Here is a 139,727-nt window from a genome sequence, read left to right on the forward strand (position 1 = left end):
CCACTACGCCACCAGGGAAGTCCCTATCTTCCGTTTTTGAGAGGCCTTCTTTTTAGCTCCTGAGTCTTCTGAAGATCCAGAGGTTGCAGAACAATGGAGATAAACTGGTGAAGTTATTCGGGTATCTACATCTCAGGTGCAACTCAACCAAATTCCTTGATTGCCATGTGTTTTAGGGGACTTTTTGGCCAATGATCTGGGGAAATTCCTTTTCCTTGCTAGATCCCTGGAAATAATTGGTCATTTTGTAAGCTAGTGAGTGAAAGTTTCAGATGTCAGTCATAATTATTTTTAAGCAAAGTCTCTTTATTGTCTGCTCAATGTAATATTAATGAATATGCAATATTACTCATACTAGTTACTCAACCCTCTGGTGATGAAGTCTCTTTTCTTAAGGGTTGAACTATTTTAAAACGCCAGAAATTAGAGATCCCCTGCTCTCTATCCCACCCCGACCACTTATCTTAGGGGAGGCATAAAGAAAAGAGATTTGTCTAGGCACAAAGCCATATCCACAAACTGGTTGTTGCTTCCTTCCTAACAATCGTTGATTAATAGTTTTACTTTCTCATGTGGAGCACTGAAAGGCAGTTTCTATCAGAGGTGACCCAATGTAAGTTAAAAGAAAAATTAGTGTTCCATGAACTATGTTATTTCCTTGTTATCATTTATATAAATAACTTCATCAGAAGGGGGAAGACTTACTGTGCTGTACTTTCCTGATGAAAGTTTAGAAGTTCGTATGTTCACGGGCAAGGAACTTGGCAAATGGCCAAGAAAACCCCCAGCTGGCCCACTTCAGGATTATTTAAGGATCTCAGGCATCGCATCTCAAAGTCTCCTTTACCTCTAACCTAACTCTATTCAAAATAAGTCACCTTAAGCCTGTGGTTCTCAATCTTTAATGGGGGAGCTTGTTAAAATACATATTCCTGGGTCCCACCTTTAGAGACTTCAGTTTCACCAGTTCTAGGATGGGGCTGAGTACTCTGTTTTAACGAGCCCTGCAGGTGCTGCTGGTGCAGATGATCTGTGTATACACGTTGAAAAATCACTGCATAAGGGAATCCAGCATCTTATTTTAAGATCATACTAAGGTTATAACTATCTAATATTCCTTTCTGAAAACACATTCTAATGTTGGTGGTGGGGTTTGGGAGGAGACTGAATACTTTAAAACTTGGCGTATCACAATGGTAGGGGAAGGGTACTTACAATGGGGACTTTGCATGTACTTAATTCTTTATAATTTCATAAAGCTTCCTTTCAAGTAACAAAATCTTGCTAGAAACAAGAATAGGTGCACAGCATAAGAGAGGAAAAAGAATGGGAGATGAAAACATTTCTCTTCAAAGGGGGTGTCATTAAAAGGCTTTAGATAATGCTTGAAGTTAGGAGGAACAGGCAAGGTGTCATCTTTTAATTTTCAAAAAATCAGTTAAGAATATTTCTGCTGCAAGTAACAGATTACCCAGCCATTAAATCTATAATCCATAATCCATAAAGACATTCAATTATCTCAGAAAACAAGGAACCTGCCAATAGGGTGTTCCAGATGTGGAACTCAATGATCCAGGCTCACTCCTCTCTGTCATCCTCAGAATGTTGGCCTATTATTCCAGACTTATCACCTCATGGTCGCAAGATGGCTTCATCTTCAAACTTTCAAGGAAGAAAAATAGGTTCATCTTTCTTTGAGCAAAATTCTTCCCCAAAGTGCACCCAACAGATTTCCCCTCATCTCATTGTTCAGAACTAGCCAGAACTGACTCATACCAAACATTAACAAAGGAGAATGAGTTTACACTCTTGACTTATGCCAATTATGGTCCATGTCCTGGCCTGGAAGGAGAGTCCACCTTCTATGAAAATGCTGCTGCTGGAAAAAACTCAAGGTCTCTTATATTGATATATAAACTATAAAGAATTGGTGAAATAACAATAGATAGGCAACTAATCATATCTGCCTTGATTTTTAATTAGCCTTAGGATTTTAGTGGTTGCAGAATCCTAGGAATGCATTGAGAATGGGTTGGTAGAGTGGGAGGGAGAGATTATGGTCAGAATTGCTTCTGAGGATGGTGAGAGGGTGGAGTGGGATGGGAGTGGGAGAAACAGTTGGCTTTCTTTTTTGATATTTTGATCAGTCACGCCTTGGTTGAGGACGCCTTGGTAAGAACTAGAAGTGTTTGTAAAGCTTGTATTGTCATAAAGAATAATAAAATAAAAGTGACAGCAAACTTGTAGCTCTTCTGTAAGCTAATAATCTTTGGTTATGTTCAAACCCTATCTGTAAGATTGCTTATTGCAATAATTTAGTATCTTACCACCTTCTACTTGAATATAAAACAAAGTATTGTTTCAGCTTCTTACAACTCCCATGAAAGACTGTGGTAAATAGAACTATGTAGTGTTTGCTTTTATCTTCAGCTCTTGAGATCTCACGAGGCATTTAGACATGTTGGAGAAAAAATGTCAGCCATATGTGTAATGCATTTGTTTATTTTGTGCTTTGCCTTGTTCCGAAAATACTTGAAGTGGCTTAAAAGAATGCACCTAATACGGATAATAATAAGTAGAAATGTCAGCCTATCACCAAAGTAGGAGAAGGTTACTATTTTTAAATTATATATAATGTAAAATGATAAAAAATGCATTTAATCTTTAAAAAATGAATTTAGTCTAACTAATGTTAGACTTTCAAGGATATTATTTCAAAATTAAAATGTAAATTGTAATTGGGAAGTCTGCTTTCAACTTTGTTCTCATTAGAGTTGTTTTAAACAAAGGACTTTATTTCTTTTGTAACAATTTTAGAATAATAAACATGAACATTAATATTCGTGTCAATACACTTAATGGTTATTGGAATTTTTACTTTATAAAAATTTAATTTCTATTTCAGAAAGAGTATATTTAATAACTGTTGACATTTAAAATACTTAAAGTCTCTATTGATATGAACAATATTGAAAAAATAGGTATTGGTTTATCTGACATTGTAATATCTTAATAGATATATTTTAACATTTTATGAGGAAGTTAAATTTCACTTAAGTAAACTGGAAATTACTGTTGCATCAAAGTGGTGCAATGCAATATGCTTTAACTTTAATAACTGAACAATATCTTGAAATATATTGAAACAATATTCTTGAAATATGAAAGAAACAGACAACAGTGTGCAATATAGTCATTTTAAGCTAAAACCTTGCCTTTGGAAAATAAATCCGGGAAAATGGCCCAATAATAGGGATTCTCTTGAAATTTCTTTCAATTAAACAGCAGTAAAGATTTTAATCTCATTTCCCTCAGGAATGAAAAACATGCCATCTGTGTTAATGGTTTTAAAATTTTAACATTAAGCATTTTGAAATGGTTAGACTATCAAATTCTTAATACTGGACTTTAGAATGAAAAACAAGTTAAATCTAAATTACAGTGTTTTAATGTGTGTATGTGTATGAGTCTGTGTGTATGTGTGTGTGTGTGAGAGAGAGAGAGAGAGAGAGAGATCTGAGAAACTTTTCATAATCATTTGAAATATGATTTTGAAAAACTGAAAAGTGAATTAATTGAAATAACCATTTGATTAATTCTCACTTATTCAAGAGCTTTTAAAATTATTTAGGCTAACGACTGACAAAACCAAAGCACATAAATCAAATAGCATAAAAAGTTAACCTATGGGGCTTCCCTGGTGGCGCAGTGATTGAGAGTCTGCCTGCCGATGCAGGGGACACGGGTTCGTGCCCTGGTCCGGGAAGATCCCACGTGCAGCGGAGCGGCTGGGCCCGTGAGCCATGGCCACTAAGCCTGTGCATCCGGAGCCTGTGCTCCGCAACGGGAGAGTCCACAACAGTGAGAGGCCTGTGTATCGGGAAAAAAAAAAAAAAAAAAAAGAAGAGTTAACCTATGGAGGTTGAGTTAAAAGAAGAACATTCTAATAAAGTCTGGGCAAATGGTTAGATTAAGCACTGACTCTTGAGAGTTAAATGTTAATGAGAAATGCACTAAAGTGTCTATATACTTTTTTCTTCAAAATTTACTGTGCATGATATTTATCATTTCACTTAGTAATGCTATTGAAATATAACTATTTTATAAGAAGTTATATTTTGGAAAAGGGTAAAAAGGGATTGGAAAATTCACTATCTAACATGGTTTTGGGTAAATATACCTAGGGTAAAAATATCATGTGACTGATACATAGTAGGTGCTCAATAAATACTTATTGGAAATGAATGAATATGATGGGTTAATTTGGGCAGCAGAGCTATATGCAGATTCAGTTCTTCTTATTTATGAATAAACTCCTTGAACATTATTAATGATAGTAATATCACTATTACCACAGGGCAGCCACTTTATTACAGTTATTTGACAGTGCCATACTTTAAGGAAATGAAGAGAAACACTTGGGAAACAGAAAGAGATATTATATAATTGTTGAAGAGGGATCTGTCAGAAGTCAGAAGTAGTAGTTTTTATTCTTCTATCTAATAATGTTTGGCATGGTTGAATCATGTGTATGCAAAGGCTAGTAATACTAAAAGTATTGTAATCATGTTAATCTTATTTCAAAGTTCATCTGGTATATATGTGATGATAGTCATAATTGTCCTATGCTACCTGATCTTTAGGCAACAGTAGTGACATATGGATCACAAAAATGGATATATGAATTATTATCCATCTTACAAGATTGGGCTAGGGTTAGCAGAGGTGGATCAAGGGAATGGGAGGTGGTGGAGAGGAAGGAGGGTGGGGCAGTGACGGGAGACTGAATGCTTCAGGAAGTTACTTAATATCTAACTTTCTCAAGAAAAGGAACTGGGAAGTCACAAAACTTCCCCTCCTCCTCACCTAGGGTGGTGTTTACTTAAAGGAGAAATCTGTTTGATAAATTTAAACGTCGTTCAGCTGCTCTCAAATTTCCAATTCCAAGAGGGAGAGAGAAGGAAATCCCATGGGTGTTAAGGACCGAGGAGTAGCTTTGGGAAATGCACTGAAATATCTGCAGGTGTAAACATGCTAACACCTCTGAGAGATCGAAAAGGAAGTTTTCATTCATTCATGTTTCATTCATTCCTTCAGTGAGCATTTATTGAGCACCTAGTATTTTCTCCAAGCCACTGTATAGATATAATGCAATTCCAAGGAATCTAATCTCTGTTTTCAGAGGCCAAGAGGGCACTCTTTGTGTTTGCCGTAAGACTGTCCCTTCCTAGATGTCTTCGCTTTCATCTGTACGGAAAAGAGGAAGCCCTAAAAACATTACTCCCTAATCACAGCTTTGCCACCAATATCTGCTGTGAACCCACAAAAATTAATTTCATATTAAAACTGCAAGTAGTCCCAGACTCCCCTTCCTAATCATTTCCTACTTGAATTCATACACTGTTCACACCCTCTATTTAATTCCTTTCTCCCACTTCTCCCTAACTTCTGAAACCTCTAACACTATGTCCTTTGGAACTTATGGATCCATCATCAACAAATTGTTCTATATCCTCAACCTTCTCTGAAGGTTCCCCTCACTTCCTTGCTCTAATCGAAACCTGACTCCCTCCTGAGTCTACTTCTACACTATCAAGTGATAAGATGTTTTTTCTCCCATAGGATTGGGGTTAGGGTGGGGGAAGTATGTGGTCTATTCTTTATCACCACTTTTAGAGCATTCTCACTCTCCCTCTTCCCTAAAAAATACTCAGATGTGAGTCTCATGTCATCAGACTATCCCTACTACCTCCCTTATTACTTCCGTCTTCTGGCCCCCGGGTCACAGTTCATCATTTCTTAGTTTTATCTCCTGACCCACTGTACACTACTCCTATCTTAATTCTTGGTAATGCCAATAAACATGTGGGTGATCCTTCCAACACTCCGGTCACTTAGTTCCTTCACATCTCTCTTCTAATAATCTTGACCCTACCTTAGCTCCTCATCCCATAATTATAGCCTAGACTTTCTCATTACCAATAATTACAATGGCTTCATAATCTCAATTTGCTGCATGCTATTCTCTGACAACCTCTTTTCTTTTTGGTACGCTGGCCTCTCACTGCTGTGGCCTCTCCCGTTGCGGAGCACAGGCTCCAGACGCACAGGCCCAGCGGCCATGGCCCACAGGCCCAGCCCCTCCGCGGCCTGTGGGATCCTCCCGGACCGGGGCACGAACCCGCGTCCCCTGCATCGGCAGGCGGACTCCCAACCACTGTGTCACCAGGGAAGCCCTGACAACCTCTTTTCTAACTCATTTCTCTGTAGAGTAACTTTAACAAGCTTTGGATCTAACCAGAACCTCAGTCCATTGATCCTATATAATCACTATGTAAATCACTATATAAGCACTATAATCACTTACTTTCATTCATCCTCAAATCCCTTGCCCTTCTCTCTTACCTCATCACTGCCATAGCAAAACCACAACCCTGATTAATCTAGCCATTGCTTCTGAGTGGCTGCAACCCCACAACTGAACAGAGCTAGGAAACAACGCACAGCTGTGCTTTTGGTCTCAATGGAAATTCATGATCATTAACCTCATTGGGCCCTTAATGATTTTTGAGAATCGTCCTGTGTTCTCCTAGTCCATTCACTTTACCACTCTCTTAGGTGACAAATTCATACCTTCTCTTTTCTCCTCAAACCTCCAACATCTCTTTTCATATCTTCATGCAAGTGAAGTGTAATTTTTCAATGAACAAATAGCCTCCTTTTAAAGGCCAATCTCATCTTCTCTTCTATTAAAGTACATCTCCATCAACTCTTCTCTCGCCTACATTATCATTTTTTCCCTCTTCATGGTCATTCCCATTAGCATGCAAACATTCTATTTGTTCTTGCATTTTTACTTTAATGGAAACATTTATTGAGCATCTACTTGTGCTGGAGGTATGAAAAAGAAAAAGAAAAAGAATCATTGCCTGTTACCTCTACAAGTCAGAGGTAGCGCTTATCTGAGAAAGATTTTAGGATTAAAGACTGTAGATATAACGAGTTAGCTTACTTTAATATCACCTGTGAATTTCCATAATACCAGCTTCCTATTAACCAGGTAATATCTATAATAGAGGTCATTTTACTCAGAGTAGAAGATTTTTGTGAGGCTTTGCACACTTTCTGTCACTAGAGATGATAATTCAACTTAATTGTGAATTCTCATGCATAGTACCTGGCTATTTTCCTTGCAAACAACAAAGATGACTCTGCTCCTTAAATTAAGGTTAGGGTAATAATAATTGCCACAATTTATTAAATGTCAATAAATTTACTGAATGCCAGACTCTTGGCCCCAAGTTTTTGTACATCTGTTCATTTAATCCTCACTGCAATCTTGTGAGGCAAAGGGTGATCCCTTAATTCAAAGGTGGATAACTGAAAAACAAATAATTTTTTACAGGTAATAAAGATCCTCCCCATGGGTTTTATAAAATTTTTATTCTAATTGGAATAACATACAAATTCTGGTTTGAATAGTCAAAGACAAAAAAAAGCATGCACGCAGATGGTCTGAACTAAATAAATCATGTGCACTTGAGAATGAATGCTGTCTTATGAAAGAGAACACGTCAATAGCTACAGTGGACTTATTGTGTGAGTGGTTTCTGCATGACACCAGAAACCCTGGGCAATGACAGGACAATTTAGCCAACAGACAACTGGTACCATGAGGGGACATGCGGGCAGGAGGGCATGGGTGAGAAAGGAGGAGGGAACACCCAGTTATTGTTAGATAAGGTATACTTTTAAAATTAGGTGGTTTAGCTTTTTTACTCTCAACTTTATACTTTGAAAAATTTCAAACCTATAGAAAAGTTGAACGACTAGTACAATGAACAACCATATATTATTTATATACGTTCAAAAATTAACATTTTGCCGTATTTGCTTCTCTATATATATTTATATTTTTTCTCTTCTTTTGGCCGCGCAGCTTGGCGGGATCTTAGTTCCCCGACCAGGGATTGAACCCACACCCTCGGCAGTGAAAGCCAAGTCCTAACCCCTGGACCACCAGGGAATTCCCTTACTTATTTTAAAAGTTAGTTGCAGATGTCCTGATGCTTCAGCATGTATCTCTCAAGAACAAGGACATTCTACATAATAACAAGCCTTTTTATCACACTTACCAAATTTGACATGAATCCATTATTATTCTCTAATATGCAGTCTATTTCCAAATCATTCCTACTGTCCCAATGTCCTAATAATATCCAATATAAATCAGGTTTAACTCTGCTTTAGAACCTGATCATAGATCCTACATTGCATTTGGTTGTCAAGTCTCTTTAATCTCCCTTAGTCTAGAACACTCCCCCAATATTTTGGTCCTTCGTGACATTGATCTCATAGAAGAGTCCAGGCCAATTGTTTGGTAGACTGTTCCTCAGTTTCGATTAATATGATTTTTTTCTCTTCTGATAAGATTCACGTAAAACATTTTTGGTGGGAGTACCACATAGATGATGTTAAGATTAATTTGAACACATTTTCTTAATAAATGTATTGCCATAAACTGTGTTTCATTTCAGTAACTTATATGCACATTAAAATTGTTTTGGGCTTATAATGCAATTTTACGCAAAGCTGTTAAACATGAGATGAGGGGCTTCCCTGGTGGTCCAGTGGTTAAGACTTCGCCTTCCAATGCAGGGGGTGTGGGTTCGATCCCTGGTCAGGGAGCTAAGATCCCACATGCCTTGGGGCCAAAAAAACAAAACATAAAACAGAATATTGTAACAAATTCAATAAAGGCTTTAAAAAAAATGGTTCACATCAAAAAATCTTTTAAAAAAAATGAGATGAAATGTGGTCTGTACTAATTGTCATGAATAAGAAATCCCTTGCAGATTATATATTTTCATAGAAAATTTTAAAAATTAAGAATGATGCAAGCTAAAATGTGTGGATGTAATTGGTTTAAAATATTTATATATTTACCGTGTACAAGACTAACAAGTGCACTATATTATTTTTGTCTCGATGATAATGAAGTAATGTGAACCATTTTTAGCAAGTCTTAATAAGTCTTTGCTGCAATGTGGAATAAAACTAGCAAGGTGTTTGGTGAGAAATGCTAAAATTGTGAATTATAGAAACAGGAAATAGAGAAAATCTCCTGAAATAGCCTAATGCTTATTTACAATATTTATTTACAAACTGTTAATGCATGGTTTACAATAACAATGGCTGCTGTTTACTGAGTATGTGCCAGATCTGTAACAAGTATCTCCTGTAATTAGCACAACAGTCATAGGAGAAAGATATAAATATTAGCATTTTATAGGTTGGAAACAAAGCAGCTTTTAGCCATTATTCTAAATCCCTTTGGTTTTATCAGTCTACAAAAATGCTATATTTTATTGCCATTATTGATGCTGTAATGTATTCTAAACTTCAGGGTTTGTGTGTGTGTCTCTCTCATAAAAAAAAGAGAAAAACAAGCTTAAACTTATATCTTTCTAAAATTCATTTTTACTGTTTTCCCCTGACAGAGTCTTATATTCTGGATAGAACTCTGAGGATAGTATTATTTTTCTTGTTTATCACTTTATTTTTTCAATAAAAAATACTAATTTGGTACAATATAAACAGTTATATCAACAGCCAAGATGGCTAAGAAAGAAAGCTGCTGTTTATATTCTCTTTCTTAATAAGTGTTATGTTTGCTTTGGCTAAATTGTCATTTTTACAAGTTATCAGTTTGTTATTTTTCCATGTAAAAAGTGATGTGAAGGCTTAATTTTAACTTCTAAATTTTGAATCGAATTCTTAAATGAACATTATAATGATTAACTACAATATTTCTTTATTTTATTATATAAATATCTTAAAAATAACTTACGGTAAATTCATAATATTAAAGTAAACATGGAAGGCAGGGACTCCATACAGTAAACTCTCTTATTTTTAGTGCTTAGTTGTCAAAATGCCTTTATAGTAGGAGTAATTTTTAGTTCAAATCTTCACCTAGCATCTGATTTTAATTTCTGCATGATCTTCTACACCTAACTGGATATATAGAATGAAAAAATGGAGTGTGTAAACAATTGTGCTCCAATATTACTCCTAAAAGAAGATTTCCCCAAATGTCTGGCTAAGCAATCCGATGAAGGCAGATCTGGGGGAAAAAAGACTTTTGGACACATGTACATGCCTGAGGGATCAAAGAAAACCAGAGTCTAACATGTAATGCAAGTGCTATGATTCGACACACTTATTTAATTTGATGATTTAAAACTGCGATAAGAGGCATGCGAAATGTGGTGTCAAATTCAAAAAGTGTGGTGATCTGCCTTGTTTTCAACTTGTTGCTATCTGATGAAAACACTTTTCCACAAGCAAGACTGATGAGCAGATGGTGCTAATAAGGCCAATTAAGTGCTAAGCTTCTGGAAATATTTTTGTTGAGTGACATCTTCAGACTGGTTTCTGCTAACATGCATCTTAAGCCATGTGTTTCTAAGGTGCAATAGCATTAATGCTAACCGTCACTGGAATTTTCATTTTCAAGAACATGCAGTCAGTCAAGACAAATACAAGCCCTTTGCCCCAGTTCCAAAGACAGTATGTGAAGTTGAATGATGAGATTCTAACCCTTTTGGGATTCTGGGGGGCTCAGTCTAGGGCACTGGTTTCTAGTAATTGGGGCATGAAGAAGTTTTCTCTAGTCTGCAATGAAAAGAAGAGTATATAAAAAAAAACCCTCAAAAAAAGTAATAGATATTTGGGGGTGCTTTTCCCTTTTCCCTCTTAACTTTTACTTTCTTTTTTTTTTTTATTCTTGTAGTTTGGAAGTAATTGACCCTATTCTTATATTGATTTCTATCTGCATACTATGTTTTATTTAGATCACAGGTAAACAGAATTGAATTAACCATAATACATTGCCATCACTGATCCATGAACAATCCTTCTTTAACTTTTTATTTTAGTTTTAAAAATTTTACTTCCCATCCCCCCAAAAGATATGACTAATACTCACCCAAGCCAATAACTACCAATAATTTACCTCCACCTATATATTCTTCTATTATCTGTCTACCTACATATATCTCCCTGCCTGTCTCCCTCCCCCATGTATACATTGCCTTCTCCATGTATTGGGTTGGCCAAAAAGTTCGTTCAGGTTTTCCTGTAACATGTTATGGAAAAACCCGAATGAACTTTTTGGCCAACCCAATATGTGTGCATCTCCAAATTTCTCCTTTTTTATAAGGACACCGGTTAGAGTGGATTAGGGCCTACCATAATACCTCGTTTTAACTTGATTACCTCTGTAAAGACTCTGTCTCTAACTGTTACATTCTAAGGTACTGGAGGTTAGGATTTCAACATACAAATTTTGGGGGAATACAATTCAACCATAACAATAGAGAACTTGCTTTTTTGTTTATTACTATCAAGTTAACAGTGAGTCTCTTGAAAAAGTTCAAAGAGGACTTGGTTCAAGTCCTTTCCTGGAAAGGAAAGTGGGGGAAGAGAAAAAATGGAGTAATAGGAAAAAAGAAATTTTTTCTCCTTCCTTTGGTAGCATCACCCTGATTTTGCTCCAAACAGGGTTCAACCAGGGGCTGAATTGGAGCGTACCATTCCATCTTCCTATGCTGAGTTATTGGAGTAGGGATGGCTACCTGACCTAACATGGGCCAATCTTAACATCTGAGAGTGTTATTTGGGACTTTCATTGGAGCCCTTGACCTGTGGTATGATCTGTCTCCTGGAGTTGCCGGTGGCCAACTTTGACACTTCTTCGAGAGAACCTAAGTCAGCACAGGAGAAAGTATAACTGAATGATGAGGGAAAGCAGAATTATAATGACATCATCTCGAGTTCTTAGATTCAGCCATGCCTGAAGTTCACCCTTTAAACTTCCAAGTTACATGAGCTGGTAAATTTCCTATTTGGTTTAGGTTGGGCTCCTGTTATTCGTAACCAAGAGTCTTAACAGATGCTCAGTCAGTTTTTGAGGAAAGATAATAAGAAGTAGGCAATGACAGAAGTGGCATAATTTGTCACATGCTTCAAGTGAGTGCACAAATAACAGGACAGCTCTACATCTTTCTAAAATGACCTAATATATTGTCTCCTCCTTTTTCTCTTTCATTGATTGCTTCCTCTTTCAAAATAATCAAGTGAGAAGAAAAACACTCACGTTGTCTATAAGTGGCTGGATATGAGCATCACTGATGAGCTTTAACTCATGTGTACTTATTAAATATTTTGTTATTAAAACATATTTCTAATAAAGTTGCCATTCTATTATTGGTAAGGCCTTGAGCATATATGCTCTGAAATTCCATATTCCAGATGGAAGTGTATTAATCTGTGGGTAGTTACCAATTTATGAACAGGTTGTATTCTAATAGAAATTTGTAAAAAAGACTGGAGATCAGAATACATCTTCCCACAGAAATAATGTTATATAAAGGTGTTGCATACCCAAGCTAGCAACTATGGAGAGAGGCAGTATAATACGTACTAGATAAGAACTTTTCTTCCGGACCCAGGCTACCTGGGTTCAAATCCTAGCTCTGCCACTCACAAGTTTGTCCTTGTAAAATTTATGCCCACTAGAATATCTAAAATTAAAAAGACTGAACATACTAACTCTTGGTGAGGAGGTGGAGCAATAGGAACTCTGATACACTGATGGTGGGGATGTAAAATGGTACAACCACTTTGGGAACTGCTGGTAGATTCTTAAAAAGTTAAATTTATACCTACCGTATAATGCATCCATTCTACTCCCAAGAGAGATGAAAGCATATTTCCATATAAATATTGATATATATATATATTCATGACAGTTTTATTTGTAATAGCCCCAAACTGTAAACAATCCAGAATTCTATCAGTAAAAAAGTTGTTTTCTATCCGTACAGTGGAATCCTACTCAGCAATAGAAAGGAACAAACTACTGATACATGTGACAACATGGATGAGTCTCGAAGTAATTATACTGAGTGAAAGAAGCCAAACAAGAAGAGTACTTATTGTAGCATTTCATTTGTATGAAATTCTAGAAAATAAAAAACTAGTTTACAATGATAAAAGCAGATCAGGGTTGCTTGGGGATAGGGATGAAGAATAGAGAGGATAGGATTACAAAGGGGGATGAGGAACTTTGGGGGTTGATTTCATGGGTGTAGTTATACGTCAAAATTCATCAATAAACTCATCAATAAACAGCACTTTAAATATGTGCTGTTTATTATATGTTAATTATACCTCAATAAAGTTGTAAAATATATTTTTTAAAGATTCTCTTGTTGCTTCCTAATTCCTGGAAAGTCTGAAAAGCAAAGTGTTATATTTGTATTCCCTTCCCCCATCTTTTATTAAAACAATAATAACAAAAACCTCACCTTTGAACAAAAAAACAAGAAAACAAACAATTCATTCTATTTTTAAAATAAAAATTTAAAAAATACAAAGGCAAGCAATAGTCATTTATTTTATAAATCATATCAGCTTATGCCAACATTACTATAAGTGCAACACAAGGTATCAGGCACTGCTATTCTGTACTTCACCACACTTTTATGTGTTTATATAGCAAATGATAAATTTTGTACTATTAAAATTTTTCAGCTTTTCATGACACATTTTAGGAATACTAAGGTGTCATTAAGACAGAGCCCTTCTACACTAATCTAAGAGTGAACACTCTGCTGACACATTAGTTGCTGGTAGTTGGTTAATCAAAAAAGTGGTTAATGCAATGAATAGTAAATAAGTAAAATCAAAAGAAAAGATAGAATTATCACAGAAAAAGAACAAAGGATGGCAGTAATTTTAAGGTAAAATTGAGCAGAATAAAATGACAAAGCAAGATGCTAAAAAGAGTGATTTATCTGAGTTATAATTGTGAAAGAAGTAAGTGTTATCTTCGTGAAATATTAACTACATTAACATATTAAAATGGTTTATATGATCTCAGGGGAAATAATCATCAATATTCCATACCCTAGATGGCTAATTCTAAATATAGAAGCAATTACCTTTATGTATTGCAAAAGCAATGTTTGTGTCACTGTGAAGATTTCAGTTAAGTAATAAAAACAAAAACATATGTTTTTTTTGTTATACTGTTTATCAGTTCTTCCACACATCCTCTGCACCAGTTTATGAGTGCATTTGCATATTTTCTACTATTGCAGGTTATATGGCAGAGTTTTATCTTTGAAATTTCTTGTGAAATTACACAAAAGAAAAATAACTGATCTTGCATCAACAGCAAATTTATCATTTTTGTCAACCTCTGAGGGGATTCCCAAGGAATACGTTGATGCACTTAGACGAAGAAATTACTATACTGCATACGAATACAGAAGGGAACTAACTACTCATGGAAATTTTTTGAAAGACTGCCTATGCCCTAAAAGGTGCAAAACTGGTAAAATTCATATTTATCTGGCATGTATAATTTCCATAGCTGGATTAGTGAGTAATGAAATACATACTGGTTCAGTGAATAATTTTGCTATCACTTTCAACTGAATTGTACAATGACTTATTCTTATAGTATGTAGTGTGTTCACACGTAGAGGTAAAGCAAAGTAAGTGGGAATCTTTTTATCCACATTCTAACTGGTATTCCGGAAGGCTATGCCATTCACAAATGGAACAAAAATGTAAAACTCCAGTAAATTGTCTTTGCTTTGTCTAATTTTCTATCTAATTGTATCCTTGATAACAAGTAGGTAAAGCATCAGTATCATGGAATTTTTATCTAGATGTACTATTTTTAACCTTTTTTGAATTTTTTACTGTGGTAAAATATACATAACATAAAAGTCATTATTTTAACTGTTTTGAAGTGAACAATTCAGTGGCATTAAGTATATTCACAATATTGCACAACCATCAATAGTATCCATTTCCAGAACTATTTATTTATCTATCTATCTATCTATCTATTTATTTATTTAATTTATTTACTTTTGGCTGCGTTGGGTCTTCATTGCTGCGCGGGGGGCTTTCTCTAGTTGCGGTGAGTGGGGGTTACTCTTTGTGTGTTGTGTGGGCTTCTTGTTGTGGTGGCTTCTCTTGTTGAGGATCATGGGCTCTAGGCGCGTGGGCTTCAGTAGTTGTGGCACACGGGCTAGGTAGTTGTGGCACGTGGGCTCAGTAGTTGTGGCTCGTGGGCTTTGTTGCTCCACGGCATGTGGGATCTTCCCCGACCAGGGCTCGAACCCATGTCCACTGCATTGGCAGGTGGATTCTTAACCACTGCACCACCAGGGAAGCCCTCCAGAACTATTTCATCATCCCAAACAGAAACTTTATATCCACTTAAATAACTTTCCATGTCCCTCTTCCCTTAGCCTCTGGTAACCTCTATTATACTTCTGATCTCTATGACCTTGCCTGTTCTAAGTACCTCATGTAAGTGGAATCATACAATATTTGCCCTATTGTGTCTGGCTTATTTCACTTAGCATAACGCTTTCTATATTAAAGCAGGTATCAGAACTTCATTCCTTATTAAGGCTGACTAATATTCCATTATATATACACAAATACACACACACACAGACACAATTTTGTTTATCCATTCATATGTTGATGAACACTTGGGTTGTTTCCACCTTCTAGCTATTAAGAATAATGCTGCTGTGAACATTGATGCACAAGTATCTGAGTCCTTGCTTTCAATTTTCTTGTTTATATACATGGGAATGGAATTGCTGGATCATATGGTAGTTCCATGTTTAATTTTTTGAGGAACCACCATACTGTTTTCCACAGTGGCTGCACCATTGTGCATTCCCACCAGCAATGCACAGGGTTCAATTTCTCTACATCCTCCCCAACACTTGTTATTTTCCATTTTAAAATAATAACCATCCTAATGGAAGTGAGTTGTATTTCGTTGTAGCTTTGATTTGAATCTCCCTAACGATTAACGCTGTTTAATGCATTTGCTTACCATTTATATATCTTCAGCTAGTCCAGGTTGCTTGACTGCGTTGGGGGATGAAAGTGACTCTGAGGGGTCTGAGCAGTGATCAGGCCATGGTGGACTATGGCTGCTGCAATTACCTATTCACAACTTAAGTAGGCACGGAAGCGCCAAGAGATGCCCCCATGAATCCTTTGAGTTACAAAAATCCTGCCTAGCTTCTCATGATAATCAGAGTCTGTTTTTCTCTAACAGTAGAGTAACCTCTGCCTTTGCTGGTCCACTGGCACAAGGAGCCCAAAGAGACCAGATGGTATTAATAGTTGCAAGTTCAGTGAAATTCTTATTTCATTCTCTAGTACAAGTGTTCCCTTGAGAATGAGAAGTTAATCTGACAAAGCCCAAAATTTCAGAAAAGAGAAGCACAAAATCTGAAAATATGTCACTGGTAATGATGATGAGAGGGACTAATCTCTCTTCTACCTCTTGTTTTCTGGATCTGTGTACGCCAACCATTGGGAATTAGCGCCACGTATAGGTCACTGATTCAAAGCTTTCCCCACATTTCTGGGACTGTGCTCTCTCCCACCTTCTCAGAACATTGTCCTTGAAATGGAGAATTGCCCGAACGTATTGAAGGTCATTTAACCATCTAATGAGCTAGACACTTTGCGCTAAAGAAGTATGTGACAAAGCGAGTGTGTCTCGTGCTCATGTACCCACTGACACACCACTTTTGCCACAAAATGGGTCCCCTCATTAAAGGTAATGTTGTGCTGATAGACCAGGCATTCTGTAAACCTCTGAAACTGTCCTTCCAGCCCTCAGCCAAGACTGAATCAGAAGTAATACCTAATCCAGAGAAAAATGCAGTGACTGGTGCCTCCGTCAATATTTAAAGAATCCAGGATACGTCTAAAGCCCAGGTCCCCGACCCCCGGGGCCTGTTAGGAACCAGGTTGCACAGCAGGAGGTGAGCAGCGGGAGAGCAAGAGAAGCTTCATCTGCCGCTCCCCATCGCTCGCATTACCGCCTGAATCATCCACCCCACCCCGCCCCCGTCCATGGAAAAATTGTCTTCCACGGTATCAGTCCCTCGTGCCAAAAAGTTGGGGACCGCTGAAGACCAGCCGTCATTATATCCCTGCGCAATCCACTTGTTTAGTCTTTACAAAACCTTTCAAATCAAAAATATTTGGGGCCACCTTGACAATCGTTATCATTAACATGACCACCACTAAGTACCACTGCTACTGCATGTCCCAGCACTTCGCCTTCCACCTGCACTTCATCTTGACCTCTGGCAACTGAGAGTCTCAGGAATTGCAGTGGGGTCTTATTGCTGTGAGTGATGCAGTTCCCAAGTCCCATCCCAAGGGCCTGTTTTCTAGGTCTACTACTGGTACCAATTGTCTTGGTTTAGTATCTTAGATCATGTTTCCTAGGAAACGTACTCTGGGGTGGATATTTACATGCAGGAGGTATACTGAGGAGTGTTCTCTACAGCAACACCTGTAAGGGAGTGAGGAAAGCAGGAGTGAGCGAGGGAGAGGATGAACTGTGACACAGTTGCAACAGAGGGTTTGGGGGTTCCATGGAAATCTCTGGAGCTGAGCTTGCCTTTCGAAGATGTCTCAAATTGAGGCAAGGCTACTTTACCCCCAACTCTACCAGTCATTGGGTTGGGCTGGGGGGATGGGCTGTCAGCTTGGGGGAAGCAGCTCTTTTTGGCCAGGGCCACACCTGAAAGGTACTCAGCTGTGAACCATCAGCCGGCAACAGTCCCAGTGACAGAAGGGGCTGAAGGCGAGATCTGGGGTGGGGGTGGGGCGTGCACCCCTGCATTTACTACTTTTAAAGAGAAAGTAGGGTCAAGACAAATGCTTTGCTGCAGATACTCTATTTGGGAAGTGATGTCAGGGGGCAAGAGTGAGGCACAGGAGAGTGAAAAATAAGGAAGAAAAGCCAGTGCAAAGACGTGCTATATGGTTGTTTGCTGCTTTAGAAGACTGCTGCTCAATGCGCGAGATCTCAGGAGCCTTAGGAAGTTCAGCCCAGAAGTTTCTGCCTAAGGCAATAACAGAGAAGAACTTATCAATTGGCTCCCACCGGTCAAGGTTGGCACCATGGGTATTAAACTTCCCTGTGCTTCTGGGTTCCCATGTGTGAGCGCCGAGAGTGCCAAGAAAAAGTGTTGTAGAAGCCAGCATGGCTTCCCTAGGAGTAGAGTGAAATTGAAGGGTATCTAGTACTTCTGAAAATATCTGGCAGAATTTAAAATGTAAACACTCTATGATCCACAAATTTCACTTCCAGGAGTTTATACTAGAGATATTTGTGTTTAGAGGTGCAAATATCTATGTGAATTTGATAGGCTTTGGGCCTCACTGCCTGGGTTGGAGGCCAGGCTCTACCACTGTAAATGCGACACCTGTAAATTATGTCATATCTCACATAGGGTTGTTAAGAGTGTGAACTGAGTTAAAACATACAGTAGGCTTTGAACAGTGCCTTGCACATAGTAAAGTCTCAATGTATGTCAGTTATTGTTAATATTACTCTTTCAATGATATTTATTACAGCTACTATTTGTAGTGATAAAAGATGAGAACCTAAATATCTATTAATTAAATACTAGATAAAGAAATTATAGTATGACCACACATAGAGAAGTATCACACACACCATATGTGGAAAAAAAAAAGTGGAGAAAAGTGTGCCTAGTATGCTCCCATTTGTGTAAAATACGTGTGTAAGTACATATACAATACAGATTTATTAGTGTTTACCGCTAGCCGATTCTCCTCTGCTTCCTGGGTACACAGAAGTTTGATGCCACAAAGGAGATGAAAAAAATGAAAACACTGGTTGCTCCTGGGGAAGAGAACTGGGGGAACAAAGGGTCAGGGGTTGGAGGGAGACTTATTTTGCCCACTATACCCTTTTGTATAACTTGAAATTTTAGATTACAAGTGCATAAAATTGAAAAATTAAGGGGACTTCCCTGGCGGTCCAGTGGTTAAGACTTTGCCTTCCAATGCAGGGGGTGCACGTTCAATCCCTGGTCAGGCAGTTAAGATCCCATGTGCCTCGTGGCCAAAAACCCAAAAACATAAAACAGAAGCAATATTGTAACAAATTCAATAAAGACTTTAAAAAATGGTCCACATCAAAGGAATCTTAAAAAAAAATTAAGTATAGTTTGGGTCTGACGAAACCATCAACCTTCCCTAAAATTTAGGAGAACCTGAAGCCCTCGTCCCCCTGAAAACAAGAACAGAAATAAAAGACAAAAACCCTCCACCCTCCCCTCCCTGAAAGACAAAAACCACAGATTGTTTAGCCTGATTACATTGTTTTCTCCAAGAATGTTCAGCAGCTTGAATAAAGATGCAGAAAAGGACCTTTTGGGCAAAGAAGGCAGTAAAGGTAGGAGGGAGTGGAGGAGTAGATTGCGAGGAAGTGGGGGGTCATTTCACTGGAGGTCTCCAAGGGCTGGAGTTTATGCAGTGGTGCCAGAGGAAGTAATGAGGAAGAATAATTGCTGGTGATCAGGAGTTAGACACTTGAGGAAAAGATGTACTAGTCATGAAGGGGTCCAGGAACTGGCAGCTGAGATAGGCTAAAGTAAAAGGTAGCGTGATTTTGATATTTTAATACAAGTACTCTAAATGTTGGTCTTCTTTCATATTTCATTATGCTTATAATATTCTGACTGATTGCAAAATACATGGCATATTTCATGACATAGAGGGTAATGAGGAAAGAAATCTTTATCATTTTTCCCTCAGGAGCTTTTGCAAAGAAATTTCTGATTTTTCTATAAATTTTATATGCAAAGGATGGCATGACATGTTGCTGATCAATAGTGACCAAGCCAGATATTTGCAGAACAGTTATGACAAAAGGGGATGAATAATGAAGAAGATAAAAGATAACCTTGACAGATAACTCAGTTAAGAGGGAAACTGGAAAGTGTTTAAAGATCCTGATTCATACCAATAGGCCATTCTATGGAATTACATCTAAAATAATAAACAATATTTATATATATGATCCCCTTGAGTCAAAGAAATTTTTTTTTGGTGACTAGAGAACTATGGCATTTTGCAAAATAAATGAAGGATTTTATTAACATGAAATAATAGAACCCCCCTCAATAATACTGTAGCAAATATTGTGGGAGAAAATTAATTAATCAAAGTAGTTATTCAGCAACTAGACAAAAGGATGGGGCTGTTTGATCCCAGATCTTAAGGTACTTTCAGTTCATTTGGAGAGATGTGTAATAATGAGATATTCCTCACAAGAATGATGGAAAGAAAATGAGATAGTACTCATTGATGAATTTCAAGATAAAGAATAAAACTGGTATGGAAACTCAGAGAACGGTGAGCTCAGGGTAGATGAAATATGTAGTGAAGACTCAGTGGAAGTTATCATCAACTGGATTTGGAATTAGAAGACCTGGGTTAGAATCTGGTGCTGTCATTTACTAGCTTGAACAAGTTTACTTAATTTGCCCCTGCTTCTTAATTTGTAAAGTAAGAGTGATAATATTTACCTTGCCGTATTGTGAAGTACTTGTCCTATTGTCCTCAGATCTATTTCTTGCTCTTTCTGTATCACAGTTGAGTGGAGGTGACAAGCGGCTGCATGTTCTGGGTGCTATGGATTAAACTGTGTCCTGTCAAATTGATATATTGAAGCATGTATTGAATATGACTGTATCTGGAGATAGGGTCTTCAGGGGGTAATTAAGGTTAAATGAGGTCATAAGAGTGGGGCCCTAATCCAATAGGACTGTGGCCTTATGAGAAGGGGAGAGAGCAATCTCTACCCACCTGCTCCCACTGGCCATGTGAAAACACAAAGAAAGCAGCATTCTACAAGCCAGGGAGAGAATCCTCACCAAAAAATGATCATGCTGGCACCTTGATTTGGGGCTTTCCAGCCTTAAGAACTGTGAGAAATACATGTCTGTTCTTTAAGTCACCCAATCTATGGTATTTTGTTATGGCAGCCTGAGCTAAGACACCAGGTTCCCATGTCAGGAGCATCAGGTGAATGGCAGTTACAGGAGGAGACTGAAAAGTGGGATGAAGGGAAAAGCTAGAGTATTTCTCTTCTCTCTGCCTCAGCAGCATCTCCAGCCTCTTTCATGACTCAGCTCTCTGCATTTAAGCAGACTGTGCTTCTAGCTTTTGCTGGGGAAGTATGGCCCTGGGTTCCAGTAATGCCACCTCCTCCTCCTTTTGTCTCTCAAGCCCAACAGCTCTCTGCTTTTACTCATCTCTGAGTTGCCTCAACTGTCTCCCATTTCCCTTTCACCTTTTCCATCACCTGTATTATCAATTTCCTGTATTAAAGTGCCTCTGTCGTTAACATGTAACTACGTTTTCTATTCTCTGGTTGAATTTTGACTAAGACAAAGAGTAAATTTTAAAATGTAATATTGTGAAGCTGTATGTAATGTACCATACAAGTAATAATTATACAGGCATACAGATGTCATACTACACATATCTGTTTTTGCTTGTCCTGCCCGTTATGGCTGTGGAACCATATTTGTGATGTCTTTTTTGATCTAACTGATAATTCCAGAGAACCCAAAGAGGGCCCATCACAGGGCACGAGGTTGATCTAATCACAGTCCCTTTCTTAGTAATTGGAACTAAGAAACATAAAGGAACATTCTAGCTGGTGGTTGTCACTGGAGCTGAGAAGCCAAGCTATGAAGTCATGTCTGACGACCATGTTCCGATAAGTAGAAGAATCTAGTTAAGAGAGAGAGGACCAAGTGGTAGGTCACATGGCTCCTGGGAAGTAGAGAGTGTAGCCTTGGTTCCAGATAACTTTCCATTCCCCAGTTTTATACAGGCTTGGTACATTCCTACCACTATATTTTATGAGATTCTTTTATATGCTTTGTGTATCTGCATTGGGGTTAGCTTATTTGGATATCTGGGTTTTTGAGTCCTAACTAGGACATCCCTGTACACACACACACACACGCACACACATACACTTCTTCAGATGTTGAGTTGCCTTTAAAAATATTTAGCTTGTGATAGGGCAAGGAGACAGTTTTATGGAATTCTGTTTAGAATGAAGAACAGGAGCAAAAGTTTGTAGATAAGAGATTAGACTCTAGAATACCTTGTTGACTGCTCTGCTTGTTTTCACTAACCGAGAATTTATCAAGATGTCTTAAAGGTTTGGGTGAAGTTGTTTTTAAGCTAACTTTAGTAGGAATTTTATCATCTTTATTCTATAGTTACCTAATAATGTTGGTGTTCCCTGATGCCTGCTTTAAAATAACGTTAAGTATATCATTCAAAACAAAGAACCAATGATCATAACATTAAAATGTATTAAAAACTATATTTATAAACAGCATGTTTCCTCCATGCCCTGAAGGTCATGCCACCAGGTTTCTGCAAAATCAGATCAGGAAGAGAATACAGTAAAAAAGGGCTCTCTGGAAACTATCTTATTTGTCATTTCCTGAAGATAAATTTTTGAAACTCACTCAGACCACTTAATGGATCTTAATGACCAGACAGCACAGTTTTCGTGTGTTGGTTTGTCTTGCTATGAGGTATTTTGCAGTCATTCATTCCCTGCCCAGAAGCATCTTGCTACTGAGATGAACAACACTCCTGTGTTGATCAACGGCTACATTCTAAAACAGGCTGCAATGCTTTTTGGTTTCAATGTAAAATATAACCAAGAAGTGACTTGGATGGAAACATGAAATGTGCTGTCAGAGGAAAGTCTCAGTTACAAAGTTTTAAAAGACATTGGTCAACTTCACCAATATCTGGAAATTGTTTCTTTTAAAACAAAGAATATTTTCTGGACACAGTATTTGTGTGTACTATAGTGAGTTTTAGCTGATTACACAAATCCATTTGTTGTCAAAGGGCAACATATATTTTAATGAACTTTATGATTAGAGATAGTCATGTATTTTTTATTATCTTCAACTATATAATTTGAGCTGGCATTAAAGATCACATAGCCCATGTAAGAAAGCATAAGAGTTTCTCCCCACTCCAAGTATTAGATCATATTAATGATACCAATAATCATTTATATGTTATATATATTTGGCTGCTATTGTAAAATGGTCAAATATTCAAATTAAGATATAGAGTGTTGTCTTTCATGTTATCAGAAAAATTCAGTAGGATGAGAGAGGGTTAGATTAGGAGTTTGGGATTAGCAGATGCAAACTGGTATGTATAGAATGGATAAACAACAAGGTCCTACTGTATAGCACAGGGAACTCTATTCAATATCCTGTGGTAAACCATAATGGAAAAGAATATGAAAAAGAATGTATATATATATATTTATATATATATATATATATATATGTATGTATGTATAACTGAGTCACTTTGCTGTAAAGCAGTAATTAACACAACATTGTAATTCAACTATACTTTAATTTTAAAATAAATTTAAAAAAAGAAAAAAAGAAACAATCAGTAGTCATTATTAGAAACAAGACTCATTCTAGGTTTCTAAACCTGTTTGTCTCTTACAGAATCATACTGCTATGAAAAGGTCATAGGGCAGACTTTCTGAAACCTAATTTTGATGAATTAATTTATTAATAATTTAGCTTTCTACTGAATGCTTCAATAATATAACGTAAAATTAGTATCAGAAAGCATTTCTTTTTTTAATAATTAAAAATATTTATTTATCTTATTTATTTATTTTTGGCTGCATTGGGTCTTGTTTGCGGCATGCAGGTTCTTTGTTGAGGCATGCTGGATCTTTCGTTGTGGTGCTCAGGCTTCTCTCTAGTTGTGGCATGCGGGTTTTCTCTCTCTAGTTGTGGCATGCAGGTTCCAGGGCACGTGGGCTCTGTAGTTTGCAGCATGTGGGCTCTCTTGTTGAGGCGTGCGAGCTCAGTAGTTGTGGTCCGTGGGCTTAGCTGCCTTGTGGCATGTGGGATCTTAGTTCCCTGACCAGGGATCGAGCCCACGTCCCCTGTATTGGAAGGTTGATTGTTTACCACTGGACCACCAGGAAAGTCTCGGTACCAGAAAATACTTCTTTAAAAGGCAGGTGTTACTAGAGAATGGACTTGAGGATATGGGGAGGGGGAAGGGTAAGCTGTGACAAAGTGAGAGAGAGGCATGGACATATATACACTACCAAATGTAAAGTAGATAGCGAGTGGGAAGCTGCTGCAAAGCACAGGGAGATCAGCTCGGTGCTTTGAGACGACCTAGAATGGTGGGATAGGGAGTGTGGAAGGGAGGCTCAAGAGGGAGGTGATATGGGGATATATGTATACATAGAGTGGATTCACTTTGTTGTACAGCAGAAACTAATACAACATTGTAAAGCAATTATACTCCAATAAAGATGTATTAAAAAATAAAAAAATAAAAGGCAGGTGTCTTATGCATTTTAAAATTAAATGTTTTAAAATAAGAAAATTTTGTTTAAAAATTGGTCCTACTGGACCCTTTAACCATAACAGGTGCTGTACTAATATTTACTGTTTTGCATTTCATTGCTGTCAAGATCTGTCTTTTAAGTTCTGCCACTTTTCTTTTTTACACATCTGATGTCGCTTCTGACATCACCATGAGATGAACCTGCTCCATAAGCCCAGTGGCCCCAGAAGGTAGATGAGAGACATATGGAGCAGAGCTGCCTCATTTGAGCTGCCCAACCACAAGCCCAGCCAAGATCAGCCAACCACAAGCTCATGAGCTATAAATACCTCTTGATGTAAGTAAGGCTAATGAAGATTTGTGGTCATGTTAAGTGTTGTTGTTGTAGTCATAGTTAATTGGTATGACAGTAATGGTAGATTATTATTGAACTCAGTAGTTCCAATAACATTTTGGTTCCCTCTTTTGTAATTGTGACAAATGTAATAGCTTCCCTAGTGGATCAGTTTATGGTGTTCTGGGAATCATTCTGGAAGCTCAGTATAGAGTTTGCTGCTTCAGTACTTCAAACAATTTTTATCTAATTCCCTTTCTGCTTGAAATAACTATACAACCTCACATCCATTAGCATGGCTACTATAGAAAAACAAAACAAATAACAAGTGTTGGTAAGGATATGGAGATACTATAACATTTTCACACTGTTTTGGGGAATGTAAAATGGTACAGCTGCTATGGAAAACAGTATGGGAGGTCCTCAAATAATTAAAAATAGAATTATCATGTTATCCAGCAATTCCACTTCTGCATATGTACCCAAAAGAATTGAAAGCAGGGACTTGAAGAGAGACTTGTATACCCATATTTATAGCATTATGCACAATAGCCAAGGGGTGGAAGCAATCTAAGTGTCCATCAACAGACAAATGGATAAACAAACTGTGGTATATACAGACACTGGAATATTATTCAGACTTAAAAAGGAAGAAAATTCTGACACATGCTACAACATGGATGAACCTCGAGGATATTACATTGAGTGAAATACTACATGATTCAATTTATGTGAGGTACCTAAGGTAATCAAATTCAAAGAGATAAAAAATAGAATGGTGATTCCCAGGAACTGGAAAGAGGGAGTTTGGGGTATTATTGCTTAATGGGTACAGAGTGTCAGTTTTGCAAAATGAAAAGAGTTCTGGAGATGGATGGTGATGGTGGTTATACGACAATGTAAATGTACTTAATACCACTGAACTGTACACTTAAAAGTGGTTAAAGACATAGAAAACAAACTATGGTTACCAAAGAGGAAAGGGGTAGGGAGGGATCAATTAGGAGCTTGGGATGAATAGATACACATTACTTTATATAAAATAGTTAAACAACAAGGTCCTACTACATAGCACAGAGAGCTATATTCACTATCTTGTAATAACCTGTAATGGAAAAGAATCTGAAAAAGAATATATATTTATACATACATATATATATATATGACTGAATCACTTTGTTATACACCAGAAACTAACACAACGTCGTAAATCAACTCTACTTACATTTTTAAAATTTATTTATTTATTTTTGGCTGTGTTGGGTCTTCGCTGCTGCGCACAGGCTTTTCTCTAGTTGCGGTGAGCGGGGGTCACTCCTCGTTCTGGTGTGCGGACCTCTCACTGCGCTGGCCTCTCTTGTTGTGGAGCACAGGCTCCAGACACGCGGGCTTCAGTAGTTGTGGCTCATGGGCTCTAGAGTGCAGGCTCGGTAGTTGTGGCACACAGGCTCAGTTCCTCCGTGACATGTGGGATCTTCCCGGACCAGGGCTTGAACCCGTGTCCCTTGCATTGGCAGGTGGATTGCTAACCACTGCACCACCAGGGAAGTCCCAACTCTACTTAATTTTTTAAAAAAATGGTTAAGACGGTAAATTTTACGTTGTATGTCTCTTACCACAATTAAAAATAATTTTAAAATGAAAAAAATAACTAGAGAGATTTCCTTGTCTGTACTAAAACCTGAATGATTCACCAGATGAGAGCAGAGACCTCTGGGAAGGACCATACGAATCATTCACAATAATTCCCAAACTGGGCCTCTGCATTTGATGTCATTCATGACATTCCACATGCCCCCACCCAGTAGGGGGAGCCTAATTAAGGTTGAGGAGGGGACCCTCTTTCTGATCATGAAGGGGTGTTTCTTCCTAATCTGAGTGAAGAATAGAAAGTAGAGAATTCAGTCTTACAGTGTCTCATATCTGCAGAGTTGTTTTCCTTATTAGGATCCTCTTTGGTGGCTGATACAGACGGGTTATCCCACCTAGTAGCTCACTGGGATGACTGTCCACTCAGATGAGGGCATTATAAGTACCACATAATGAGACCCGGCAACTCATGGAGCCTTCCTGGTGGGGCTCCATGTTCTATGTGAGGCCACGCATACCTGCCTCGACTCTTCTGAGGAGAAGAGCAATGCCATCTCTTCAGCTTTCCTCCAAATCACTGAGATGTGGGATTTGAGTTGCAGAGATGCATTATGAAGCCTGATAATGGACCAGGCTTCAGTCCCAGTGATTTCCAGTGGAAAAAAATCAGGAAGTCCTAGTGTGATAAACTGAGATGGGCGTGTGGCAGGTTGTGGGAGCAAAGAACAAATTCAGGAAAAGCAAAGTGAAAGGGTGGAAGACAGTTGCTAGAAGAGGAAGCATGGGACCTAGCTTTCAATTTTACTGAGTGCTAGTGCTGGTTACACAATGTGTGATGAGTCAGCCTGGGTTAAAGGCACAGTTGGAGATAAACCTTAGATTACCTTGATTTTTGTACAAGAAAATTATCTTACTAAAATTGGTAAATATTTTGGCCCTGAACCTTACGCCTTTAACCTTCTGCATTAAAACTGAACAGATTAAAAGGAAAAAGTCACTGCAGGTGAAGGTTGGCGTGAGGAGTTACTCTGGACTGTGCCTCCCACTCTCCCTATCAAACTTTGTTCTCCCTGGCTCCTGTTTTGTGATTCCACACCCACATTATCCTTGCATCACCCAGAGGACTGACCACTCTGGCCCTAACCTTGAAGAACTCAATTTAGTTGAGGAGACAGCCATATAAACAGATTCAAATAGTAGATAGCAAGTGCTGAAACAGGGACATAACTCAAGTGCTATGGAAACAGAAGACAAAGCAGCTAATTCCACCTGGGGCTATTGGAGATGCAAGAACACAAAGGCTCTGAAAGATGAAGAGGGGATATCCAAGCCAAGAGGTTAGGCAAGGACATTTCAGGAAGAAGGACCACAGGTCTTCTCTATCTAGTTGTGATTCTTGGGATCTTCATTTTTAGGCAAGTAAAGAGTCTGGGCTGGTTGTGAACTTGGAGACTCACCATGTGTTCCTTGACAGCTACTGGGGAAAGAGAGTCCATTTGGAAAGTTAGTGTTTTGGAAAAAATTTTTTTAAAAAGTTAACTCCTCTTTGAGAAACCATCTCTGATATATAACTTCTAAAAAGATAGGCATTTGCTTCTTGTGAGTTGAGAACTTTAATGGATGAGGTACATCATCTGAAAGTAATAGCCACAGGAAATATTAGGATCAGATCACAGGTACAAAGTCAACTTGATGTATATATTGCTTTTCCTTTTTTTGGACTGGCTGTTTCGTTTTGTTTTTTTTTTTTTTAAAGGAAAAACAATTGAACCTCTGAATCATGTGATTTTTAACTTAAAAAAAAAAACCCAAAAAGCAAAATCAAACAACCTCTAAACATGCTACTGTATGTTCCATAAAGAAAGCAAAGTGGCCAAGTAGAGGTGTTTAGGACAAGATAGTACCTCAGCCTGGAGCAAGCAGGAATTGAAGTAATTAATGTTTTTGCAGACCAGTGACAGAGAGTCTCTTACTCAGGTTGCTAAAGGGAGAATGTCACAACAGAACTGACATCACTCCTTTCTACAAAGCAACAAGGCATCTTGAAAGCTCAACTTCTTGGTGAAGTTTTATGGTTGGTGGCAGGATTTAGTTCACGCACGTGAAAAGACAGCTCAGTCTGCGATGAAAACTCTTCAAAGGAAAACCTTCCCTCAACAGTCTTACTGAGAAACTTCAGCCAACACATAATCAGATTCACTTTTGGGATAAGCCTATCCCAAAATTTTGCAGTGGGAAGAGAGGTAGGTACAGTGACCCAGCCCACATTCACTGCTTCTTCCTTGACTGAATTAGATGGTAGTCGAAGAGAAGCTCTCCTACATTCATCTTCTAGGCCAGGAAAGATGAACAGAGGCAAAAGTGGGGTCTTGTCCTTCACAGATTAATTTTGGTTCTGGCAGACTGTGAGCCATAAGCGTCCTGTTCCCACTACATGCGCTCTGGGATCAGAGAAGTCAGCGCCCATGCTCATGTCTGTCTGTCAGTTAGATCTCCTTGGTTTAGTGACTCCTGTGGATCTATGGCAGTTGAGACAGAAACTTCACATGGGTGCCTCCATGACTGCATGGTCACCAAATGATGTGTCACATCAGGCACTGAAGACAGAGGACATGGGGATCCTTCAGTGAGCACCTCATCATCAACTCCTAGGATAGAATCGGTATTCGGTAGTTTCAAGGACTCTCCACCAAGGCTGGGCTGAGAATTCAGACACCAGGTTTTTACTGGTTACTGAAGGCTCTTCAAGCAAACTGCTGCCCATTAGTGGCTCATCAGTTTGTTCCTGCTCTTGACTCCCAGCTGCTCCCATCTGCAAGTGATGCTTTCTCACATGCACATTCCTGCTCCCACTCTGAGAGAAGGTCTTCCCACGGACTTGACACTGATGTGGCTTCTCTCCTGACTGAAACACCAGATGTTTTGGAAGACTAGAATACTCACCAAAGGAACTGCCGCATCCTTCGGCTTCACAAAGGAAAGGTTTCTCTCCTGTGTGGACGCGCAGGTGGTTCTTCAGGTTTCCAGCTGTAGTGAACTGCTTACCACAGTTAGACTCAGGACACATAAAGGGCTTCTCCCCATTGTGGGTCCTCATGTGCACCTTCAGCCTCTGCAGCACATAGAAGCTTTTCCCACAACCTGCTGCAGGGCAGATAAAGGAGCGTCATTTCGATCAGTTTTTTTTTTTTTTTGCGGTACGCGGGCCTCTCACTGTTGTGACCTCTCCTGTTGCGGAGCACAGGCTCCGGACATGCAGGCTCAGTGGCCATGGCTCATGGGCCCAGCCACTCCGCGGCATGTGGGATCTTCCCGGACCGGGGCACGAACCCGTGTCTCCTGCATCAGCAGGCGGACTCTCAACCACTGCGCCACCACGGAAGCCCTCAATCAGTTTTGAGGTGGTACTTAAAGTGAGCTGGCCACACAAATGTCTGGTCACAGCCTTCAACTGTACACTTAGCTTCTTCTCCATTTGAGGAAGGGGCCCAGAATCTTGGGGTTGCCCATCATCAGAACCAAGGAGGACATTTCTCCATTGCTGCTGGTTTGCGCGTTCTTTGCCAGTTGTGCACGAGTAGCAGCAATCAAACTGTCATGGGCCAACTCCTGAACCCGGAGGATCCATGGAATGCTACTGTCTGTGCTCTCACTGGAGAAGAAATCATTCCCTGAATCCTTTGCCTCATCTTGTACAAACACGAAGTGTTCAGCTGAAGGAGCCCAGACTCTTGGTAGGTTAAGAAGAATAAAAGAAGTGCTATCACTTGGCTATAGATCTTGCAACAAGCTAAGAGACTCTGGAGTGGACAAAGACTCCGGAGGCTTCTGTACAATCTGAGCCCTCTTCTCTTCTCTGTCTGGACCCACATTCACCTGAAGGCTTCTCAACACAGCTCAGTAAGGAACCTCCTTGGAGGAGTTAGTATATTTAGAGTATTATCTGGAAACATTAGCCGACTTCATTATGAGGCCTCAGTCACTGGAAGGAGGGACAAGCAAGTAATGTCTTTAGCTTCTGATTCTACTAGTCCCTGTCCCAGTGGGATGGACGTATTCTGAACAAACTGTAACAGGAGCTCTGGTTTGAATTCTAACTCATCTGATAACATTGATTCAGCTTCCAAATCCTGTAGCTATTCAGGGGACAGGTTAAAATTTTAATTCAGAGTCAATGAAACCTTCCTGTTATGCTCATATTCCTCTAGGAAGTGCTATGCTTTTCCTGTAAGATGCTGTGCTGAGTGGGTAATCAATTTAGCCTTTCTGTCCCGGGCAGCCGTCCGTCCATCAGTCGGTCTATTGCTTTCTTTTTTTAAATCGTTCCAATAAAATTTTTTTTATAAATTCAGGCAAGGGGCCTACCAGCCTAGTTTGCCAATTCTTAGTCTTAGGGAGCCCTGCACTATCTTTTTTTTTTTTTTTAAACATCTTTATTGAAGTATAATTGCTTTACAATATTGTGTTAGTTTCTGCTGTATAACAAAGTGAATCAGCTATATGTACACATATATCTCCATATCCCCTCCCTCTTGTGTCTCCCTCCCACCCTCCCTAACCCACCCCTCTAAGTGGTCACAAAGCACCGAGCTGATCTCCCTGTGCTATGCAGCTGCTTCTCAATAGCTATCTATTTTACATTTGGTAGTGTATATATGTCCATGCCACTCTCCCACTTTGTCCCATCTTACCCCTCCCCCTCCATGTCTCCTCAAGTCCATTCTCTATGGCTGCATCTTTATTCCTGTCCTGCCCCTAGGTTCATGAGAACCTTTTTTTTAGATTCCATATATATGTCTTAGCATATGTTATTTATTTTTCGCTTTCTGACTTACTTCACTTTGTATGACAGACTCTAGGTCCATCCACCTCACTACAAATAACTCAATTTCGTTTCTTTTTATGGTTGAGTAGTAGTCCGTTGTATATATGTATATATGTGCCACATCTTCTTTATCCATTCATCTGTCAATGGATAGTTAGGTTGCTTCCATGTCCTGGCTACTGTAAATAGTGATGCAATGGACATTGTGGTACATGATTCTTTTTGAATTATGGTTGTCTCAGGGTATATGCCCAATAGTGGGATTGCTGGGTCATATGGTAGTTCTATTTTTAGTTTTTTAAGGAACCTCCATACAGTTCTCCATAGTGGCTGTATCAATTTACATTCCCACCAACAGTGCAAGAGGGTTCCCTTTTCTCCAAACCCTTTCCAGCATTTATTGTTTATAGATTTTTTGATGATGGCCATTCTGACCAGTGTGAGGTGATACCTCATTGTAGCTTTGACATGCATTTCTCTAATGATTAGTGTTGTTGAGCATCCTTTCATGTGTTTGTTGGCAATCTGTATATCTTCTTTGGAGAAATGTCTATGTAGGTCTTCTGCCCATTTTTGGATTGGGTTGTTTGTTTTTTTGATTGAGCTACATGAGTTGCTTGTAAATTTTGGAGATTAATCCTTTGTCAGTTGCTTCGTTTGCAAATATTTTCTCCCATTCTGAGGGTTATCTTTTCGTCTTGCTCACAGTTTACTTTGCTGTGCAAAAGCTTTTAAATTTCATTAGGGGGCTTCCCTGGTGGCGCAGTGGTTGAGAGACTGCCTGCCAATGCAGGGGACACGGGTTCGTGCCCTGGTCCGGGAAGATCCCACATGCCGTGGAGCGGCAGGACCCGTGAGCCATGGCCTCTGAGCCTGCGCGTCCGGAGCCTGTGCTCCGCAACAGGAGAGGCCACAACAGTGAGAGGCCCACGTACCACAAAAAAAAAAAAAAAAAAAAAAAAAAAATTTCATTAGGTAACATTTGTTTATTTTTGTTTTTATTTCCATTTCTCTAGGAGGTGGGTCAAAAAGGATCTTGCTGTGATTTATATCATAGAGTGTTCTGCTTATGTTTTCCTCTAAGAGTTTGATAGTGTCTGGCCTTACATTTAGGTCTTTAGTCCATTTTGAGTTTATTTTTGTGTATGGTGTTACAGAGATTTCTAATTTCATTCTTTTACATGTAGCTGTCCAGTTTTCACACCACCACTTATTGAAGAGGCTGTCTTTTCTCCATTGTATAGTCTTGCCTCCTTTATCAAAGATAAGGTGACCATATGTGTGTGGGTCTATCTCTGGGCTTTCTATCCTGTTCCATTGATCTATCTTTCTGTTTTTGTGCCAGTACCATACTGTCTTGATTACTGTAGCTTTGTAGTGTAGTCTGAAGTCTGGGAGCCTGATTCCTCCAGCTCTGTTTTTCTTTCTCAAGATTGCTTTGAGTATTCGGGGGATTTTGTGTTTCCATACAAATTGTGAAATTTGTTGTTCTAGTTCTGTGAAAAATGCCATTGGTAGTTTGATAGGGATTGCACTGAATCTGTAGATTGCTTTGGGTAGTCATTTTCACAATGTTGATTCTTCTAATCCAAGAACATGGTATATCTCTCCATCTGTTTTTATCATCTTTCATTTCTTTCATCAGTGTCTTACAGTCTTCTGCATACACGTCTTTTGTCTCCTTAGGTATGTTTATTCCTAGGTATTTTATACTTTTTGTTGCAATGGTAAATGGGAATGTTTCCTTAATTTCTCTTTCAGATTTTTCATCATTGGTGTATATGAATGCAAGAGATTTCTGTGCATTAATTTTGTATCCTGCTACTTTACCAAATTCATTGATTAGCTCTAGTAGTTTTCTGGTAGCATCTTTAGGATTCTCTAGATTTAGTATCATGTCATCTGCAAACAGTGACAGCTTTACTTCTTCTTTTCCGATTTGTATTCCTTTTATTTCTTTTTCTTCTCTGATTGCTATGGCTAAAACTTCCAAAACTATGTTGAATAATAGTGGTGAGAGTGGACAACCTTGTCTTTTTCCTGATCTTAGAGGAAATGGTTTCAGTTTTTCACCATTGAGAACGATGTTGGTTGTGGGTTTGTCATATATAGCCTTTATTATGTTGAGGTAAGTTCCCTCTATGCCTATTTTCTGGAGGGTTTTTATCATAAATGGGTGTTGAATTTTGTCAAAAGCTTTTTCTGCATCTACTGAGATGATCATATGGTTTTTCTCCTTCAATTTGTTAATATGGTTTATCACATTGATTGATTTGCATATATTGAAGAATCCTTACATTCCTGGGATAAACGGCACTTGATCGTTGTGTATGATCCTTTTAGCTGTTGGATTCTGTTTGCTAGTATTTTGTTGAGGATTTTTGCATCTATTTTCATCAGTGATATTGGCCTGTAGTTTTCTTTTTTTGTGACATCTTTGTCTGGTTTTGGTATCAGGGTGATGGTGGCCTCGTAGAATGAGTTTGGGAGTGTTCCTCCCTCTGCTATATTTTGGAAGAGTTTGAGAAGGGTAGGTGTTAGCTCTTCTCTAAATGTTTTTTAGAGAAGAATTCGCCTATGAAGCCATCTGGTCCTGGGCTTTTGTTTGTTGGAAGATTTTTAATCACACTTTCAATTTCAGTGCTTGTGATTGGTCTGTTTATATTTTCTATTTCTTCCTGGTTGAGTCTCGGAATGTTGTGCTTTTCTAAGAATTTGTCCATTTCTTCCAGATTGTCCATTTTATTGGCATAGAGTTGCTTGTAGTAATCTTTCATGATCCTTTGTATTTCTGCAGTGTCAGTTGTTACTTCTCCTTTTTCATTTCAAATTCTGTTGATTTGAGTCTTCTCCCTTTCTTTCTTGATGAGTCTGGCTAGTGCTTTATCAACGTTGTTTATCTTCTGAAAGAACCAGCCTTTAGTTTTATTGATCTTAGCTATTGTTTCCTTCATTTCTTTTTCATTTATTTCTGATCTGATCTTTATGATTTCTTTCCTTCTGCTAACTTTGGGGTTTTATTGTTCTTCTTTGCCTAATTGCTATAGGTGTAAGGTTTGGTTGTTTATTTGAGATTTTCCTTCTTTCTTGGGGTAAGATTGTATTGTTATAAACTTCCCTCTTAGAACTGCTTTTGCTGCATCCCATAGGTTTTGGGTCATCGTGTTTTCATCGTCATTTGTTTCTAGGTATTTTTTGATTTCCTCTTTTATTTCTTCAGTGATTTCTTGGTTATTTAGTAACGTATTGTTTAGCCTCCATGTGTTTGTATTTTTTACAGCTTTTTTCCCTGTAATTGATATCTAGTCTTATAGTGTTGTGGTCAGAAAAGATAATTAATACTTGATTTCAATTTTCTTAAATTTACCAAGGCTTGATTTGTGACCCAAGATATAATCTATCCTGGAGAATGTTCCATGAGCACTTGAGAAAAATGTGTATTCTGTTGTTTTGGGATGGAATGTCCTATAAATATCAATTAAGTCCATCTTGTTTAATGTGTCATTTAAAGCTTGTGTTTCCTTATTTATTTTCATTTTGGATGATCTGTCCATTGGTGAAAGTGGGGTATTAAAGTCCCCTACTATGATTGTGTTACTGTCAATTTCCCCTTTTAGCTAACAGCCATAAGGCAAATGACTGTTAGCATTTGCCTTAGGTACTGAGGTGCTCCTATGTTGGGTGTATATATATTTACCATTGTTATATCTTCTTCTTGGATTGATCCCTTGATCATTATGTAGTGTCCTTCTTTGTGTCTTGTAATAGTCTTTATTTTAAAGTCTATTTATCTGATATGAGAACTGCTACTCCAGCTTTCTTTTGTTTTTCATTTGCATGGAATATCTTTTTCCATTCCCTCACTTTCAGTCTGTGTGTGTCCCTAGGTCTGAAGTGGGTCTTTTGTAGACAGCATATATACAGGTCTTGTTTTTGTATCCATTCACCCAGACTATGTCTTTTGGTTGGAGTATTTAATCCATTTACATTTAAAGTAATTGTTGATATGTCTGTTCCTATTACCATTTTCTTAATTGTTTTGGATTTGTTTTTGTAGGTCTTTTCCTTCTCTTGTGTTTCCTGCCTAGAGGAGTTCCATTCGCATTTGTTGTAAAGCTGGTTTGGTGTTGCTGAATTCTCTTAATTTTTGCTTGTTTGTAAAGGTTTTAATTTCTCTGTCGAATTTAAATGAGATCCTTGCTGGGTAGAGTAGTCTTGGTTGTAGGTTTTTCCCTTTCATCACTTTAAACATGTCCTGCCACTCCCTTCTGGCTTGCAGAGTTTCTGCTGAAAGATCAGCTGTTAACCTTATGGGGATTCCCTTTTATGTTATTTGTTGCTTTTCCCTTGCTGCTTTTAATGTTTTTTCTCTGTATTTAATTTTTGATAGTTTGATTAATATGTGTCTTGGCATGTTTCTTCTTGGGTTTATCCTGTATGGGACTCTCTGCACTTCCTGGACTTGATTATTTCCTTTCCCATGTTAGGGAAGTTTTCCACTATAATCTCTTCAAATATTTTCTCAGACCCTTTCTTTTTCTCTTCTTCTGGGACCCCTGTAATTCAAATGTTGGTGCATTTACTGTTGTCCCAGAGGTCTCTGAGACTGTCCTCAATTCTTTTCATTCCTTTTTCTTTATTCTGCTCTGAGGTAGTTATTTCCACTATTTTATCTTCCAGCTCACTTATTCTTTCTTCTGCCTCATTTGCTCTGCTATTGATTCCTTCTAGAGAATTTTAAATTTCATTTATTGTGTTGTTTATCATTGTTTGTTTGCTCTTTAGTTCTTCTAAGTCCTTGTGAAATGTTTCTTGTATTTTGTCCATTCTATTTCCAAGATTTTGGATCATCTTTACTATCATTACTCTGAATTCTTTTTCAGGTAGACTGCCTATTTCCTCTTCATTTGTTATGTCTGGTGGGTTTTTACCTTGCTCCTTCATCTGCTGTGTATTTCTGCATCTTCTCATTTTGCTTAACTTACTCTGTTTGGGATCTCCTTTTCACAGGCTGCAGGTTCATAGTTCCCATTGTTTTTGGTGTCTGCCCCCAGTTGGTATGGTTGGTTCAGTGGCTTGTGTAGGCTTCCTGGTGGAGGGGACTGGTGCCTGTGTTCTGGTGGGTGGGGCTGAATCTTGTCTTTCTGGTGGGCAGGCTGCATCCCATGGTGTGTTTTGGGGTGTCTGTGAACTTAGTATGATTGTAGGCAGCCTCTCTGCTAAGGTGGGGTTGTGTTCCTGTCTTGGTAGTTATTTGGCCTGGGGCATCCAGCACTGGAGCTTGCTGGCCATTGGGTGGAGCTGGGTCTTAACTTGAGATGGAGATCTCTGGGACAGCTCTCGCCGACTGATATTATGTGGAACTGGGAGGTCTCTGGTGGTCCAATGTCCTGAACTCGGCTCTCCTACCTCAGAGGCTCAGACCTGACACCATTCCGGAACACCAAGACCCTGTCAGCCACACAGCTTGTAGCTTTCAAGCCTTTTCTTCAAGGCTCTGTCCTGAGGGTGCCAGGTGGGGACGGTCCAGGCCTCCCCGTTTTCCCATGGATGCTCTTGGAGGTGATGTATGGCTGCCCTAGAATCCCTGAGCTTTATTTTCTTCTCTGATGTGGTTAAATTACTGAACCCACTTCACGGTATCCACAGCAGGAGCACCACCTGGGAAGTGGGTGTGCTCAGACTACCAGTTGTTTCATCACTTCTGGTCTGATTGCTTTTAGATTAAAGGAACAAAATACCCAGAGTTCAAATTTCCAAAGCAATTATCAAACAACTTTGGGCAAGGTATAAATTCATGCTAGGATTTTTCATCCAAAAATCCACTGATTTTTTAATGAAATCTTTCATCTTTTAAAGTGTCATAAAATGAAGATTTTGGAGAGTTTTGAGTAAGGAATGATGATGTTACTTTTGTTGCAGGGCTGAACAAATATTGGAGACGCTTTTCATTTTTTGATGGAAAAGTTTTAAAAATTTAGGTATATTTTTCATTGCAATTATGGGGTTAATGTCAAAAAATTTTTTCACTTGAATATTTGTATTTGTAAGAGATTCGATATTTGAGGGAGATTAGATACTGTGAAGGAAAATGCTAATAATGAGTATGTAAATCTCCCCAGTTCTACCATTTACTAGGAGTCAGTGGGTTAAATTCTGGGTTACCATGAATGGTAAGGTCCTTTTTGGCCTCAAACTCTGCTCTTTTCTCCTTCTTCATCCATCTTTCTATTGCCAGTGGTGGGAAATTATTTTATCTCTTGGGAGTTATATTGAAAAAGTAATATATTAGTTAGGGAGCAGATTAGGTTGCTGTAAAAAGAGGACCCCAAGTATAGTAGCTTAAGCAAGACAGACTGTGTCTTTCTCGCATGGAATTCTGGGGAGGCATTCTAGTGACAGTATGACTGCTCCATAGTGTCAGGAGCCCTATCTTGTTATTCGGACAAGATCAACACTCAGGTTCTATCTCTCATTTGAAAATGCTGTTTCAGCTACAACCAGTGATCAATTTGTTGTAACACTAATGAAGATTCAACTTCACGATCCTTTACTTGCATGGGTCTTTTCTACACGTCATGTAATGTTGGAGGAGCTGCAGGCTTTTCTGAGATACGACTGTAGGGGTACTTTTAGTGCCATAGACCCTTTTGGCCCTTTGGTGAAGTCTATAGACCCCTTCTCAGAATAATATATTTTTAAAAATATTTATTTATTTATTTGGCTGCACCGGGTCTTAGTTGCAGCACGCGGGATCTTCTTTGCAACCTGCAGGACCTTTAGTTGCGGCATACGGGATCTAGCTCCCTGACTAGGGAGCTATTTGCTCCCATATAATGCAAGAGATTTCCTGACTTTCTTTCAACTCTGAGACCACGTTTTCCCTCTGAATTTTCATGTGGATCTGGGGGGTTTTGTTCTCCATTTTCTCTTCTTTATCTTGAGGAAATGTGGCCTGTAGTGTGACTGTGTGTGGCAGGAGGTGGTGTCTGTGTTATAGCACGTAGGTTTTGCTGAGAACCAAGTTTCACTCCACCTCTTTTGGATATGTGTACCGTTCCAATGGGGCAGACTATGTACAGCACTGAAGGCTTCATTTGTTAACTGGCTAAAGAAAACCAGCCTCGCTATTCACTTTCCTTGTTTTATCCTCTTCTTTTCCAGTTTCCATAGCTCCTTACTGAAAAGAATGATTATAAAAAAAGAAGAGGAAGACAAGGATGGTTGCTCAGTTTGCTTTCCTCTGGACTTGAGATAAGTGAGAATTCTCAGGATTCATTAAAATGTCTGGATGGTGGAGGTGGTGTTAGGAGGTGATCCAGTTGCTCCTTTGCTCAGCTCCTGAATCTCCTGTTTCTTTCTTTGGACACCTGTTACTGAGGTCTGTAGCATTAGCTTAAACACCTTTTTTAGTTTGGTGGTTGCTAGTAAGTTTTTTGATCATTCTGTTAGGTGAAGTAAGATAGAATTTCTTTGAAGAAGTTTCAGTCTCCCATCTTATCCCAGGAGTCTGAGCCTCAGTTTTCTGAGTAATAAAATGGACCTATGTATATCTAATTCAAAGAGTTGCTATGATGATAAGAATGTCTAGTACAGTATTTAGCCTGAAGAATGTAGGTGGTAGTAGATGGAATGCATTTAATTTAAATAAAATGAATTATTTGTCAAGTATACCCATAAAGCTGGAAAAAATAAATAAAATGAATAACTATAGTGTATCTTTATATATATTATAAAATATGAAATATATACATTATTTATAAATCTCCTCCTCAAGATATGTTCAAATTTCTAATACTTAAAAATACTACTTTTTAATACTATTTTAAAAGTAATATTTTTATTACTAACAAAGAACACATGATCAATTCAAACATTCAAAGTAAGTGTCATGCTTAGGCCATTAATTTAAGATTGACCTCTAATTTATTTCCTAAATTGTCATCTTTTTAAGTGAGTTGGGAGAATCAGGAGAAATCACAGTCATCTAGGAAACATGTCAATACATTTGCAACCAATTCTTGATTATCCACATGGGGATTTTCTGCATGTTCAATTATCAGTTCCTTCCAGATGATGTCTAGAAAACAAGAAAAGATCATGCTTTAGTATTATGCAGATTAATGGGTTTTTCTTCATATTAGTGAAATTTAGGCCAGATGGTGATTCCCAAGCAAACCCTCCTACTTAGGAGAGTCTCAAACAGACGATCTCTTTCCATACTAACCCCATGTTAGAAATCTGTGCTGTCTCTTCCACGCACCTTTTGGAAGAATGACACATTTGTGTTTATTAAATGGAACGTTAAAGGAGATAGGGAAAGCCTTATAGAACTACTTGGTCAAAGAATCAAATACATGTGTTTGATAAAAATAAAAAATATAAATTTAAAGAGTCACAGGTGAACTTTTCCCTCCATGCTTTCTTTCTCCCTTGTTTTTCCCTTGTATGATTGTAAATTCCTTTGGAGGGAGGAATTCAGTCTTATGCATCTTTTTATTCTTCTTTCTGCTCCATCACCTAGCACAGTGACTAACATTTAGTAGATGTGTAAATATTTTTTGAAGAAATAGACATGTGTATTTAATGTGTGAGCTGAATCAACACTCCAATCTGAATCGCAGACGTCCTTTATTGAGCTTGTCAGATCCAAAAACATATTTTTTTATTTTTCTGAGGAGCTATACACGTAATTAGAGGACTGTACTATGAGCCATTGTCTAGTACTACCAGAGAAATTGCTGTCACAACTGTTCTTGGAGACTAGACTATGTCTAACCTTCCTTACAATTAGGGTCAAGGGTATCATTTTGCCACATCCTACCAGGAAGACTAGATTCTGGAAGCCATTTGGAGAGGACATTGTGGAGGCAGTCGCCATATCTTCCCCAGGTATTGATAGTATTCATAGTATGATTATTAGAGATTCCTCATATTTCATAGCTATGCCCTGACGATAGCCTTTTGTCAAAAAGTAAATGACTCTTTTTGTTATTGGGGTGTGTGTGGGTGTGTATTAAACAATACATTTGACCAATGACTTTACAGGTAAATAGTCAAGAAAATGTTATGACTCATACTTCCTTGGGCGTTCCCTGTTTTGGTTGATGGGTGGCTTACCTAAGTCAAGGCTATTGCATTCTCCAAAATTAACAGGTGTGTACCTACATACAGGTGTGTTTTAATATACCTCCTTTCACAATTGGTAGCATTATTTACTTAGAATCAAAGGGTATCTAAGTGCTGAAAAGGTTTTGACTTCCCAGTCTCCATACCTTTGCTTATCCTCATCCTTCTACAGTGAATGCCATCTGTTGGCTCCATGTATCTGTTGAGGTCATTTCTATCCTTTAAAGCCCATGTCAAATGCACTCATATCTCACAGAGTGCTTTTCATTATAGCACCATTTAGCTTAGCTTTTTTTTTTTTTTTTTTTGCGATACGCGGGCCTCTCTCTGTTGTAGCCTCTCCCGTTGCGGAGCACAGGCTCCGGACGCGCAGGCTCAGCGGCCATGGCTCACGGGCCCAGCCGCTCCGCGGCATGTGGGATCCTCCCGGACCGGGGCACAAACCCGTGTCCCCTGCATCGGCAGGCGGACTCTCAACCACTGCGCCACCAGGGAAGCCCCTTTATCTTAGCTTTTAAAATGAAAACTACATATATGCATCTCAAGCAAAGAAGATTCAAGAACAGCGATAGGAAGCCAACCAGGTACAGGGAGACCAGCATGAAGTACTTTGAAAAGACAAATCAGTAATAAGAATGTAATGATACCTGTGCTGGGAATATATCTTTAGAATTCAGCATCCCTACTTCATTTGTTATTATCTTTCATGTTCTAGTATTTTCCACTTATTAGGTAGGTTGGGGTGGGGATGTGGGCTGTATCTTGTGGTACCTTGCACATGAATCTTGAAAATTGTTATGGGCTCACACACTTAGGACATAAAAGAAAACCCGTCAGGTCAAGTGAAATGAGCTGGAAGATTTTTAATTAACTTTGAAATGATTGCCAGCCAGGCTGATACTATTTTTCTTCAGGTGACAGATCTCCCTCTCATTAGCTACATTAATTCATTAATTAATACAAGGAAATTTAGTGGGCACTTATTCTACACCAATAACTATGCTTGTTTCTGGACACTGTGTGAAGTGCTATATTACCTTTACTGACATGGGGACCTGTGGAAAGAATTATGGAACATACATAGCATTTAAATTTTTAAAAATTTTAAAGTCATGGTTTGGGACATTAAAACAAATATGAATACTTAATGCAGTCTCTCCATTTTTGTGACATAACTATAGTTTCATTAGGAACTTTTCTTTTGCTTTGTCAAAATAATTCTGAAATATCTTGCCAAGTTTACTGTTGCATGAGGGTGGTCTCTGTTCATAAAAGGGAGGGCATGCTTTTTTTCAGGGGACCCCTTTAAAAATAATTTTACTGCTTCTTTAAAAATTATGTAATAAATTGAAATTATTCTTATTTGTTCTGATTCACTTCTTCAATGAATTCAGTAAGATAATTCAAGCCCTTTTTACTCCCTTACCCTGACACTTTTAAAGTGACCTACCTATATTTTAATTACTTGTGGGGATTCCTGTCATGAAACAATTGTAGAATTTTATTTTTCACTCATAAAAAAGGTAGGTCTGTTGTCACTGGTAATAGTGACTATGGGGACAAATCTTATCTTTACATTAGCTTGAGTAAGGAGAGGCAAATTGACCTGCATGAAAACTTGCCTTTGAAGGAGAAAAATTAGGATGATAAAAGAAAGAATAAATAAATGTGACCAGTTGCCAAAAGGGAAGAGATAATCTTATTTGGGGTTATTGGAATTGTTACTAATGATGAGAAGTATTTTGCAAGTGTTACATATTATATGCAAACTGCATAAAATTTATACAAAATAATACACTTTCACATCTGTAGAAGATTATGTGGCAGCTTAAAATATGTCCACAAATTCTTTGACACTCCTCCCTTCAAAGAGTGGAGCCTAAATTCCCTCTCCTTGAGTGTGGGCTGTACTTAAAGATTCACTTCTAACAAATAGAATAAAGCAGAAGTGATAGCCCACAACTTAGGAGACAAAGTCATAAAAGGCACTGCAGCTTCCTCTTTGGTTTCTCCCTTGGACTGCTTTCTTTGGGGGGATTTGCTGGTTGCTAAATCTTTAGGACACCCATGCAGCCCTATGAAGAGACCCATGCAGTGAGGAAGTGAAGCCTCCTGCTAAGAGTAAGTGGAAACTGAGGATTCCTGTCAGCAGCTTGTCAGTGAGCCACCTTGGAAGTGGATCCTCCCACCCCAGATGATTGCAGTCCTGTCTGATATCTTAATTGCAACCACAGAAGAGGCTTTGAGCCAGAAACACTAAGTGAATCTGCTCCTAAAGTCCTGCCCCACAGAAACTGTGAGATAATAAATATTTATTATTATAAGCCACTTAATTTGGGGGAAGGGGCAATTTGTTACACAGCAATTGATAACTAATGCAAATTCCTATAGGAGGATTCTTTTTCAAGAAACGGAACTAATTCCAGCTGTTTTAAGCTAAAAGAGGTATAATATAAGTTGTTGAGAGGACTAGAGGAATGATATTTAGGCCATATTTGCAGAATAATACCACTATTTTCACCTATAAGGGGAGCTGCTACCATTGCCACTATTAGGAAAGTGAAAAATTGAGAAGCTCGCCCTGAAACTGCTGACTTCAGTGAGCTCTGCTGAATGAATCAGGAAGCCTCTGCCACTATTGCCACTGCTACAATACCCACAAAGTTTCCTACATGGATAGGGGAATGTGACTGCAGAAAAATGAACAAACAAACATTATGTATATCCATAGCATCAACCAAAGTATCAAAAAAAAACCCAACAAGTCTCTGCTACGCTTTTGCCTTCCAAGTCACATGAAAATATATCTGGTTGGCAAAAATATAACACAAAACAAGAACCAAAGAAAAACGCGTCTTCAGGATCCCAGCTGTTAGGGAATCTGAGAAATGTTGTTTTTAGGTTTCTAGCCTCTGCAGTACAGGAAGGCATACTTATTGGGTGCCGGATTTTTTGTATTTCTAGAAATATTCCTGAGCTTTGTTCTTCAACATAGGTAAGTTACTTAACACATTTAGATTCTTTAGAGTCTTGCTTTTAGGATTTGTTAAGCTAGGGTCAGTCTAGGGCTAATTATTTCCCACTATTGAGGCAAGAACCTTCACAGTATTCTACCCAATGCCCTGTGGATTATGAGGTTTTCCAGTCTGGTTGGTGAGCACTGTTTCAAACCCTATGCAGGCACTAGGCACTCCTTTCTCTTGCCTAAGGCATTTTCCTCACACACATGAGATGTGCTGAATACTAAAGGAGTAGCCTCTGTAGATCTCTGGGGTTCTTTTATATGTGCAGCTCTCTCCTATCTGGTATTCTGTCATGTGAACTCTGTCACCTTAGTCTCCCTGAGCCCTCAGTTCCTTCTTCTTAACTCAGAGACTCCATCCAACTCTACCTGGGTTTCTCCTCCCTGCACCACAGCCTAGAAACTCTCTCAAGCCAGTAAGCTAGGGCAATCATAGGGTTTACCTCATGTGTTTCTTGTTTCTCAGCGATCACTATCCTTTATTGCCTCATGTCCAGTGTCTTCAAGACTGTTTTTTCAAACACCGTGTCCTTTTGTTGTTGTTACAGATGTGAGCGTAAGTAGGGTCCCTATTATTCCATCTTGGCCTCTTATTGATTTTTTGATCAGAGTATATATCCCACCCTGTAGGAAAGCATTCCAACCTAATTCAGTGTTATTTCCCAGGTGACACCATAAGCAAGTCTTCAATAAGTCATTCTATTGTTCTATAAGACTGATTGCTTCTGGGTGATGGGATACATGGTAAGATCAGTGATTGCCATAGGTATCGATTTATCACATACCTTATTTTTCTGCACATTTTAGTTCTTTGGTCAGTAGTTTCGTGAACAAGACATTTAGTTAGTGTGGTAGAAATATGACAGGGAGGAAAGATAATCTGTATCCGGAATACATCTCCATTCCATTAGGACAGTCTCTGCTTCCCTATGATGGAAGGTTTCCCATGTAGTCAGCTTGCCTCCAGGTACTAGTTTATGGTACTACGTTGTGGGTTCATTGCTGGGTTTTGCCATTGGCAATGCTTAGCAGTGGGTACCAAGCAGATCAACATTGGTGAGACAAAGTTCACCCCTCCCAGCTTGGCTACCTGTTCATAAGCCCATTGGACAAGTACAGGTTGGCTGGAGAAAAAATCTGACTAATATCCCCAAACAGTTGTACCTGTCCACCAGATTTTTGAGAGCCTCATCTTCAGTGGTTGACTTTTGGCTAGCCTTCATAAGGGCACATATAATTTTACACTTTGGGCCAAGTCTGAGAGGTTATCTATCTGTTATCTATTGCCATGTAACAAATCATCCCAAACTTAATGGCTGAAGACATTTTTTTGCTCATGAATCTGCTATTTAGGCAGGTCTCACAGGAATAGCACATCTCTTTTCTACTTAGTGTCACTTGCAGTGACTTGAGGGCTGGGAGTAGGATTAATCCAAAGGCCTGCTCACTCACATACCTGGAGGTTGATGCTGCTGTAGGCTGGGTCTTCAGCTGGGGCTGAGACTGGAACATCTGTCTACATGTGGCTTTTCCATTTGGCTGCTTGGCTTCCTCACAGCATGGTCACTGAGTTGCAAAGGTGAGCATCCCAAGAGGACTAGAAGCAAGCTGTATTGCCTTTTATGATAGGCTTAGAAGTCATATGACATTGCTTCTGCCATGACCTGCCCAGACTCAGAGAAAGGAAACATAGACCTCATCTCTCTATGGAGGGGTGTCAATGTCACACTGTAAGGAGCACATGTAATATGGGACACATTGGCATGGCCATCTTTGGAAAATAAAATTCTACCCCACCATCACGTACCTCTTCCCCAGAATTCCTCATCTCTAATTTTTCATTCTTGTTCCTTCCAAGACCCTAACCATCTAGGCAAATTCATAACCCTTGCCCGTTAATTGATATTGATTTGTACTTTGGGGCATCTCCATTTCCAAGCAGAGGATAAACACATGTACTTCTCAAAGTTCTCTGCACTGAAAGAATGTATCTGCCTCACTACCCTTCATAGTTCACCTGCATGGCACTGTGATGCTGAGACATTCCACTTACAGAAGGTGCCAACAGAGTATGCAGAATAATTTTAAAAACCTTGCTTTAAATTTGTTATTCCTCAGGCAATTGTCATAACTGATTAGATGAGAAGGATGTGGCAGTGCATCAAGACTAGGAATATTAAGAATGTAAACCATATGTTTGTGAAAAATGCTGGTGTCTTCAGGACCTGCTTGGGCCTAATCTTTTTCCTAGAGGATGGAGTGCAGCTGCATACAAATTTAGGGTTTGCTGGATCAGGAGACACCTCAGCTCATGACAGGAACGTCAGGTTGCATAGTCCCTTGAAATCCAGTGGTTAGATAGTGTGGTAGGCTAAATAATGGTCCCTCAATACATCCACCTCCTAATCTCTGGAACCTGGGCATGTTACCTTCTGTGGCAAAAGGGACTTTGTGTATGCGGTTAAGAATCTTGAGATGGGGAGATTACCCTAGTTTATGTGAATGGACCCAGTGTAATCACAACATTTTTTATAAGAAGAATGTAAGAGGAGTCAGAGTCAGAGGAAAGGACAGTGGGATGATGGAAGCAGAGACTGGAGTGATGCTCTTTGAAGAAGGACAAAGGGGCCAGAAACCTAGGGCCCGAAACCAACTGCCACAGCCACCAGAAGCCAAGAAAAAAGCAAGGGAATGGATTCTCCTCTCAGAGCTTCCAGGAGGAACCAGTCCTTCTGCCACTACTTTGACTTTAGCCCAGGGAAATTGATTTCAGACTTCTGACCTCCAGAGCCGTAAGAGAATAAATTTTCACTGTTTTAAGCCGTTGTATTAGTTTCCCGTGGCTACTCTAACGAATTACCACAAACTTGGTGGCTTACAACATCACAGATTTATTCTCTCACAGCTCTGGAGGCCAGAAGTCTCCAGTCAGTATCACTGGGCTACGATCAAGGTGTTGGCGGGGCCACCCGCCCTCTGGAGGCTATAGGGGGTATCCATCCCTCGCCTCTTCTGCTTCGGGGGCTGCGGGCATTTTTGAAGCGGGTGGTCTCATCACTCCAATCTCTGCTTTCATCTTCACGTTGTCTTCTCCTCTGTGGGTGTCATCTCCTCTTTATCAAATCTCCCTCTACCTCTGTCTCCTGAGGACATGTGTGAGTGCATTTAGGGCCCACCCAGATAATCCAGGATAATCAACCCATCTCGAGATCTTTAACTTCATCACATGTGCAAAGACCCTCTTTCCTTATAAGGTAACATTCACAGATTCCAGAATTAGGACTTGCTCTTTGGGTGGCCACGACTGCCCCTACTATAACCACTACATTTGTGTTAATTTGTTACAGTGGCAACTAATACAGGTAGGTATTAAGTCTCTACTAGGGCACAAGCAAGCCAAAAGCTGTTTCTCAGAAGGAAAATTGTTAGTTTTCAGGAGGGCATGGCTTTCCTATGAAACTCTGGGAGCCTGGGCAGTAATTCTTGGAATGCAGCTTTTCAGATCTGCCACAGACATTTCAAACTCTATTGGATATGTTTTTGGAAGGGACTCATGTTAGCCTAGACCAGCTGGAGAGCTACTCTTTCTCTCTGCTCCATTCAAAGCAGGCTGCCTTGAGGGTCATTTAGCGAATGGATGGGAACCATGCACTTAAACGTGGTATATGTTGCCTCCAAATCCCGGGAGGCCTATTAAGCATTGTGCCTCTTCCTTGGTGGGAAGTGGTGCAAAGTACACCACCTTTTCTTTCACTTTTTGGAGGAAACATTCTGGCATGTTCCAGTCTGGGCTCCCAGAAACTTCACTGAAGTAGCTGGTCCCTGGATTTATCTGCCACATGTGTGCCTTACTAAGGCATTCCAGTCCTATTAACCATTTGTTACATATTCTTTCAAACCCCTTTATTTTCATTTATATATACATAGATATTGCACACTTAATTTACTTCTCACCCAGCTGCTCTCTGTCTTTTTCTCACTATAAAATATACAGTGGTGGGATTGGGATAATCAGTTCTGACATCTACACTCTCGACTCCCACCCACAGAGTCCCTGGTGAATTGAATGAAAGAGAGATATTCTGGAATGAGAGTATACAATATGAGAACAGGCATCCTTTTTCAAGTTCAGTCAAACCAGATGCAAAAAGAATTTGTTATTAGGCGTGATGGGTGTGGTTTGTCTTTTTTGTGTAGATTGGGGAATTTGCAGGTGGGTCTGACTACTAGATTCTTCTATTTCTGAACCAGATGTGCTCACAAATAGAAGTGGCACACATTTACTGCATGTATGTTTGCATGAATAAATTCCTCTCTCATTAAAAGCCGAGGATTGGAATAATCGGTAACCTCTTTCTTCATCTGACAGGCACAAATAGGTGTTGTATTTATCCTTCAGTGTATAATTTCCAGAAGAACTTTTTTTTTCACTTCTATTCTGGTTTTATTTATATGTCTCCAAGCCTGGTTATTTACAAAACTATCCGTATATGAATTTAGATGCTTCTGAAACCTTAGTTCAATTGTTTTTGAAACAACTGAAAAAAAAAAAGAATATTCAGTAAAACCTTTACATCTTGTAAGGAAAAAAAATCTAGTTTAGATAAAATTGAAACACATGTCTGCAGATTTTCTTTCAATGCAGGAAAAAAATAATCATAGGGTTCAATGGAGATTCTTAGAAACTGGGTCCTTAAAGGATATAGGGGAAAACATTTCATTTTGTAGATTGCACACGTGAGGTCCATAGGAGTCAAGAGAGTTGGGACTAGAATTCCAAGGTGCTTTTCTGTGCCTCTCCAAGGAATCAGAGAATTAATACAAAATCCTTGATAGTAATGAAATCTTAAAATCAAAGAAAGATTTGTACAATGAAATATCACCCAGCCATAAAAAAAAATGGAGTACTGATGCATGTGTGACATACGTGGATGGACCTTGAAATCATTATGTTAAGTGAAAGAATCCAGACACAAAAGACCACACAGTGTATGATCCCATTTATATGAAATGTCCAGAGTAAGCAGACCTATAGAGACAGGAAGTAGATTAGTGGCCGCCAAGGCTGGAGGAGGAAATGAGGGGAGGTGAGTACGAGTGGGAATGGAGCTCCTTTCAGGGGTGACAACAATATTCTGGGATTAGATAGTGGTGATGGTTGCACAACTCTGAACATATTAAAAATGACTGAGTTTACAGTTTAAAAGTACGACTTTTTTGATAGATGAAATTATATTTCAACAGACCTGTTATATATTAAAAAATCAAAGCAAAATATCTGAAGAATTTTGCCTAATTATTTCTCACACTTCATAAGATGTAGCATTTCTCCAAGACTTGGAAGAGCAGACATATGTAGTAACATTACAGGTAGCTTCTTACCAGGTTCATTTAATTAGTATGATGGCTCATCTAAAAAGAAAAGGAGAAATATCACCAACAAAGTACTTAATTCACTTAATGATCGAGAGAGATAAAAATCTTCTGACACTAAAAAATTAGGAAGAAAGAGTTTGCCCTGATTAATTATAAATTGAATTATAAGGGCCTCAGCAAACATTAAGAATAGAGATCCTCAAGGAAGCAAATTCTCCTTTATTTGTGATAATTGCTATTCAACATAACGGACACCTGCTGGTATCTTCCAGAGTATTCCTAATGAGAACGTAGCTCACGGCAGCTGGGGAAAGTCTTACATTATAAGAAAAATAAAACACCTTAAATAAATAAGCAGGCCTTTCGTTAAAGCTAGGTAGTCCTCATCATGCATCATGTTGATAAATATCTAAACTGAACTGGGGGCAATTTTCAAGCTTTTCTGTTCGTTTGTTAAAGAAAATCAAAAAAAAAAAAAAATCAAAAAAAAAAAAAAGAAAATCAAGCAATATCGTAGGTTTGGCAGCCATTGCAGTGTATACCCTGTACTAATTTCCCCCTTCTTTCTTACTAACAGAACCCTGATTATGTTTGGAAGGGTGTTGTGGGCGGAATCTTGTGCCCTGACAATGCATATGCTGAAGTCCTAACCCCAATACCTCACAATGTCACTGTGTTTAGAGACAGGATAATTGAAGAGGTAATTAAGGTTAAATGAGGCCATTAGGGTGGGCCCTCATTCATTATGACTGGTGTCCTTATAAGAAGAGGAAATTAGGACAGAGACACACAGAGAAACGACCATGTGAAGGCACAGAGAGAAGACAGCCATATAGAAACCAAGGAGAGATACCTCAGAAGAAACCAACACTGCCTATACCTTGATCTTAGATTACTACCCTCCAGAATTGTGAGAAAATAAAGTTCTGTCATTTAAGCCACCCAGTCTGTAGTACTTTGTTATGGCATCTCTAGCAAGCTAATATAAAGGGTAAACAAAAAACTTTTTTTTTTCCAGTTTCCTCGCAACAACATGCCTCAGCTTTCTGGCCAAGGGGATAAAAAAGTGGAAGAGTTCCTGGGTGGGCCAATTGCTAAAACTCTAAAAGGGGTCAGAATTAGCTATCACGTGCCTTTTACTCGTTGCCCTTCCTTTTCTTCCTGTCTGGAATAGGAATATGAATCTGATGGTAGAGTAGCCAACTTGAGACCAAGAATCAACAGCCAAAGATGGCCAAGTGGGAAGACAGACAACCCGAGACCTGATGGCATCACAGAGCCACTATCCCAACCCAGAACTAGTTAACTCCAGAATCCTTTCATGTGAGAAAAACAGAACCTTTCATTTATTTGGCCACTGCTTTTTTTTTTTTTTTTCCATTCAAGTTTCTATTTCTCATAGCTGAGTGCTATTTCTAAACGATACCTTAGATATTTAGTAACTGTTATTAACCTCATGAAAAAGAGGACTGTGCTATATTGGGCATAGTCGAAAGATCTAATTGGAAGCCATGCAGAACATGACATTTCTTTACTTCCAACCATCTGATGGCTAGACAGTTACCACCTTCTCACTTGTGAACAAATTTCAAATTAGTTTAATAGTTAAATTAGAGTGATACAGACTTTTTTCTAAGTGGGCAATGATGTGTACAAATATACTTATTCAGTACTATTAAAGAAAATTTCAAAGGAACCATAATTTGGTAGCCAGCACATCAAGATGTAAAGGAACCTTCCACTGTGAATCACTAGAGTAGGTTTCAGAGGAGAATCATGGGATTTCTCTCCTTGTAAATGATCATATGTAGGCTACACAGGTACCTGACTCCTAACTTATTAGCCTGTGTGGTTGTGGACCAGCTATGGGCCTGCAAACTGTTACCAATTAGCAAAGAGATAGGGAGATAAGGAACTTGTCACCAAATGTAAATCAACTACATCACTAAGCACATTGTTTAGTTCAGCTTACCTTTTTTGTGGCAAGACTGCTCGAGGAAGGAAGCAAGTATGTTGGTTTACATTCTGGTGTGATCTACGTATCTCATCGTGGATTGGGACTTTGAGTAGCACTGAGAAAGACAACTTGATTAGGTATAATCAACTAATCACTGTGGGAGGTTCGACTGTCAATGTCTGCCGTCTGTAACTCACAGGGCTGTGAGTCCAAAATCATATTTGTATTAGGTCTAGACTGTAATGACTTTGAGCCGCAACTGTCTGCAAAAGAACTTGGCCATGCTTATGAAAATCCCTAGAAAACTGTCTCATATTTGTTCAGGAAATATTCACTCACGTTCTTGTTCTTCGAGCCAAGTTACCCCAGCATGGCCTCTGAGGCTGATATTCTCAGTGATGAAAGTGAAGTGCTCTATTATTTAGGATACATTTGGCTGCAAGCAACAGGATACCCACCTAGTAATATCTTTAGAAATAAAGATGTAATTTTTTCACATAACAGAAAGTCTGGGGGAAAGCAGATGTAGGTTTGAAACTGGCTCAAGAGTTATCAGTTAGCACTGGCTCTTTGCATCTTTCCACGGTGGCATCCTCACTGTGTTGGCTTTTTGTCCTTTCACAACTCTAGGCATTATGGTCTAAAGTAAAAGCTTTCTTTTCTTTTATTCAGAGGAGAAAACCCTTTCCGGAGGAGGTATCCTCCTCCACCACACATACCCAGAAGATTTCCTGTGACATCTCATTGGTCAGAATTAGGTCTTATGAACTGCCCTTCAAGGAAATTTGAGAAAGTGATCATCTGCTGAGGGGAAACAGAATAAATATAACTGGCTTAGTCAGATAGGATTCATCCCCTTGGGCTCTACTCATTGATACCCCAAATTAGATCAAGTTTCTGTTGGCAGAGAGGAAAGGGGGAGTTCTGTTGTGTAGTTAGCCAACAGTATTTTCCAGGGATACTGCCTTCCCAAAGTCATCTTTCTTGGAGGGCCAGAGAAGTGCTAATGGTACTGGACAGACCTATGTTTCAAAGCATCTCCTTGACCCGGATCCAGAATCTTGCAATTTTGCTCTTGCAAAGAGCTGCCTAGCCTCTAGCACTGAGTTGCTGAGTCCTTGACAGCATCTCCTTAACACACATTCACATTCTTCCATGACAAAGAGCCAAAGCTTTCCAGCAACACAGCAGTTTCAAATGTGTCCTTGGAAAGAAAACATTTTCTCAAAGGACCATCATTCTACTGAGCTGTTACTGCCTACAGCACAGACATTATCATTCACTGTAGCTTTAGCCCCTAACCCCTTGGAACCAGTCTCAAACATTTTTTGTTTCGGATTGCAATCTTTACATTTGTAAAGATACCATCCAGGTAGTTTTTCCAGAACAAAGAAAAGTGTGTGCAACTCTCTACTTTTTGCACACACCAAACTGTTAGATACTTTGCAATGGCAGTTTTCCAGCTTCCATTCTCCCTGTCAAGGTTTCAAAAGTCTTAGGTTCAAGTTTCAGCCAGGGGTCATGCACTTACTCTGACCATCCCCTCCTTCTAGCAATTTCTGAAAAAAAGAAGCTACTCTCGAGAAACTGGCCTAGGAATGGGATCTCAACCCTGAGGTGGTGGCAAAAGGTTTACTTCCCCTTCTTCATCATCTATTTAGTGATCCTTGTAATTAAATAGTACAAAGGAGGGCATGATACATATAAAAACAATTGATAGAATTCTGTTAGGTTCAATTTGTGTGTGTGTGTGTGTGTGTGTGTGTGTGTGTGTGTGTGTGAGCCTACATAAGCTGGATGATTTAGGAAGACTTTAAACAAGATGTAGAGTTAGAACTATGGGTAGGTTTTGGCCAATGGAGAGAAATAAAGAATGGGCATTCCTGGTGGAGGGATGTTTAACATTACTATGTCTCAAGGTAGGTACAAATAGGAGACATGGATGGACAGGTTAAGTTAGGACCGGTCAGTGGAGGGAGCATAATCATATTACCTAGGGTAGAAGTAGTTTAGATAAAGACATGAATAATTTATCTATATCATTTCAAGTTTTTCTGTTCTATGTTTATGCTGGTTATTACAGTTATTGTGGTGGGCTTTTTAGGAAAAACTTGAGCTGTGTGTATTCAACCACTTCATGTTTCCTGTCCAGTTTCTGCATGTGATCTGGATCTCGACCTAGCTGCCTCTAAAACAACAAATTCTGAACTCAAATGAATCAGAAGTTTTGCAAGATCTGCATTCCTTCACATTGTGGGACTCGAGGGACATTGTTCCAACTAATGATTAAGAACTCTCCAGACAGTAGGGGCTTCTTAGACAATGGGTAAATTTCCAGGATGTCCGGCCCCCTTCCGAGAAGGAGGGAGATAACAAAATGTAAAAAAGGTGTCTGTCAAAGACCAATCAGGCAGCTAGGGACAAGTTCCCTCTCTGGTCCGAGCCTAAGCCGGGACCAATCAGCAGGAGAACACAACCAAATCTATAACTTACATACGGGGAAGTGGGAACCTATAAAACTGACATATTCGCGCCCAAAAGGGTTCCTTCTTCGACCTCCTGCGTGAGGACCAAGGAACCCCGGTGCACCGGCCTTCAATAAACCTCTTGCGTTTTGCATCGGCTTCCGACTCTTGTTGTTTCCTGGGCGAGTCGAAACTCCTAGGAGACCGCGAAGGTCTAACATTTGGGGGCTCGTCCGGGATTCCACTCGCCCCGGAGCACAAGAACATCGGGAGTTGGAGGTACCAGGTAAGCTCGAGCTTGATTGTCTGTTTGTCCCTTGTTCTTTGTGGGCCATTATCGGAGGAAAGCCGTAAGAATCGGCTTATTATGGAATCTGTATCGGACCTCTGGCTAGGCAGACGTGCTAATAGCCGGCGTCCATGAGCCCTAGGGGACGCCCTGGTGGCTCATCTGGAAGGAGAGGCAAACTCTGTCTCCCCTTCACTCGGTTTCGGCAGTTCCCTTGGTGATAACTGCCATCTGAAGAAGTTTCGGTTTTGAAGCGAGCTCGCGGTGGCCCATGCGTATATGTGTTTCGTGGAGTTTTAACTGTTTCTGTATTGTGGTCTATTCTTCTTCTCTGACGGACGACAATGGGACAAACTATGACGACTCCTCTTTCCCTTACCCTAAGCCATTGGACCGAAGTTCGGGCCAGAGCCCATAATTTTTCGGTAGAAGTAAAAAAAGGAAAGTGGCAGACTTTGTGTGCCTCTGAATGGCCAACATTTCAGATAGGATGGCCCCCCGAAGGATCCTTTTTATTAGACAAGATTAAGCTGCTGAAGTCTAAGATATTTAATATAGATCCCCACGGACACCCAGACCAAGTACCATATGTCTTGGTCTGGGAAAATTTAATTCTCTCCCCACCTCCGTGGGTCCGGCCCTTTGTTTCCTCAACAGGTACGTCCGCGCACACATCAGCAGCGTCGGAGATATTAGCCTTAAAGAAAAACCCCAACACGGAGAAGCTACCCGACGCCCCGGATCCACCGAAGGCGATTTATCCTGACCCGCAGTCCGATTTGCTTCTTTTGGATTCCCCACCCCCTTATCCTCCGGCCCCAAATCCCCTACCACCTAGAGGACCCCCAGCTCCACTGCCCTCGGCACCAAGGGAACCATCCATCATGGAAGAAGAAAGGGTCCCTCAGCGGGCACTAGGAGCCGGAGGGCTATCTCCCCGGACTCCACTGCCCTACCTCTTAGAGAGTATGGCCCCCCCGACGGCCAAGGGAATAGACCTCTCCAATATTGGCCCTTTTCCTCTGCAGATCTTTATAATTGGAAAATGCATAACCCAACTTTTTCCGAAAATCCACAGGCCCTTACCGCTTTAATAAAATCTCTTGTTTTCTCCCACCAGCCCACATGAGATGATTGTCAGCAGCTGCTCCAGACTCTCCTAACGACTGAGGAGAGGCAACGGGTTCTTTTAGAAGCCAGAAAAAATGTATTAGGCGCCAATGGGCAACCTACCCAGCTGCCTAACGAGATTGATGCTGGTTTCCCACTCGTCAGGCCAAACTGGGATTTCAATGCCCCGGAAGGTAGGGAGCGCCTGAAAACGTATCGCCAGGCTCTGGTGGCGGGTCTCCATGGAGCGGCCAGACGGCCCACTAATTTGGCTAAGGTAAGGGAAGTCACTCAGGGGCCCCAGGAATCTCCAACTGTGTTCCTGGAACGTTTAATGGAAGCCTTTAGACGCTTTACCCCTTATGATCCAACTTCGGAGGAACATAGGGCTACTATAGCAATGGCTTTCATAGATCAAGCGGCCCCTGATATTAAGAAGAAATTACAGAGGCTAGATGGCTTGCAGGGATTTTCGCTTCAGGAGTTAGTAAAAGAGGCAGATAAAGTATATAACAAAAGAGAAACAGAGGAAGAGAAGGAAGAAAACAAGCAGAAAGAGCAGGCAGCCCGTGAAAGAAGACGAGATAAGAGACAAGAGAGAAATTTAAGTAAGATACTGGCCACTGTGGTTGGAGGAAGAAATATAGGGGATAGAAATGGGCAGGAAGGGCGAACGGCAGACAGAAGGCGGCCATTAGACAAGGACCAATGTGCCTACTGTAAAGAAAAAGGACATTGGGCGAGAGAATGCCCTAAGAAAAAGAATGGAGGAAGGCCAACCAGAAACAAGATCTTAACATTGGAAGAAGACGACTAGGAAAGTCAGGGCTCGAACCCTCTCCCCGAGCCCCGGGTAACTCTTAAAGTGGAGGGGGAACCTGTTCAATTTTTGGTGGATACCGGAGCCCAGCACTCCGTCCTTCTCCACTCAAAAGGTCCTATCTCAGCTAAAAGGTCATGGGTACAAGGAGCCACTGGGAATAAACAATATTCATGGACCACACAAAGGACAGTAGATCTTGGGATTGGACGAGTAACCCATTCATTTTTGATTATTCCGGAATGCCCCTATCCTTTGCTGGGAAGAGATTTACTCTCCAAAGTAAGGGCTCAAATCCACTTTCAGCCAGGAGGTCCCACCATAACTGATAATAAAGGAAGGTTACTTCAAATATTGACTATGAAATTAGAAGATGAATATAAATTATACGAGCAGCCTTCATCCTCACGAGTTAATGTTACAGATTGGGTAACTCGGTTCCCTCAAGCCTGGGCAGAAACTGCCGGTATGGGGATGGCCAAAAATCGGCCCCCGGTGCTAGTGGAACTCAAGGCAACTGCCACCCCAATAACGGTCCGTCAATACCCCATGAGTAGGAAAGCCAAAGACGGTATCCGTCCCCATATACAGAGGCTACTAGACTTGGGCATCTTAATGAGATGTCAATCAGCATGGAACACCCCTCTCCTGCCGGTAAAGAAACCAGGAACAAATGATTATCGGCCGGTGCAGGATCTACGAGAGGTAAACAAACGGGTGGCAGACCTCCACCCCACAGTTCCAAACCCTTACAACCTCCTGAGCACTCTTCCACCTCAACATACGTGGTATACTGTTTTGGACCTTAAAGATGCCTTTTTTTGTTTAAGACTCTCTCCCCTGAGCCAACCCTACTTTGCCTTCGAATGGAAAGATCCAACATCGGGAATGTCTGGTCAGCTGACATGGACACGGCTACCTCAGGGATTTAAGAACTCCCCGACCATCTTTGATGAAGCCCTCCATCAGGATTTGGCATTATATAGAGAATCAAATCCCCAGGTAACATTACTCCAATACGTTGATGATATTTTATTAGCTGCTGAGACCCAAGAAGATTGTATCAAGGGTACTGAAAAACTGTTAACGGAACTTGGAACCCTGGGATATAGAGCCTCAGCCAAGAAAGCACAAATATGCCAACAACAGGTCAGTTACCTGGGGTATCTATTAAAAGGGGGGCAAAGAGGGCTCACGGAGAGCAGAAAGGATACGGTGGCCCAAATTCCGGCTCCCAAAAACGCCAGGCAGGTTAGAGAATTTTGGGGGACAGCCGGATTCTGTAGACTATGGATTCCAGGGTTTGCTGAGCTGGCGGCCCCATTGTACCCCCTAACCAAAAACAGCACTCCTTTCGTTTGGGGCGATAAGGAACAACGGGCAGTATCATCCACTGCCCTGGACATCAAAAAGGAAATACCCCAATAATTAGGGGAAATAATATGGCTGACCAAGTGGCCGGAGAAATAGCATCGGGAGAAGTCATTTTAGGACTGTCAGATAAAGTTCCTGAAAAACCAGGCCGCGATGAAGAAATCATCCCGGCCACAACAAAAGGAACTTTGTCCCCTCAGCAAGCAGAATCCATGTTACAACAGATGCACAGATGGACACATTTGGGGACTAAAAAGATGGTAGCCTTGTTACAAAAAGCCGGGTACGAAACCCCTGGAATGACAAAATTAGCTGAACAAATTGTGCAGGAATGCGTCCCATGTCAACAGGTAAATGCTCACAAAGGGAAACTTGAAACTGGAAAGAGATTCAGGGGGGACCGCCCAGGAACTTACTGGGAAGTGGACTTTACCGAAGTGCGTCCTGGAAGGTACGGTAATAAATACCTTTTAGTTTTTGTAGACACTTTTTCAGGATGGATAGAGGCTTTCCCAACAAAGAAAGAAACAGCTGCTGTAGTAGCCAAGAAGATTTTAGAAGAAATTTTTCCTCGATTTGGAGCACCAAAGGTAATAGGGTCTGATAATGGTCCAGCCTTCGTCGCCCAGGTAAGTCAGGATGTGGCCAGATATTTGGGGACTGATTAGAAATTACATTGTGCCTATAGACCCCAAAGTTCAGGTCAGGTAGAAAGAATGAATAGGACTCTAAAAGAGACCCTAACTAAATTGTCCTTGGAGACTGGCGGTACCGATTGGACGGTGCTCCTTCCTTTGGCCCTATTCCGGGTTAGAAATACATCTTCCCGATACCATCTTACTCCTTTTGAAATATTATATGGTGCCCCACCTCCCCTCCTCACTTTAGGAAAAGAAATAAAACCTGATTGTCAAAATAACACTGACTTATATGCTAGGCTACTGGGACTCCAATTGGTCCAGAAAGAAATATGGTCCCAAAAACGCCGAGGCCTACCAACCGGGAACACCGGGAGAAACTCATCCTTTCCAAGTTGGAGACTCCGTATACGTCCGTCGGCATCAAACCCAGACGTTGGAACCTCGATGGAAAGGACCATACACCGTCCTCCTCACCACCCCAACGGCCATAAAAGTGGACGGCATCGCTGCCTGAATCCATGCTTCACATGTGAAGGCTGCACCAGCGACGGCATCATCAGGATGGCGGGCCCAAAGAACCGACAACCCACTCAAACTCAAGCTTCTACGAACCTAGGACTTATAATTTTGGTTTTACTGCCTTTATTGACTGTAAGTGATTTTAGCCCTCACCTCCCCCAACGTTTAACTTGGCAGGTAATTTCTCAGACTGGAGATGTAACCTGGTCCATTAGTCATACTGCACCCCCCTGGACCTGGTGGCCAGATCTTTTTCCTGATGTTTGTAAATTGGCTATAGGAGCACCTTATTGGGATACAGAAGATTCTCATGATATGAACACTGCCCCTTCCAAAGTTTCGGAAACTGATTGGTTTGGGCCGGGTTGCAAAAATGCAGGCAAAAAAATGATGCTTGGTATCCTCACTTTCTACGTATGCCCCGGGTTCCACCGCCCTTGATCTCTGAATTATAAATGTGGTGGAACTGAAAACTTTTATTGCAAAAGCTGGGGATGTGAAACTACCGGGGATACTAATTGGAAACCCACCTCAACTTGGGATTTTATTACTGTAACGGCTAATTATTCTCATAATGAGGATACCGGACACCGGAGTAAATGTTCAGGATGGTGTCATCCCCTTAAAATTTCCTTTAGTAATCCCGGAAAAAGAGATGAAAAATGGATAAATGGTCATTCTTGGGGCGTTAGATTTTACATGAGGGGATATGATTTAGGAATATTAATGACCTTTAAGCTAAAGATTGAGACTCCTGCTCCTATATCAATAGGCCCAAATCCCGTACTTGGCCCCCCTTTGCTTCCCCCGGCCCCTTCAACTACATCAACAAAGAATGAGACTAATGAAACCTCTGGATCCAAAGAACCCACAGTTAAGCCTGGGACTCCTCGGGATAGGATGCTTTCTTTGGTGCAGGCAGCCTTTACGGTTCTCAATGCTACAAACCCAGAGGCTACAAAATCATGTTGGCTTTGCTATGCTGCCCCTCCCCCTTATTATGATGCTATAGGATATAGCTCCAACTATACTAATTCTACCTCCTCAGACCAATGTCGATGAAAACAAGAAGGGACCAGTAAATTAACCCTGTCCTCGGTTTCTGGAAATGGTACTTGTATAGGAACACCTCCCCAGTCCCATAGACACCTTTGTCATGATTTTAGCCTCCCTTCAGGCTCAGGATATCTTGTACCTCCTCAAGATGGATGGTGGGCATGTAACACGGGGCTCACCCCTTGTGTCTCTTTAGAGGTTCTTAATACCTCAGCTGACTTTTGTGTGTTAGTACCTCTTATTGTTTTATTGTTGATTTTAACTTTTGGACCATGTATTCTAAATCGCTTGATAACATTTATTAGAGAACGTATCAGTACTGTACAAGTTCTAATGTTAAGACAACAGTACCAAAGTTTACGAACAGAAGGTTGAGATTCCATGATTGGAATCAATAGTCACAAGAAAAAGGGGGGAATGTGGGACTCGAGGGACATTGTTCCAGCTAATGATTAAGAACTCTCCAGACAGTAGGGGCTTCTTAGACAATGGGTAAATTTCCAGGATGTCCGGCCCCCTTCCGAAAAGGAGGGAGATAAAAAAATGTAAAAAAGGTGTCTGTCAAAGACCAATCAGGCAGCTGGGGAGAAGGAGGGAGATAACAAAATGTAAAAAAGGTGTCTGTCAAAGACCAATCAGGCAGCTAGGGACAAGTTCCCTCTCTGGTCCGAGCCTAAGCCGGGACCAATCAGCAGGAGAACACAACCAAATCTATAACTTACATACGGGGCAGTGGGAACCTATAAAACTGACATATTCGCGCCCAAAAGGGTTCCTTCTTCGACCTCCTGCGTGAGGACCAAGGAACCCCGGTGCACCGGCCTTCAATAAACCTCTTGCGTTTTGCATCGGCTTCCGACTCTTGTTGTTTCCTGGGCGAGTCGAAACTCCTAGGAGACCGCGAAGGTCTAACAACATTATCGTTCATACCAGTGAAAGAAAATGGGGATATAACCTGAATTCTCCTGAACTTCCTCCAACTGGTATAACTGCCTTGTATTAATAGGGAGTTATAGAGGAGACCATCCCTGCTTTCAAGAACTTCCAGTCTTATTGGGAGAGGCTGGGAGACAAGTCACGACAGACCATCAGTAAACCTTTATTTAATGAATAAACGAGGATTAAAGACCTAAATATAAGGCCAGACGCTATAAAACTCTTAGAGGAAAACAGGCAGAACACTCCATGACATAAATCACAGCAAGATCCTTTTTTTTTTTTGCAGTACGCGGGCCTCTCACTGTTGTGGCCTCTCCCGTTGTGGAGCACAGGCTCTGGACGCACAGGCTCAGAGGCCATGGCTCACGGGCCCAGCCGCTCTGCGGCATGTGGGATCTTCCCGGACCGGGGCACGAACCCACGTCCCCTGCATCGGCAGGCGGACTCTCAACCACTGCGCCACCAGGGAAGCCCCTTTAGCACCTTCTGATCTTCTCCATGCATGTATTCTGAATAGAATCCTCCAAATGTACTATTATTATTATTTTAATAATTCTTAAGCATCCTTTTAATTTAGAGGGGGAATAAGAAATGGGTTGACTATTACAGGCATGAGAGTCAGTTTTCCACCTTTCTATTTTCTTTTTCAAGAAAGTTTGACGATACGCATAGAAACGTGCAATCCTTGTCTTCTGATAAAAGGCAGTTTCTGGCTTCTACTGGCTGAGTTTAATCTCATTAGAAAATTTGGAAAATTGGATTCCACGTGTCAGCAAAACGAATTGTTCCTTAAAGCATTTGAAAAACCAGTGGGGGTGGTGGAGTCAGACAAATGGGAGAGGATATATGGATCCTGAAACAGGGCTGGAGAAATCTTTATTCACACAAGACCAAATGTGTGTTTACTGAAAACAACACATGGAGAGGATGGGGAGCTAGAACTTGCTTTGTTAAGCTAAAGCTTGGGAAATATTGTAATTGAAGATCCACCTGGTGTGTTCAAAGCAGATTATAAAAGCCTCTTGAGCAGCAACTAGCTTCTCTTCTCTGGAGATCAGCTTACACCTACGAACATAACTGGATTGGCTTAATGATATCCAAATCAAACCATAGTTTTGGTCTCACCCATGATACTCTCTCCTACTCATTCTCTGTCTCTCTGTCTTTCTCTATCACACACACACACACACACACACACACACACACACACACACACACACGTTTTGATGGGTATTTTAGTAGATTGAATAATGGCCTCACATATGTTCATATTCTAATTTCCGATATCCTTGAGTATTACCTTACATGGCAGAAGAGATTTTGCAGTTGTGATTAATTTAAAGGTCTTGAAATGGGAAGATTATCCTGGATTATTCAGCTGGGCCCTAAATGCAATCATAAGTATCCTTATAAGGGGGAGGCAGAGGAGTATTTGCTACAGACTGAATAGGAGAAGGCAATGTGACCACAGAGGCAGAGATTGTAGTGATGCAGCTACAAGCCAAGGAATGCTGGCCGCTACCAGAAATTGGAAGAGGCAAGCATTAGATTCCCCCTTAGAGCCTCCAGAGAGAGTGCAGGCCTGCTGATACTTTGATTTTAGCCCAGTGAACCTGATTTTGGACTTCTGGCTTCCAGAAGTGTGAGAGAATAAATTTCTGTTGTTTTAAGCCAAGAAGTTTGTTGTAATTTGTTACAGTAGCAAAAGGAAATGAATATAGATACATAGTAGAGTAACATCTTAGATATCAGAATTTAAGGCAAAAATCATATATAGATACGTTGACCTGAAAATCACTTAAGAATATACCACATTGGAGAACAATATAGCACGTTTTCCCCCAGGACTGGAACAAATATTGTTTCCTCAGTTGAGATGCCAAATGCAGTGGTTGGCTTGGTTTAGAGGCTTGTCGCAGAAAAAAAATTTATCTTTAAACATTAGACTCCTCACAAAAATACCTGAGAACCAAGTTCCCCTGAGGAAACTGCAGATTCACATCTCCCATCTTACTCTCAATCAAGGCATATGCTCTCTGAAAGGAATAATGGGCAAAATTGCTCATGTGATTCAAATTGTCCTTTCTCTCCCAAGGTTGAATTTGCATACGATAAATAATAATAGCTAACTGGTATATAGACTCACTATTTGCCAGATGCTTTCCTAATTGCTTATATTAACTTATTTAAGGCCGTAAGCTGGAGTGTAGAGAGGTCAGTAGCCTAATATGCATTTTTCTATTGTATACATATATATACTTAAAAAGTTAAACAATCTTCCAGTACAAAATTAAAGACATTTGAAAATCCCAACTTCTTTTCCTATAAGGCTTCCTTGGGGAGGCTGCCTAATAAAGATGTGTGCTCCAATTTGAGAATCTGTGGACTCTAAAAATATGCTACCCCGAAAGAAAACTCCCTTATTTATTTATTTTTGGCTGTGTTGGGTCTTCATTGCTGCACACGGGCATTTCTCTAGTTGCAGAGAGTGGGGGCTACTCATCATTGCGGTGCGTGTGAGTGGGCTTCTCATTGCGGTAGCTTCTCTTGTTGCGGAGCATGGGTTCTAGGTGCGCGTGCTTCAGTAGTTGTGGCCTGCGGGCTCAGTAGCTGTGGCTTCAGGGCTGTAGAGCGCAGGCTCATGTAGTTGTGGCACATGGGCTTAGTTGCTCCACGGCATGTGGGATCTTACTGGACCAGGGCTCGAACCCATGTCCCCTGCATTGGCAGGCGGATTCTTAACCACTGCACCATCAGGGAAGTCTCTCCCCTTTCGTTTCATGTGGACTTTTCTATTATCCATTCAGCTTGAAATGAAAAGAAGTTCTTAGAAAACCCTTTCTCTTTTTTGCTACCAACTTGAAAATATTCTATTTCTAAACTTCTATTTTCACAATTCAGTCTGATGCTGTTAGATTAATACATACTTTATTCCCAGGTTCTGTTTCTAGCAACCTCTGTGGATATCAGAGCTAATCCTGTCCACACTCCCTTTTACTTATTTTTAGCCCATTTCTTTCAATTACCCATTTTCATTTGTCTTTCATATAATGCATTTGAAATAATTTATTTTCCCTTTCTAAACACAGAACATTTTCTTGGGTTCAGTAAGATTGCTGCAATTTTATACAATCTTCGATAACACTCTTACTAGAAAACCTTCATAGTTAAGCTTCAGCCACAGCTTAAAGCTGCCATAAAGCTTTGTCTCTAACAGTTATATATCCAGACTGTAGCACACTTGATGGGATTCTTCAGGTCCCCTGAATGACTGAGAAGTGTTGCTGCATAGTTGATGGCCACCCAATGATTCACGGAGATTGAAAAAAGGAGTGAATTGGCGGTGGCTGCCAATTCGATCACAAAGCATGCAGGGGAGATCCAAGAATAATTCTGTAGTGTTAAAATCACCTGCTTCATTACTGTACACCCCACTTGTCTCACTGATCATTTAAAAAATACAGACTTCTTTTTCTGGCTTTTTATCCCGGCAACTTGGCGGTCTACCGTGGTATCGTTCCTCTTTCTACAGCCTCGAGGTTTCCCTCCTTCTTTGCCACAGCAAAAACTTGGCTCTCTCTTAAGGACACTGATGCCTCTGCAGCCCTTTCGGGTTTATTTTCCCACTCCCAACATATCTCAGGTTTGTGAAGAAGGATGGTGCAGTTACCACACGGTTGCTGCCCTGCCCAGATTCCCCTTCCCCTCTGGGCAGCCGTCCTGTCCCCTGGCTGCTCTAAGTGGTGGTTGCCAACAGCACACAGCTGCTCCCTTCTGCGAATTGCCCTACATCAGTGTTTCTCAGAGTGCGGTCCCTGGACCAGCGGCATCAGCATCACCTGGGAATTGGTTTAAAATGCAAATGTTCAGGCCCCTCCCAACCTACTAAGTCAGAAACTTGGGCTGGGTTCAGCTCTCTGTGTTTCTGGTGCACAATTAAGTTTGACAACTACTGTCTTAGAGTGAATGGAAACCCAACTTGGAAATGTACACGATGATACATCTTCCCTTCAGGGATGTTTGTAGCCAGTGGCCGACTGAGTCATGGAGAACAGAAGGCTGCTAGCTCCTTAACCTTGACAGGGGGCAACACTGTGATGCCATTCAGGCTCCAGAACTCCCCACGGGATTAGACTGAGGCTGGAATTGAACCGAACCTATATCTTGGCCAAACTTCTTCCCTGCCCTTTTCTGCATCCTCATCCTCTAAAGAGGTGTTATGAGTTGAATTACGTTTTCCCAGAAAAGAGATGTTGAAGTCCTAACCCCCACTAGCTCAGGATGTGACCTCATTTGGAAAGGCTTGTTGCAGATGTAATTAGCTAAGACGAGGTCATACTGGAGTAGGGTGAATCCTTAATCCAATATGAGTGGTGTCCTTATAAGGTGAAGACACAGGGAGAGTGCCATATGAAGATGGATGCAGAGATTGAAGTGATGCACCTATTAACTAAGGAATGCCAAGGATTGCTGGTCACCACCAGAAGCTAGGAAAGATTCTCCCTCTGAACCCTCAGAAGGAACCAACCTGGCCAACATCTTGAGTTCAGATTCTAGCCTCCAGAACTATGAGAGAATAAAAACCCCTTGTTTGTAGTACTGTGTTATGGCAGCTCTGGGAACAAATAGAAGGGGTTTCATCTAAGCACAGTACCTTACTGATCCTCTTGCACAAGAATCCCTGCCTCAGGATCTGCTTCTAGGGAAGCTGACCTAAGGCACTGGGAATTTTCCTTATTCTTCACTAAGACTTCCACCTTCTTGCAAAACACTCTGCTCCTTTGAGGTTCATGTCATGCAGCTACACCATCTTCTCTCTGAAACTGTTACTATTATAACAGCTTTGTTAAACTAGTTGAACCAGCCAGGTGCACTTGGGAAATCCCTTAATGGTTTCTCTACTAAACTGCCTTTAAACACACTCAGTTGTATTTCCCTGACCTTCCCCTGATGGCATCTCAGACTCCCATAGCTTTTCTGGTCACATGTTGTTAACAAAACAGTCTCATTTTAGTGTATTAAAAAGTCCCATCAATATGTACACCTCTCATTTAGTTCAAAGCTGCCCCCCTCTCTCATCGTAGGACTGCTCTGAGATTCTGCAGGAGGGCATCACAGAAAGGGTGAAAGGTCTTGTCCTCTACCTTTTCCTGTACTCTCTTCACTGTCTCTGGCTCCCTCAAGGCAGGGAGAGGAAGGATTAGAGAAAATTTCTCAACCTCAGAACTACTGACATTTTGAGCTGCGTAATTCTCTGTTGTGAGGGTTGTTTTGCGTATTATAGGACGTTTAGCAATGTCCCTGGGGATGGGGGGCAGATTGCCCTTCGTTGAGAACCACTGGATTAGAGGGAAAGGGCACTTTCTTACTTGACCATTGCAGGTATTATCTGGCCATTGGTGTCCTCTGTCATGGTCTATAATTTATTGCTGGTTGCTTCTCTTGTGGAGTGCTTTTGTGTGCTCTTCCCAGACACCCACCACTGCCACTCAGCAGACCTCCTACTGCACATTCCTTGCCAGGGAATCCCCTCTCTGGCTGACATCCTTACCCCTTCCTCTGATGGACATCTTCAAGGCTGTTCTGCTGGGGTTGCCTTCCCCCAGCAGGCAGCTCTCTTGGGTGGAGTCCTTTTGAGAAGTCTCATTCCCAGATGCTCCTGCAGGGACATCTTGGCTCAGAATCAACCTGCACCCCATTTGCTTCTCCTCACCATGTCATTGCAGACAGCTGTTTCAGACAACCGTTTACTCTCAGACTTCTCCAGGTAAGAATCATTGTCATTCTCCAACTCTAGGGACAGGCATGAGTATGTCCCAAGAATTCTCACCACTTTGCTGAGGTTCTGTATTCATTTCCTATGGCTGTGTAACCACAGGCTCAGCAACACAAATTTATTATCTCACAGTTTTCATGAGTCAAAAGTCTAGGTAGGAGTTAGCAGAGTCCTCTGCTCAGGGCCCCACCAGGTTGAAATCAAGGTGTTAGCCAGGGCTGTAATTCTCATTGGAGATTCGGGATCCTCTTGCAAGCTCACTGCTTGTGGGCAGAATTCATTTCCTTGCAGCTGTATCACTGAGGTCCCCATTTTCTTGCCAGCTCTTAACTGGGACCACTCTCAGCTTCTAGAGGCCACACAGTGTTCCTTACCATTTGGCTCCACAGACAGTTCACAACATGGCTATTTGCTTTCTTCCAGAGCAGCAGAGCACATCTCAGACCATTAGCCCTCCTCCCCGCTTTTAAGAGTTTACCTGCTTAGGACAGGCCCACCCAGGATAATCTTCCCTTTGATGAACTCACCTGACCCTAGGGGACTTTAATTACATCTGCAAAAATCCCTTTTGTCATCTAATCTAATCTAATCATGGGAGTGATATCCCATCATATCTACATGTGTCAGCCACACTCAAGGGGAGGTTATATGAGCATGGGTCACTGGGGGAGGTCCTCTGAGAATTTTGATAATCGTAAGCCTCATGGGGCTACTGGGCCAAGTGAGCCCCCTCATTTGGCTTGAGGGTAGTGACCATCAAACTCTTCTTCCCTGGAAAGGAGAGGGGAAATGATGCTTTTCCTCAGGACAAATGTTTTGTTTTTTCTTTTATAGCCTAGAGATGGGTAATAGAATAAGAAGTGGTTTTTGCCTGCCTCTTTGCAAGTCCTGGACATAGGCGTCTGATACCACTTCTCTTTTGAATCTGTAAACAGTTATAACCAGTTATCCTTAGACTGGAGTTTCAGCCGAAACTCTGGGATAACAGGAAATACCATCAAACATCCTGTTAAATTATTATTTTCTGATTTCCTGGTCGTGGCACTCATCAAAATCTATGACACCTGACTCACAGTCTCCCTCTCCTGTCCAGATAGGTGCTAGTGGAGAAAGTCACACAGGTGGCTAGGTAGCTGTCGCCACAACTTCACAAGCTCAGGTGGGCCCTCGGCACTGCCTGAACTCTCTTCTCCCTTCTCTAGGCTGCACACATCCCCACTCCCCATGGGGGCTGTTTCAGGCCTTCACTGTCCTTGCACCCCAGCTTCCCCTTCTTTACACAGTATTCCTTGTGCATATAATTAATCCTAGGGTACAATGCAGTGCTGGGGATTCAAAGATCTATAAGACCAGTCCCTTCCCTTAAGGATCTCACAGTCTACTGGGGAAGACTAGATAAACAGATAATTATAATACAAGATGAAAAGAACAAAGGCAGAGCTCTTTGCAGAGGACACGATCAGAACTTAGACAACCTTTGTAAATAGGTTTAAGTTGATTCTATTTTGGTCAAAACTATTTTCTTAAATCTGATTGCCCACTTTTGACTTACTCTTCTAAAAGACCAGTTGGTTCATATTATTCTCAGCCAGATTGGTTTTCCTAAAGCCATCAGGGAACCTGATAGTTTTGGGTTTGTTTGTTTGTTTTTATTGGGGTATAGTTGTTATTACATAATTGTGTTAGTTTCTACTGTACAGCGAAGTGGAGTTCCCTGTGCTATACAGCAGGTTCTCATAAGTTATCTATTTTATACCTATTAGTGTATATATGTTAATCCCGATCTCCCAATTCATCCCACCCCCACCTCTCCCCCGTTGGTGTCCATATATTTGTTCTCTACATCTGTATCTCTATTTTTGCCCTGCAAACAGGTTCACCTGTACCATTTTTCTAGATTCCACAAATATGCGTCGATATACGATATTTGTTTTTCTCTTTCTGACTTACTTCACTCTGTATGACAGTCTCTAGGTCCATCCACATCTCTACAAATGACCCAGTTTCATTCCTTTTTATGGCTGAGTAATATTCCATTGTATATATATCTGTCATTGTTTGTTTTCATACATAATAAGTGGGGAATTAGGGAAGACATTGGTGATTTCTGAGCTGTTTTCATAGTTGAATAGTATATGGTAAAATTACATATTTTATCACTATATGAGATGTGTGAGTATACACAGCTCTGGACCACTCTGAATCTGGTGCTAGAGTTGAGATGTTTCTTCCAGAAGCAGTGAATGATTTCTGAGTTGTAAATGGCTTCATGGCTTTCATGTGAGGGATTTCTGACTTTTGCTCCATTTGGAAATCCACTCTCATGGTAGAATATATGTGTATGAGGCCCCTCTCACAGACCACTTCAGATCCTCTCTCTCTGCACAGAGCCTGATTCAGGTTCAAGCTCACAGCACCTCACCTTCTGCTCATGCACATACCTCTCACCTCCAACTCTGGGATCCTTTATTGATTCCACCAAGGGACCCAACTCAGGGTTCATACCCACCTAAGAACAACCTAGAGGTGTAGGGGAGTTAATGCCCCAGGTGGTGAACTTTTGACCAACACAAGGTAGGAGCCAATGGATACATTCTTCCCTTTTTCTCCCCATATTGAGATGCAGTTAATATGACTTCTGGGAGGCAAAGTCCTGTAGTCTGAGCAATCAACAGCAGTTAGCAGTGACCAGTTCCATAATGCAGCCTTGTATTGACTCCCCTTACTTCCCATCCCTCCTCTCCTTCCCCCCCACTCCTCCCACCCTGTGGGACTGTGCCTCCTAATAAAAGAGCATCACACAATCCTCTGCCCTAGGCTCTGCTTTCTGAGGAACTCAGACGAAGACAATATGCATATTTAATTAAGGTATGGTTAAATGAGTGGGCTCTGAGGTCAGAGAAATGAGGCTTCAATCCTAGCAAGGTAGTTAACCTCTTCATGCCTCAGTTTTATGGTCTGTGAAAAATAATGCCTACTTCAGGTTGGTGTTAAAAATATTCAAAGAGACCGATGTAGCACCAGACTCATTGCACACTCAGCTGTTAGCTCTTAGTAATTTTGTACTCAGGCCAAGCTGGAGTGGAGTAAGTGACCCTGAATGTTAAGATAGTGATGGTGGTGCCTTACCTTAAGCAGCACTTCATCCTTTTCTGAGGGCCTCATGTTATCGCATTCAGTCTTTCCCAGTCCTGTGAGTTAGATGGACCTTGAACCTTGACCTAGCACCTGTTTCTAGAAATCTTGGTCTGCAGAATGTAGACAGTTTAACGAGAAGAAAGGCAAGGTTAAGGGTACGAGTAACTAGGTGCACATGCAGCGGCTCCCCTGGGTGATGCAGTGGAAAGGGGACAGATCCAGCTACTGTTGGCTTGGTCATGGGCCCTCACTCTTGTTGATTTCTGCTGCTCACCATTCCTGGTGTTTGAGCCCCTTCACAACCTCTTTCTTGGTGTCCTCAAATGGTGCCCAATACACTGTGCTGCCTGCAGCAGGTAATCTGATGAGAACAGGGTGACATTGCTCTCAGAACTCCCTCAAGGGAGGATTTCTGGTCACACCTCTGCTCAAAGTTGGAGTACTTAAATTAGGAAGAAAAATAATTTTAAAAGGGGATCATGGAAGGCCTTTGGCTTCAATTCTTAAGTGGAGCTAAATAACAAGGACTCCTGGAAGGTATTAAAGGGAAATTCCTGTTTGTTGACTTGTTGGGTTTTGGCATGTCCTTGTTTTTGGAATTTCCCCAATGTAAGCTTTTAAGTCATTTTCTATTTGTAGAATTCTTTCATAGCTCACGTTTGGCCTCTCCAACTGGTGCTTTCCTTAGATGAAGCTTCAGTAAGATGTAACTAAAGAAAATAAACATTTGGCCAGAATTACTCTAATGTGCTTATAATGAGAGGACAGGTTTAAGAAATACTGTGTATTAAAACTTAAGTTTCTGAAAGCAGCTTTTCCAAGATAACAAAGCATCATTTGCAGAGTAGTGACTGAAGATGCACTGACTAGCTCTAGCTCATTTCTGGTTAATGTGGAATAATTCTATATACTTCAAGGCCAAATTTGCTTCACTTAAGCTTAATTGTCAGAAAATGGAAAATAGCATGTTACTAATTCCAATTTATTTTGCTTTGATATAGTCAAAATTCATGCAGTGGGGGGAAAAAAAGGAGGTCAGACCATGATCTAACAACTTATTCGTTTTTATTATTCACATTTTGCTGTAATTGCTAACATTTAGCATGGTCCAACTAAGTTAAAAACAAAATACACAGCTGACGTTTCTTCTCGCAAAAGGAAAACGTGAAGTCCAGTATAATTACAGACAATAAAAAACCATATACTTGTATGGTTGATTTTTGTGTTTTCTGTGAAAAATACCATATATGATGAAAACCGTTGGAAATAGGTTTAAGTTGATTCTGTTTTGGTCAGAACTATTTTCTTAAATCTGATTGCCCAGTTTTGAATTACTCTTCTCAAAGACCAATCAGCTCATATTATTCTCAACAAGACTGCTTTTCCTAAAGTCATCAGGGAGTTTGGTAGTTTTATTTTCACATGTAACAAGTGTCATCTTTCTGTTCAAAATGGTCCTCATAGTTGTCTGAGGGGATTAGTGGTCCATAGATCTGCTATTAATAAAACAAGCTCAAAATTGTTCATGGTAAGAACAGATCTTATAAAACCCCTTACACTGTGGGGCACAGATGCTTGGGAACTTCTTTCCCTTTGAAAGGGAATTGTCTCAGGAGTTGGAGGTTGTCTGTCTGGGCAGCTCCAGTCCTCTTGGACTCTGGGACCATGGTTGAATTAGGACTTACAAGCAGACAAAATAGGCAACCACCTCTCTGATGTGAGGAGTATGTAGGTGTATGCATGAACCTCAGTTTTTCATCTGCAAAATGGAGGCAATTCTGCCTCCTTCATTGGGTTTTTGATGGGAGTTGAAATGAGGCAATTTTTAAAAGGTGTTTTTACATATTTTTAAGATGGGAGCGATAGAAAAATGGGAATTGATCCACGTGAGGGTTATGTTAGTGGTCTCCATGCTCTGTACATATTTATTCAGTGCCTTGCTTGTCTTTAAAATGGAGATAATGTTATTGACTTACTTTAAAAGGTTGATGAGGGGCTTCCCTGGTGGCGCAGTGGTTGGGAGTCTGCCTGCCAATGCAGGGGACACGGGTTTGTGCCCCGGTCTGGGAAGATCCCACATGCCGCGGAGCAGCTGGGCCTGTGAGCCATGGCCGCTGAGTCTGCGCATCCGGAGCCTGTGCTCCGCAACGGGAGAGGCCACAACAGTGAGAGGCCCGCGTACCGCAAAAAAAAAAAAGGGTTGATTAGAACAACTAATTACTGTTGGTAAGACACTCTGAAAACATTAAATGCTATCTATGAAAATACTAAATAATAACTTCCTGATGCTGTTGAAATTAGGGAACGTTTGTTTGAACCTTGATCCTCTAATCAAAGCTGTTTCTCCCATTGCTATTTTTGTGTTAACTATTATTTTATGCTGTAATTTATTGGATAGTAAGTGTCACGTTTGGCTGGTTTATAACTGTTTCCGGGCACAGTTTTGATCATTTTTCTTTGAGCGATCACATGGGTTTCATGTTGGAAAGCATCTTGTCCAATGTCATCCAACTAGGCTGACCTCCGCTTGTTTCATGCTCTCACTCACAGCTTCCTAGAGGTTCCCACTCAAGCCTTTCACGGTCTGCTTGAAATGTTGTACTGAGTGATGGATTTAGAATTCTCTGGCTCCTCCTCTATTTCTCTGACTATTTTTTTTCACCAGTTACGAAACAACTTAAGAGAATTTTGAAAAATAGTTTAATCATCACTTTAAAAGCTTATTGAGAATTAGCACTTGCTTAAAAATAAAAGTTGTCACTTCTGTTTTCCAGACTTAAATTCGTAGATATACAGGCTTACTCTCCTGGCTTATTCTTTTACTTTTCTTGGTGGCAAAAGGGACTGCCTTTAGAATAGCCTTATCCCAAAGGAGATTTGATGAAAGTCCATTTTCACTTCTGTCTAATGGATATAATTGCTCCAAATCATTTTGCAGTTTTCCAATATATTGTGAGTGGTAATTGGGTCAAAGAAACCTAGGTGATTTCAAAAGCTGAAGAATTCATTTAAAAAATATTGGGCAGCTCACAGAATCTGTGAGGAATCCCAGGCCAAGAACAATGTCCAAATATGTTGCAGACGTGCCTTCTCTGGATACCAGATCCTACAGCTTGTGCTGCCCATATCCCTTACACTGGTGCCACCAGCTGCTGCCACCATAACTGTTGTTGAAAATTAGACGTTGATGCTGCTGCCACCAACACCCATCCCCACAATAAATTTGGACAGTCCTTCTCCTTTTAATTAGAGACTGAGGGGGACACATCTAATAAATGGAGCCACAGGAAGGCTGAGAAGTCCAGAGCCTGGCATTTTCAACTTTTACAGTGAGAAATGGGCTCTTCCTCAGGAGTGGAGATGGGACTGCGGAGGGGCGTTCTTCAAACATTGGAAAGAGGCTCAGATGGCGGGTGGCCAGAAAGGATGACAAATGTCCATCCGCAGCAATATCAAAACCACAGTCTATGAGTATGTTCACCTGACTCCTTATTCTTCCTCCTGGAATAAATATTTAGATGTTTTAAATTAAATTAAATTAAATTTTTTTTTTAAGATTTAACATTTTTATTTATTTTTTTGGCTGCGTTGGGTCTTCGTTGCTGCTCACGGGCTTCCTCTAGTTGTGGCGAGCGGGGGCTACTCTTGGTTGTGGTGCGCGGGCTTCTCCTTGCAGTGGCTTCTCTTGTTGCGGAGCACAGGCTCTAGGTGCGTGGTCTTCAGAAGTTGTGGCACACGGGCCCAGTCGCCCCATGGCATGTGGGATCTCCCCAGACCAGGGCTCGAACCCGTGTCCCCTGCAGTGGCAAGCAGATTTTTATCCACTGCGCCATCAGGGAAGTCCTTAGATGTTTTTACTTTAAAAGATGTATCTTCGTTGCTTTTTCTGATTACAAAATCAAATTCTGCTTGGGATAAAAAAAATTCCATTATTAATCTCAAATTTCTTTAATGAATGTCCTCATAGATTTTTTTCGTACCCGTTTTCTATCAAATATTTTCTTTTACGAGAGCAATAAAAGTCCTCTTCGTGGCATATTTGGAAAACAATGATCAGAAAAGCCACTAGGAAAGAACAATAAACATCTTTATTATTACCTATTGTCATTTGTGTTTGTTTTTTATTCCTTCGGTTTCTATCAGCAAAAGATAGTAACTGGTGCCCATGCTATGCCAGAGTTTTAACCAGCTCCAGATCAGCTGACGGCATCACTGTGGTTTTCAACTCCCACTGTTTTTTTTTTTTCCTCTAAATCTAATTACTGATTTTATGGTTCTCAACATTGCTGATGATGAAAGCTTTTTTTTCCCGGATACCATGCCGGGCTCTACCAAAATCATGACAATATGTTGGTGACTTTTACAAACCAATAATGCCGTTTGTAAAGTTTACCAACAACATTCCCTGTGGCAATTTCTTCAAATCTGTTTCCAGAGTTCTCATTTGAAACAGATTTTGAATTCTTTCAATGTCAAGATTCCCAATATTTTAAAATAAATGGTACAAGAGAAAGTAGCTGTGTGGACTGCCCACCAAAAATGGATTACTCTCTTCCAGTTGGGATATTTGTTGCTCAGCTCTCCTGAAAGTTTTGGGAAGAACTTTTGGTTTTGTTTTAATGTAATGGGGGAGGCAGAGAAAACTTTCAGGATGTAGACACTTTGATTTTTCATTATTCAGCAGCACTTGGCAATTCATTTTTACCCAACAGAATTTGTTAGATCATGGATCCGGATAAGCTCTGCTGAACTCTTATGATGAAACAAGTGTAACTTTTGTAAAACTGAAAAGCCTAATTTGGTTGGGGTGCAAACATTAAAGATTGTTTTTTTCCAATGGCCGCCCTGACTGTGCTAGGTAGAATCATCTTTTCTTTGCCTATATCTCAAGGAGATCCCACTGAATGGCCTGTAATAGCTCCAATTTATTCTGTCAAGTACTTGGTTCCCTAACTAGGCACGTCATCATGTGAGTTGTGCATAGTGCATAGTGGAAAGCAAGAGTGCAGCCTCCCTCATCTTTTGGTGGGTTAATGCCGACGAAACACTGCCGAGAAAAAAAAAAAGAACTTTAAAAATTATAAAGACCCTTCTAACCACCAACAGTTGAGGGATGTTCTACCCCTGCTTCTCTCTGGTACTCACAGTGCACAACTAAGTGCCCCATAAGGGAACTCTTGAGTACTTGACAGAATAATTTGAAGCTATTATTGGAGGTCATTCAGTGAAGCCTCAGTTTGAAAATGTTTGGCTTGCAGATCAATAACTCATAAGACTGAAACAACTCTGAAAAAAGTTACAGTCCATGATCTATGAGGGTACTGTGGCCTGGGAGGCCTTCATGGACATGTAGAAAGCATGTTGGGTTATTCTGACTGGGACGACTTAGCAGGATTCTTGAAGAAGCACTCTGGGCTCCTGCAGTCCATCGTGTTCCAATGGGGGCCATGTATCTATCTATGGTGGATATGTGTATAAGTAATATTTTAAGGACATATTAAATGCACTGTTGGTTATCGGTAATACATTTGATTTTAAAACAGGTCCATGTTGGTTTGGTTTAAAACACGAAATTCTTCTCTTTCCGGTAGAGTATGTTGTAACAGGATCCAGCTATTGATTCAATAAATATTGATCACCTACTATGTATGAAGCACTATGTGAGAATATATACTCTGTCTCCGTGTCCCCCCTTCTCTCTCCCTATGTATATAACACACACATATGCATACATACATTTATGTATATGAATCTGTATATATAGAGAACACACACATACAAAATTGGTGGTACAGTGAATTTAGTAGAGTTTACTAAATATATAGCACTACTGTTTAAGCTGTTCATACGAGTTATCCTCCCTTGTGTAACCTCTTGAATTATTATCTCACGTAGTTATTTGGGTTTTGTTATCTCATAGAGTTATTTGGGTTGTTTGGGTTTTGGCTCCCCATCTAGTCTCTGAGTTCTTCCAGGTTGAACTGTAGAGCAGGCTCTGCCTTCCATCCACTTATTACCCATTAGCAGTAATTCGCAGAGAGCTGCTGCTAAACATCACACTGGTGCAGACCTTTAGCTGAGAGCCGGGTTACGTCTTCCCAAAAGCCATGTCTTGGCCACAGATTTTGAAGGTAATGTATTGACACTACAGTATGGAAAGGCGGCGTTAGAGAAAGGTATATACATTACACAAACTTCCGTGTGTCTAGAAATCACGTACGAATTTGTTAAAGAGTACATTGTGAATCTATAGGCCTGGGGAAGGGCCTGAGATTCTGCATGTAATAAGCTCCCAAGCGATGCCAGGGCTCCTTGTCGTTGGTGGACCACGCTTGACCGGGTGAAGGTTATTTGGAATGGGTGCATCAGAGATCAGACCCTGATAACAGTAGTTGAAGGAGTCAGGCACTCCCCGCAGCCTTGGCCGCCCCCAACTCCCCCCATCCGCACAAGCCCGCACGTGGTCGCGCGGGGCTGGCCTCTGAGTGCTGTTTCCAGGACCCGCGAGGGCCCACCCCTCTCCCTTCTCTCGCTGCCTCAGTGCCCGGGCTTTCGAGCCCGAGTCGGAGCGCAGCCGCCAGGTGAGCGCAGTCCCCACGAGCCGACGACGCGACTCACTTGGACCTTCTCCCACCGCTCCCCCTGGAGACCCGGCAGACCGGTTTTACCTGTCCTTGTCCGGGGGAGGCTACCGACCCAACTCCAGACCACCGGAGAAGGCAGGCGTCCTTCCTCATCCTCCCTCCCACCCTTCCAGTCGCTTCTCCATTTTTCTACCTGACACTCCTGAAGCCGCCGAAAGCAAGGACCCAGCACAGCAGCTGGTGGAGCACCGTCTCCAGCGACGTGTGTGAAACTGTTCCACCCAAAACACAAACACCAGCCACTGACATGTTTTAAGAAACGCCACAGTTGGATGACTGCGGAACCAAAACAGACCAAATGGGGAGGCAAGAAGGGAAAGCAATTGGCCCAGTTCGGTTGGAGAAGCCGCTCGTGTTACACTCCCTTTGCCAGTTAGCATCGTGGGCGTTTGTTGCTGTGTTAATTACAGTTCTTCCCGGAGTCGGAGGCGAGAACAGCCCTTGTGGAAAGATTTCAAGTGGAACGTTCCACTAGGAGGAAAACAACTGCCTTCCTCCCCAGCTGGGGAGGGATTCCCACCAGGCAGCACTTGGGCAGCAGTCGCGGCGAGGCTGCCCGCACGGTGCGCGCCACCCGCGAGCCTCTCACCCTCCGGCTTCTGCGTGCAGCTCAGAAACCGGGACCCACTGCGCCCAGGGCCTGTGGCCCACGTGCCAGGGCCGGCAGAGGCGGACCAAGAGCAGATTGGTTGGCTTTTCCTGGGGCGCACTTTTCAGTGTTTCTGGTTTTCTCAAGCTTTCCAGGGAGCTCCCGGGGTGGAAGTGGGGCACGGGGGACCACCTGTTTCATCTTTGGATGGGCAGGACGAAGGTGGTTCAGAAGGAATCAGGGACAAAAGTGACATAGTGAGGAAGGGTGGAAAGTACATGGCCTTACAGGGAAAATGACCTCGCTCCAAAGCCTGTCTCTGCCTCTCAAAAAACTACGTGACCATGGGCAGGTTGATACTTCTCAGAGTTGCGGTGTTATACTTACCTCACAAGGTCGAGAAGCGCTGACACGCTTAAGTGGTATTGACTGTGTAATGGGATTCTAAACACTCTGCCCTCACAACGACCTTATAAAAAAAGCACTTTTTAAATTGCCATTTCACAGATGGGAAAACTGAGTCCTAGAGATGTTAATGAATGTGCCAAGGTTACACAGCTGATGAGTGGTGGGACTAGGACTGGAAACAAGGTGGTCTAGCTCAAAAGTTTATGTTTTAATTACGCTGCTAAACTGCATGTTAAATGATAATGTGTATGTAATGTACCCGGAACAGAGCAGGGTGGAAGCTATTATTGTTTCCATTACTGTAGACACATAAACATCAGAATGATCCTAGCTAAGATGTAATGGATTCATTATTGATTTACAGGGGAAGGGGCAGAGGGGGTGATGGTCCAGGTGGTTATGGGAAATCCATCAGAGGCAGCTGTACAGGGAATGGAGCATTAGAAATGTGGATCCCAGCTCTCACCCCATCCATGTGTCCACACCACCACCCTACCAGGTGTGTCCACAGCCTAGACATGGATAGAGACCCTAGAAGACCAATTAGGTAAAGCCCCAGTGTCAGGGTGGCTCAACGAAAAGGGACTTAGGTCTGTGAGTCTGTACTAAAGTCTCTGTCACCTACTGGCTGCACATCACTTACTTAAGATAGTACGAAAAAATTCACAGCTGTTGGTTTTCCTGCCAGTTTGAAAAATACAGTTTTCTGCAGTGCTATTTGGGCTTCCTAAGAGTAAAATTCCTGGAATTGACTCAACAACTGCAGTCCAAAAACCACGGTGTGCACTTGAAACTGCCATTTACACACACGTAAGGGCTGGCACAGACACCTGGGATAATATATGGGAAGTGCTTCGGAATAAAAGCTCTAGGTAATGATATTTTAAAAGGATACCATACATGTTTTGATTGTAATAATAATTTTCGTGAGAGAATTTTGTCAGGAACATGTGTGTCCTTCTTGGTAAGGCCATTTTCAGAATAGGGCAGGAACAGGATGGGAAAGGGTCAAGTCAGGAAACAGGTGATCCTGGGAATGGTACAGTGTCTGTCTATGAAGGATTTTCATGGATGTGGAAGACAGATATTTGGGTTCTATAGAAAGCAGTCTGTTTACCTTTCACCAGGGAGTTGCCCATTCATCAGGACAGTTTAGGGCTAGCTGGGACTCTATAGCTCTGAATTAGTTTCTTATTGCTGCTCTAACAAATTACCACAAGTTTGGTGGCTTGAAACAACCAAATTCATTATCTAACAGTTCTGTAGGTTAAAAATCTGACACAAGCCCCTTTGGCATGTAATAGAGCATTCACAGGCTCTGAAGAGCAGGATATGGATACCTTTAGGGGCCATTATTCTGCCTGCCACACACCGCAATTGCTTTGGTAGCAGGGATAGCCTTAATTGATTCATAAATATGTGCTCGTCACTTACTCTGTGAAAGGTACCATTAGCAGGGACCTCGGAGTCACACAGCCCTGTGTTGGAGTCCTAGCTTGACCACTTACTAGTTATGTTATTTGGGGGCAGTTAACCTTTCTAAACTCAGTCTTTTCATCTATAAAATGGGGAGAGTAATAGTACCTACCTTGTTGGATTGTTGTTTGAATTAAATGAGATAATGCTAGAAACAGCACAGTGCCTGGCACGTGGTAAACACTCAGTGAATGTTTTTGGCTATTGTTCTTATTGTGTGTCCTGGGGATTGCAAAGAAGTAAAATGCATGATATCTGTCCTCGTGGAGTTTAGGGAGTAAAGCACACTCACACATGTAGTTATGCAGTAAGCTACACAGGAACAGATAGTGGAACATATAAAACAGTATCCTGCTTAAGGGCTACATGGGGTACTAGAGACAGTAATTGCTGTTGAGGGAAATAGAAGATTTTTTCAGTAATCAGGAAAGGTAGGAATGGAGGAAGTAGGATGGATGCTGGAACTAGAAGAAAGGTTGGCTGTGGACAGGTAGAGGAGGAAATGCTGGGCACAGGAGCGTATACATGGCATGTTACAAGATGGCAGTAAGAGGCTCATCTTATGGAAGGGAGGGTTGGGGAGGAGTGTTCATTCGTTCGTTCATTTTCAATGTTTTTCAGAATGTTTAGGGCAGGAGTGGACTATCAGACAGGAAGGGAAGGCCTCAAATGCTAACTTATATAGTTAAGATCTTTCCTGGTGATAGCAGGGAGCCATAGAATGTTTCAGAGTACAGGTACATTCATGCTGAAAGCAGTGCTTAGACAGGTTAACCTGAGAGTAGTATGTGTAGGTGAGTTGATAGCAGAGCCTGGAGGTATGGTGACCTGTTGGGAGCTGTTTTCAATGGTCCAGATAATAATGGCTGGAGGAGATGTGATAGCAATCACAGCCTCAGAAAAGGAAATGGATGCAAGGAGATAGAATAAAGCAAGGGCAAAGGGCCTTGGTGATCAAGAGGGAAAGGACCAAAAATTCCTGGGAGTTTGATGATAGCAATCATAGAAATCAGAAACGAGTTCAATTTGAGTTTTCCTGTGTTTGTTAACGATGTTGGCAGGTCATGCAGGTGGCACATATCCAGTAGGCATTGGAAATGTGGTACTCTCTGAGAGAGAGGTCAGAGCTAGATAATTTGGCTTGGAAGGCTTCGGCAGAGAGGTGGTGGCTGAAATCCTCCACTCCCGCCCCCCAGCCTTTCATGATCAAAACCACTGTAGTGCCACCCTGGTGGGTTCCTAGTCTCATCCCTTTTTTCCTCATTCTATATTTCCCTTTTCACTCCTTGTTATGAGCTGAATTGTGTCTCCCTAAAACTCATAAGTTGGAGTCCTATCCCCCAGCACCTCAGCTTGTGACTATATTTGGAGATAGTCTTTAAAGAAGTGGTTAAAGTTCAGTGAGGTCATTGGGGTGAGCCCTACTCCAATATGACTGGCATCCTTATAAGAAGAGGAGATTTGGACAAAGACGCATACAGAGGTAAGACCATGTGAAGACACGGGGAGAAGACAGCCATCTATGAGCCAAGGAAAGAGGACTTAGAAAAAAACAACCCTGCAGACATCTTCATCTTGGACTCCTTGCCTCCAGAATTGTGAGAAAATAAATTTCTGTTGTTTAGGCCACCTAGCCTGTGGGACCTTTTTCGTGGCAGCCCCAGCAAACTAATATACTGCTCCAGGGACGAGTGCTCTTGTATGACCACCCCGTCTGAGCTGAGGGCACCCCATCTGCCAGTGTATCCCCCTGCTTACATTTCAGCAGGTCTGTTTCCCAGCCACTCATTCTCTGGATATGTTGCGGGTGATATTTACTAATTATCAGAAAAGTTGTTCCCTGTGAACTGAAAATGTTATTCTTCCCTGATAACAGTCCTCTGTACCTCAGGAGCCTCCCCACGGTGACCACTCCAGTGTCCAGAGCAGGGCTTGTGGGAGAGGGTGCTGGTCAGAGATGCCCTTCTGAGCACCCAGCTCACAGCTGTTGGAGGACCATTCCACCACCTGCTCCTAAGGCTGTCTCTGGCGATGGATTCTTCCACGTGCCTTCCTCTGAAAGTACACTCAGAACAGAAGGAAATGGGTCCTTCCTCATGAACAAGACCTGAAAATGAGATTTGACTGCATTTATAATTCATACGAGATTTTTTTTTTTTTTAGTTTAGTCATGATTCTGAATCTCAACTGGGCCCTGCTTTTCAAAACGCAAAATAAAGTGCTTGGAGGGTTGAAGACCAAGCCAGAACTTAAAAAGTAGCCCTCAGAGGAAATAAACAGACGGGTATTTTTGCACAACCACCTACGAAGAGCTTATCTATGAAAGGGCCGAATAGCTAGTGCTCAGAAAGCTCCTGTTAGCTCAACTGGACTGATGCCAAGTCCTGTCTTGCAGACTTCTGTGACAGTGAAATATTCAGCCCGGGACCATGTCCTTGGTGACTTCTGTGTTCATTAGAGCTGGGCTTTATGATGGATCAAGGCCGTTATTATGAGGAAGGTGCTGATGAACTGTTCTCCATCTTCACAGAGGACAGAATGAGAGCAAGTGGGCCAAAGGTGTAGCCAAAAGAGTCAAGTCAGAAATAGCCTGCTCCTGAGGCCTTTTTAAAGCCCGACTAGGTTGTGCTTTAGCTCCCTCCTCTGGGCTTCCCGGGTACTACCCCGCATTTCCCACCCTTGTGCCATTTGCTACTTGTCTATGTGCTTGTTCCTACTTGTACGTAGCCTGTGAACACCCAAGGGGCATGGCCTGTGTCTCATCTGTCCTTGTTCCTCTGCCTCAGCCTCTAGATGGCACTGGGTGAGCCCTCAGTGGATGGTGAATGAATGGTTATCTCTTTGTCCTTTGAAAACTTTTTCAGGGTCCTAGACACTCTGTGTGTGTCTGTGTGTGTGTATGTGTGTGTAAGAGAGAGACAGAGAGAGACAGAGAAGGTGAAAAAGACTATGAATAAATGACTCTTGGAAATGACTTTGATGACTTTCTTCCTTTGGATATCAAATAAGTATGTGAAGAGTGTTGAAAATCTAGCATATGTTGATGGTTAAGACATTATTATTGACTAATTAACAGGTCTGGCAAACATAGGTATTTGCTAGTGGGAGAGGTGTGGCTTCCTCTCTAGTGAGTTTTAAGGAAAATGATGGTGATATTTTTGAGATGCAGTGTGAGCACCTGCTGAATCAGACTTTCTCTAGCCTTAGAGGGTGATTGGAACAGGAAGCTGGGTCCTGAATGGTCAGTATAGCTGCCATTTATGGGCTCCTACCCTGTGTCAGGTGCTTTGTACATGCTGTTTCATTTGATTCTCACATACTTCTTGAGATGACTATTTTCCCCCATTTTATAGATGGGGAAACTGAGGTTCAGAGAAGTCTATTTATTCACTCATACTTATTATATTCTTGCTACATGCTAGACACTGTGCTAGGCTTTAGGGCTATAACAATGACAAGTCCTTGCTCTCTTGGAGCTTACAATCTAGCAGGAAAGAGAAACATAAAAGAGGTAAGAGACATGGCTTAACAGGGTGCTGTTGAAGCTTATAGCAGGAGGGTGCCCATTAGGAGCTCACAGCACAGTGAAATACTGAGGAGCAAGCAGTCCTTTACGATGGACTTGATTATAAGTGCTCCATGTGAATAAGCACTAGGTGCTATGAGAGCACACAGGAGACAATCAGGGAGGCTTCTTGGAGGAAGTGACATCCAACTGAGACATAAAAGGTGAATAGGAGTTGGCTAGCTTAAAAAAAAAAAAAAAAAGAGGAGAGGGTGGGAAGGTGTTTCTAGGGAACAGAATATACAAAAGTCCAGAGGTGAGAACTAACATGACCCTTGAAAGTTAACCCTGGCTGGAATATAGATTTGGAGTGAGAAATGAAGCTGGAGAGGTAAGTAGGGGCCAGATCCTAAGGGTTATCGTAAAAATCTTGGACTTGATCGCAAGACAACCAGGCAGGGGATGAAGGTAGTGGTGGCCTGAACAAAGTAGGAGCAGGTCAAGTGACTGGCCCACTGTCTTATGACCAGAAATCAGGTTTGGAACTGAGGTTCAGCCTGAGTTTAAAGGAACAGGTGGAGACTCACTTGTGTTTTCTACCCATCTTTTTCAACTCCAACTCCCAGCCCATAAGGGCTTTCCGTTTCCACTTCCCTGGGTCTGCAGCAGCTCCAGAAGAAGGTATGTCTCAGCCCAGGGACATGTGGGAGATGCTGGCACCGAGGAGTGGTTCTGTGACAGCCCTCCTGCCCCCTGACTGCTTTCTGCCCTTTTCCTGGGCTCAACATTGCTGTCCACTACACATCTGTGCGAGCAGCAAGCCGGCTGCCTCCAGGTGGTGTGGAAGCTGCCTGTCCAGCAGCATCTGGGAGCCTTTTACTGCCTCCCTAAAACATGAGAAGAAAAAGAACCAGGTTCCCTTGTAAGCGGAGAACGTGTTGGGTGGGCAGGAGAAGACACTGGGGTTCTCTTTGCTGCCAGTTGTGTTCTTCCTGGGTGGATTTGAGATGCATATGCTTGTGTTTTGTTTTGCATTGTTTTCCTGTATACCTCCTCACTGGAGGGCTGCCATCATGCCAACATTGAACTAAATCTATGAACCATTATTTCATATTTTGGACCCCCAAAATGTTAAAATGCTTTCGTGGTTAAAAAAAACATTTTTAAGAATTGCTCAATAGAATTTGGAAAAATAAGCTTGTTCTCTTCATCTTTATATTTTCAGCAGGATGGTGGCCTTTGTTCATTTTTTCCTTTTACTCTAATGTAGCAGGTAAGGGCGCCGTCTTTCCCAGACTCTCTGAGTTTAAATCCTGACTCTAACTTTCCCACTGGATGAACTTAGGCAAATTACTTAACATTTCTGTGCCTCCATTTTTTTTAGTCAGTAAGAAAGAGATAATAAAATGAGTTAATTAAATGAGTTAATCAGAATGATGTCTGGCCTATAGTAGGTACTTCACAAGTGTCCAGCTACCATTATTATTCATGACTTAGCTTGCATAGTCTTTTGTTTTTGTTTTGTTTTGTTTTTGAGACTGTAGTCCTCAGGTCCAAATGTGCTTTTAGGAAAAGCTTTGGATAGATAAGTTGTGCTGACCTTCACCCTGAGCACCCTCTGCATGTAAAGTTCATCACCATACAAGGAGATGATTCTGAGGTGAGGCTTCCCTGAGGATCGAAGGAGGGAGGTACAACTCTGCTTTGCTAAAAGTTTCTGAGTGGTCAGAAGCATTTGCAAAAGATGGAGTCATACCCTGTATGTTAAGACATGTCACATCAATCATTCCCAACAATCTTCTGGTGCAGCATATAGCACACAGCCCAGTGACAAATTGCAGAACCACAAGTGATGTTTTTTTTTTAAATGTAAATAATGTACATCATATGAGTGAAATTCCAATTTTTTCCAAGTCACAGAGGAATGTACTTTTAGCAAGTGCCTCTATTGCTATGTGGTTGGCTTTCTCTTAAAGCCAGGTAAACTGCTTTGTTTTGAACTAGGTTTTCATTACAGGTCAATTAATTTTTAGCTCTGAATATGTAAGTGATTTTTATTTTCTTCTGAGACAGCTTTAACCAGAAAATGCATGCACAAGTGAAAGAGAAAGCTGCCCTTTGATTCTTCTCGACAGAGGCTGTGATAAGCAAGTTCTCAACAGTCTGCACTGGCTGGGAATGTGCAGGTGACTGTGGAGACAGCCGGGAAAGGACAAGAACGGGCATATGGTCCTCATTGGCACAGCACACCAAAGTAATTAAAAATGTCTTAAAATGCAGAAACCCCCCAAACTGTAAAGTATATCATGGTAGATGTCAAATTAGCATTTTCTGCCTCTTTTTAACAATGCCATAATCTCATTAATCTACAGAAGGAACCAAATGCATGGACTCCAACCAGTTGGCTGGACATATGTTGCATATTGGACTGGCCATTTGGCTGGATCCGATTAAAGTGGAGAAACTGCATTTTATTTTGGGCACTGAACCCAAATCTGGGTCTGCTTATTACTTCTTGAGCTCCTTTGCTAAAGTGATGGGTTTGTGAGTGCCAAAAATTCAGTACCAACTTGAGTTAAAAAAAAAAAAAAAAGCCTATAAAGAAACTCCACAGAGGAAAGGGACAAGGACTGGAGATGGAAATGTAAGGCTGGCTTCAGATCACCGGGATATATTAAATAGCAGCATTCACAATATTATACATTAGAATTGTCAAATCCACTTATGTGCAAGGTGGCTCAGTTGATTAAGGTATTTTATTTATTTTGCATGTATCATGTATATCTCAAGCCTTTCAGCCTTTGTTTTTTTTTTAACTTTTCATTTTATTAAAAACATATTTTTGGGCTGCGTGGGTCTTTGTTGCTGCGCAGGGGCTTTCTCTAGCTCTGGCGAGCGGGGGCTACTCTTCCTTGCGGTGCGTGGGCTTCGCACTGCGGTGGCTTCTCTTGTTGAGGAGCACCGGCTCTAAGCTCGCGGGCTTCAGTAGTTGTGGCTCGTGGGCTCTAGAGCACACAGTCTTTGTTTTAAAATTTTTTATTACCAGGTATGAAAACTTAAAAGTCTTCTAAATATTTCTGAAAGCAAAATGAATGTGTATTGTTTACCTACATGGACACACCCACTGTCTTAGTTTGGGTCGCTATAACATTTTATCACAGACTTGTGTTGTGGCTTGTTGTGGCTTAAACAACAGAAAATGATTTCTCACAGTTCTGCTGGCTAGAAGTCCAAGGTCAAGGTGCTGGCTGATTTGGTGTCTAGTGAGGATTGTCTTTCTGATCTGGCTTCTTGTGGTGTCCTCACATGGTAGGGAGAGGGATCAACTCTCTTGCAGTGTCTCTTCTTATAAGGGCACTAATCCCATTCATGTGGGCTCCACCCTCATGACCTAATCACCCCACAAAGATCTCACCTCTAAATACCATCACGTTGGGGATTAGGGCTTCAAACTATAGATTTGGGGTGGATACCCTCACTCCATAGCACTCACTAACACTTCTGGGGTATTTCGTACATGCTTAGCACATTGTACCAAGCATTGTAAGAATGCAGATTTGCTATGACCCTGTAAAGTATTTGTGGTTATGGCAAGCTCACAACTAGCTCTCATACTGGGTAGGCTATGGCATTTTCAGAAAAGTGTAAAGTGTAATGGGGTTTCAGAGGAGGTCATATCTGGTGTGTGTTTATTTACAGGGACGGTGGACTTGGAGTGAAATAGACCTTCACGAGGGAGGTAGCATTTATTTGAAAAGATGGGGGTAGGATTCTGACGGGCAGAAACGGGAGCAGGAAGGTGATTGGAAATTTGAGGAGTAAAGGGTGGAGGGTAGGAAATCACAGGAAGCTGTGAAAAGGTAAGCACTGGAGGATGAGTTTAGGAAGGTAGGTGTTGGGGACCACCTAGTGGAGAGGACTCAATGGCAGATCAAAGACTATAGGGGCTGTGGCGGTTACTGAAGGTGTTTGAGCAGAGGAATGACACAAACTGGACCTGTGCTTCAGGATGAATAACACGGCAGTGTGTGATGTACGGGATAGATTGGCAAGGACATCAGTTAGGAGATGATGATGGCAGACCAGGAGAGACAGGATGAAGTCCTCCTCTGAGAAAGGGCAGTGAAAAGAGGAGATGTATAGCCAGAGTTACCGTGGAAACAGAATCCGCAGGATATGGACACCAGTGGCTGCTGGGTGGTGCGACAGAATCGTAGGACTTCAAAATTCTCATTTTAAACAATAATAACTGTTATGCATGTGTAGGCAGTTTCGTTCTCATAAAGCCTTCTGGTTGACAGAATGCTCAACAGACAAATTCTGCTCTATTAACGATGCCTTTTCAAAAGCTATGTCTTTCATTCAGCCTAAGGTAAGCCATGTGTGGAGCAGGATGGATGGGGGTGAGATGGGGAGCAGGGCTCATGTTCTGTTTTAAGCTGTCCAACCCTGCACCCTAGAGGTTAGACATTTGTTGTTAACTTGTTAGAAAAATTCAAAAACCTGACAGGAGGACCAGAAGTCGGAACTGTCCTTAGGACTTAAAAATGCCACACACGGGCTTCCCTGGTGGCGCAGTGGTTGAGAGTCTGCCTGCCGATGCAGGGGACGCGGGTTCGTGCCCCGGTCCGGGAAGATCCCACATGCAGCGGAGCGGCTGGGCCCGTGAGCCATGGCCGCTGAGCCTGCGCGTCCGGAGCCTGTGCTCCGCAACGGGAGAGACCACAACAGTGAGACGCCCGCGTACCGCAAAAAAAAAAAAAAAAAAAAAAGTGCCACTCACACCCCCTTCCACAGTAAGCCTTAATGTTTTCATAAGATCTTGACACTGACTTTTTTTCATCAGTTTTACAAGAATTTCTGCCAAGATGGTGGATGGGGTGGAGAAACGTGTTGGTGAGAATTTTAAGTACTGCAGTTCCAGTAGCCCTGTGATATCTCTATGGAGTTTTAAGATCAAAGGCTGCTTCTGGCTGGACGTGCAGTGGCCTGTGAGAGGCGCTCAGGTAGGTGGAGGAAAGAGGTTTCCCCTTTGATGGGGGTGTTCTTCTAACCGAGACCCTAGATCCAGAGCTCAGCTACCAGCAGGCAGTTTTAGGAGAGATAGTAGCCATTTGAGTTCATTATTTCTCTTTTTGTGGCAGTAGAATTTTCTGTACGGAAATGAGACCTCCGACACTCTTGGCATAGAAACATTAAATTAGGAATCTATCCATGAAGACTTCTCTAAATTTAATTAAGTGACCATCTCCAGGGATTGAGCAGTATGTAGAGTAATAAACCCATCACACAGAACAGCTGAAGACGTGGATTTTAGTGCAAATTTGTTACCATTATAACAAGATTCTAGTGTTATATGAAAGCATTCAGAAGTGAATATTTTTTTATCTTAACATAAAATAAAAGTGCATTTATTTGCATAAATAAAGCTGGACTCTGCATTCTTACCAAATAAATATGGCATAAGGATGACTCAGAGACACCCTGAGTCATGAAAGCTTTGTAAAGCTCCATGTAGAAATGAATAGTTTTGAAGAAATATTTGATAGCATTTTTTGTCTTGATATTGTGACTCTGAGCTAGGCAAACAGGAATTAAAATGTGTTTCCTGAGTTCAAGTGAAGGTAGCAAATTAACACGGACCTTTTGGGTTTCTCTTACTATTGGGGGAGAGGCTACTGAAGAGAAAGGGCTCTTTCTGTCTCGTGATGGGAACCTTCTGGGACAAATTCTACACTGTGTTCTGTGACTACGTTGGAGATATTCAACAAAGCATATCAGCTTCTAAGAATTCCTGTTGAATCTCTTAGGGCTTTCCCTAGGAGCTCTCTGATACTTGGGGGCAGAAGGAGCTTATGGAGGGTAAGGGAGTTATAACGCATCCTACAAATCTTGGAAGTCAACTTCACACTATTCAGTCCATACAGACCTGCCCACTGCCTTACAGAGAGGAATCTCCATTAATGGTGGGGTAGTGAAGGGGTGTGTGTGTGTCTGTGTGTGTAACTGGCATATTTTCAAGAGACGTAATACAATTCCATTTTACATTTTGTGGATTTGATTACAATAAACAATGGAAGTTTATTTTGTTTTGATGTTGTGCTGTCTTCTTTAAGGATCCTGCATCCTTTCTGTGACAGGTATATTTATTTAGTGACAGCTTGGAAAATTTTAAAGATTTGCCAGATATTTTTTTGGAAAGAACTGCCTTAATACCTTCCCTCCCTAAGAGGGAGGGAATTCCTTTATAAGAGAGGAACTTCTGAGCTCATTTTGTAGATGATGAAACCTAATTAACTGAGGCACTAAGTTAGCGCACCCCCCTAGTGACATCAGTGGCAGAAAGAGCTCAGCTTGGGGGCTCTAGGGTGAGATCTGGATGCAAGTCCTGGCTTTGCCCCTTCCTACCTGTCACCTTGGGCAGGTCTTCCATGTTTCTGAGCCTCAGCTACCTCGTGTGTGAAATGGGGAAATAATAGATGAGAGAATGTATATGGGAGCCTAGAACCATATCTCATACCCAACTGGTGCTCAGTGAATATTAGTGGCCGTTTGCATCGTTATTATTAATAACAAGCCTGCTCCAAATTCCCGCGCTTGGATGGCACCTTGCTGCCGGTGTTGACTGCGCCTGCCTCTGGCCAGGACAGGGATGCTCGGCCGCTGATGTGGGCGATGGGCTTCAAATTCTAATCTCAGTCCTTCCCCTCTTATTCCAGTCTCCTTCTAGCTCCATGCACTTTCCTTTCTCTTTGGCTGCCCTTGGATCAGAGTAACCTGTACTGATGTGCTTGGACTTCAAGGTCCATTGCTGCTTTTTAGACAAGAACCTCATTCGGAGGATTGTATAATCAAGAGCCAGAAAGCAGTGCAGGCCGTGAAGCCATATAGACTGGGTCTGAAGCCTAGTTTCACATCCTGCGATCTGAGGATGTCTAGCCCAGGGAGCTAGCATAGCACAGTGATTTCAGGCTTGTGTCCTGGGGTAAAACTCTCTATGTTGAAATCCTTATTCCCTCGATATATTTCTTTAATCTCCCCCAGACTCAGTTCCCTCATCTGTATAATGGGGATACTGATTCCCACCTCACAAGGTTGTTGTGAGGACTGAAATGACAAAAGACATGGAACAATGTACCTACCATAAATATTAACTGTTACAGTAAGTCACTTACATACAAACCTTCAAGTTGCGAACTTTCAAAGATGCAAACGTGGAGCTTACTAATGAAGACCTGATGGAATTGGAGGCCCAGAGAAAGGACGAAGAGAGATGAGAGGAAGAAGTAACTGAAGAACCGAAGAGATTCACGATGTAGGAAATGGCAAGATTTTCTTTATTTGAGGAGAGGCACTGTTAGGTTTTGAGGCCCAGGACCTTAACGTAGAACGGTACACAAAGGTTGCAGCAGCCGTTCAGAAAGCAATCCGGTGCTACCGTGTCATCTATGATGAGAAAAATAGAGCTACTACCCAGACATCACTGGGTCATTTTTTTCAAGAAGGTAGACGTGTGCCATCAGCGTCAGGCGTGAGTGAAATGGCAGCTTGTCCCCCATCCCCGCCTCCTATTGCTGACGATCCTTCAGCTCTACCGTCTCCCACCTCCTCTCCCTCCTCCAGTCAGTCACTCTTCTTGCCTGTTCACTCGATGCCAGCCCCTGGATGCCAGCTGTTGTACTGTACTACTGTACTTTTCATGGTACAGTACTATAAGATTAAAAATGTTTTCTTTATCTTTTGTGTTTGTTTTTTTATGTATTATTTGTGTGAAAAGTATTATAAACCTATTACAGTGCAGTGCTATATAGCTGATTGTGTTAGTTGGGTACCTAGGCTAACTTTGGACTTACTTACGAATGTGCTCTCGGAATGGAACTCATTCGTATGTAGGGGACTTACTCTATTATCATCATAGGAACCCTGGCTCTGCCACATAGTACCTGTTTGTGATCTTGGGCAAGTGACTTAACCTCCCCAAGCCTCGGTTTTCTCATCTGGAGAATGGGGTTAATAATAATCTTTACCTCATAGGATTAGTATGAGGACTAGACAGTATTACGTGAAGTGCTCAGCTCAGAATTAATACGTACCCAATAAATATTTGCTCTTATTATTGCTATCACAGTATGACCATGAGTAAGTTATCTAATCACTCAGAGGCTCACCTGTACAATTGGAATAGTTATATCTGTCTCATAAAGATGGGAGGAACAGATGTAATAATGTACCTAACGGACATGATACACAGTAGATTCTCATGAAGGGAGCTATTTCATTATTTCCCCAAATTAGCCTTCATGCTGGAGAGCCTTTACTGGCTGAGGGCCTTCCGTGGTCAGCTTCATGCCTTCCACTCGCTGCCCAAGTTGAACCACATTCCCCACAGAATTGACAGGTTTCCAGAGTGGATTCTCTTCCAGGTATCACCATGCAATCCAATCCCCACCCGAATGGGGCCTACGTAATTGCTTCGCACACAGACATCCCTCCCAGGGCTCCAGTGGCAGCCTGGCCTGTGAGGCCACTGTATTTGATTTTTGTAGGTCAACAAACAAACATTTGAAATTAAATAAGCCTGTTAGTCATGGCAGGTTCAGGTTGCTGTAATTAGCTTCTGTCTGGCCTGCTGTAGCAGCAGCAGGCCCGTGCTTCTCACTGCCTGTACAGCAAGAATACACAGTTCCCAGAGCTCTGCGGGTGCTGTGGCTGGAAGCACTTGATGCTGATGCTTCAGGACAGATGCTGGCAAACGCCTCTTCCTGGGTCGGCAGTGGTGGTGAGTATGGGGCCTTTAATTTTTCAGGCTGTAGAGGGTCACTGAGCGAGCTATCAGGTGTAGCACTGGGAATACAAAGATGACCTAGACACATTTCTCTGATGGCAGGGAACTGGGATGGCGGTAGTGACAAGGATGGACACACAGAGGCCAGGAAGCAAACAAAGATTACATCTTTCTCACCGGCCCCAGGGCTGAAGCCCCTTCAGGTTCAGGCTGTTCTTTGGGTCTGGCTGGGGAGGTGGGGCTCATCCAGGTGTGCGTAAGGTGTGGTCCTGGGCCAGCTTACCTGTCAGTGCCCTAGTGCTCGCCTTGTGTTCCCTCTCGCTGCACGGGCCTAGCTCCTCTCCCTGCTCAGAAACTCTGAACCGTCTGAACCCCAGGTTGACCTTTCTTTCTTTCTATTTCGTGGAAATTTAGCACCTTTTAGATGGAATTATAGTCTCTGCATATCATTACCCTGCAATCTGCCAAACTGGTGATGCATTTTATCATAATGATAGCAATAATATTAATAATGATAAAAACACATTGCTTTGGTAAAGTTCTTTTGATTTTTCAGAGCAAATTGTATTTTTATCTCAGTTTCCCCCCCCAGAAGTTACTACATATACATAATTCATCACCTCCACCAGGCATTTATTGAGTATCAATCGTTTATCAGCTTTGATGCAAAGAAGCATAATATACAGTGCCCACCTACCCACCCTCCACCCTCTAAGGATGGAAAGTAAAAACATGAGCTTTGTAAACTTCCCTACTACTTAGTAGCTCTGTGACCTTTGGCATGTTATATAACCTCAGCTTTCATGCATGTAATATATGAATAATAATAGAACTTCATTCTTAGGATCTTTTTATGCATGAATCCTACATACAACTCTAGTAAATTTCAGCATTAAGTAGGCACCCAAAATGTGCTAAAGATTTTATAAGCATGATCTCATACACCTTACTACAGCTTGGCAGCCTAATTATTACTGCTCCCATCTTACAGGTGAGGAAACTGAGGCCTAGAGACTTTGTTAATATCACAAAGTTATTATGTGGAAAAGCTGGGATTCAAACCCAGATCTTGTCTAGATACCCATTCTTTGCGATACAGCCTCACTGGAGCTTATTAGACACTAAACTCAAGAAGTGGCACAGAGACTTCCCTGGTGGTGCAGTGGTTAAGACTCCACGTTCCCAATGCAGGGGGCTTGGGTTCGATCCCTGGTCAGGGAACTAGATCCCACATGCATGCCGCAACTAAGACTTCGCATGCCACAACTAAAGAGCCCGCATGCTGCAACTAAGGAGCCTGCGAGCCAAAACTAAGACCCAGCACAACCAAATAAATAAATAAATATTTTTTTAAAAGTCCTCATAAAAAAAAGTTGTACAAATGCTGAAAACTAGAGGATCACAGAGAAGCAGGCCCAAGAGACCAGTACCTAGTTATTTTGAACAAGTTCTTGGTTCTGCCGTATTTTACATTTTATGCATGTCTACTTTTAATAAGAAAAAACACCAGTGTACTATTCCTGAATAGTTTGTGTTTATATCAGTGTTTGCATGTAGTTAGACATTTTGCTTTCAGTTAGTGCTAGTGTGAGGTATTTTTATTCAAAGTTTTGCTCAATTATAAGGGGGCATTTTGTTTAAGTGGGAGTATGTTGGTGATAGCAAGGCCAAATATACTCTATGTGACTTTGTGACTCAATTTGGCATCAGTGCCCTCTGGTGGTAATTCTTGGAAATCATTCGCTTCTTACAGAGGCTAAGAACCAAAGAAAAAAATCTTGGATTTACCAAAGATCTTTCTGACATCTCTTGCTAAAATATTAACCAGTCAATCTTGAAATCCCTATTTTTTTATAAAAATATTTTTGTAAAGGTCCAAAACTGTAAGAAAGAGGTGACTCTTTACACAAACATTGGCGGCATTTGCGTTTAATGGTTTTCGGTGGTAAATATTTAAAAATCAACGATTTTGTGTTATATGAGTTAATGTCAAAGAAAGTGAATATAGCCTAAAGACTTCTACTTACTGCCTTTTCCACAGAGTCATTTTAAAGGATGTTGTATTGGAATAAACTTTTCATTTAGTTATGTATTTTTCTCTGTAAAATACACTTAGAAAAAAAAGACATCGAAGTCAGATTTCACTTGGGTTTGTTTGGAGTCATTGTTCCAAAGCCCTTGGTTGAAGGGTGGACATTCACTTTCCCTCAGATTCGCAGGAATCTAAGGGCAGAGTTGAAAGTAAATTAATTGTGTGTTTTTGGGGAGAGTCTTATTGAAATGTCCATATTTTCTCTCAGGTTCTCAAATGTGGCATTTAATTCTGCGGTCCACCGGACATCCTGAATGGTGTTCTTCTAAAAGAGGTTATATGAGCAGGTGCTACGGGCCAGCCATCGTGTCAGGTGTTTTACATCCTGTTTAATCTTCACAACAATCCTTTGAGGTCTGGATATACCCTCGTTTTCTATAAGAAAGACTCTCAGAGAACTTAAGTAACTTGCTACTCAGCTGTTAAGTGGCAGACCTGGGGTTCAACCTTAAGTCTCTGACCTCTCAGTTTATGGCTTTGCCTTCTTCCTGTGCAGGACTCCAAATGCTGGGTGTGTTCACATGCAGCTCAAACCCCAAACTGCAAGTGTATGCTTAGCTGTGTGTTATTTTCCCTCAGGCGAGAGTAGCGGCGAGGCTAATGTGTTTGTATAAACAGTCTTGGATGACACGTGAAAATACCACCTCTACAGAGCCATAGGCAACAGAAAGCTCTGCTTTGCCCCTTACCAATAAGTTAAGAGTAAAAAAACCCCAACGACCTGCACTCATGCACTCATGACAGTGAGATTTGCACAAAGCCATACCTGTGCAGCCTGGGGCAGCTCCTTTACATGAAGTAGCCACCTCTAGGCACAAGTTAGAATCCCTGAAATGGACACTGCCCTCAAGCAACACTCACATCTCACCCAGTCCCTCTCCTGGTCCCTGACTTTGCCATTCATTTGCTCATCATGGGCTAACCCTGTTCCTGAGATGTGATACACTTTGTACTTTCTTAATGACGTTAGCTCCCAATGCCTTTCTGCCTCCCTTACTTGGAAAAAGTACTTTGTAAAAATATTTACAATCCTAATCTTCTCACTCGCTGATACACTGTTGGCAGGAGGGTAAATCGACTCTTTGGAGGGCAATTTGGCAGGGGCTATTTTGCAATTTCACCTCCAGGAATAATTTATTCTATATAACCAGTCATGCACATGTTCAAAGATACATTTATAGGGAATATTCATTGCAGCATTGTTCGTAAAAACAAAAAACAAACAAAAAAACCCCTACAACTAAAACAAAAACAAAAAAGGAGCTGCAGCTGCAGATGGCTTGAGAGGTGGGGAATTTTGCCGCTTCTGGTTTCCAGTCACCCCAGCTTCTTGAAAAACTGAGTTGAGTATGGGTGTTGGGTGGGGGTGGGTAGGACCGGAGTGGCTTAATGAACAAGTGAAGCTGCCACATCACTACCATCAGGACCACTCTTCCTCAAGACAGCCTCATGCCTCACCCTCTCATCTCCTAGTCTGCTCAGAAGTCACCTTCTCAGGGAGGCCTCACCTGACCATCCTGTTTTAAATTGCACTCCAAATTTCCCTTACTTTTCTCTTCCCTGCCCCCCAACAGTGATCACTACAAAATTTACTTAATTTTTTATGTTTATTTCCTACCTCCCTTCAAAGCCTCCTTCTTGCATCCTAGAAGGTAAATTCTATGAGCAAGCACAGTGTTTTTGTCTTTGTTCATTGAGAAACACCCAGTGCCTAGAACAGTGCCTAACACAAGGAGTATTCTATAAGTATCAGTTGAATGAATGAACTGTCAGTGGTAAGGGACTTGGGATCCTTTGGTCATGGAATGTTGCCCAGATACACAGAAACCATTTCTGAAGCATTTCCAAAGATTTACTCTGTTTCTCCTCCTTACACTCCCAAATCCCTATGATTTAGATCTTGGCATTCAGCCCAGGAGATATGATCACTGAAAAAAGTTGAGTGAAGCAGTAAAGAGCATGGGTTTGGAGTCACATAGACCCACGTTGGAATCTAAGCCTTTCCCAATACCAGCTGTGTGACTCTGGGGAAATTATCTTCTCTAACACTGAGAATGAAATGTATGTGTGAATGCATGAAGCCTGACATATCGTTGCCATTAATAAGTTGTAGCTCATACCGTCAGCGATGGAGACGGATGAAAGAAATGGAGCACTGAATCTTAAAAAGGTAGTTTCCTGGGCTTCCCTGGTGGCGCAGTGGTTGAGAGTCCGCCTGCCGATGCAGGGGACGCGGGTTCGTGACCCGGTCCGGGAGAATCCCACATGCCGCGGAGCGGCTGGGCCCGTGAGCCATGGCCGCTGATCCTGCCCGTCCGGAGTCCGCAACGGGAGAGGCCTCAACAGAGAGACGCCCGCGTACCGCAAAAAAAAAAAAAAAAGAAAAAGGTAGTTTCCCTCTTCATAGTCATTTAAGCTGCCTTCGATTAAACTATCTAGTTAATTTTAAAATATCAAGAGATTTTAGTAGATTCCAGGTTTGTCCTTCAATAAATAAAAAACATTTTTAAGCCGAAATAAGCACAGGGTCTTGGAGTCAGGCAATGTCTTTGAGCCTCGGATCTCCCCTCCAGGAAGGTGGGTAGAAACCACAGGGGCATCTCACGCCTGGGAAGCAGCACGAGGAACCAGGCAGGGGATTCGCACAGATCTAACATCTGGAGCCAGGTTACCAGTGCGGGTGGTGAAGAACAAAATGCAAAACCTGTGGGTTCAGCTGAGGCGACCAAGGCAGAAAGAGTCTGAGAAAGCGGGTGACAAGCGAGCCAGAACAAAAGCCCAGGCAGGTGGCTGTGGTAGCTTTTTATGTAGAGCCCATGACCCCAGGCAGAGACAGGAGATGGGAGACGGGAGCTTAGGGCTACCGGGGCCGACCTTCCAGTACTAACCGCACGTCCTCAACAGCCCAGACTGGGGCTCCGGGGTTGCCTCCCCCTCCTCCTGATTTGATGCCCGCTCCATTGCTTGGCTTCTTCCCTATCCTTCTTCCCCCCTCTCCCTTACTGCTTTCTTCTGGGAGCATTTCCTTTAAAAAGCACTTGCACCTGAATCATCAACTCAGAGTCTGCTTCTGGGAGAGCTCAACCCAAGACAGAAGGCTTTTCACTCCAGTTTTCAACAACTCAGGAAAGGATTCTGATTGGCCAGCTAAGGTCATAGGCCCGCCCCAGGCCTTCGATTGGCAGCTCCTCCTTCACTCCGGCTCCTTCCGCGACAGCCCTGTGATCTGATCTAGAAGGCCCCCATAGATCGAGGCCCTTACGTGACAAGCATTGAACCAGGCACTAAGGCTGCAAACCGTCCCCATTCTCCTAGGTTTACAGTCAAGCGGGAGAGAACCACTAGTCAAAGCGTTTCACAATCACACGTTTACAAGCTGCGGACAGTGTTAGGAAGGAAAAGCAGCGGGAGCAGTAAGTGGGAGGGGCGCGGTAGAGGAAGTGCCCTGCCCGCTGGCTGCCGGGTGGAGAGTGGGTAGTAAAGAGGGGAAGGAGTGGAAGCCGTGGCAGGGGAGCAGGTGAGGGGTGATGGTGGCTTGATTAGAGTGGTGGCCCTGGAGTTGGGGCGAAGTGGAAAAAAACTCAGGAACCCTCTAAGGATCTAACTTATTGCCATGGAACATGGATCTCATCCTCACCAAGCCCCTGTCATTGCCCTAAGGTGAATGAAAAAAACAAAACAAAAGCTACATTGCACTTGGCTAACTTTCAGAAACTTTAGGAGAAGCAAAAGAAAACTGAGTAGTACCTTCTAGTCTAAAGAGTCATCTTATTTGATTACACCCCGCCTCCCCCCCCCCCTTATTTTCAACAAATGCATCCATCTCCTGTTTGGAACTTTTAATAGAGAATAATTTTTTGGCTTTTGAAAAATATTGCCTAAATAAATGTCACACCTTGGCATTTTCCCGTATTTTCATTTCATTTCATTGTCTTCCTTTGGGGTGGGAGTGGGGAGGGTCTCTAAGGGATAATCTGACCTGTGAATCTGATCTGTGTTCCTGACTCTGTAGGTGACAGAAGCTGTTTTCACTTGTATTTTTCATGAAATTACTCACAGATGAGAAAAAAATAGCTCAGAAATATAAGCCCACAAGGTAGTGTGGAGGGATGGTGACTACTGGTGGAGACACAGTCACTTGGGGTGACGAAATCACTACCCCACAGCGTATTTGGGGCTGCCAAGCCCTCCTCCATCCATGCAGGCCCAGAGTGAAAGTGTAGGAGTCGCCTGGGGTACGGGAGGGGACGGGAAGGCAGAGGCCCTGCCCCTCTGCTGCCACCCTTGGGGCAAACCCAGGGATGGGTTTGTCTGGAAATGTAAGCACATTGAACCAGCCTTGTTTCCAAGCAGTAGAAGGAACTAGAGCATTGGGGGAACTCCTAAGTAACTAGCCCACTAGAGCAGGAAGAGGACTCTGGGGCTTCAAGAATCCAACCGGCTGGTGCACAGTTTTTCTATTTTGCCAGATTATTCTTCCATATAGTGTGTCACTAAGCTTATTAACAAATATTCACAAATGACCTTGCTTAGAATACAAAGGGGTGTCCTTGTTGTCTTGTGTATTGTGTGTGTGTGTTGTCTATTTTAAGTCTTCAGAACCCATCAGGAACTCAAGCTCCTTGGAAGTTCTCATTTTCTTTCCAGACATGCCTCTATTCCCCAGTACCCAGTTCCTTTAACCTCTACTCTTTTTGTTTTTTGTTTTCTTTTTCTTTTAAAGTCATCTCTTTCCTCTCCCTTGACTCCCATTCCACCTGTATTGTTCTTTTTTCGTCTATTATGCTGTGTACTTGCCCTTCTTCCTTCTCCTTTCCCATTCTGTGCTCACCTGCTACATCTCATGAACTCAGAGATTATCCTCTAAATACCATGGGCATCACCACCTGTTTAGTGGCAAGTGTTACTCCCACCCTGGCTTGGAAGATGACATTTTCCAGAGTATTCCCCATAGAGGCTGACAGGTCTGGCCCAGATAATTCTACCAGTTAAAAGAACCCTGGCTCAGGACCCATGGGTCTCACCAGTCATTATCCTGTATTGGAAAGCAAAACTGATTTGACAGCTTCATTAGATTACAATCAGCTCAAATCTTCCCTTCTGCCTTCTCAGAGCATAACATCTGTCCTCAGGAGTGGCAGAAGGGAGAAAACCACTTCTCCTCCCCAGCTTTCTGTACTTCTTCGAGGCTCTTGGCTCAAATTAAATATTTACTCTGTTAGAGCAGAGAATGGCTCATTGGCCACCATGTCAATCACCTGAAGTGGGTTTCTAATTTGTTTTGGAAGCTGGTTGAGGGGCTCCAGGAGAGCATCTACCATCTTAAGAGTACAGCTCCAGGGTACAGCTTGTATAGGCCAATGCATGCTGGGTCAGGGAGCTTGGACCACATTCTATAACAATAGTAATAATAGCTGTCACTTACTGGATGCTTGTTAAATACCAGACCCTGTTCTATATGAATTCATTTACCCCTCACATTAATCCTATGGAATACAATATGTGCTATATTATCCCTATTTCAGGAGGAGGACACTGAAGCAGAGAGAGGCTGAGTAACTTGCCCAAAGTAGCAGAGTTAATAAGTGGCAGAATCAGGGTTGGAGCCCAGATAGACCAGCTCCAGAATCCATGCTCTTAATATTTTCCTGTACCACAGTCTGTAGGCAATAGGAAGATACAGAGAGTTGGTAAGTAAGCGTGACATGAAGATAGTGATGCTCAGGAAGAGACATTTGGATGCGGAGAGATAGAGTGATTGATGGATGAATGAAGGAATCCGGTAAGATCCTCTGATAATGAATCCTGGTACGCAAATTAAAGTCTGAATTAGAGTGGTAGCAGTGAATATGGAAAGCTATAGATGTGAGAGATGGTGTGAAAGACTTAAGACACAGAGGGAAGAGCATGACCTGAAATGTTCGGTCCTGAGAGAATGGTGAGGCCATGGTCTGAAGTAGAGGTGGCAGGGAGGGCCTTTGACTCATGTGTGGCCCTGAGATATTGGGTTGATAAGGTTGTTTCCAAGATGCAGAGATGAAGCTTCCTCCCACCTCCCCATACTCTATCCCCAAAAGGAGGGATGCTGCTGTGGATTAGTTACACTCAAGGGGACCAGCTTGCTAGAGGGTGGGGCTCTCGCTGGGAGAAGCAAAGGAATGATAAACAGAACCATCCTGCATCCCTTATCTTCCCTAGGATGATGGAAAGTCAGGTACCAGGGACCTCTGGGCCTGGGCATGACCCCAAACCCCTTGGAAATCCTTGTGGGTGGGACCAGGGAAAAGAAGCATGGAGGGCTAGTTCAGGGGAAGGTCATGGTAATTATGAGAGTCAAGAACATGGTGAGGGCTAGAGAGAAATGAACCAAATAACAGGCTATTCAGCCTGCCCTTGTTCTAGGTCTGGCACTAAGGGGCCAGAAAAAAAGGTGGGGGGGTGGTCTTCAAAGCTCAGCTCCACAGGGCAGGGCTAGGCGATTGGGGCAAAACTCCAGGCTGTATTGAAGACTATGCATTTGCCCTTGAGCTGTGTCCTCGTTGTAATCCAGAGAAGAGTCAGGAGGGAAGAGGGAGGGGAGAAGTGGGATACAGAAATCTGTCAGTAGAATCATCAAAATAAGGGAGAGAAGCATAGAAACAGGGAAGTGGAGTCAAGGTCAGAAATATGCAGGAGCTGAGGAATGCACCAGATTGGACCTCTCAAATTTTTGATCTTGGGACCCTTTTACACTCTTGAAAATTATTGAGAATATCAAAGAGCTTTTATTTATGTTGCTTATATCCATTGATATTTACCATCTTAAATATTAAATGGAGAAATTTCCAAAATATTTATTAATTCATTTAAAAATAACGATAAGCTCATTACCTGTTAACATAATGTATTTATGAAAAATAACTATATTTTCCAAAAATAAAAAACTTAGCAAGAAGAGTATCATTGTTTTACATTTCTGCAAATCTCCTTAAAGTCTGGCTTATTAGAAGACCACTAGATTCTCATATTCCTTTCTGCATTCAACCTGTTTCTATATCATATCTTAAGAAACCTCTGTACACCAGTAAGAGAATAGAGAGTTCAAAAGGCAAAAAAAAAAAAAAGTCCAGAGAAGAAGTCATGATGGGGTGGGATTTAAGGATTCAGAATCAGCCTTTATCAACCATGATAATGATGTTTCTTTTGTCTAATCAGACTTAAAGTCCCCTACAGGTTCTTTAATGTCTAACCTGTCTATGTCTTCCCATTTTGATAAGATACTTAGTGGTGATAAATATCCTTGAAATATTTGGTGCAAAGAGCTAAAAGGAGATATAAAATTAAGACACCGCCTCCCACCCTCCAGAGTATCGTGGTACCTTATAAAATGATGATATTTGAAGCTCTGATTTAAAAAATCTTAATAAACACATGAACACTGAGGACTACGTGAATGTTAATAATAATGTTAATAATTTGGAAATGTAGATGGAGGTATTGGTATTCCTGAATAACACATGTTCACACTTCATTAACGAAGTTCTTTTTCTTGTAATTTCAGCAGGAAATATCCCAGGGTAAGAGAACAAGATTTGGATTTATGTGAATAGGATTTATTTCATCACTGATTCCAAATTGTGTTTTCTAGCATGAAAACAGATGGCAGAGACTTTATTTGTGGTCAAAGGCATTATGTGTGAGAGTAAACCTTTCTTCGACAGGCAGATTTGAATAAATTCAGGAAGTGATTTAAGACATGATATGTCTCCTAGAACCTGATCCATGGCAGGTGCTTCTGTTAACAAAACTTATACACTCAAGTCCAGTGAAACAGAGGAGCTAATTTTCATTCTGGCAAATCATGATTTTTTTTTTTTTGGCCATTAACTACATACCTGGAGATTAGGATTGTCTTGGAAAACTCAGTCTGTGAGTCAGAGTTTGCATGTTTCTTATATCACAGCTGAAGAATGTCTTCTGAACTGGTTCCAAGACCTCAGTGTGTTTGAAAGAAATTATTTGGGGAGATAACCAAATCCTGGTTTGTTGTTAACCTTAGTCTATAAATTGTAATTTGATATCTCCAACAATGCAGAGTTTAAATGAGATATTGTCCTGAAGGTGGTAGTGTTATTATTATAACACATGGCTTTGATATAAAGCCAAATTACTCCTACATTCCCAATGAAAATTAGGTTATTAGGTTAACTCTTCCCTGCTTCCAAGGTATTCTTGGATAACTATGGTTTTGGAACCAAAATTGGATTCCAATTTCGACTGAGGGCCATACGCAGATGTGGGAGATAGCTGAAATACATATGTTTTTAGAGTGACTTACTTGTCATGGTCTACTCTTGGGTCAATTTCCTCCTCAGCTCATAGATGAACTTCTTGGATTGTAATTCTTTGCTTTTTCTTCTCTTCTTGGTTTCTTTTCACTACCACCAATACATAGAATGGTGCATAGAATGAAAGAGTTATTAGGTGACACAGTGTCGGAACTGGGCTGAGAGCTCTGAGCTGGACAAGGCAGAGGTGACGTGCACCAATGAAATTTTTGCTTGGCACTTAGGACTATGCAGGTCTCCATGCATAGGGGATCTTAAACTTTAGTGTGACGAGAACCTCCTTGTTGACTGTTACCTTGTAAAAAACAAAAAACTCAAATTCTGATTCATTACGTCTGGGATGGAGCCCAGGAAGCTATATTCTGAACAATTATTCTAGGAAATTCTGATGCTGCTGGTTGAAGGACCACAGTTTGAGAGACACTGCATAGAGAGTCCTAATTCCATGGCATCCAAGTGCTCAAGAAAATCGATGACGGTTATTAAAGTGCCTACTTTTCTTGTGTAGAAATAATGTTGTTGTATCTCATTAATATCTCATTAAGTACAAATAAATGAATGTGGCATTGCTGACTCTAGGGGGTTTAGTGCTTCTGATTCCTTCTTCACCAAGGGTGGGAGACGCAAGGCGAGAGCAGATATTCCCAGAGATGTGACAGGGTCACCGTGGCCAAAGAAGCAGTGTGAGGATATAGACCCGAGTTTTCAATACACTGCACTTCAATCACTTTTTTTGGGTTGACTTGGAAATCAATAAGAAACAACCAGAATCAGCCAATTAGTAAATAAACACAAGGTCAGGAAAAGCACAGAGGATGACATAAAGCAGTGGGGAGCTAGTTAATCCTGTAGAAACGATATAAAGGGTGACAGCTCAAAGGCCTGTGAGTTATAAAGCTCCAGAAGCTATGTGAGAGGTGGTGGGAGTTTCTCAACCTCAGAATCCTACTGTGTGGCTTTAATAAATGTCTTTATTTAGATCCTTATTATTCTGGGGGCTCACGTGTAGAAGGTCCAAGTGGGCACATGTGGATGACACAGAAATGGGTTAGGTGGCCCACAGTGGTTTACCTTCAGCAGGTGCTTGGAGGAAAATGGAGCTTTGGCTCTGACAGCTTCTAGGTAACTTGGCAAATGTTTCTTGTGTACCTACTGTGTGCTTGGCATTGAGCCCCGGGCCATGCTAGACCTGACTCATGTTCTGTGTTCATTACCAGCCAGAGAGCTGTCTTGCATTTCTAAAGCCCGGCTGAGACTGGGGTTCAATCCCTGGGTGTAGCACACAGACGTGAGCAGCTTTCTAGAATTCTGAGCTTTCACTGTTGCTTAAAGGGCCACCTCCATCCCTCAACCTGGAGAGATTAAAATGCCAACCAGTTGCTGCAGATCACTGATTTCTAGTTCCAAACCTGAAAACAAGAATTAATGAAGAGCACTGATACACTTGAGAGAAAGGCACCTAACCCCATGCATAAAATAGTGTGTGGGAGAAAGCATCAGGTAAATGGGCAAGCTATGGATGTGGGGGGCCCTGGACTTGAACTCAAATCCTGATTCTGTCACTTCCTGCTCTCTCTGAGCCACAGTTTTCTCATCTCCAAATGAGGGATGATTCTACCTACCTCGTTAGACGTATGTAACGGTTAGTAATATACAAATATGTATAGTACATAATAGGAACTTCAGAAGTATAAAATCCTGCCCCTGCTCCTTTTCCTCATATTCTGGGCCTTCATGAAATAATGTCAGTTTTAGCAAAACCTCAAATCAAGCAGATCATGTATTTTGGTTTGAACTGTCCTGAGATGAGTGTGCTTAGGGGAGGAGCCCTGTGTCAGAGTTCTTTGCCAACTAAGCATGAAATATTTGAATTCCAGAATCAGAAATCATCCTTCTCAGGGCTTGTCATAGCCAGGATTCATTCCAGAAAGTAGAGCCAGAGACAAGGGCTCGTATGCAGGTAGTTTGGGGAGTGACCTCAGGGAATGGGACTAGGGGACTGGAAAGAGGGGAAGGAGAGAAAGAAGGGGAGACAATTCATACGAAGTTCACAGTCAAGTTTGGTCCCAGCTGTGGGAAACTGGGGCCTGATCTTCCTGGGACCACCTGAGAGCCGTGAGGAAAGCGTCTCAGAATTGTGCACTCAGGGGACACAAGTGGGGCCCACAAGCTCCCATCCCTAACCGGCCAAGGATCCACCCCAGATGTTAACTCCCTCACACTGTCAGGTTTGCACAAGTGCTGAGTTGTTCTTGTAGGTGTCCTAGGCCAGGTGTCTGAGAAGCCCGGGCAAGCACCTAGCAGGAGTCAGATGTGCTCAGGAAAATGGGAGTAAAAAGCTCCAGAGTATGTGAAGTGAACATGGCCAGGCCCCATGCTGGGATCAAAGGAAATGCCAGCCAACAGGAAGAGGAGCAAGTCTGTTTCTTCCCTCAAACCTCAGATATTTTTACTGTTTATGAAAGTAGCCACTGGAATATTCTTCAGTGACCTCCCTGTGGCATTTGTAGCCTCACTGGTCTCTTGGTTTCCTGAACTCTAATTGCATGGACAGAGTCAGTAACTTAGCACTTGATGATATATTCTCTTCCTTGTCCTCCAATTTCTTTGTATCTTTGAATTGTGTCCCTCTTCCCCTCAGTCTCCTTGGGAAGCTTGGGATGGAGTCTTCTAATTCTTTTTTATCCAATCAGCACCTAACTGTGCTCATTAAAAACCCGAAAAAAAAAAAAAAAGAAAAAAAAACCCCACAAAAAACCGTTGACTTGAATTCATTTGACAGATGATAAATCCTTTCTCTAGAAGCACAGTTATCCTTTCAGGGGCCTGTGGAGTCTATTTCCTAACTATACTGAGACCCTCGCCAATTAATGGGTCTGGAAAGCAACATCTTTAATGAGGGGCAGGGAGCTGGGAGCATGATGCTAGTGCCTTGGTGTGTTGTAAGGTTTTCATAAGCAATTCATTTTGCACTCCTTGTATTTGGTTTCATTCCAATTGTTTCACAGCCAGTGGCACTCAGAAGGGACATCTATTTTGACTAGACATCAAGCCTCTTGTTGAAGCTTTCTGTATGTAACAAAACACAAATGCACTGGTTCTTTCTCTGCCTGTCCTTTTCCCTCTGCTTCAACCCTTCCCAACTGTAGATACCCAGTAGATATGAACAGTGACTAGGACTTGGGGTGGGTCAGCAGGGAACTAGTATTTGCTGGATTCTTTTAGATAGCAAAAAGGGAACGTATCCAAGTTACCTTTAATATTATATTTCTTAGTGTGAATTTGGAACCACTTATATGAGAATTATGGATAGCTGCCATGTTTAGCTGGGCAAGTTGTGCACTGCACAACTCTCAGGAGGCACACACATCATAGTCAATATGAATGTGTCCCCAGAGGAGTGCAAGGAATAACTCGTGTGGCCACAAATAGCGGCCCTATCTGAGGCCCTACTCCAGTCCTGCTGAATCAGAATCTCTGAGGAGAGGGCCCAGATTCTACATTTTAACACATTTCACAGGCTCTTATTAACACTAAAGTTTGAAAATCACTGCTTAGGAGGTAGGTTTTTTTTTTTTTTTTTTTGCGGTACGCGGGCCTCTCACTGTTGTGGTCTCTCCCGTTGCGGAGCACAGGCTCCGGAGGCGCAGGCTCAGCGGCCATGGCTCACAGGCCCAGCCGCTCCACGGCACGTGGGATCTTCCCGGACCGGGGCACGAACCCGTGTCCCCTGCATCGGCAGGCGGACTCTCAACCACTGCGCCACCAGGGAAGCCCAGGAGGTAGGTTTTAAGACAAGCATACACCAAAAGGAAAAAAATGTGGGAAATTATCTCAGCACATATGCCATCCCTAGATCTTCTGCTTCCCAGGCTTCAATGTTCAGCTGGCTTCATGGATAACTTAGTGAATCATTGCCATTCAGAATATGATCACCTCATCAGTGATCTGGCCATCTTTTCAACTGCTTCCAAATAGACCCCTATTGCTTTCTTTCCTGTGTGCTTTTATATCCCAAGTCTCGGAGAGAGAAGTTCTGATCAGGCTGGGTTGTCACCACCCAATATGGAGTGCTCCATGTAGGGAGCATCTCAGGTCAAGTCATCTCCTGGGCAACAGGTCTTACTCATGTGCATCTTACATACACATGTATTGCCTTTGGCCTGGGCACTCATTTTTGATTGAGTAACCATTAGCTATAGTATCTCTCATTTTTTTGGTCAGGCCACGTGGCTTGTGGGATCTTAGTTCCCCGACCAGGGATGAACCCGAGCCCTCGACAGGGAAAGCATGGAATCCTAACCACTGGACCTCCAGGGAATTCCCTAGCTGTGGTACCTTCATGCAGAAAGAACTGCTCATGACAACTTTCCTCTGAAGGGGGATGTAGGTATGGCCAGAATCCAGTGCTTCATTGTTTGTTAGGACAGGAAGGGGATACACTTATTTAATACACTATTCACATGCCATGTCCCATAATGATAAGAGCTAATATGCATTGAGTACGACCTTAGGCCAGACATTTTTTCTAAGCACTTGATTAACATTCATAATTGAACCTTCAAAAACAACTTTTTCTGGTAAATGCTATTATTATCCTTGTGGATTAAAAAATTGAAGCATAAAACTTCCTCAGCAGTTTTTATATCGTGGAGCTACAATGGAATTGACACAATTTAGCTCTGAAGTCATTTCTTTTTATGACTATTTGGGGGTCATGACAAAGGATCCCTCTGTGTGTGTGTGTGTGTGTGTGTGTGTGCGTGTGCGTGTGTGTGCTTGGGGTGAGACAGTTTTAAGAGAGAGAATGAATGCAAGGCACAAATTAGGTCAGGAAAGCAAGAATGTGCAGAAACCTCCACTGGTGCGTGTTAGGGGAAGTATTTGAAAGACATGACAGACAGATGTAACAAAGCAAAAAGACACAGCTGGGCTTGCCTTGAGAGCCAGAAATGATTCTGGCCCAAGACGCTGAGGGGTTTCTCTTACTCACTTCTTCCCTTTTTAAGAATAAAAAGGAGTAGAAATGGCGTCTAAATGTCCATGATTCCTTTTAAAAATAATAGCATATTAAATACTTCCTTTGGAGCCATAAACCTCCATCCTAGCCAATAGCCCCTGGGTCCTGATGCTACTTGATAGACAAGATTCGAGAATTTTGGTTTAGACAGGAAAGTTTGGATTTGAGTGTGTTTAAGGAGAGAAAGTGGAGGGTGGTTATATGTACATTGCCCAGGAACATGAAGTTGGCAGTAGGAATGTGGAGATGGGAGACTCCTCCACCATGAAGAAGTCTCTTAAGGTCCAAGCCAGAGCAGCTACTAAGCAATAATTTAGTTTCCACTAAAGACTGAGGCAATTATTCCAGTGATTTAGGAGGAAGGGGAGCTATTGAATTTCTAGAATAATTATCTCCATTTCCTTTCTTTTTTGTTCACGGAGAGAGATGTGGTCTGCTCTTGTCAATGTGTGCCACCTTGCTGGGTGAGGGCAGCCTCCTCAATCCTTCACTTTTTAGTAAAACACAGTAATCATTGAAATATCATCTTCTTGGGGCTTCATGGGCCTTGACGAGGTCTCCTAGGTGCTTCGGAGACAAAACCTTTCCACCTTTCCTTAGTTACGTTTCTCTTCCAATCAGTAGCTTAGGAAGTAACAGGGGATACTTGACTTGAGAAGAAAAGGGCTATTTAGTATCTCATATCATTTCCGAGTCACAGTGGGGTTCTTGTAGGTCAGGGGTGATTTTGCAAAGTTCTGACTGAAGGCAGGGGAAGGACGAGATGATCCTTGCTCTCCCAAATTCTGAGCAGGCTGGAGGGCTGTGCGAGGCGTGGGTTCTGGCCAGTACTTGGCACACTGTGTGACACGGGGATTTATACATCCAAACCAATAGGTCTTGGGGCTGAGAGCAGTATTTGAAGGACGGTCAGTTGTTCCTCTGGGAAACACTCACAAAGATGTTCTCTGTTTCAGGCACAATGATTACTCCAGAGACTTGAGGAGCTTCAAGACAACTGAATGCAAGATAAGAAAGGAGATAGCTTGGGGAAGATAGACTGCTTATCCCTACTGGGACTCTTCTGGAAGGCACATTATTGACTTCAAGGCAAGAGGCTATGAAAGTGTGCCTTTCCTTAAGACAGTAAGCTCTCTGTTTTCTGAAGTGAATGGAAAAAAAGGGGCATTTTGGTTCCCTATATCAGTTTCCAGAAATGAGTATATTGTACAATGTACTTGAATCTACAATGCTACCGAATATAACTTATTGTTACTCAGATGATTCAGAAGACCCTCTGGGATCTCATTAAGATAAACAGCAAATATTTTGTGCTGCAGCTGTATGGACAAGCCATTTCCCAGTGACTTCTAGCAATGAGTCAGAAAAATAAAAATAAACGCCTTTCTGTATTGTCACATATTCTAAGCCAATCATTCAATCAATGGGAATTTATAGTTTACCTCTTAACTGTCAGGGATTATACAGGTATGTGGGGAATATAAAGGAATGTCAGTGGAGGACTCATTGGTTGCAAATAGAGTTACATCTACATAGGTTCTTTGTCGGAGCTTAAGACTAGAACTCAGTATTGGGGTTTTGTGATGGGTTTGGTAGATCTGCCCCCAGTGTCCACCCCACCTGCCTTCTGCCACTTCCTGCACTGTAGTGGCTGGAGAGCCAAACACCCCATTTCCCAGACTCCCCTGACCTCAGGACGTGCTCTGGATGTGATTTAAGTCCAGCCATTACTTTGCACCAGTGTAAGGTTTGGAAGGCAGAAATGAGCAGAGGCCATGCCTTTGCTGCTTCTGCTTTTTCTTTTAAAAAAGTCTGGTTGTAGAGGCATTTGCATTTTCTGCGGCAGCATTAGCAGAACTTTGTGGGTGACAAGAGTCAGGTCACAGGGACCCCATTGTGCTGGTGAGGATTGAAGCATGTCTGGTTTGGAGCAGAGCCAGCTTCCTGTCCCTGAGGGCCTCCACATTGCGGTGGCTTCCTGACTTTGGCTGTCATACTGTGTAGAAGATGGCAGGTTCCTAATCTTGGGATAACCAAGAGCTCCCTTGGTGACCCAGTTTGACTACATGGTCTGGGGAGTCATTTCTGAAATCTCAACCTCAGTCTGTTACACCACCTCTCCCAATGACTCCGTGAGCTTTTTAATGCCCTATGATAAACCCTTTCGTGCTTCAATTTGCTAGGATGGCTTATGTTCTCTGCAATTAAACCCTGCCCGTGACTGTGACTGGTAGAGGAGAGTTACAGGCAACAGACTCTAAAGAAATTGGAAATCTGGATTTATTTTTTCTGACTTGATTAGGTTTGAGAGGAGCAACAATGATGTTAGCATTAGAATATGGAATACTGGCAGTGCGTGACATGGAGTGGTGAAATCGTTACTTAATATGTGGGTCACTTGGAATGAAGTGTACAGTGCAGGCAAGGCTTTGGTGCACTGGGTCCCTGCTGACCACTATGGTGAGAATAAGGCATACAAGCACTGTGGAGCTGGGTGGCTGTTTTCACCTACATTAGAGAACTTAAGGAAAAAATAATCTGCTTAGGATTTTAAAGTTACTGTTGTAAGGCATGATCAGAGGACAAGAAGTGCCTATGAATTTCTAGAAGAATCATTTATTTCATGTAGCTGCAGGGCTGATACATTCTAACATCAAATGCGGTCTGATCCTGTGGGTTGATGATTAAAAGATAATCTGAACTCACAGAATCACTAGGTCTCTTATGCGAAAGTTTGAGTATTGATTGGGAGAGAGTGAGACCATATGAATTGGGACCATTTGGGTGGGTTCAACTGAACCTGAGTACAAAGATCCCCCAAACTCCATTGAACCTCTGTTGCCAGTAGAAGCATTTCCTCTGGCCATGATGTTTGATGAGGCTGGTCCAGCCTTTCTTAGAGACTCTGTAATGACCTTGCTGAGGGAGTTCCCTTGCAAGGGGATGCCAGTTTTCCTCTTACCACAATTCCTATCACTCATTGGTCTAGATCTATTACTAGAGTCAAACGCCATCATGAATTCAGAAGAACAAGTACAATGTCTATCTTAGGAGGCAAAAGTTTACACACCTAGGGAATGGCAAGATTTTCTCACTTATATCAGTAAAAACCTAGGGAATATATGTGGGAATAAATTATGAGAATCTAGGCTAGAAAATAAGAAACATAATTTTAAATCTGGCTTACTTTACTGGTGTGGTTACATTTTCTAGAGATTCTGGATTGTTCTAGTTGGAGCAGCTGGGAATGGTTGTAACTCTTGGCCTGACTGATTGACTGGAAATGGAGCTCAATGGTGGCCTACTCGAAGGAAATTGAGGTATCAGAAACCTGTGGTATAACGTAGGGGGAGGAATCCAAACACTTAGGAGAAAGGACTATCGGGGTAGGTATTTCACATATAATCCAGTAACCCACTAAGAGGGCCAGGGGACTGACTTTTCACCAGAGCACTGAGAAACAAAACTGTGAGAAGTACATCCTTGAGAAGTGTTGCAGTGAAGTCATCTGTAAGTCAGGAAGGTGAGAGATGCTGCTTTTGAAATGGACATTTTGATTGCAATGGGTCTGCTGAGAACCTGGAGAGGCAGAGAACAAGTAGCAATACTTAAATGTTAGAAGCAATGTGGAAACATCTTCTGGCAGCACAGCCAGAGCAGCAATCTGATTTTTGCTGGTAGTTAATTGACCATCTGCCTTCTAGGAATGAAGAGACGGCCGTTCTGTCAGAATCCACTTGTTGATATATATAATCAAAAATACTGTGCATCTGGAAAGTCATAGGCCTTCACAATTTCCAGACCAGTTTATAAACCTCAAGCCATTGAATGAAGGGGAAACCAGAGCCCTGAGATCCTATCAAGAAAATGTACCATAAATATTTCTCCTATTCTTCCTCAAAGAAACCTGTAGCTATTTAATAACTTAACTCTGCTCTAGGAAAAGAGAACCACCAAAACTGATGAGGGCTGATTGGATTCTAGCTTTCATTAACATGAATCACCTAAGACTCCAAATACTACTGTGGTCCTTTAGAGGTGATAAATGAAATTTGGGTCTGAGCTTGTCTCTCAGTGGTCCTACTGAATTTGTGAAGCCCTCTTGTAATTATTTCCCTTACTCTTAAATGTGTAGTTGGAGTATACATTTCAGCAACTGAAGAGTAGCCACGTTGGTTTTGTGGAGTAAAAGCTATTAACTATGAAGTGTCCAGTGGAAGCTGGAGTAACCCCTACCCATAAAAATAGTAAACCAAACCAATCCCCCCCCCCAAAAAAAACTACTGCAATCTTGAGGAAATCACAGAGATTAGTGTCATCATAGAAGGCTTAAAATAGTGCAGGGATGATGATTCTTCTCATATCTACATTTAACTCATAGTAGATATACAAGAAAACTACGGGTCTTGGAGAATGACAGTGGATTACTATAAACTTAATCAGTTGGTGATTGTATTTGCTGTTCAACATGTCAAATTAACATAATTTCTAGCACCTGGAAGGGACCTATACATTTAGCAAATACTATATTTTCCTTCTAGTTGGTAGAGAACACTAGACTCAGTTATATTTTACCTCACAGAGATAGTAGTATACTTTCCCTGTTTATCTCTGGGCTAGGTCATGCATCAGATGCTCAGACATGTTTTAGTTTTCAGGGAAGTTGATCACACCATGCTATGGAACATCATACAGGTCCACTATGTTGATGACATCATTCAATTGAGCCTGGTGAAAAAGAAGTAGCATGTGTTCTTGGTAAGATGTATACATGACAGGATATTTAAAAGATCATAAAAATACAAGGGTCTGTCACTTCAGTAAAGTTTATGGAAGACCAATAGTCTGGAGCATTTTGAGATATCCCATCCAAAGTGAAAGACTAACTGTTGTACCTTCTGCTAAGAAAGAGGTTCAAGCTTGACAGCTTTCTTTTGGCTTTTGGAGACAGCACATACCACGTCTGCAGGTGCTACCTGGACTCATTTACTGAGTAACCTTAAGCTGCCAGCTTTATGGGGGGCCCAGAGCATAAAAAGGAATAGAAGCAGACTGCCACTTGGCCTAATAATCCAGCCGATCTAGTGGTGACTTGTAAAGGAAAAAATTCAGCTTTTTTCTACTGCTTAGGGAAAACCCCAGTTCTTCCTGACTGTGTGTTTCTTCCCTGAGAGTTTCCTTTTCTTTTACATAGACACTTCAATTCTGACACTTCTCATCACCAAATGGATGGAAGTTTCCCCCCACACCAATCAATTCTCTGCAACACCAGCTGCGTATCCTACCATTTAACTCAATTCTTACACTATCTCAGTTCCATAAGAACCACCCCCCCTTCAGATGCCAGTTAACACCTGTGCTTCTGACCAACGGGCTATAGATCAGAGGCTCCAAAAACCCCCCCTTGGGTTAGATTAATTTGCTAGAGCATCTCACAGAACTCAGGAAAACACTTAGTGACTAACAGTTTATTAAAGGATACAGATGAACACCCAGATGAAGAGATACATAGGAGGAGGTCTGGGAGGGTCCTCAGGAGAGGACCTCGGGGACATAAGCTCTGGCGCTGGAATTGGGGTGCGTCACCCTTCCAGTGCGTGTGTGTGTGTGTGTGTGTGTGTGTGTGTGTGTGTGTGTGTTCATCAACCCGGGAGCTCTCTGAACATTGTACTATTGAGATTTTTGGAGGCTTCCTCACATAGGCACAATCAATTATTAACTCCATTTCCAGCCCCTCTCCCCATTTTGGAGAAGTGTTGGAGGGGGAGAGGTGCTGAAAATTCCAAGCTTCTAATCATGGCTTGGTCTTTGTGGGTGACTGGCCCCCATCCAAGAGCCATCAGAAGCCCACCCAGAGTTGCCTCCTTAGAACAAAAGATGCTCCTACTGCTCTTACTACTTAGGAATTGACAAGGCTTTAGGAGCCCTGGGTCAGGGTCTGGGTCAGATATAAATACTAGAACACGAGATGATCCTAGTGTTCTTATCACTTAGGAAGTTACAAGGGTTTTAGGAGCTCTGTGCCAGGAACCCAGGGCAGAGACCAATATATATATTTTCAACTATCTCACATGACTGGAGTGTCTTTATCAGATGAGGATGGTGCATGGAACCTATAGGAGTATGGAGCCTCTACAGGAGAGATACAGTACACATCCCTAGAGTTTGGAGCAAAGTTATCCTCTATTTGTCAATTGATTACTCTCTCTTTGAGAAATAGGCCTGGCTTGCTTCTCATGGTCAAGTGACCACGTGACCTGAGCTGTCCGTCATGGGCTGGGTGTTATCTGATTAACCAAGCTATAGGAATGGGTCTTCTCATTCTTCATTCTCCAACACTTTATGATTATGTGGTCTTGAAGGATGAGTACATTGCATGAACAGAGGGCTCACACTGCCAGGGCATCACCCACTGCTGCATTGCCCTCTCCCTCAATCAATACCTGTAGATCCTTGGGGCGAGCCCAATGAAGAAGTTACCCTAGAAAGAAAAAAAGTCAAGCCTGGTTTATGAATGCATCCATATGATGTGCTTGCATCAGCTGAAAATCAGCTTCTGTAACATTACAGCCCCACTCAGCAGTGACCTTGAAAAACAGTAGGGAAAGAAAATCTCTCTGTGGGAAGAACTTGTCAGTGTTGCTTGAAAATAAAGATGTTCAGATGTCCAGGTCAACATAGATTCATTGGTAATAGATTCATTCTGGATTAGCTGGATGGCCAGAGATTTGGAAGGAAAAAGATTGGAGGACTGGTATCAGACTGGGGTGGAGGTGTGCAAATGAACTCTTAGGATGGGTACAAAGAAGGAAGATATATGTGAGCACATGTTTGTTCAAAATAGGGCATATTTTGACGAGGAGTTGCTGAAAAATAAATTGGACACATTGACCTGTTTTGTGGATGTCTGTAAGCCTCCTTCCTCAGTCTGATGGATTGTTTCCTCATGATTAGATTCAGGTTATGCATTTTCAGCAGGAGTACTGCATAACTAATGTTGTATCCTTCTCAAAACATCAGGAAGCACGTGATATCAATTTGTTCTGTTAAATTGGAACTTTAGATTGCTATTCACCATTTTGGCCACCATGTGCAAATGAACCAACAGGCAAAAGAGGGGTCAGTACTATGTCAAAGGAGTGTTTCAGCCCAGTTATCAAGAGAAAATAGTGTTGCTGCTTTACTATGGGAGCAGGGAGAGGTATTTTTGGAATCTGGAAGATCCTCTGGGACACTTCACAGAAGTGCCATGCCCAGTGGTAAAAGTTAAATTAAATTATATATTCAATATGCATTTTAATTTAATTTATATATTTAACGATAACTTTTAGTGGAAGACTACAGAAATCTAGTATAGTCAGGATCCCTGAGGGTTTAGATCCACCAAGAATGAAGATCCGGCTCACTCTACCAGCTAAATAACTTGGCCCAGCTGTTATGCTGGCTGAGGACAAAACAGGCTGGGGAGGAAATAAGTTGTAAATACCAACTGTAGACTTCCAGCTGCCTCTGGAACTATCATGACCACAAATGATTTCTTCCTTGTTCTGTTATGTGCTTTTATACACATTAACCATTTTCCCTCCTCCCTTTCTATTTTTCTCAAAACTTTATAAATGGTCTACTGATGGTGGTTAATTTTACAAGTTAATTTATATAGCATGGAATATCATGATGGAATTGTTACTGAACTAGAGAAGGAATAAATATCACCCAAAGATAGATACAGAGACTTATGGAACTTTGGGTGTTCCCTTTTGAGGGGAGGTGAGTACATTTGTTTTTTTTTTTTTTTTTTTTCTTGGTACAGGGACAATTATGTTATTGTTTGGAAGTTTAAATATGGAGAGAAGGTAAGTATGGATGTTGAATACCCAGAGGAAGGGTCTACGGCATTTATGGTGGATTGGTGCTCAATATCCATTCAAGTTTTCTTCTGTGAACTTTCCCAATCTGCAGAAGTTAGAAAGTAAAAAAAAGTTTCTGTTTTTTTTTTTTTTTTTTACCTGGACTCTCTTGCAGCTAAGGTTTTGGAATTTGTTAGGCTGGGCCAATCAAATACACTTGTGCAAGATTTGGAAGGCCGAGTGGAATGGAGGCTGTATTTCTGCTGTAATTGCTTTTTTTTCTAAAAAGTACAGGCATGGAGGGATTTTTTTTTCCCCCTGAGGCAGCATTAGCATAGGTACCAGTGTCTAGGAACTCAGTTGGTTTGAGTACTAAAAGGCAGAGCATGAGGCCTCCCTGCTGGTGTGTATCACAGCAGGGATGGTGCAACTTCCTGATGTGGCAGGTTCCTCATTGTAGCAGCTTCCTGCCATAATTCTGGAGCTAGCTTCTTTCTGACCACAGAAGAGGCAGAAACTCCTTTGGTGACCCATTTCTGCACTGAGACTTTTTGTTCTTGAAAGCTTGTCATGGAAGCTCTTTCTTCTGCTTTCCCAATGATTCAGTAAGCCTTTACCGTAAGCTTGTAATAAGTATTTTTCCTGCTTAAACCAGCTACAATAGATTCTGTTCTTTGCAAGTAAACCCTGATCAATATAGGGGCTTAGGAGCCCACTGTCCTGTGCCAATAGTTTACATGAGGAGCAAGCAAGGTTCAGGTGTAGCTTCTCCACTACTGCTTGTTATGCTTCTATTCTGGAGAGAAATCTATCACACCCTCTATGACAGCAATTCTTAAGCTCAGCACATTAGAATTATCTGGGGAGTTTGAAAAATTCATGGTTCATGAACTGTCTCCAGAGTAATTAAATCAGAAATCTCTATGTGTGGGGCCCAGCATTCAGTGCTTTTTTTTTTTTTTTTTTAAAGGTTTAGTGTTATTTATTTTTGGCTGCGTTGGGTCTTCGTTGCTGCGTGCAGGCTTTCTCTGGTTGTGGCGATCAGGGGCTACTCTTCATTGCAGCGCACTGGCTTCTCATTGCGGTGGCTTCTCTTGTTGTGGAGCATGGGCTCTAGGTGCACAGGCTTCAGTAGTTGTGGCTCGCGGGCTCTAGAGTGCAGGCTCAGTAGTTGTGGCGCACGGGCTTAGTTGCTCCGCAGCATGTGGGATCTTCCCGGACCAGGGCTCGCACCCATGTCCCCTGCCTTGGCAGGGGGATTCTTATCCACTGTGCCACCAGGAAAGTTCAGCATTCAGTATTTTAAAAGCTGCCCAGGTGATTCCAATGTGTGTCCAAGTTTGGAGAACCACCGCAGTCTGGAAGAGAGAGGGAGGTGAATTCTCAGGTTATGTATGAGTTGCAGTGGAGGAGACATAAAACACCAGTAAAGTAGCAAATTTACCATCTCACAGTCACAATACTGAAATAGGTCTCACTGGGCTAAAATCAAGGTGTCTGCAGGGTTGGCTCCTTTCTGAGTACTCTAGGGGAGAATCTGTTTCCTTGCCTTTTCCAGCTTCTAGAGGTTGCCTGCATCCCTTGGTTCTTGGCCCCCTTCCATCTTCAAAGCCAGCAAAGGCTGGCTGAGTCTTTTTCACGATGCTGTCTCCCTGGTTTTGACTTTTCTGCCGTCCTCTTCTGCTTTTAAGAGCCCTGTGATGACATTGGGCCCACTGAGACAATCCAGGTTAAACTTCCCATCTCAAGGTTAGTTGATTAGCGGCTTAATTCCACCTTCAACCTTAATTCCATCTTGCTATGTAACTTAACATAGTCACAGGATCTGGGGTTTAGGATGTGGATATCTTTGAGGAGGCGTTATCCTGCTTTTCCTAAGGAAATAAGGAACAAGATCACTGGGGAAGAGACACCCCAGGGATTCCTTCCCCACACTTTTTGAATCAGAGAGGCAACTGGAGAGGCCAAGGAACTCAAAAGCTATTACACTATTAATTTAGACATAAGTGGGAGCCTGGTACACTGTATATTCATACTTCTGTAAGAAGCATGGCTAGCCAGAATGGACTGCTAAGACGTTAGATTATAATTTGAGATTGTTTAGTCTTGCCACTTTTCTCCTATTTGCAAAATTATGTTTCAATGATTTGAAGCTTCTTTGCAATCCCCTGGTTGCCCAACTATAGATAATGGGAAAATACAAACAGGTAAGCCTTATAGTTTGTTGACCTCTGGTTAGGAACCAAGAGGCTTACCACAAACAGGTGGTCCTGCTAGCTAATTGTTTCCCCCTCTTTAAGAGCCATTCTACAGTAACCATTCTAAAATAAAAAAATTATGCTTTTGGCAGGTGTCCTTCAAAATTATTGCTTCATATCTGGCAACCGCTGCGGCAGCCTAATTCATCTAGTTCCTCCAGGGGCACACTGTGCAGCTAATTCATCCAGGCAGGTTCACTGGGAAGCTGACAGTATTTCTGATATGGTTTTTAATTTTTTTTTTGACCTTGCTGAATGATTGGTCACACTTGCTTTAAGCGTAGTCCATGCCAAGAGCATTGGAGCCACGATCCGTAGTATAGAATGCCACAACCTTAGCCTTTGCTTGTTGCCATGCCAGAGTAGACCCTGGCTCTCAGGAAAATTCCTGGCTTTGTCCTTGGTACCCTGCAGGTGCTGCCTTAACCACTTGCTCGTCTGATCTCAAAAGCACCTGGGTCCACTTTTAACCAGCATCTTGAATTATCTGCACACTGGGTCCTTGACTGAAAACTCATAATCTGTGCTTCCCTGGGGCCACACTAAATAGGAATGGGCGTGGAGTGAGGTTGCAAAAATGCAAACAAAGGTGGGCATCTCTGGCTCACTGTTTTCCCCCAGTCCAGACTGGCAGGCCCGTCAGCCTCACCCTTGCCTGCAATTCTCTTTGTAATTCCAGCGGCCCCTGACATTCCCTCCTCTCTGGGCCTGAGGTTGGCCTCATGGGCCCCGGCTCCTAGGTTGCTGCTCTAGCTGCCTGGAAACTTCTCTCTCAAGCTAAATTTGAGGCACAATTATAGGCCCTATAGAAGCTGTCATGGGCTTTCCTCAGTCTCGACTTTCTATTTTTATTTATATTGTCTCTGCTGCTGATTCTTTATTCTAACTTTTATTACATCACAATGTTATTGTACGGGTTTTGGTGAAAAGCTCTTCAAATCCTCCATGGACTGATACAGAACACAAATTAGTATACAGAATAGTAACACTGATGTCCCTGTCACCATTGAGAGACTGGGGATGGTGTCAGCCATGTATTTTATGTCTCTACATTGCAAGGGCAGAGGGGATGGTGCCAATGTCGCCTATTCCACTATGTGGATCAAGGAGGTCTTGGTTGCCTTGGTCAGAAAAGGGGAGCTTTACCCAATCAGGCACTTTTTCCAGATATTCCAGATAGACAATGATCAATGAAACTATAACCCACCAGGATTTAATCTCGGGACTGAGTAGGTAGGAAAAATGATCACCTGGGCTTTTCATTTTTGTGAAACAAACACACAAACCACCATCCGCCCTCAACAAAAACAAAAACAAAAACCACCTAAATATAGCTAACTGAATTTTCAATCTTGGGAAAACGTTTTTCATAAATAAAAAGCATAAAATTTTGGCTCAATTGGCAGCATCTAATAATCAAATTTAGGAAAAGTCATTTTGGGTGGTGCACCTCGGGTAGAAGCTATCCTGAGGAAAACTTGGAAAACTTGTCTGTCTGACTCTTGGTCTCTCCTGGTCTCTCCCCTTTCTCTCCCTCCCCACCTCTTACTGTACGTTCCTCCTCACTTCTCCTCCCTTCGCCTGACACTGGATGGAGTTTCCATGCGGGCCCCACTGTGGTGCTAATAATAGCGATAGCTGCTGTTTATCGAGCCTTTGCCACTTGTCAGGTGCTGTGCGAAGCGCCCTAGATACATTACCTCACTCATTCCTCCCGCAGTCCTCCCAGAGGATGGGCATATTTGTGTAATGAGCCTGGACAGACATGGTGCCTAATAGCTCCATTATATCCTTTGTCAGCACTCCAAATAACAAAGTTATTGGTATTCTTGACTTTTTCATGCTTGGTTTAAAATATATTGGTAAATATGACGCTGGCTACAGAAAGGAACTAGCAGGCAGGCTATAGGGAATTGGGGTTAGGCTTTACATATTTTTTAATCCTTTCTCTGAGCAGTAATTACTGGTGGTAGATGAGAGTACTGGGAGCTGTTGTTTCATATTGAAATTTAACTGCTTCCTTCCCTGCAGTTAAAAAAAAAAAAAATACTGGTACAGATGATTAAGAGCCTAAGATGTAGGAAAGTGCTAAATTTTGAACTCAACGTCTCCTGACAGGCTCAGTATTAACCATTATTTTCAACGCTTCGTCATATGAGAACAAAAAGTACCATGTCTCCATGCTGTATATTTTGCAGGCAAGATGTTCCAGGCTGTCTCTGGAGGGTCTGACCTTTTGGATTGGAGCAAATGAGTCTGGAGAGGATGGTAGGTCAGTAGAGGCTGAGATTTTTGTTTTTGTTTTTTCCTCCTCCTGGACCGTATATCACCTTCCTACCTTCCTCACTGTCCTAGTGATCCCACCAGAGTACAGAGTTTTCCAGAGTTCCTCTGCTTCACAGGTAAAGCCCTACAGATTGCTTTTAAAGTCAGAATCTTTGCGACTTCAGGGACTGGCAAATGTTGCCCAGTCAGGCAGCCCTGTTCTCACACAGGGGCACAGAGTCAACTTGTTGGGGCCTGGGAACACCAAGGGAGCACAGTCTTGCATCAGATGCTGAAGATCTTTCATCATATTGCTCTGACAGTGAGGCTAGAAAACCACAGTTGAAAACGGATGCAACAGGATAGAAGGGGCTGGTAGCACTGGGAGTTAAGTTACCCTTGATAAAGGGAAGACAGAAAGGAAAATTAAAAACAGTATCTTGAGACACTGAATTTAAATGACCAGCTGCATATTACCTGAGACCATTCCACATCTTTTAGGATGACCTAAGGGAATATAATTATGTCACTTAGAAGGAAAGTGATGAGTTATGTTAGAGAGTCATCAGAATGTCAGTTTTATTAACATGAATAAGGTGTAGACAGCAGTTTTGTTCTTGTACTTGTCATTAATTTGTGAGTGAAAACTTCAATTAAAAAAATAAATTACTTCGGGGCTTCCCTGGTGACGCAGAGGTTGAGAGTCCGCCTGCCGATGCAGGGGACACGGGTTCGTGCCCCGGTCCGGGATGATCCCACATGCCGCGGAGCGGCTGGGCCCGTGAGCCATGGCCGCTGAGCCTGCGCGTCCGCAACGGGGGAGGCCGCAACAGGGAGAGGCCCGCGTACCACAATAAATAAATAAATAAATAAATAAATAAATAAAATAAATTACTGTAGTGGGTTGAATAATAGCTCTCAAAGATATCATGTCCTAGTCCCTGGAACATGTAAATGTTTCCCTATTTCGAAAAATTCTTTGCAGGTGTGACTGACTAAGAAACTTGAAATGGAGGAATTATCCTGAATTATCCATTGGGCCCTACGTAATCACAGTGTAATCCTCTTAAGAGGGAAATAAAGGGAGACTTGCCATATAAGGAAGAAGAGGAGAAGGCAATGTGACCACGGAGGCAAAGATTGGAGGGATGTGGTCACAAGCCAAGGAATTGCTGACAGCCAGCAGAAGCTACAAGAGGCAAGGAACAGAATCTCCTCTAGAGCCTCTGCTGACCCCTTGATATTGACTCAGTGATGCTGATTTGGATATCTCACCTCCAGAACTGTGAGAAAATAAATCTCATTGTTATAAGCCCTCAAGCTTGTGGTACTTTGTTACACCTGTCATAGGAAACTGATACACTTAACTTGAACCTAGGGAGTTAGATTCTTAAGTCATGAACATAGGTCTCTCTACTGAAAAATATGTCCATACCTGTATGTGCTTGTAGAGAAGGAGACACAAGAAATTGGCAGCAATGTTTGCTTCTTGGAAGGGGAACCAAGAGAGTAAGTGTCTAAAGTAAGAGGCAGACTTACTGTTCATTTTATATACTCTGATTCTATTTGAATTTTTTCAAATGCATATATTTCTTTTTTAAAAAAATAAACTTTTAATTTTAGGATAGTTTTAGATTTACAGAAAAATTGCCCATATCGTACAGAGAGTTCCCATATACCTAAACCCAGTTTCCCCTATGATTAGCATCTTACATGAGTATGTTTCATTTTTCACAATTTGTCACAGTGAATCCATATTGATACATTATTATTAAGTAAACTCCATACTTTACTCAAATTTCCTTAGTTTTTACCTATTGTCCTTTTTCTGTTCCAAGATGCCACACAGAACACCACATTACATTTAATTGTCATGTCTCCTTGGGCTCATCTTGGCTGAAACAGTTTCTCAGACTTGCTTTTGATGACCTTTCAAGAGTACTGGTCAGTACTGGCTACTAGTCAGTAGAATGTCTCTTAATTGGAATTTGTCTGATGTTTTTGTCATGATTAGACTGGGGCATGTATTTCTTTTTCAATTAAAAACTAGTTAATAAAAAAGAAGATATATTATTAGCACACTAATAATACTTATGTAGATTACTGTGAGGATTAAAATAGTGTGTGTGTGTGTGCATGTATCTTAGGTAGGATAATATATACAAATATATATATTTTGGGTAGGATAATGTTGTAAAGTCAGAAAGATCAAGGTTACACTCTTAGCCCTGTCACTTCATAGTTCTGTGATCTGGAGCAAATAACCTCTCTGAGCTTCAGTTTTGAAATCTGTAAAATGGTGATAATAATATATGCTTAATAGGGTGGTGATACATATTTAAAAATATGTGTAGGGCTTCCCTGGTGGTGCAGTGGTTGAGAGTCTGCCTGCCGATGCAGGGGACACGGGTTCGTGCCCCGGTCCAGGAAGATCCCACATGCTGCGGAGCGGCTGGGCCCATGAGCCATGGCCGCTGAGCCTGCGCGTCCAGAGCCTATGCTCTGCAACCGCAGAGGCCACAACAGTGAGAGGCCCACGTATGGCAAAAAAAAAAAAAAAAAGTGTAAAACTCAAATGCAGCTATAGTAAATTTTGTATTGTTCTTAAGTATAATACAGGAAGATAAACTATATGCAAGGAATTGTGAGTAATTTGCTTGTAATACAGGGAATGTATAAATAAAGCAGCCAAGTTATTGCTTTAAGTTAGCTGTATGTAGCTGTATAAACATCTGTGCCTTTCTCTGTTAGCTGTATAAACATTTCTGCCTTTCTAATTGTGATGTTTTATCCATGAAGTACTTATTTAGTGTCTACTAGAGGTGAAATTTTGTGCATTACAGAATTATACAAGACACAGTGCTTGCTTACAATCTAACCAGGGCAGGAACAAAATGACCCATGTGTGCAGAAGGAGAAGGGGTATTCCTGTCAACTGGGGCAACTTTGTCTTGAAATATAGGTGGCTAGAATTTTATACTGTATCTTCTCTTGATTATCAACATATTGGATGTGCACTGCAGAAAATTTGGGAGAGTATAGAGAAGTAGAAGAAAAATATCCAAACATAATTCTATTTTGGTATAGTTCCTTCCAGTATTTTTAACCATGAATTTTTTAAAAAATTGCTGAGATCATATCTCATATATATATATATATATATATATATATATATATATATATAAAATCTAATATCCAGTTTTTTTCCACCTAATATATGATAAACATTCTTTCATGACATTCAAACTGCTTCTTAAAACATCATTTTAATTAGTTGCATACTATTTCCTTCTGCTAATAGGAAGTAGGTTCGGCTGTTGTGAAAGAGACATGGAACAATAGTGGCTTAAACAAGGTAGAAATGTGTTTTTCTGTTGTGGCATTCTGAGCTGGTGTGAAGCCCTGTGAAGTTGTCAGAGGCTCAGACTCTTTTATTGAATTGCTCTGCCATCCCGAGGTGTAGCCCTTGTCTGCATGGTCCAAGATGTCTCACCACCATGTTTATGTGAAAATCAAAAAGAGGAGGAAAAAAGGTGGGGAAGCATGCCTCTCGTCTTTAAGGACACAACCCAGAAAGTATGCCCATCACTTCTGCTCATATTCCATTGGCCAGATCTACTCATATGGCCATAACCAGTTTCAAGGAAGGATGGGAATCATAGTATTTATTCTAGGTGGTTGTATGCCCAACTAAAATCCAGGGCTTCTAGTACTTTAGAAGGAGAAGACAGATATTGAGGGTCAACTAGCAGTTTCTGGCACACTTTACCTGGCTGTCCTCTGCTTATATAAACCATGTACTATTGCTAGAGATTTTTGATATCTCCATTTTCTTTTGCTTTAATGATAAATCTTTATATTTTTGTGCTTACCAAGTTTCAAATGTTTGACATATCAGTTCATTTAAGCCTCACAATAATCTTATAGATAAATACTATTATCCCTATTTTAAATTGAAGAGAGTAAAGTTAAGGAATTTGCTCAAGGTAATATAATTAGTTAGTGGAGTGGCCAGGATTTGAACTGAGAGTCCATATTCTATAACTACCACTATGCTTCTCATTTTTTACCATGTACTGATGATTTCCTTAGAGAAGACTTCTAGAAGAGGAATTAGTGGGTCAAAGGGTATGGACTTGTTTTTTGGGGGACTGTGTTGAGCATCTTGTGGGATTCTAGTTCCCTGACCAGGTATTCCTTCAGGGAATCCCTCAGCAGTGAGAGCGCAGAGTCCTAACTACTGGACTACCAGGGAATTCCCAAGGGCATGGACAATTTAAAGGCTTGTGATATATTTTTCCCAATTATTTTATAGAAATTTATACTAACTGACCATTCCCTCCAATAGAAGAAAAGATGTCCTCCCACTGGTCCAAAATAAATCTTCCTACTTGGTCACATAAGTCATCCTCCTAGCATTTTCCTAGAACTGGCCCCATGAATCAACTCTTCTCTGCATTTTTGCTTCAAATGTGGTAGTTGTGCTCGTAAATGGGCAGTGGTTATTTTACACACACTTATACAACCACAGTGTCCAGCCAAATGTAAAGGAGCTCACTGCATGCTTATTGAGTGGACACAGGTGACACATACTCCTGTGGAAGGTAAGCCCAGTGCCTGGCCATGGTAGGTGTTCCAAAATACTTCTTACATGAATTTACAGCCTCTTCCCATGTTGAAACGAATCTTTCCTTTGGCCCCCACTACTTCTGTAAGCTATTACCTTATCACAACATTTCTTTCACAGCTAAATTTCACAAAACCACAACAGTACAGCTTTCAGTCCTCCTTCCCATCTACCCTCCAACTTCCTGACATCTAGCTTCCATCCCAGTGCCCCCTCCCAAATGCACTTTCGAAACAGAGTTCTTGGAATCCCGATGTTAATAGCAAGAGAAGGCAGTACTGTATGTTTAATCCACCTCTATATTCCCCTAGCCCAGAGTAGATCCCCAGTAATTATTTATTAGATGAATGAATATATCTAATGGCTCCTTCCTAATTATAAAATCATGAAATCTTTGATCTAGAAGGAATCCAGCAACCCAAAACATGGTACAGGCATAAAATATAAATTGCTTCAGGGAAACACACAAACAGTTATTTGTGCTGTCAGTGGGGTGGGGAGTGAGTTAAGGAGGTGAAGCAACTTCAGTGGTTTACTCTGTATGTTTCCCTGTCATTCAAGTCTTTTGCAAGGGAATGAATTCATGTTCTATTTTTAAAAACATAAATGTAAGCAAAAGAATTTATTATATCTCTTAAAATAATTTAGAACAAGTAATGGCTGCAGAGCCTTAAAGGTTTTCTAGTGTATTTGTAGAATACAGTCTTGATTATTTGAGATTGACATGAAGAAGGAAAGGAGTCTTCCATTAGGCTGTAATGAACTGTGTGAGTCTTACCCAGTATGGCCATTTTATTGTCAAATATATGTTTATTTCAGATTTCTAACACAAACACAAGCTCCTCCCTTTTTCCTTCTTCCCCCTCTTCCTTCCTTCTGCAACAAGTGCAGGACTGGGCTAGGTACCATGTGAGATGTAAAAAACATATACTTGGCTCCTGCTTTCAAGAACACTACGTGGGCTTCCCTGGTGGCGCAGTGGTTGAGAGTCTGCCTGCCGATGCAGGGGACACGGGTTTGTGCCCCGGTCTGGCAAGATCCCACATGCCGCGGAGCGGCTGGGCCCGTGAGCCATGGCCGCTGAGCCTGCGCATCCGGAGCCTGTGCTCTGCAACGGGAGAGGCCAGAGCAGTGAGAGGCCCGCGTACCAACACTACGTATTGGCTTGGGAGATAACATAAATGTAAAGGAAACAGATGATCTGTTATGGAAGAGATAACACCAGAAGCCCAACATGTATGTGATTAAGTTCTTAAACTGTAAACCCATAGGAAATTTTATGAGGTGTCACTGCTGATGCGGATTAAAACAGAGCTGACCATACAAGTGTAAACAAAATATAGCCCTGCTTAACTCTTTTCAGTCATTAATTGTTCTGAGTGGTCACTTCAGTATTGGTTACCTCCATTCTCAAGTTGTTACTGTGATGTTAACTAGCAAGTGTTTATCCTTAACATCAGAAGTGTGAATGGAGTCCTACCAAGTGATTTTGCCAATAGTTCCCGTTTCTGCTAAAAAAGTGGTATACTCAGACTTAAGCTGCCATGTGTCCACACTCACCTGTCACTTGGGAAGGCCTCTCTCAGAATGCCATGTGCCCAATATCACACAGCCAGGAAGAGGCAGAATCAGGAGTTGAACCAAGCAGTCTGCCTGTAAAGCCTGTAGGCTTAGCCGTTGTCTTAGGGAAAAGGAAGGGAAACCTAACCCCTGTTGAGTATCTACCATGTGCTAGGCGCTCTGTTAAGCACTTTCACTTACACTATTTCATTTAATCCTAATGAAAATACTTAGAAATAGCAGTTATAATCCACAGTTCTGTAGATGAGGAAGAAGACAGAGGCTCAGAGAAGTTAGGTAAGTTGTTTAAGTTTAGGTAAGTTGTTTATAGTCACACAGCTGGTAAGTAGTAGAGCTGGGATTCAGGCCCAAGTCCTTCTGACTCCAAAGCACATGCATGTTCTATCATTTCAGGTAATAATGATAAACATCTTTCAAAACATAGTAGTGGGAGACTAATAAAAAATGGTGTTTGGTGATGTTGGGCATCGATACCCTCTGCTAGTCTGGCTCCATATTGGGCTTGTGTTTGTTAGCAATTCTACTCTGACATTTCTCTCCAATCCCTATAATCTCCCTCTGGCATCCTCTCCTACCCTGTGGTCTCCTGTTTCTTCCATCCTTCAGCCACTTGATAATTCTCATCTTTAATTTCTATTAATATCTGCTGAGCATGCCCATAGCTCTCTCATGATATGTCCCTTTGGCATTATAACTTGTATAAGAGTAGTTTTGTCATGTGTATTTGTTGTTTTTGCCCTACCCTGAATATCCTGAGGACAGGAACTACATCTCATTTATTCATCTCTGTTTCTCTCAGCTTTGGTGCTCACAGAGTAGGCAATCAGCGATTACTTTTTGACTTGAATCTCCCTCTGGTTGCCCATAAACGTCTACTTCAATTCCTTTCCCCCAACTGTAGTCCTCATGTACCACCTCTCCCAGTTCCCACCCTTCACTATCAACCTGCAGTGTCCTGAGCTCAGAGATAACTCAATAAATAAGATCTTCTGCCATGATGGCCATGTCCAGTATCTGTGTTGTCCAACATGGCAGCCACTAGCCACATGGACCATTGAGCACCTGGAATGCGGTTAGTGCAACTGAAGAACTGAGTTTTACATTTCATTTCATTTTAAATAAAATCGACTAATTATTTTAAATAATTGACTTATTTTATTTAAATTAATTTAAATAACCACCACCATATTAAAGAGCACAGCTCTTCAAACATGGAAGAAACAAACTCCTCAGTTCAAAGCTCAGATTGGAGAACAGGCTTCTGCAAGAATTCTGTGGAAGGGTATTCTGGAAATACAGAAATGAGGGCTGTACAGTTCATTTCCAGACAGGAAGTTTCTCATGTTTGTTCTCAAGTTGTCTTGAACAAATCATCATGCAGTCAATCTGTGGACTAAATGTGTAGATACTACCTATTGTCTATAGAGTGGCAGCTCCATTAAAATAATGTTCATGTATGTAGGGTAAAATGGGGGAGACATCTAAGTGGTCTGTTGCTGAATGGTCCTAAAATCCCTTCAAAGGCACTGAGATGCTAGCTGGAAAAAAAATTCCCTCTTTCTCCCGCTTCTCTGTTTCTCTCAAATTTAATTTTCTTGTTTTCTTTTCCTGGAACTCTAGTGGCTGTCTAGAATGTATTGCTGGGAGCCAAATTTGTCATTTCATCTTTGGCAGTTGAAGAACTTTAATTTTTCTTTCTAGGGGTAATATAATGCATCTCCATTTAGAGGATAGCTAAGTGAAAATGCACTCCTGAAACAAGATTTGTTCTGCTGGCTTCCTTCAATTTGTCAAAAAGACAAAAATCTCACCAGCCTCACTTTGTAATAATGCCCTGAAATTACTTGGAATCATCTTCCACCTACTTTTCTTGTCGCTATTACCTAATACGTGTGGCAGGGAAGACGAAAATGAACACATTTACAATCGAATGTTCTGCTTATATGTGTATTGTCAATGCTAATTGTTTTAGGCAAGGTGTTTTCTTTCCCAGTTTAACTGGGTATCAGTGTTGAATATTCAACATAGCTTTCAAGTCTCAAAATCTCAGCACCATCTTCAAAGCACATAAGGCATCTCCTGAAGCTAGCCTTTTGCTCACAGACCCGCTCCTTGCCCTGGCAACATGACCAACAGTTTCTTCTTTCCAGATTCCTCCTCCCTCTTCACCCTTCATCTCTGTCGTGAGCAGACTCATCAAGACAAGGCTATTGCTGGACAGCTCACTGTCTCCCAAGAGGGTCTCAAGAGAGCCTGCTAAGCACCAGGTCCTTTCCAGAGCTGATCTTCATTCCTCACGTCAACCCTGAGAGCAGGTGTCCTTTCCATTTCACAGACAAGGAAACTGAAGCTTAGTCAAGTGCAGTGAATGGTCTGTGATCTACCTGATAAAAGGAAACGAGAGCTCAGAAGTCCTGCTATCCTTTGGCTCTAAAGCACCACACCATGCTGCTTTACTGTTGAGAGTAAAGGTTCACTTCATGCATGTGGAGCCCAGGCCTTGTAGAGCTTCCAAGTACCGCTTTGTTAGAGAAGCAGGGCGCTAACCCACAAACCTCGTGGGAGGAAACCTGACCTGGGCTTGTGTGGCAGATTGAAGTGTGGTCACCCAACGATGTCCATGCCCAGTTCCTGGAGCCTGTAAAGATGTTACCAGACATGGTAAAATGGACTTTGCTAACAGTCTTGAGATGGGGAAGTTATGCTGCATTATCTGGTGGACCCGATAATCACAAGGGTCCTTATGAGAGGGAGGATTAAAGTTAGTAGTAGGAGATGTGACAGCAGAAGCAAGAGGTTGGAGTGATGTAAGGAAGGGGCCATCAGCCAAGGAATGTGGACAGCATCTAGAAACTGTAAAAGGCAAGGAAATAGATTCTCTCCAAAACTTGCAGAAGGAATGCAGCCAGGCCAACATCTTGATTTGAGACTTCTGACCTCCAGAACTGTAGGAGATTAAAAACTACAAGAGAGGGGCTTCCCTGGTGGCACAGTGGTTGAGAGTCGGCCTGCCGACGCAGGGGACACGGGTTCGTGCCCCGGTCCGGGAGGATCCCACATGCCGCGGAGTGGCTGGGCCTGTGAGCCATACGCGTCCGGAGCCTGTGCTCTGCAACGGGAGAGGCCACAACAGTGAGAGGCCCGCCTACCACACACACACAAAAAAAAAACTAGAAGAGAATAAATTTGTGTTGTTTTAAGATAGTAAGTTTGTAATAATTTGTTGTAGCAGCAATAGGAAACTAATACAGCTTATTAACAAAAAGAAAACAGTCACCCAAAGATTGGGTTGGCTGATTGCAGTCCCCATGTGTTGGCCCCAGTGATTCCTGCCTTTTTTTTTTTTTTTTTGGCACAACCTCCCAGGAAGGCCTTTTATATCAAAAGTGTCATGAAGTCCTCAATTTTTAAAAAGTTGCTAAATTGTTCTCGTGTTAAATATACCACCTGGTGAGGGAGCATCTTCTGCGGGCAAACTGCTTTGTCTTCAAGATCACAGGCTCGTTTGGGAGACTGAAACCACTTGAAAGTCTAAAGGAGAAGAGCGGTTAAGAAAGACCTAAGTCTCTAGAATCAAACTTAGTTGGAATGCCAACTGTAGCATTTGTTAGCTTTGTGACCTCAGGCAAGTTATGTAACCTCAGCTTTCTCATCTGTAGAATGGGGATAATGAAAAAAACTATCTTACAGGGTTTTAATAGAGATTAGATGAGACAAAGTATTAAATGGGGGGTGATAATAGTTTCTATTTCAGAGGGCTAAAGTGACTTGATTTTAACCACGTAAATCTCTTAGATTTCTCTTAGAAAATTCCGGGCACATAGTAAGCTCTCCAGAAATCTATGTTATTGTTCTAATTAAGGCAAGCAAGCCATCATGGGAAAGAAGTAGGACTCTAGACTTTGAAAGACAACTAGTGAGTGCCTTACCTAAAATGACAGAGGGGGAAGAAAACCAGTATTTTTGAATGCTTAGTAAGTATCTGGAACTTAACATCAAAGGAGATATTTCGAGGCTTAAATAAAATGATACTCCCGTGCCCAGTGTAGGTTGTAGTTTTCTTATCCTGATTTTGCACATGAGTCTTCCAAAGTTTAAGTAGTTTACCCAGGATCCCATGACCCTGGTATGTTGGAAGTCCCTGTCCTTTCCCTCCACCTTGCTGCATGTAGCTGCAGGGAGAAGGGAGGCGAGTCAAGACGGGTGTGGGGACACAAGGAATCAATTTGGCTGCAGTCAGGCTTGGTACCTGGTTCCTGCTCTGGTCCCTGGCACGGAGTAAACACTATATATACCTACATATGTAAATTTATATATATTTATATATATACCTGATGAATTCCAAATGGCCGAGATACTGGGTTGCCGGCCTCTTGACAACCACCAGATGTCAGTGCTAACAAGGCATTCATTCCTCCCCTTGGTTCTGTTTCCAGAGCTAAGTGTCAGAGTGTACTTACGTCTTCATCTGGGAAGCAGCACCTCTTCAAGTCCGGAGAGTGGAATGATTTTGGAGGACTGTGTCATATATTTTAGCAGAGCCCAGAACTGAATTTGGAAAGTATATGGTGGTAGAACACTTGGGTCTTTAAGATAAAAGTCCAAATCATCACATCCTAAGGAACTCTTTGCACTTTTTTCTTTTTCTTTGGCGGCGCTGCGCTTGGCATGCGGGATTCCCCTGCAGTGGAAGCACGGAGTCCTAACCACTGGACTGCCAGGGAGTTCCCAAACTATTTGTACTTGGAAGATGAACTTTCCTCGAGGGTAGGCAGTTGTGGAAACCAAAAGGCACTCAAACCCTTAAACTCATGAGGTGAAAAGGTTATGACTGGGGACTGGTTACTGATCAGCAAAAGCTTGGAACTGTCGTTTTAACCTTTTAAACCATGAAATGTAATTTACTCATGATGCAAACCTATACACATACTTTTATAATTAAACTAAACATTTCCCCAAACAATATTTTACTACATGTGGGGCACTCTGATATTTTCTCTTCTATTCTTTCCTTAAAAAATGCTGGTTGGGACCCACCAAAACGATGACCCACAGTTTGAAAAACACTGACCTAGGAGATTATGCCATAGTGTGTTTTAGATGAGGCCCTGGGTTTGCAGCGCTTTGTCAGAATTAGATTCCGGGGTTAGAGGAGTCTAGCGGGGAAATCCATGCTTTGGGTTTGGATCTGGACTCAAATTGCAACCTTGCCTTGAGTAAGTTACTTATTCCCTGAACCTCTACTTTCTTGTATGTAAAATGGATGTAATAATGTCTCCTCACAAGACTGTTGTGAGGTGCCTGATATATAACAGGTTTTCAACATATGCCTTGCCCTTCTGTACTTGAAGGGTCTTATATTATATGTGCTTAGAGAAATTATAATTTAAATAAACCAGGGCATTCTAAAGTGGAAGGGAGGTTAGATCCTAAAACCAGTTCCTGGAAATCCTTAAGAATAGAATCATCCGGAGTTCCCTGGTGGCCTAATGGTTAGGACTCCGTGCTTTCACTGCTGTGGCCTGGGTTCAATCCCTGGTCCGGGAACTGAGATCCTGCAGGCAACGTGGGGAAGCCAAAAAAAAAAAAAAAAAAAAAATCAAAAAAAAAAAGGAATAGAATAATCCTGTGCCTATAGTTCAGGCATAATCGTGCTCAGTTAGAAAGCTGGAATAATGCCTCTTAAAGTTTTGGGGAGAGGATGACATGCCTTGTTTACAATGATGCTTCCCTGGAATTCCCCTGTCTGACCCTCTCTTAGAACTTATCACACAAATATTATTACTCATTTAATGATTTTTCCCTGTTAGGATCTGTGCTTGGCTGGTAGACAGTAGGTGCTCAAAATATTGCTGATATTAATGCAGATTTATGACTGAGCCTGGGACTGTGGGTCAGACTTTCTATCTGGAGAATTCTAGCCAAGGAGCCCTGTGACATGCCAAGGGGGAGCTAGGAAGACTTTTTAATTTTCCAGGTAATAAATACTGATCACAAGTGCACTATGATTTGTTTCCTAATGAAACTGCCTGTATAGATTTTTTCAGTCTGTGAAAGCCTCCAAGTTATGTCACCTGAGGAAGAGACTGATTTCCTAGCACTTCAGCTCTTCTGAACCCCTGGTGTAAGAATACAAAGCACCGTTGGCAGTGTTTTCTCGTGATGTATTTATCTCTCTCCTCTCCATTGGATTATAAATTCTTTGAACCTGTTTGATGACAATAAACCTCTTGTTTGGGATTACCTGCTCTTCGTGTGCATGACCACCTACCCTCACAGCTACCACAGCAAGGTAGATGTTGTTATATCTCCATTTTACAGATGAGGGGACTGAGGCTCAGAGAGGGTATAAAGCTTCCCCAAGGTCACACAGTTAGCCAACAGCAGAGTGAGGATTCCAACTCACCCCTCTAATGCCAGAGTTGGGGTTCATAATAAATACGTGTTGACCTCATACGCTGCTGGTGGGAATGTAAATTGGTGCAGCGCTGTGGAAAACAGTATGGAGGTTTCTCAAAAAACTTAAAATCGAACTACCATATGACCCAACAATTCCACTCCTGGGTATATATCTGAAAAAAAAAAAAACTAGTTCAAAAAGACACATGCACCCCAGTGTTCATAGCAGCATTATTTACAGTAGCCAAGATATGGAAGCAACTTAAGTGTCCATCAGCAGATGAATGGATAAAGAAGATGTAGTGTGTATATATATATATATATATATATATATATATACACACACACACACACACACACACACACACACACACACACACACGGAATACTACTCGTCCATAAAAAGAATGAAATTTTGCCATTATGCTAAGTGAAATAAGTCAGACAGAGAAGGACATATACTGTATGATATCACTTATATGTGGAATCGAAAGGATACAACAAACTAGTGAATGTAAAAAAAAGAAGCAGACTCACAGATGTAGAGAACAAACTAGTGGTTACCAGTGGGGAGAGGTAAGGGGGAAGGGGAAAGATAGGGGTAGGGGATTAAGAGGTGCAAACTATTATGCATAAGATAAGCTGCAAGGATATATTGTACAACATGGGGAATATAGCCATGATTTTATAAGAAATACAAATGTGGTATAACCTGTAAAAATTGTGAATCACTATATTGTACACCTGTAACATATAATATTGTACATCAACTATGCTTCAATAAAAACAAATAAATAAGTAAAATATGTGTTGATGGTTGATGGGTTGATAGACCCAGGACTCCGAGGTCTGATTCCCTGTACAGACCCAGGACTCCGAGGTCTGTGTTCCCCGCCTGTATTGCGGTGTCCAGGTTGGAACTGAGTGTTCCAGGATCCTGGACCCGGTTAGTGGGGCATGCTTCAGAGCACAGAGCCAGGGGAGTGGTGATGCAAAAGATAATGCCTTAGGGGGAATAGAAATGAAAAACTAGCAAGATGAGTCCTTGGTCTGAGGGCCAGGGAGAGAGAGAATGAGAATAGAGGGGTAAAGAGTGGGGAAGCAGGGAGGTGGACAAGTCGTCTGAACCACAGCCCCAGACTCTCTAAACAGTGCCTGAAGATTCCCGCCTGGATGGGAAGGAGCAGAGAAGGAGGCTCTTTGTGCTCCAGCAACTGGCTTGTGTTACAGTTCAGTCCTCTTTGGCCTTAGTCAATTCCAGCTATAGATCATTTTCATAGACTCATGAAACTTTCGAGCTGGGAAGGACTTTGAAGATTATCTGCTGCCATCCTGTGGTAAGATCTCTTTCTCTCTCCAGATAAGGCCACCAGGGACACACAGTGTGAAAACAAGAAGAATAATAACATTAACGATAACAATAGCTGGAGGTGATAGTGAACATACATGACAGTTGCTGAAGCATGGATGCTGACCAATCAGAAAGGACACAGCAGCAAATATCTGGTGTGGCTGGGCTGGCCACTGATTTTCAGCTGTATTTCAGCCCTGGCGTGTGTATGTGCTGGGCATGAGCTAAGCATTGCTTAATTAAATCCCCAGAAAACCCCATGAGCCCAGGAAACGTTAGGTTTAGAGAAGTGACATTAGTGTCCCAGGATACAAGTGAGTAAGTGGAGGTGTCTGATTTGAACTAGGGGCTCCTGACTGCAAGGCCCATGCTAGGCTTAACAACTCTGGGGTGATACCTGTTTCAGAAGCGCATAGCTGGGACAAGGCGGGAACAGGGAAGCATCTGCTTGGCGTTTGAGACATGTGGGTGAGGGAGTTTTTTCCATTCTGCTTAGAGAGACTTCTTGATTTTGTGCAACAAGGGCCCCCGAGAGTGTTATAGACATTCTGGTCTCTGATTCCCATTAGGGCAGGAAGTGAATAGAAAATGCTGACCTCTTTCCTATGTCAAGGCTTTCCTTGGCCTTTTGGGGAGTGGATTGGGAAAGCACGTCTGTTATTTTTACTTCAAGCCTCCCTTCCACTTCAAGAGGGCTCTCACCTGAGAACGATGGCTGGGCTTGGTTTAGGCGTGACCCTGCACCGGAAAAATCCCTTGAATGAAAGAACCTCAGTGAAATTTCCCTGCCACTAGGCCTCATCTTTCTATAATAATGACTAGTATTATAATAATTACATAATATTTTGGCGGGAAAAGTTGGCATGATTTTTTTTTTTGCTTTTCTGAATATACTTTCTGCCGAGCCTAGCCAAGGGCCCTCATCTGCCTCAAGAAATTAGGATAATTACAGCAGAAAGAAATCAATAGTATTCGGGTTCTGATGCTCAAAACAAGATCTTGTTTCAAGGCCATAGACTTGAGAGCAGGTATTGGGAAGAGAGGAGATCTTCTCGATTCCCTCATGTCCTTCCTTAGCTTATCAAAACCCAGTCCTGGTGAACCAACCCATAGGGTTTTTGTTGCGAGACATGCAGGAAGAGCGATGGGTGGCAGAACCCCATCCCTTCCGGTCATGGGGGTGGCTGGAAAAAGAAGGGAGGCCAGGAGAGAACTATTTTCTTCAAGAGGCAGGCGTTACATAGGCCGAGGAGAACCCCGTGGGCAGAGACCTCCGACTCCCCCCCTTTACTGTGCTGGGCTGCCCTGTGCCAGCAGAGGGTGCGGTTTGCTCATCTGAGACCGCTCTCATTTCCTGTACAGTGTGGATATCAGGCTGAGAGCCAGCAGGTCTAAACACGGACCCTGCCTCGGTGCGAGTGAGTTCCAGGGCTGGATGAAGAATGTGGAGAAGGGGACTTTCCTGGTGGTCCAGTGGGTAAGACTCTGTGCTCCCAATGCAGGGGGCCCGGGTTCAATCCCTGGTTGGGGAACTAGATCCTGCATGCATGCCGCAACTAAAAGATTCCGCATGCTGCAACTGAGAAGGCCACATGTTGCAACTGAGTCCGCATGCTGCAACTAAGAGTGTGCATGTTGCAACTGAGAAGTCCACATGCTGCCACTAAAGATCCCGCATGCCGCAACAAAAAGCCCGTGTGCTGTAACGAAGACCCAGCACAGCCAAAATAAATAAATAATTAAATATTAAAAAAAGAAAAAAAGAATGTGGAGAAGAGGGGAGGGAGCAGAAAGTCTAGGGAATCTCACTAAGATGCCGAGTTACCCAAAGGAGACTATTTAGATGGGCAAAGAGTGGGATTGCCAACCCGGAGGATGAACAGAGAAGTTAGAAATAAAATAGAGGATCCCCTGCCTCTCAACCCCCAGTGGAATCCCCTCACACCTAGACTAAAATCCACAGTCCTCCACATGGTCGGCAAGACCCCCCCAGGCCGGCACTCCTTTGACACCTCTCTGACCCCTTTGTCTTTTTTCCAACCACCTTGGCTTCCTGGCTCTTGCTCCCACACAGTTCATAACTGCACCTGGTGAGGGGTGGTGTGGTGTGGGGGATGGGCTGGGGGGGTTGCACTGGTTCTTTCTTCCCTTTGAAGCCACAGGCTTGATCCTTCATTCCACTTAGGTATCTCCTCACACAGAGCCTCGTCAGGAAGACTTCCCTGACCAGCCTATTTAAATAGTGCTCCAACCCCTCTCCAAGCTCTTACCTGGCTTTATTATTCCTCATAACAATGCTTACAATTTGAGCCTACATTTTAACAAAACACCACATAACAAAATACCACAGACTGGGTGGCTTAAACAGCAGAGATTTTATTTTTTCATAGCCTGGAGGCTGGAAGTCCAAGATCAGGGTGTCAGCATGGTAGGGTTCTGGTGAGGGCTCTTCTCCTGGTTTGAAGAAGGTAGCCTTCTTGCTGTGTGCTCACATGGCCTTTCCTTGTGTGTGTGTGTGTGTGTGTGTGTGTGTGCGCGCGCACGCACGTGCAGAGAGAAGGCCACCAATCCTGTCAAATTAGGTCCCTATCCTTATGACCTTATTTAGCCTTAATTACCTCCTAAAAGCCCTATGTCCAAATATAATTACATTGGAGGTTAGGGCTTCAACATATGAATGTTGGAGGGGACACTATTCGGTCCATGGTGCCCTTATAACTACACATTTATTAGAAATTATTTACTAGAATAGTCTGTACATTGCTATACCTAAATTGCCCATTACTGTGCCTGGCACATAGTAGGCACTCTATAAATGTCTGTGCAATAAACAGATGATCTACTCTGCTTATCCTAGTGGTAGTGTAAACAAGTTTATGACTTCATTATGATAACATCTCAAATAAGCACCATTAACCAAACATATACATATGCCAGTGACTTTACCTTAGTTTCTGATCTAATCCTCAAAAAAATCCTAGAAAATAAGAATGATTATTACTGTGATAGGGATGAGTCAATAGAGGCATGGCAAGGTTAAGTAAATGGCCCAAAGTCACACAGCTTGGCAAGGCCAAGATTAGGACCCTAGTCTGTCAACTCCAAAAGTCTATTTCTTTTTAGACTCTAGACCAGTGGTTCTCAAACTCTGGTGTACTTCACAACCACCTGGAGGACTTGTTAAAACAGACTGCTGGGCTCTACCCTCTGAGTTTCTGATTCTATAGGTCAAGGGTTGGATCTGAGAATTTGCATTTCTAATAAGTTCCCAGGGGATACTGATAGCGCTGGTCCGGGGACCACACTTGGAGAATCACTTCTGTAGATGTACAATACTTCAAGTTCCTTTTTCTTTCAGACTTCTGAGCTATTTTCCGTCTCTATAGCCTCTGCTTGAGTGCATCAGAAATGAGTTTGCAGTAAATGCCTGGTGTTTCCGCATCGTCTGGCGTGGCCATCCGGAGCCTAGAGAAAGACCTTTGCCACAGGGTGGCAGCAGCATCCCAGGTACAGAGAGTTTGGCTTGGAGCTGGGGACAGCTCATTAGCACACTGGCCCCTGGGTTCCCACAGAGTGTGGGCCTGACTGCCTCTCCATTTCCCCTTGGCAGGGAGGAGATGGCAGGAGGGGGCCTGGCAGAAGGGGAGGTCGTTGGCACACAGAGTGGTGGTTTTGTTCTCTGGGAGACCGGGAGAAAGCTGGGTGGTCCCCTCAGAGTGTCGAATTGTGCCCTTGAAAAATCGCCACGCAACGCTGGAGAGCCGGGCCTGACAAAGGCCGGGAGGAGACTGGCAGTGGTTGCCTGTGCCCCGGGCGCGCGCAGAGACCTGGGCCCCTCCGGCCTGGCAGTTTCTCAGGATGCCCGTTTCTAGGGGTGATTGACCCTGCAAAGCCTCCCTCGGAGGAGAGGTTGGTCTGTGGCCTCCTCGGTGAGTTCCTTCCTGCTCTGGTGGGCCCAGACGGAGCTGGGAACCACTCTCCCCTCCTCCAGCATCATCCCTAGGCCTCTTCTTTTCTCATTGAGACGGTTTTGTCCTAAACGTCTTAAGAATCTTCCTAAGTGCCAGAAGCTGTGCTGAGAATTTTATATTATCATTTATTTAATTCTCGTTACACCTCATGGTCTTATTATACCTATTGATGTTGAGGGAGTTGAAGTCTGATCCAACACGTGCCAAGCTTAGTTGACCACGGAGCCCCATTCAACCTCCTCCAATATATGGAAACCTGATATGAAAACTGGTTTGGAGACTTCAGGTTTCAGCCAACCTTCACATGTACAGATGAGGACATACAGGGAGACTGAAGGATTAGGTCAAGGTACCACAGTCGGTTAAAAGCAAGTCAGGAACTTGAACTCACATTTCCTCATCCAGGTAACTACCATCACCACGAATCCAATAGATTATGTTCCAGAGTTAACCAAGACAGTCCAGGGACCTTGATGAAACTGCTCAAGAATTTAGGGTTAATAGGTTGGGATTCAACCACCACTCTGAAGCTGAGGGCCTTTAAGTTTTAGGAAGCATGAAGGTGCTTTTAGTCTAGCTGTGTTAGTTTTCTAACACACATGTAGACATTCTGCTTCTTTGGTTAACGGCTCATCATCAGCTTACGTGAAACAATACCTCACTGAGGCCCTGTAGTGCCAAGGCCATGGAATTTGGTGACAGTTTTCAGACTTGTGTTGCTGACAGAACTTTTGAATGCTAAGTTCTCCCCAGGGCAGACCGATCATCATTTCCTTTTGGGGCTGAGATGACCCTTGGATGGTCTTTATTTTCTCCTGCTATGTCTTCAAGTTCCCGGCTGGCTGCCTTCAACGTTTTTTTTTTTTTTTTTTTTCTCTTTAATGATCCCCTGGACCTACAGACTTGGAAAGGAAATCCAAAAGTTGTCATCTGACACCCGTCTTCTGTGAGACACACTGTTGTCTTTAACCTGGCTGCACGTATGTGATTACTGGGAAAGAATTTATGATTTAAAGGGGCATATTTTGTGCTCCTTCTGCAGTACCGATTGGGCCCCGCTTTTTTATATCCTACAGCCTCAGCTGAAAGAAGCGGCTTTTGTGGGAATGATGCCCATTCACGGAGGCTAGAGTTCCCTCAAAAGACTTTGAAAAATGCCTCCTTCCGAACTTCACAATGACTGGAAAATGATGGTCTTTGAGTAGCACAATATGAAAAGAATATGGGTGCATTTCTAGAAAGAGCACCCCAAATGAAAAAAATATGTTCACATTGGAAAACAATATGTGAATGCCAAATTGTTCAGTCCTGTAACGGATTACAGAAAATATTTTATGTTTGGAGTTGGGGGGGTGGGCAGGGGAGAACAGGAGGAAGGAGTGAGAAAAGGAAAGGGGGAAAAAAAAAGAAAAGAAAAACAGATGTGAGTCTTAAAATATTTCAAGCATGGATAACTGAAACATTGTTTAATCTATTTAAGATCGTTCTGTGAAGTCTTAAAGGTGATCGATCAGGCTTTTTAAACGCAGCAACAAGATTTACAAGCACATAGTGAGTGATAATGCCCCCAAAACAAATAAATAGTAAGAAGAGTCCCAGATCTGGACTGTCTTTTAAAGCATGTTTTTGTCTGCAAAGAGGAATTAAAAATTAGGATGATTATTTTTAATAATCACACAAACTCACCTATAATATCCTCTTCATCGAAGCAAACATAAATTGTCTTGAGTTCTTCATTTTGCTTGTACGTAGGGTTGCCAAATTAACCAAAAAAATACAGTATTTTGGAACATACACTAAAACATTATTTGTTACTATTCATATTTAACTGGTGTCTTGTATTTTATCTAACAATCCTACTTGTTCGTGTATGTTCGGTAAAATGAGACTGTTTCCACATTGAAGACTGAGACACCAGTTTTGTGGGCATGATGAGGGAAGACCAGCTATCGAGCCACTTACTGAGAACCTGCTCTGTGCTTAGGAAACGTAAGTGATGGGATGGGAAGATAATTATCTAGAACAGGATGGCATCAAAAAAGGAGGTGGGAGGGGAGAGAGGCAGGGCACAGGGGAGAGGAAACAGAGAATACCCAGAAAGGAAGGGGCTCCTGGGAGAGAGGACTGGAGAAGCAGGATGACCAGAGGGAAAGGAGAAATGGGGCGGGGAAGAATTTTAAACCCCTTGATGGCTTTCACATACTGATCTTCCCTCTGCACGGCAGACCTTGGAATTTCATACTGAGCTCATCCAAGCGAGTTCTCTAAGAGGAAGTTCAGTTCTTTCCTGCGGAGAGTTCCGGGCTCCCCCCGGTGGCTATTGTGGGTATCGCTCCCCCAGACCCTGCCTCATTTACCCCAGACATTTCTCATCTCTCACTTTCCCTCTTAGAACTCGGCCCATCGGCTTCCTCCGCTCTTCCTTCCCTGCTTTTTCTGATGGCTTATTCATTCGGAGACTGCTTTCGGCATGGCATGACACCTCCCAACTGCTCTGGCCCCCGGAACAGGCCACACAGAGCTGGTCATTGTTGCCCCAGTTCTGGGACCACCCGAGCGGGAGAAGGGGCAGCACGCCGCCGCGGAGACCGGATGATTGACAGCAGCCTCAGGTCAAGTGCCCGGCGGGCCACCCGGAAGGAGGGCGTGTGCTCCCCTCCCCCTCCCCCTGCCCCTTCCAGCGGGAAATGAGCCCTTCCTTCAGACGCACGCAATTAACGGCACCAAAACCTCTATTTTCAACACTCTGTATATGAATAAAGGCTTACCAAAAGAAAAAAAAAAAAAAGGATTTTACCGGGAAAGGGAATCCTGCTTGGGGTGAGACAGTGCTGCTGAAGGCATAAATATGGGAAGCACACAGACCCCCAACTTCTCACAGTGTAGGATTTAAAAAAAATTGTTAGCGTATTTACTCATCAGAAACGTTCAAAAAAACCCGTTAATCTGAAAATTTTCCAAAGTTCCATTTGTGAACAGATCTGTGACCTACCACACAGAGGGATCTCTGCGGGCTTCCCCATCACCTTAGTCACACCCTGACAGGGCTGCCACGTCCCTCAGCCCTAATGGCATCACCAGATCTTCCACAGGCTGATGAACAGCTTCGCAGGCGTGACTGTGGTCATGGGGGTGGGGGGGGGTGGAGGCAAAATGCAGCTTCGGCTGCGACTGGAAGGAAACTGGTGATTGCAGGAAGAAGCACTTCCTAGGGCTGGACTCAGTTTCTGGTGGCACCTCCCCGATTGCTTCTTTATCCAGAAAGTCCCATAGATCGGGATTCCCTCAGGGTGGTGAGAGCTGGTTTGATGCCCTCAGGCTGTGAGCGTTTCCCCAGTCAGCCAGTCCAATACCATAGATGCCTTGTAAAAAGTTAATCAAACAGTGATTGGTAAATGTTTTGGTCAAAAGATCCTTTAGAGAAATTGATGGAAATTAAGGATTTCTCCCCCAGAAAAAGGCAAATGCACAAAACTCTCCCCACACTTTCAAGGGCTATTAGAACTCACTTTCACATGGATGATCTAGGGGTTTGTGGATCATACTTAGAGCCCCTCCTCTAGATGGCTGTCACCTGCTAGTAGAAGGTCAGATTAAAATGTCTCTAGACACAACTTCGGTCTGGGCATTTCATGATATTGCCTCTCAGTCCTCTGTTAAGAAGCATGACAGAAAAAAAAAAAAAAGCAGTTGTCGTAACTCGTGCTTTATGACTAGAACGGTTCACTTGCACATTGGCTGTTTCTGAAATATCCCTTGAGACCTTATTCAGCTCTTTTCACAAATGGCAGCAGTAATCACATAGATAAATCTACCTACCTAATTTGAAGGTCAGACAGGAAATTACTTTTTTTGGAAGAACCAATGGTGGCATTACACTTTTCTA

The 139,727-nt window shown here is 41.9% G+C and overlaps 2 long non-coding RNA genes and 1 pseudogene across 4 annotated transcripts; 2 read left to right on the forward strand and 1 right to left on the reverse strand.

Moving 5' to 3' along the window:
* The first annotated feature begins 24,296 nt into the window (after nt 1–24,296).
* LOC113612650 (uncharacterized) lies at nt 24,297–106,939 on the forward strand. 3 transcript variants are annotated; one of them, XR_003429918.1, is made up of 3 exons: nt 24,297–24,673; nt 92,404–92,549; nt 106,499–106,939. It is a non-coding gene; the product is annotated as an uncharacterized LOC113612650 (long non-coding RNA). The 3 variants fall into 3 exon arrangements; XR_003429916.1 differs by lacking the exon at nt 24,297–24,673 and adding an exon at nt 89,293–90,097; XR_003429917.1 differs by lacking the exon at nt 24,297–24,673 and having other exon boundaries at nt 92,243–92,549.
* LOC113612649 (zinc finger protein 410-like) lies at nt 28,483–30,533 on the reverse strand (annotated as a pseudogene).
* A 6,245-nt stretch (nt 106,940–113,184) lies between the features above and the next one.
* On the forward strand, nt 113,185–119,301 carry LOC113612653 (uncharacterized). The gene is made up of 3 exons (XR_003429919.1): nt 113,185–113,994; nt 117,846–117,915; nt 118,898–119,301. It is a non-coding gene; the product is annotated as an uncharacterized LOC113612653 (long non-coding RNA).
* Nucleotides 119,302–139,727: the final 20,426 nt, after the last annotated feature.

This window comes from Aethalodelphis obliquidens, unplaced genomic scaffold (genome assembly GCF_003676395.1).
Source record: "Aethalodelphis obliquidens isolate GAN/ISIS:26980383/991018 unplaced genomic scaffold, ASM367639v1 scaffold80, whole genome shotgun sequence".
In the NCBI taxonomy this organism is placed as follows: domain Eukaryota; kingdom Metazoa; phylum Chordata; class Mammalia; order Artiodactyla; family Delphinidae; genus Aethalodelphis; species Aethalodelphis obliquidens.